Raw genomic sequence first — 143,160 nt, 5'->3', positions numbered from 1 at the left:
CTGAACCTTCGTTTCCCTTCATTGTGTTTTTAAGAAGCCACAACAATGACCTTGGATTTTGCATTGCCTTGTGTGTTTTCTAAATGGCTTGTAAATGGCAGTGAAATCAGATTTTCCCAAACTGGTTAAAACCGACGCGAAGCCACATCTTAGTGGTGCGGTGTGATAGCTGAGGGACGGGCTGTGGATTCAGGCTGCCTGAGTCTACATCCTGGCTTCATTACTGGTGGGCTGTGTGACTTTGACCAAGTTCCTAACCTCTCTGTGCGTCAGTGTCTTCATCTGTAGATTTAGTGATAATGATGGTACCTACTGCTAAGGCTGTTAGTATTAAAAAGAGCTAGTTGATTTAAAGCACTTAGTATAGTGGGTGGTACTTAATAAGTGGCATTAATACGATGCCAGCTGTTGTTATCAGTAAGCTTTGCTGTTAGCCCGGAGCACCCAGTGCCTCCAGTCAGTGATTATTAATGGTCCTGGGAAGAATTCCTGAGTGAAAGCACCTGCATACATTCACACATTATCTGGTTTCAACTTTTATTCTACAGATGGTGAAACTGGAGTCCAGGAAGAGCCCAGAGCTCGGGGTCATAGTGGACCTCACCCTCCATCAAGTTGACCCTCACTGTTTAAAGGGAGGCCCCTTTAAATCATGCCAGCAGCTCAGCACTCAGTGAACAGATTCACAGCTGCCAGGGTGGCCCGGCTCACTGCAGATCGTTCACATTATCAGAAAAAAAATCTTTTACATGGAGCCCAACTCTGCCCCTAATTCTGACCTCTGGGCTGAGCCAATTAGTCCGTTTGCGCTTGATCTGACAGTACTGCAAATATTTGACAACTAGGAACTCTTCAAGCGTCCACAATGGTGTTCCAAGTTATGAGTCAAGAATAAGCGATTTTGCTAAAAGTTAAGTGACGTCTTCAAGGCCGCATAGCCAGGCGTGTCTAACTCCAGAAACAGAGGCTCTGCTTCTGACCCCCGGTCCACACGTACTCCCCAAGGCCTGGGGATCAACTTGCATTGCTCTCTTTCCTCCAAAACATACCCCGATTCAGGGGTTGCGCTCACCTTCCTCAGCTACCCCAGGCCAAGCCCCTACCTCCTCTTGCCTGCCCGGCAGCCCCAGACTGGCCTCCTTGCATCCATGCTTATTTTCTTCAACACTGTCTTCACCCAGTATCTAAAGTGATGTTTTAGAAAGAGTTCACAAGTGAAAAGATACTCAACCTCAGTGATCATTAGGGAGGTACAAATTGAAACCACAGCGAGACACCACGTCATACCCACTAAGGCGGCTATGATACAAAACATAGTAATAAGCGTTGGCAAAGATGTGAAGCAACTGGAACTCTCACACATTGCTGGTGGAAATATAAAGTGGTAAAGTTGCTTTGGAAAACAGTTGGGCAGGTCCTCAAAGTTTAGCAATAGAGTTACTATATGACCCAGCAATTCCACTCCAAGGTCTCGATGCCAGAGAAATGAAAATACATGTCTACATAAAAACCTGTACACAAATGTTTACAGTGGCACTACTCAAACAGCTAAAAAGTGACAATAAGCCAAATGTCTATCAACTGATGAACAGATAAATAAAATGTGGTATTTTATAAATAAAATGCACATACATGGGACTATTATTCAGCCATAAAAAGGAATGAAGTCCTGATGCATGGATGAAGCTTGATACCATGATGCTTAGTGAAGGAAGCCAGGCACAAAAGACCACCTATTGCATGATTCCATTTATACAAAATGTCCAGGATGAGCAAATCTCTAGAGACAGAAAGTAGATGAGTGGTTGCCTGGGGTTGGAGGGGACACCGGAGGTGGGGGAGGGGCGTGATGGCTAATGGATAGGGGCTTTCCTTGGGGGAGGATGAAAATGTTCTAAAATTAGATCATGGGGATGCTTGGCGTAGCCTTGTAAATATAAGAAAAACCATTCAACTGTATGCTTCAAATGGGGGAACTCTTTGGTACCTAAATTACATCTCAATGTATGAAAATGGGTGAATCCAGATCAGATGGGGGCCTGAACGAGGACTGCTGAAACAATGCCAGCTCTGTGGTTTAGGCAGTGGGCCGTGGGGCTGTTTGCTGTCCTCATGGGGGCTGTGAGTCAAAAGTACATGGCATGTCTGTGCCCTATTCCAGAACTATTTCAAAATTAAAAATTAGTTTTAAAAAGACATCAGAGGAGGTCACTTCCACACTTTATTGGGGTTTTTTTTGGGGGGGGAGAGGGAGGTAATTAGGTTTTAATTTATCTATTTTTAGTGGAAATACTGGGGATTGAACTCAGGACTTTGTCCGCACTTTAAAAACAAAAGGAAAACCCTCCAGTGGCTCGGAAATACTTAGTCAGCAACCCTCCCTCCTGCTCAGGGCCCTCCCTGGCCCTGCCACTGGCCGTGCCCTCTGTGGTCGCCCTGCCTGGCCTTCTGTTCACCCCTCATGGAGGTCTTAGCCCCTGCCTCCTTCTCACCGTCAGAGAAGCCTCCTCCAGGAAGCCTTTCCTGTTTGGTCTCACATTCCTCCCCCTTGTGACGCCCCTGTGTCTCCTCGGATCTGAGCCCCGCAGAACAGGCCCACCCGGTGGCCCACTTGCCTCCCAGGCCACCCCTGGGTGTCGCCAGCGGCACAGAAGGTGTGTAAACAGCCCCACGAGGAGAGAGCGACGCTCTCTCCTTCCAAGGGAGCCGGTTCCATCGACGCTGTGGCAGCAACAACTTTGTCAGAGCCCAGGTCAGTGCTGGCTCCTCTCCCGCGGAGAAAGCAGGGCCCAAGGTCAGGGACGAAGGCCGCCGGGCCTCGTCGGTGCCCAGACCCTCCCGGTCCTGCTACCCAGACTCAGGCCTCAGCCTGGTCAGCCTGCTCGTCCGGCTGCGCGGCTGCCTGCTGGAACATTCTAGAGCACAGCTGTGTCCCTGGAAAGTCACACTCCTACTCAAAAGCCCGAAAGTCGTGCCGTTACCGAAGGCAGAGGTGCTTACAGATCCTTGGCAGGTCTGATCAGCTCCAGGACCTTCTTCCCAGAAGAAAAAATAATTACACACACACGCACAAAACACTGTTTTCCTTGACAGCCGGGGCCCCTACTCCCGCCCTACAGGGGGCGAGTCCGTGTGCCAGCCGCACCGCGAGGCCAGGCCAACGGAATCGTCGGAGCTTGGAGCAGAGGAAGGTTTACTGCAGCGCCGAGCAAGGAGGACGGGCTGGCTCATGCCCAAGAAAACCCAAAACTCCCCAAAGGGTTTCAGCAAAGCGTATTTAAAGGCAGGTGAGGGAGGGGGTCACAGGGTGTGTGATCAGCTTGTGCACAGCCCTCTGATGTGGAGGGAACAGGGCGTCAACACTGTCACCCCCCAGATGCCAGAAGCTCTGGCAGCCACGTGCTCTCAGTCATCAGATAGTTCGTTTCTTCCCTTTGGTGGTGGCTTTAAGCATCTGAGCACTCAGGAAATACACATGAGATACTATGAGCTGGGTGCTTCAGAGAGGGGCTGCAGCAGAGGACATGGGGGAGGGTCTGACCCTGGAAGGCCCCATAGGGTGCTGCTCAGTTACAGTTCCTGCCTTTTCTTTGATACTCCTCAGTCTAGAGGAAAACAGGTGTTGGACAAGAGAAGGAATAACGTTTTGGACAAGTTAACCATCCATTCGGCAGAGGAGCCCAGTTTTACAGGGACTTGGGTTCAGTCTCCAATCCTACTTCATCCTTCCCCTAATCTTTCAGGGAAAGGGGCGATGACCACTCTAGCTACTTCCTGCTGAAATGGGGTATAGTCCTGCCTCGATTCAGGGAATAGAAACAGAGTTGAAAATATTCCTGCATTTCAAGTCCCAGATCCGAGTCTTGCATGATTAAGACCCCAGTCCTTTAGTCCCCACTTTTGAGGCCAGGAGACCTGATTAGGAGTAGCTGGAGGAGCGACGACCAGAACTGTAACAGACAGAATAGATCTCCTTCCCCATTCCCAGAGGAATTCATGAAAATGAGTCTGAAAACCAGTCTGGACCTGGCACTTTAGGGGAGACCTGTAGCCAGGTAGCCAGCTGTCTACTCTCATTTGAGAAGGTTTTAAATTCTGATGTGGTTTTTAACACATACATAACCCGAGCTATTGGCCACTACACGTCTCCTTTTCTCTGCTATCATCTGATCTGAAATAATTTTATTTTCTAAAAATTTAATAGCGACAAGAGGAGACCTTGAAGTCATAAGGTTGCCGCTGCCAGCAGACCCTGCTTTGAGAATGGCTGGTGTCTCCGAAGTATGAACACAGCTCAGAAAATTCGAGTTATCAATGATACAAGAACGTGTCTGAAATCACGCCCCAGCGGCCACCTAGTTTGACCTTGGATGTCTGAACCACAGCTACTGCATTCTGACTTTCAAATGCATTTCCCTCCTCAAGGCCAACGCAGATGTACGATGCATGTCCAACAGGCCATAAAACAGGCCACTGTGGTCAGTGAAGTTTAAGTTAAATTATAATAAAGCAGAACGACCTCCTCATACCTCAGTATGTGCAGATTTCCCCATCATTTCCCCTCTGACTGCAAATCTTTCAACAGAAAGCACTGATGATCAAAATATCCATCCCTCGATGCTGGGGTGACGCTCCTGCCCCAGGGTCAGGTCATGTCCCTTGGTGCCAGGCCTCCTTTGTATTTGTTTTGTTATCTACGTGGGGGGAAAACTAACCAGATGCCGCGAACAGGCTCAGAGGCAGGTTCATGGGGAAACATTCACAGGCCACACACTTTATCCCTTAACCCAGGTGTGGCAGGAGCATTGCACATGTGCTTTTAGCAACAGACACAGAGCAAGCAGCATTGTCCGTCATGAGTACTTATCCTCTGTGACAACCCCATGAGAGAATTCTCTTTCTATCCTAAACACTGGGGGCAACAATGTGGTTGGAAGTAAAATAATATTACCGATTCAGAGACAAACATCTGATAAACAACTCAATTAGGAAGTGTAGATTAAAAGCCAGTAATATTTCAGGCAAAACCAAAAAAGTATAACCATATTCACCAGTTTACTCAGTCCAGTGTAATTAACCCTTTTTACTGTTTTATGAAATCAGGGTTTGCATTAGACCTTTTAAACATCGTACCCAGTTCAGCAGTATGATTTAAGAGATAAGAAACCTGTGCTTGCCAAAAAGTCATTTTTATGAATCTTATTGAAGATGAAGCAGTTTTGCAAAGCGTCAGCGGAACTGTCTATGAATGACAAGAGACTTAAAAAGGCAAGGTTAAAGATCTGGTTACAATGTCTTTGACAAGGAAGATTAATCAGGTTGTGTGGCATAAGATAACTAGACTAGAACTAGAATTATGACTAGAGCAATTAGAATTGTGAGTGATAGTGAAAGAAATAAAAAAAAACGGCCGCGCTCAGGCTAACTAATTCCTAGCCTTACACTTGCCGTTTGCTTTTAAAACAGTCAGCAAACCTGCCTGGCTGGACCCTGCCCCCAGCCCCAGGCCCACTGTTACAATTAGAATTAGAGGTGGAGTTGTTAATTGTCCTGTTTGTTTCGCCTCACCCTGGCATTTGATATTTACAGTCACGTTTGGATTCTGAGTCACTCCCCTATGGAGGGAGCCACCGGACGACAACCTCAGGAGAGTGACCAGGCCCTCCGAAGTCCCTCCTGGCACCTAATGGGTCTGATCAGATAAAGGTCGCAGGCTGATGACCCTCCAGACCACCGGACGGTCCCATGGTGCCGGACAGACTCGCCAAGATTCAGGAGGAAGCTTCAGCAGAGAGAGACTCCTGTTGACCGCTATCCGCTTTTACTCCCCAATTTGTTCACTATATAATCACTAAGCCCCAACCCTAAGACGCGCTCACGGTTCTGAAGGCACTAGCCCGCTGGGAGTCCCCTTTGCCCGGCAAGGTAATAAAGCTGCCCTTTTTCTTCTAAGGTCCAAGACCTCGTCTCTGGGTTGTTTGGCTCATCAAGGATGGGGACTGATCTTTCGGCAACAACAGCATTACACCAGGACATATCTACCTTTCAGAAATGTTAAATAATTCCCAGAAAGTCTACATTAATAACAGTTACCCGTACCATGTAGTCTGAGGGAGCTTCTCACTCATTTGACAATGCCGTGTAATTTAACACACCAACCAGTCCTGGTGAGTTAAATATTTCTCTCTGAGATGCCTCAGGGGGCCTCTGAAGCCTCCCAAAGTTAGCTGAGTCAAAAGAACTTTAATTAGAATTTGATAGACATTTGTCAACAACGTCAAAAAATCTCACACAATCTGTTGTCAGAAACATCTGTTATCACAGAGTCAACTTGTTCTCTTAACAGAGAGGAAGCAGATCCAGTCCTGCACCAGGATTTTAATAACAAAACCCAGTTACCTACTTAAGTGTAATCTAACCTCAGCCCAATCACGCACAAAACTCCCTTTTTAGGGCTCCCTTTCTGCAAACTTCCAGCAACTTTCTGTGTCCATAGTAAGCTTGTCCCTTATTTTTTTTCATGTAGAAATGACCAGCTTTAGGATGAAAACATTTTTCTTTTTTTTTTTAACACAAAACGTATAACCTACTTTCCTCCTGCATACCGAAATGTCCTCTTATTTTTAGTAGCTTTAATGGCATACGTAAGGTAGAATCCTCAGCTCTTAAAAATTTTAATTTCTAGTGAGAACAAAGAAGTAACAAATACGAACAGCCTTTTACATGAGCGTTCTGCAGACTGGCAAACACAAATACCAAAAATAACTTCTAAACATACGTGCCATTTATAAAAATCTCAGTGTGGCACCAAACGTATTTTAGTAAGTCCTAAACACCTTCAGTTCCTCTGCAAAGGGAGGCCAATGTTCAGTGATTAACATCCCAGGATCTCGTTTTGTTTGGGAATGACCCAGCTATTCAAAAAATTCCATCATTTAACTTCACAAAACTCCAAAATTTCAAGTTACCAAGTGTCTGAAGTCATTATTTTTAAGTAGACATTCCTAAAACAGAATTATTTCCAATGAGTTCACCCAAAAACTCATGTCATTTGCATTTAATTTACTTATAAGAATTTTGTTATACCAAGTGAATTGAATTTTTTTCCTTTCTGACAAACTGTGTAACAGAAACATGAACATTTGACCTTCAGCAAATCTGGGCGCAATAAAAGGCATGTCTGTGTTGATTATACCAACAAGCTTCTGCCAGATTTAATTTCAGATATTCATTTAATATTGACTACTTCCTAGATCACAGGAGCCTGAAATTTGTTGTCTATCTTCTTTTATACTTAGAAGTGTTTAATTTGTAAGTGCCTACTTTTAAGTCAATTAAATAGAGCTCTTTTATATGCTAATGTTGACCTAAAGACAGAAGCAGAGAACTGTTTTTCTGTTGGAGTCTAAAAAATTTTTTTCTTCAGAGCCCAGGTAGATCGTTTACATCTCAAAGGCACAGAAAGAGAAACGCAAATTCTCCCTCTGACAGTTTACACAAAACCCAATCATCTTGGCTATTTTCAGGGATTTTTTTTTCAGTTCCCAAATATCCACTCCAGTTTAAAGAAATAACAGTCCTAGACAATAATATATATATGTCATTTCCTCACATTCAGATGCCTCACTTTTAGCAAAAGTAGGAAGAGAGAACAGGATTTGGACTCAGGTACCAACACACACACACACACACACACACACACACACGATAAAAGCCCAATTGTGAAGGGTCCACTCTGAGATAATAGCAGAGCTGTCAGGGCCACTGTCCCCTAGATCTCAGGGAGGACTCAGATCACACAGCGTTACAGTAAAAATATCATTTTCTTTCATTTATGGCAGCATAACTGAAGATCTCCCAGTTTTGCAAAATATACTCCAGGAGGACTATATATAAGATGGAACAGAGCTCTCTGATCGTCCACACTTAATTATTCACAGCCGATGGTATCAAATATCTAGCAAACAACAATTCAAAACAGCCTCTCTGGGTCACAGTTCCCGGGCCCCAAAAGGGAGACTCCTAACCAATGCCCTGTCAGTCCACAAGGGGCGAACCCCAACCAGTGCCCCATCAGAGCTGCATGAAGGAGCAAGGCTGGAAAGGGAACACCCCGACCCACGCTCCGCCCTGGGTGAGGCCAGTGCAGTAGGGAAGGACACCCTGGTGTCGTCACACGTGAGCCCATTACTCAAAGATGTCTCAACCGGCCAATGCAAGTTCTGACACACACATACAAACAACAAACATGGTCCCTCAAACAAAAGATCAGGCAAGGTGTGGCCCCCGAATCCCACTCCCAGACAGAGGCCTCCAAACAGATGGGCCCAGAGACGGACCCAGAGTGGCTGGTGATGAGCCCAGAGGGACTCCCTTCCCAATGGAAATGAGCCCAGATGGATGGAGAGAATAATTCCCAGCCTGCATGCGCTGGAGCCACTCACCCTCAGGCGACTCCGAGTGTGGACGCAGTGGACGCAGCTCCGGACTTTTCTTGGCTCCAAACAGCCTCACGCACTGGGGCGGCTGGTGCTTGTGGGGGACAGTCCCTCCTGGTTCCCTGGAGCCAAGTGAGCTCCGGCAGCTGCTGGGGCCCAGGGAAGGGGCTGCCCCTGGCCAGGGGCTGCCTGCCACGGCACAGACTCCTGTGCTGGCTTGCAAAATTGTTACCGGAGGCAAGTTCATGTGCCCGACGCACCATGAGGCCAAACTGAAACATCCAAGCGCCTAGGCTGGGGTGGTCAGACCCAAGAAAACCCCAAACTCACTGAGGGGTTCAACAAGGCGTATTTAAAGGCAGGTGAGGGAGGGGGTCGCAAGCTAGGCGATCAGCTCGTGCACAGTCCTCTGATTGGCTGGTGAGGGGATAACAGGGTCAACACCATTAACCCCTATAGCCCAGAAGTCCTGGGGCCGCGTGCTCCTGATCATCAAGTAGTTAATCTCTTCCACTTGGTGGTGGTTTTAAGCATCTGAAAAACTCAGGAAATACACATGAGATACTATTATCTGGGTATTTAGGAGAGGAGCAGAGGATGGGGGAGGGTCTGACCCTGGAGGCCCCACAGGGTCTGCTCTGTTACACAAGCAGACCTCTTCCTGCCCCTGCCGTCACCCCCAGGTCCCTTTTCCAAGTGCTCCCCCAGCAGCCCTCCCTCCATGAACCCATCTTTCCTCGTGCAGCTAAAACCCTAGGGGGCCTTCCACGGCCAGACCCTCCCCTCTTCTCCTCTGCTGTAGCCCCTCTCCGAAGTACCCAGATAATAGTATCTCATACATATTTCCTGAGTTTTTCAGATGCCAAAAACCACCACCAAATGCAAGAAATGAACTACTTGATCATGAGCCCATGGCCCCCAGACCTTTTGGCGCTTAGGGCTTGCTCACCATCAACCAATCAGAAAATTGTGCACAGCTGATCACATACCCTGGGCCGCCCCTCCCTCAGCTGGTCTTTAGAAATACTCAGCTGAATCCCTTCTGGGAGTTCAGGGTTTTCTTGCGCATAAGAAAACTCTCCTTGCTCAGCCCTGCAATCAACCTTTCTCTGCTCCAAACTCTGACGTTGCTGTGTTGTGTCGGGCACATGAACTTGCATTCAGTAATGTTTCCACGGCACCGTGCGCAGGACTCTCACCTGCGTGTGTGAGGGCTAATTGTTTCTGCATCAGGAGGTCCTCTCCAGGCAGCCTGCTGCTTTTGGGGAGGAGGGGGCAGGGAGGAGGGCAGGATCTGGGTCTCACTGACCTTTGTAAGCTGGCATTCAGGAGCTAGTTAACATCCTTTATTTATGCAAAGTTCTTCCTTGAATGACTGGCTGAATGAAGTAAATGAATGTCAGCAATTAACTAATTCACATTCAACAGTTAATGGAAGACACTATCTGTTACTACCCTTGTGGCGGGGCGTTGGTGTGAGTGAGGTGGGAGGGCCCCCTCTGTGCAGGGACAGTTTAGGGCTGCTCAGATCACTAGGGGGCCCCACCCTGCCCACCTCCGGGCCTCCTTCCAGCAGGAGGTCGGCTGTGACTGCCCCTCAGGTGCCATCTGTGGCAGCAAGGAAGAGCTTTTGATTCTAACGCCATCCTGCTGAGTGAGCCGGTCCTCAGATAATGGAGAGACCCTGAGAGGTCCCTGTGTCTGTTCTTGGCAAGATAAACCTGGTCAGTCCTGGTCGCTGTTCGTTTTACCCTTGTCCCCAGAGAGACCCCAAAGTCACACAGTCCTCCCTGCAAAACCCCTCGTGTCTGACCCCTCACCTGTGCCTGCGGGAGATGCCTGCTGGTCGAGCTGATTGAGCCAAGTGGGCAGTGAAGGGAGGAGCCTAACTTCTTCCCTCCCAGCTCTGCTGCCACGTGGCCAGCGCATGCTTCTGCTTTTAAATTTTCTTTTGTTGTGGTTTTTAAGACCACAACAGGCACTCTACGCTGCTAAGAGACGTGTAAGCGTGCGGTGCAGTATTGTCGACTACAGTAAGAGTTAACATGCAACGTTATACAGTGGTCTGCAGGACTCACTCATCCAGCTCACCTGAGACTTTGTCTGGCGATGAGTCACTCCCCCCACCTCCCCCGGCCCCCAGCAACCACCCTTCCTCTCCAGAATTCTAAGAATTTGACTACTTTAGGTACCTTGTATAAGTGGGGTCCTGTAATATTTGTGTTTCCCTGTCTGGTTTATTTCACCTTGAACATCCTCAAGGTTCATCATGTTGTCATTATTGCCGAATATCCTTCTTTTTAAAGACTGAAAAACATTCCATCTTATGTTGATGAAGTAAAAATTATTTTGAAGGCAGGACAATGGAGGTTCAAGGACAAGGAAGAAGCCCCCGAGAGAGACAAAGGGTGCCCCCGTCACAGGATGTCTGCCCGCGTCCTCATCACTCACATTATGAAGACATAAACCAGAAAACACCAAGAACATTCCTCTCCCAACATGTAATTTTTTTAGCCCAACAAACAACACTGAGTTATGACCTAACCCCCTCCCCTCAAATTCCTCAAGTGTGCCAGACCGCCTGCCTCCTTGTAAAGATAAACAGTACCTTCCCCAGGTGTAACCGACTTAAGTCCTTAGGCAGTGATCAGCTGACGCCTGGAAACCTTCAACACGACCTCCTTCCTTAAAGCACTGTAGATGGTCAGGCCCTTCCTTATAAAAGACTCTATGAACCCGCCTCAGGGCACACAGACACCTCTCAGGCCACCCGCTGTTGCCTGGAGCAACCATATCTAATGAACTTTTCTTTCACTTTTCTTTGTTTCTGGTAAATTCTTTTACTGTCCTCGGTACCCGCCTACCTTGTCCCACAGCAGACAAGAACATATTTTTTTTAAGGTTCAAAAATGTTTATTCTATACCTTAACCCAGTTAATCGTTTTTAAAATCTATTTTTATATATAGTGACTAACATTTGTAAATTTCAAACTCCCAAATTTATCCCCTCCTACCCCCTTTCCCCGGTAACAATAAGATTGTTTACTGTGTCTGCGAGTCTGTTTCTGTTTTGTAGGTGAGTTCATATTGTCTCTTTTTTTAGATTCCACATATGAGTGATATCATATGGTATTTTTCTTTCTCTTTCTAGCTTATTTCACTTAGAATTATGATCTCCAGGTCCTTTTATGTTGCTGCAAATGGCATTATTTTATTCTTTTTACTGGCTGAGTCATATTCCATTGTATAAATATACCACATCTTCTTTATCCAGTCATCTGTTGGTGGACATTTAGGCTGTTTCCTTGTCTTGGCTGTTGTAAATAGTGCTGCTGTGAACATTGGGGTGCATGTGTCTTTTCGCATTAGAGTTCCCTCTGGATGTGTGCCCAGAAGTGGGATTGCTGGATCATATGGTAAGTCTAGTTTTAGTTTTTTGAGGACTCTCCATACTGTTTTCCATCATGGCTGCACCAAAGACAAGAACAATTTTAAACATAAAATTCTCTCTCTGCCCGTTTGGGTCACAACCAAGTATGCATGGTGCAGCTGCATTGTACATTAACTAGATCCTCTTAGAAGACAGGAATGCCTGCTCACCAAAAAAAGAAAAAGAAGCAATTTCCTCCTGCTGCCAGCAAAGTAACTCTTTAGGAGATAATATTCCTTTCTCAATCCTGTAAGGGGTCATGATGACCCACGACTTGCCTCATTGGACTGTGCAAACTGTCAATATGTTACTTTGATGTATGACCTTTTGTCTCAAAAACTTACATACCTGAGCTTTGACCTCTGTCGACTGAAACAAAAAAAAAACCCGCAACCTAAAAGTCGAGAGGTAAGTTTTATTTGGTGGACTTGCCGTGGACTGAAGCCTGGGAGGCAGACTCTCAGATCGCTCTGAGGGACTGCTCTGAAGAAGTAGGGGAGGAGCCAGGATATACAGGAGGTTCTGCAACAAGGACCAGGTACTCGGAACATCAAAAGATTACTAATTAAAGAAAACCAGACATCTCAAGGAATTGAGTGCTTTTCTATGATGGGAAGATGCAAGAGTCTGGGCTGATCGAAATCATTCCTTTGATGTGCATCTGAGTTCTCTAGGGCCAGGGTCCTGTGCTTCCCCACCCCGGGTCCCCTCGGGGGCACCACGGGAGTGGCTGCAGTGGCTGAGGGCTTGATGAACGTCGTACTCCTTGCTGACTGATATGACAGGTGACATTCTTCACTCCCACCTCTAGCCTGCAGAACAGTTCTCAAAGCTTTCTGGAAGACTGTCTGCGATTATAATCCTCAGGTTGTCTCGAATAAAAAATGTCCATTTCTTACTTTGATTGGCTATCGATTAATTTCTCATCAATAATGTACAGTCCACATTTTCTTTTTCCAGTCATCTGTCAGTGGACAGTTGGGTCGTTTCCACATCTTGGCACTTGTGACTCCTGCTGCCATGAACACGGGAGTGCTAATATCTTTTCAAGATCCTGATTTCAATTCTTTTGGATAAACACCCAGAAATGGGATAGCTGGATCATGTGGTAGTTCTATTTTTAATTTCTCCAAAGAAGACATACAAATAGCCAACAGGTATACAGGAGGAAAAAAATAAAAGGTAACATCACTAATCATCCAGGAACTGCAAAGCAAAACCACAGTGAGACCTCACAGCTGTTAGAATGACTATCGTCACAAAGACAAAAGACAGCAAGTGTTGTCAAGGATGTGGAGAAACTGGAGCCCTTGGACATTTTTGGAGAGGATGCAGAATGGTCCAGCTGCAGGGGGAAACAGCCCGGAGGCTCCTGAACCTTCTACTTTGGACTTGGTGGTGGTGGTGGTGGTGGTGGGTCAGCACACCTTAGTCACAATACAGTTAAAGCCTTTTGGTTTGACTTGTGGGGAATCCCTTTTCTGGACATTCACAGCTTTGGGCCCCCTGGGTGTCCCCTAGCCATCTGCACAATATCTACCACATTTTGAGCACCCACTCTTGTGCCCTGAGATTTGCACACATTAGTGAATTTTTAAGTAGCAAGTGGCCCTGTTCCCAAAAGGAAGGGTGGGTACCCCACACACAGGGGTGGCTGGTAAAACACAGATTCCAGAGAATAGGCATTCTGAGTGGTGTTTTTCACCCCGGCAGAACTGGGGGTGGGGGTGGGGGTGGGGACCGAGGACTGGCTTCCTAAATCTATTCTGCTCCCCCAGCTCCTAAGACCTGGAGAGGGAGCGCTTCCTACAGGCCCCCTGCCCCTTTCTGTCACCCCCTCCCCACGCCCCTTGGACCTGTAACCCCTTTGCTCCCACACGCCCACCCCACTCTGAGCTGGGCTGTCCATCTCCACTGGGTTGTGCTGCTGGTGGGATGGGTGGCTTGGAAGAAAAAGGGAACCTGGAAGCCCCCCATAGCGCCCCCCAGCCCCTCTCCCACCAGGATCTCATCTTTTAGGGGGAGTCTAACTTTCCACACCTGAAAGATTCCACACCTGTGAGTTCCCTGGTAAAGGGTGCCTCCTCCTGTACTCAGCCTTCTGTTACCAGGGGAGTCGGTCCACGCCAGGCCCCAGGAAAGGCTGACTTCCCACACCGATGACTCTTCAAATCGGTATTATTACCTCCAACAATGAACGAGAGCGGAAAACCCCAAACAGACTAACAGCCTGATCAATAGACATCAGTCCGAACAGAACCCAGAGCTCCGTGCCTGAGCCATGCGTCCACACCCCTGCCGTGTGGCTCGTCTCCGTTTTGTTTTATCCACGGAAAATACTGAATCATGACCAGCCTTCCTGCCACTGCACAAGCCACGTCTGGTATTGTCCTCTGGTGGCCAGGAGGGCAGGAGGCCTGCTGATCCCGGACTGTGGCCAGGCCTCCACCCCAGGGCCCTGGGGACCCCCACAATGGGCAGCAGAGGCCTCAGGCAGACCCCTGGGATTCTGCCCCCACAGGCTGCTCTCCCTGACTTTGCTCTTTTCCCCTTGTCTTATTGTTATTATTTTTAATTGAAGTATAGTTGATTTACAATGTTGTGTCGTTTCCGGTGTACAGCACAGTGATTCAGTTATGTACACATAAGTATATATTCTTTTTCATTATAGGTTATTACAAGTTATTGAATATAGTTCCCTGTGCTGTACAGTGGGATCTTGTTGTTTATTTTCTATACGGTAGTGTGAATCTGCAAATCCAGAACTCCCAATTTATCCCTCCCCTACCCCCTTTCCCCACTGGTAACCACACGTTTGTTTTCTATGTCTGTGAGTCTGTTTCTATTTTGTAAATAAGTTCATTTGTTCCATTTTTTTTTAAGATTCCACATAAAAGTGATATTATATGGTATTTTCCTTTCTCTTTCTGGCTGACTTCACTTAGTATGACAATCTCCAGGTCCACCCACATTGCTGCAAATGGCATTATTTCATTCTTTTTTATGGCTGAGTAGTATTCCATTGTGTGTGTGTATATACAGAGAGAGAGAGAGAGACCACACCTTCTTTGTCCAGTCATCTGTCGATGGACATTTAGGTTGTTTCCATGTCTTGGCTATTCTAAGTAGTGCTGCTATGAACATTGGGGTGCAGGTATCTTTTTAAATTAGAGTTTCCTCATATATGCCCAGGAAGGAGCAGGATTCCTGGGTCACATGGTAAGTCTACTTTTAGTCTTTTGAGGAACCTCCATGCTGTTTTCCACAATGGCTGCACCAAACTGCATTCCCACCACAGTGCAGGAGGGGTCCCCTTTCTCCACACCCTCTCCTTGACTGGGGCTTTGTTGCTTCCAATCCACAAGACATCAGAGAGCTAAGTCGGAAATCTCAGAGAGAGACACGAATCCACAACGCGGTGTCCAGGCCGACTTCTCGCACGGTTCCCCTCAGGAAAGAGAGCTTCCCCTCCCTCCAGCCCTTTCTTTCACCTGTTTTTCTCTGTCTGTCTGTCTATCTATCTATGAAGTTACAGCAAGCTTTCTTGGGGAACAATGGCATATTTTCTAGCCCGTCCTGGGCTGACGAGGTGCCACGTGCACCACACAGACCAGGATCACCCGTGGGAGGTGCCGAGGCACAGGGCTGGTGCTGGCTGGGCTGCAAGGCCTTCCCTGGACCCACGCCCACCCCCCCGCCAGAGTACCAGAGCCCCTGGGTGGCTGAGAGTAGGCGGCCTGGGACAGCACTGACCTCCCCTGTCACTAGGCTTGTCACTCAGCTGGGTGAGCCCGTGGTGCCCTTAATGAGGGCGGTGATGCCTGGGTGTCCACACCCCTGATGGCATCACAGCCACCTTGGGAAGGAGGCCAGGCGGGTACTCTTATTGCTGGACGCTGAGGCCCAGGGAGGCTGGGGCTGTGTTTAGGGAGGACGGATGCAGCCCTGCAGTCTCCGAGCACACCCTCCTGCAGGGGCCCCTGGGCGGAGCAGGGCCGGGCTTGCGGTGGGCAAGACCGGGGTTCACAGCCAACACCCTCCCTCCAGCTCCCCGCAGGCCTGCCCTGTGGTCTAGATCTCCCAGCCCTGAACCGCCAGGCCCCGCAGCTCAGCCATGGTCACGGTCACAAGGGTGGGGAGGACCTTCCTGAGGTGCTCCAGGCTGACCCCTCCCGTGAGGCTGCAGGGACACACAGGGGACAGCTCTCTAGAAACTTCCAAGGGGTGTCGAGGCCCCGTGCAGAACCCCCCAACTCTGCAGAGTCAGGACTGCATTCTCCTTGCTCTTTTGGGGCTGTAGAAGCAGAAGGAGTCCCATTTTCACATCCTCCAAGGTCCCAATCAGAACTCGAGGCTCGCCTGCCTCCTCCAGGGAGGGCCTCAGAGGAGGAGAAGGTTCTGGAAGCTGAGCTCCTCCAGAGTCTGGTCCGCACAAGACCACGGCTGCTCGTCTGAGGGGCCCCCCAGCCCGGCCTCCATTCTCCCTCCCTGCCCCGCCCCCTGCCCCCCAGCCTGGAGCCTGTACACAGCTGTCTCTGCTCTGCTCCCGGCTGCAGGCAGGGGGCCTGTGTGAAAGGCCCTGACCTCCCCAGGTTTGCCTACTGGGGGCAGTGGCAGGAGGAAGACACGGGGCTGTTTATTCCCCTGGCTCCCTGGTAGGGTGGGCTCAAGGCTGCTCCCACACTCACTACCCCCATCTCACCGTCCCCCACCTCCTCTCCTGGCCCCTCAGCCCGGGGAACCCCCCTGCCCACTGTTCTGCTGGCTCATGCTCCCTGACATCCTCAGGTTTCCCAGAGTGAGCTGTCTCTGTCCTGCTGGGCTGGCCTCCTGTCCTCTCGAGCCCCCCATCTTCCCCACCCACCCCAGGCCGGTCCAGCCTGTGGCCCCCGGCTCTTCCCCAGGGACACCAGGTGCTGCTGCTCCAGACCAGGGGCCCCCAACCTTGGCCTGGGCTGGGCCCGGCATCCTGCGTGGCCCCAGCAGGGCCAGCCTGAGGGTGGAGCCGCAGTGGGTCGCTGGAGCTCCCGCTAGAATGCAAGCTTCAGGCGCGCAGGGGTCTGTGTCTCGTCACCTGTGCCTGCAAGGGCCTGGGCCTGGTAAGCAGACGGGACACACCTGGCAGATGAATGAACGTCAAATTCGGCACCAAGCTCCCCACAACCCCCACCCTGTTCCTGCCCTCATGATGTCAGCGCTTCCCAGTGCTGATGACTTGCTTGCTCTCGCTCCTGGCTCTGGATCCACAGAGAGCTAGTCCGCCTTACGCTGTGTGCACCGGGCCTAGGGCTCGGCACAGCACAGCTGTTGGACCAACGCCCCGTGTTCTGCAGCCTCAAGGCCCATACGGTGTGCTCTGCTGCCCTCTGCTGGGCGGACGTGTGAGGCTCAAGGGAGGTGGACAGACTGGGGAAGGTAGCGGGTGGACCGAAAATTTCATTTGGAAGATGATTGAATCAAGGCAAGATCGGGTTAAAAAAATGTTTTTTTTTTCATTCTCACAGTCTTGAAAACGGACAAAGCCAGCCACACCTTCTCAGCCCTGTACAGTCTACGGCAGAATAACAATCCTTCTGGGTTTTTAAATATTCCATCCTGTTATCTTCATGAATACACTTATCATGCCGGCCATGGGTCTCGATTTGGGGGTTTGCTTCCTCGCAGTATTCCTGTGAGCCCCAAGAGACCCATGTCACCAGGAGACGTAATGAAAAGTCAGTAAGTATGGCATGGAAGGCGGGGCCCCTTGGAGTAGTAAATTAAACCTCGGTCACCATTCCCAGCTAGCAAGCGTCCTTTGTTTTCTCCACATTGGCCTCACCTCTTTCTGGGGTGTCTCCGCTCTCAAAATGTCTTTGATACAAAGGATCACATCTCCCACCATTACGACTGTTGAAAGGTGAGGGTCCCCGTGGGGTGATGAGGCTTGAGAACCCGGATGCCAGATAACCAGGAGGAAGGACCCAGGCCGGCCCCTCTGCATGCAGAGAGGACAGTCAGGGAGTGACTCCAGGGCTCAGCAAAGGGCTGTGGGGAAGGGAGAGGGGGGAGGACAGGAGGGAGGGGAAGAAAGAGAAGGAAAGATGCTTGCAGGGGCAGGAGTTAGAGGCAGAGATGTAGAAAGGAAAGCTGGAAGGAAGACATAAAGTTGAAGGAGGAAAGTCTCTGATTACATAAGATGACCACCTCAGAGGTCAATGCAACAAGGAAACAAACGTAGACCCGGCACTTACTGAAAGGTGTGGCCAGCAATGATTTGACATCGTTAAAACTTTAAAAGGGAGTTTGAAAACTCCTTTTGGCTTACAGAACTTAAAACATTGCCAGGATGTGCTTTAAAAAGTTTTCATTCTTATTTCGGATTGAAGAGCAGATGCTTCTCAAAATCTTTCTATTCTCCTGTAATGAAGTGTAAAAAGACAGTGGTACCTCATTATGTAAAGATTTTCTAAGTTGATGAAAACAATTTCTGCTCACGCCAACTCCACCCGCGGGCACGCCTCCTCCCATCTCTCACTTTACTCACAAGGACCCGCCTTCTGAGAGAGGGTGCTCGCTTCAGTTGCCTGCTTCTGATTCTAGAACCTTCTGAGGAGGGGGAGGAGGACAGGGCGGTGGCGGAGGCAGCAGTGGAGGAAGCTGCAGGCTACACCATCTGGCCTCTGATGGTGGGGGCTCCTGAGCTCCCACCGGCCCCCGACATGGAGAATACGGGGTGGGGGGACATAGAGTAGGATCCCGTGGGAGCCCCCAACTCCCCCGGGACCGGCCGCAGAGGGGAGGAGGCTCAGGTGTTAGGACGCGCCTGTGACCCCTGGGGCCCCCTTACCTGCCATCCCTCTTCCCCCTCAGGAGAGTCCCTGGGGTGGTTCCCAGGTGCTGCCTAACCTCTGCTATTATTACGTTCAAGCAACAGGTCCCAGGATGCCCTCAGTGAATTTCCCGTGTCACACCGTCCCTCATCAGCCCTCCCCCCAGACGGAACCCCCAGAGAGAAGCAAGTGCAATATACCTGCGTGAATTTCAAAGGTGCTCACAGCAAACCACCTTTGCTGAAGGAATAAAAATCACATGACGAGAGAGCTGAATTAAATCATATTTTTGGGGGGGGGGCAAACTTCATATTTTAGAAATCAGAATTTAGCTTGTGGTACATGAAATCTATAAAACTGTCCTGCAAGCACAATCAAAATCAAAATCTTGACAAAAGGGGATGCTTTATCCGAACAAAAAGGATGGGGATTTGGTTGTGGGATGTCCCCTGAGGGCTGCATACGTGTGCAGTTCCTGGTAAGAATAAAAGTTTTATCCTAAAGGAGAGAGGGCAGAGCTCAGTGCTAGAGCGTGTGCTCAGCATGCACAAGGTCCTGGGTTCAATCCCCAGTCCCTCCATTAAAATAGATAAATAAACCTAATTACCACCCCCAACAAGAAACAAACAAAAACCCACATCACATTAAAAAATAATAACTACACAAAAATAAAAGCTTATACAAATTTTCTCCTGAAGATTCTTAACTGGAAACTGTAGAAAAAACGAGATAATGTTCATGGTGGCAAAAAATGTTGCAAACGAAATAGCGATCTTTCCAGATTCTTTGGCACAGATTTCCCTGTCACTACTGGTTGGGACCCCTGAACTCAGAGCTAAGCGGGAAGCTCCACGGAGGCAGAGGAAGAGGGCTGAGCAGCTGGGAGGCCGAGGCCACGCTCTGGAAACAGGCATGTCTCCATCCCAGTCAACATCGGCCAGGGGCCTGGAGCCCGGAGCCAGGGCTTTGCTTCCAGGCTGTTTTCCGCTCCTCCTTAGTTAAGATCAGAGCTGCCAGCAAGGACGTCCTGCCCAACCCCCACTCCTGCCCACTGAGAATGCCCTCTGGGACCCTCCCACGGGGTGAGCTGCCTCTGATGGCAGGCGTTTAGAAGACAGGTAGCATGTCCCTGCTTTTGGAGGTGTCCCGTGTCAATGTCGGGCAGCTCTAAGTGCTGGAGACTGCTTCCCCACAGGGCAGAAGGCTGCCTCCCGGTGATGTACACCACATCCAAAGGGGGCCTGGGAAGCCCAGAGCTCACCGCCACACTCATCAGCCCACTTTCCCCAATTGCCCCTCCCTGCATGTGGTTCCGATGTGGACCCACTGTCCTTGACCGCTAACTGGTCGGTGTCTCCTGCTGTAGGGAGGCGGCCAGGACACAGAGCTCGACTGGCACAGGACGCGGCAGAGCGTTTGTCCCGCTTTGGACACTGCACATCTATTGATAAGCAGTGATAAGGGGATAACATTTTAAGAGTCACATCATACTATGGCATTATGTTGAAATGGATGAAAATGACCCCCAAAAATGCCTCAATCAAAAATCCCACAATCCCGCACCTCCGGATCTTAAATTTGCACCTGAAAACATCCACAGTTGTTCTCAGTGCATCTCTTCAACCTACTGAAACAACAGAAGCCCCATCCCCTCCTTCCCTCTGTGTCGAGGACGCTCCCGAGTGTGAAGCTAGGTGTAGTTTTTCAAAGACAGTCAAGTCTAAGGAGAGAGCCAATTAAAAAGCTAAAAACCTCGTCTGGCCCAGTCATCATTTTTTGTCCACCACTACTTTTGCCTAAGTCGTGGCCCTTTCTTCGTGGAGGAAGATGGGGACAGGTGAACCCACATCAGCTGTCAGGCTGGGGCAAGAGGTGGGTACCGCGCTTCCAGGGAGAAAACAGAACCAAGCGCCGGCCGCTCGGGGGATGAGAAGAAAAAAGTTTCGTAACAGCATACGCGCATTTATGAGATGAGAAACTTTCTTTCTGCCCAGTTATGACCTCTTGAATGGCTAGGACCCCTTTTTGCCTTCCTGCTCCCACGCGGTGCCACGCTTTGTAAAGACACTTACACAAACTGGTAAGTCCTGGTCAGTCCAGCCTTCTGAGGCAGCTGAGATTCCGCCTGCTCGGGGATAATGTAGCAGGTGCCTGGCGTCTGCAGAGGCGAAGCACCCCACGTGTCTGAGCGGGGTGCGCCTCGGACCCGGCAGCAGCGCTGCCTGCCAGCTCTGCCGCACGGGGGGCTCGCCCCTCGGGGAAACTTTCCTTCGGTGACCTCAGCTATGTTGAGCCCCCACATACCTGTACCCCAGGGCTCTGGAGGCACAGACCATGCTGTCCATGAGCCTGGGCCCTGTGTGTCCGCCCGTGGTCACCTGCGGGACAGTGCTGTGAGCCACAGGGTGGACGGCACGCCCCTTCCCCTCCCATCAGCCTGTCACCAGCTGTTCCTACCAGCCCTCCAGGGCCTGTTGCAGAGGGGGTGCCTTTCCCCTTAAATGCAAGCTGGGGTGGGAGGAATGAGGTCTGCGATCCTGAACTTCACTCACTGATGACGGTGTGTCTGCCTCACCCCTCTGCTGGTCAGTGCCTCTGCGGCTGGGAGACCCTGCGATGCTGGATGCTGGGCGGGGTCCCTGGAGGGGACAGTGGGGCATGGCCATATGCTGTAACCCGGAACCTCCCAGCCCCTGTCTTGGGGTCTGCAATCTCCTTGCCTCTGGCACCACTGCAGAGTTAACTGGGTTCTGGTGGCCAAGCCTTGTCTAATGTAGTCAGTACACTGGACTTCTTTGCCCAGAATGATCCAGACATCAAGAGTCTCCTATGTCACTCGCCTGGGTTTTGAAGTATGGCCCTAATGGACTGTTCCAGTGACCACAGTAAAATACTGATCAAAACTGAGACATCCGGGAAACAGAGCCTGGATAAAAGAGGGAACATGCGTGAAATACAGACCCTGATGACAAAGGCACCCAATGCAAACAAATGCATTCAAGTTCCGTCCTCCTAAGAAAAACCTCAGGTCCACTTCCAAAGACAGGGGCAGTCATGGGACTGCGTCACTGACCGTGTGAAGCCACGTCAGGGGAACTTGCATTCAGCCTAACAGACCTTCTCTGGAGAAGCTTAGAAGCCCTACTGGTGTCTGGTTTCACGCAGGGCCGGGGAGCTCACGGTTCCACCCATCCTTTCCAGACCCTGGAGCAAAGACCTCCGGTGGGGGAGAGGCTTGCCACAGTGGCAGGGCCTGCAGGGAGAGGGGTCCCAGCAGCTGTGGGATGCGGAGGGGCCAAGGCTGTGCTGGCGCCCCCTTTCCCGGCCACCAGTAACGGCCAGCTTCTAAACGGGCCCCTCCAGTGCGGACGTGCCGGCCTTCAAAGCCGGGGAGGAACGGAGCCTGGTGAACTTCAACCAGAGCGGTTGCTAAAGTCACTCCAGACCATGTCCATAAGGTGACGGCCGGGTCCCCGCAGGTTCTCCTAGTCAGTCCCGCCTGTCACTTTGGGAGGAAACATGAAAGTGTTCTCAGCCTCGAGAAGGCTGGTGTGGTCACCACGCCTCCACTGGAAACCCCACTGACCTGCTGTCTCTTTCAATCATTTACCAGAAAACAGGTGGCCACCGTTTTAAAACCAAAGCAGTAAATCGGTGTAATCACCCCCTAATTACTCGATAATGTGAAGTCACTCATTACCCGTCACAGTAGCGCTTCTTGTGTTAGATGAGAGTGACACGCACAGCCTAAGATTCTAAGGAAGAATCGATGGGTTGGAAGGCAGGGCCCCAAAACATGACTGAAACACTCCCAGGACTGGGCAGCAGTTCTCGTTTCCACTAGGCAACACTTAGCTGAATTTCTATTTCAACCGCTCATTGGCTCAGGATACTAGGAACAGCTAAGACCACACACGCTGGATTATTCAACAGGAAATCAAGTCTTAAAAGAGGAGCTGTGGTTTTTGTGCCAGACCTTTCCAAAAAAAACTCACATATTAACAAAAAGCCAACATCTAAATAGACTTTTATTTTTTTTTTCTTTGACTTATTTGGACAGAAAAGAAAACCCATCAGCTTTCATCAGAGTCTCCCTAAGTGTTGGAAACGCATTAAACTCAGAAATAGTGGACCTTGTAGAAAAGCATCACAAATTAAAAATATATTTCTCCATGTGGTAAAAGTGCTTTCGATCCAATTCAAGGACACGGCAAAGGTGTTCTGAAACGCAATTTAAAATTTGGCCTACAATCCGTGGCATCGAATTAAAACCACAGGGCGAGGTGACCATCGTGAGCCTGGGTACAGAAAGGAAGTGGGTGAGGAGCATGCTGCCGGCGACACTTAATTCACTGGGTGAGAACAAGGAAGAAAGTCCCAAAGCCTGAGTTTTTGCATCTGTAAAAATGAGGTGGGGGCACAGGAACTGGGTTGAGGGGGGATCATGTCAACTCCAGAAATGACTTGCTTCTTGTCTGTGGGGACAGCCACACTGGCCGACCACCCTGGCCGAGGTTTTGGTCCAGGTCTCCGAGGGAGACCTGGGCCCCTTGGTCCAGAAAGGCCCCAGTGTCCCGGGGAGTACACAGAGATCTTGCTGTCAGCTGCTTGTCATGTCGGCCTTTCAGGCCCGTGATGCGCAGGCCCCCAGCCCCACGGGTATCACACCCAACCAAGCTGGGAGAGGGGGCTTTGTGGATGCCACCACACGGTTCTCAGGGGTGCAGCAAGCCTGGTAGACACTGCCCGGTGACCCCACCCGAGGGAGCGAGGATTAGCAAGCGGTCAACCAGAGAGACAGACATTTGGGTGTCTGTCTCAGCCATGCTACGTATTTTGCAAAACAAGTGACTCTCTCCCAGAGATGACATCCGTGAAAAGCTCGAAGCCCGCGGCCCCCGTGGACCCGACAGGGGCAACCATGTCTGCTCTGGACACAGGCCGCCGTTTCTGGGCCGGGGCCCGGGCCCCAGACAGTGATCATGCAAGGAGCCGTGACTGGGCTGGGGCAAAAGGGGGAGGACAGAAAACAAGAGGGACGTATCCTTTTACAGAAGATCTGAAGCCACAGTAAGAAAATAACCTGAAGATATATTTAAAAATAAAAAACAGCATCCCACTTCACTGCCATTCTGTTGGTGTTTTCCCCGCCTCCCCCACCCACCAGCCTCAGGGGAAATGGGCAGGAAGGCGTCTGTGTCCCAGAACGGGCCACCGCTGCCTTTGAATCGCCCCAGTTTGTGTTTCTTCTTCTACGAGCCCCATTTGTAGCTGCCCGCACGAGGCAAACGCTGGAAAACCCTCTGGGCTCTGACACACACCTGAACGATCTTGGCCACGTGGAGCCAGTCCTGGCTCACTTCCCATCACCTCCAGACACAGCGTGACACTGTGCCACATCACCAGTGTCCTCCCATCTTTACAGGGCAGAACGTGCTTCGGCTCAGCCTATCCCTGGCGGCCCCGGTGGCAGCGGCCTCCCAGGTCCCTGTGCTGAGCCCGCTCTCCTGAAGCCTCCGCGGGAGTCGTGAGGGTGGAGCGCCCTGCTCTGGCATCACGGAAGGTCTGGGGGTGGCCGCTCTCCGGAGGGAGGACGTGCTCTTCTTTGCATGGAAGCCAGGACAGCGCCATCCTCTGACCAGGTCCACCCTGGTCCCTCCAGAGGCCCCGAGCGCCCCTCCCGGGCTGCAGACACACGCAGGGCATCTCCGGGTCTCTGGCTGGGCAGGTCGGATGGCAGGCTCCCCCTCCCCTCCCTTGACCTGGTCCTTACCTAACCGGGGCCGCACCCGCCCGTGGCCTCAGTGGGCTGGCGATGTCTCCTCCAGGCCCAGCAGCTCCCGCACGAGTCTGTCACCAAACTGTGCCCGGCTGTACCTCTTCACGTGGTAGGCATCCGACATCTTGTACAGGATGTAGGCGTTGTTGACGGCGATGCTGACGGCAAACCAGAACACCTGCTGCCAGGTCTTGTTTGGTTTATGAGAAATGAAATACCTGCGAGGACAGAGGGCATAAGAAAGGAGGGCTGGGAAGGCTCCTGGGCACCCCGTCCCGGGGAGAGATTCCCGGAAGGCCTCCTGGGGCTGGCGAGATGCTGCAGGGGCTGTGGGGGCGGGAATCGGGCCGGAGGGGTCAGCTCTCGCTGAGGCTCTGGTACGGGAACTTCAGACCAGGATGAAAACAAGCCCATCAAAGGATCAGGTGGGAGGAGGCGGGTCACTGCAGGGGATGCTGAAACCAGGAGCCAGGCCTCCTGCAGGGTGGCCCAGAGCTCCGGAGGGGCCGGGCCCGTGGGGCTTCCCTGCTTGTTAGGGGCCCTGCTCAGCCGCTGTGCTCTGTGCACCCTGAACCATCTCCACGGTGCTCCCTCCTCCCTGAACACACGCCTCCTCATTGCCCCCACCTTCCGTGAGACCGAGGACAGATGTCGCCTCAGGGAAAGCCTTTTCCTCCCAAGACTGAGGACAGTGCTCCCTGGGGCCCCGCAACTCAGGACCCATCCTGTGCTGTGTCCTCCATCTGCACACGTGGCTTCGTACCCTGAATGCCAAGAGGTTGCGGCTTTGCAGCCTCAGTGCCACCGAAGCGCCCAGCAAGAGCTGTCCGGCAGGTGTCTCCTCAATCCGTGCAGATGTCTTTGTAACCACCTCACGTGCCAGCAAGGCGCTCGGCACACGGGAGGTGCTGCACAGCCTCCGTCCCGTGACTTCCCCAGGAGCAGGGCTCCCCTGCACACCTGGGGTTTCCAGGACACCAGGTCCCGGTGTTTCCCTCTCCACCAACCGGCAGCCCGGGAGATGCCGATTACCCTCGGAGCGGGCTGAGGAAGTGCCCGGCTGCCTTTGGGTTAGCCCAACCCTGTTTTAGGTGGGGAGGCTCCATCCCAGTAATTTAATAGTCAGACTGAGGTTCGGCAGTGATCACTTCTTCAGCTCCAGCTGTGGACAGGAGAGCTCACCCGGAGGTGGCGCTGTGTGTGTGGTCCACACCGTGCACTGACTGTGACACCACAGCTGATGCCGGTGTCCATCCGGACGTGAGATAATTAAGTAACCAGTGATGGAAAACCCGCGGCTCAGCGTGACGACGCCTGGGGCCCAAGCGAGTGGTCTGCGGGCGGGGAGGGCAGGAGGCTGGCCTGGGCCGGAGGGACCCAGAGGGGGAGGGGTCCAAGGTTTGCAGAAGTGGAGGGAAGGGCGAGGGAGGGGGCGGGGTGTCCAGAGGTGGGGGCTGCGTGGGCCGGGGTGGGCTGGGGTGGCTGCCGGACTGAGGCCTCAGGGGTTTACCTCACAGGGCCCTCATGTCTCGGCTCTGAGAGCGGGGAGCCTGCTCGCCCAGCCCCCGCCCGCGGCGCCGGCCCCCGCGGACGAGCGCGCCCACTCACTTGCTGTACTTGTCGTCGTACTTGCAGATGTAGCTGAGGTGGGCGGCGAACGCCTCGACGGCCAGGGGGCAGGGGATCTGCCCAGCCCGCCTCCTGATGATCGCTCCTGCGGGCAACAGAGAGGGCAGTTCCCTTCTGACCCTCCTCCCACAGACCCCGACTCACAGAACGGAGCGCAGGGCAGGAGATGGAGGAGAACCACCATCAACGCCCAGCTGAGGATGGCGGGGGCGTGACGGCAGGAAGGTGGCCTTAGGTGGGGAGGCGCTCCTGCCCCCGATGGGGCCTTGAGAGCACAGGAGGAGATCAGGACTCAGTTTCCCCCATCTCGCTCCCTCGGGCTCCAACTCTTTCCACCAGGGGCCTGAGCGGGGCTGGGAGGAGGAGGCCGCGGAGGTTGGGGAGACCGGGGATCAGCCGTCTGCCTGCTCTGCCGGCCTCCATCAGGCAGAGGGAGGAACCAGAGGCTCAGAGGAACCAGGAGCTGCCCTGACCCCAGGCCCTGCAGTTTCAGGCCTCCCAGGACTGGGGGACTGAGTGGAAGGAACCCTTTATATCCAGCCGCCCCTGAAGCTCGCTCTCTGACATGCCTTCAAATGCCTCTTCCTACTAAATACCAACAGGAACGCGCCCCAGGGCCCCTGCCAAAGTCTCGGCAAGATTCAAACGTCCCACCGAGCAGGCGTGAGAAACCAAATGAGACTGACCAGCCCTCCGCACCCCACTGCTGCCGAGCCTAGCCCTGTGCGGGTGTCCATGTGCCCCAGAGGGGATTCGGGGGACAGGGAAGGACGCCCTCTTCCAGGGAGCCATGCGCATTCAGGTGTGGTTGGGGTCACACACCGTTTCCTCTGACGGCCTCCCCTGCAGCATGACGTGATCAGAACGGCGCCAGTTTTAAAAAAGGGGTTCGTTCAAGGACTGTGAAGTTTCAGTACGATGTAAACGGACACAGAAGAAGTAAACACGGCATCTCACCGAGGGACAGGCCGTGGACAAGAACCACACACATCCATTTGCAGAGGCTGAGCCCTAAGCTAAGATCTGTCTTTTTTGTCTCCTGCCCCTGCTCCCCAAATACCAATTTTTCGTACTAAAAAAAAAACCTGGACATCCTGTGAGAGATTGAGATGTCTACTCCTAGAGGTGCGGTCTGGGGAGGCCTGGGGTGGGACCAGACAACACACTCCTAAAGCTTCCAGAGGTCAGAGGACCTTGGTGCCCAGGACGGGGCCTCTCCTGGCGGGAGGATTCTGGACGTGTCTGCTTAGGGATGCTCTGTCCCTTCACAGAGGCTCTCCTGTCAGGAGGTGCAGCCGCTCGAGCGTTCTCCAAGGCTGGGGCTCTTTTCCTCCAAGGAGGGCTGTCTCTCTGCAACACCATTCCTGGGGGGACCCGTCCCCGTGCCCGACCTCAAGTCCTAGTGGGCGAAGGCCCCAGATCCCCACTCCGGCCCAGGCACACGGCCGTGGCGGGTCTCCCAGCTCCAGCTCTATTTTAATTCGTCTGACTTTCACCTCCAGCCTCCTCTGGGGCTAACGAGGCCCCTTTTAGGGCTCCATGGAGTCCATGCGGATGTGAGCAGGCCAGACCATCCCAGAAAGAGACAAAATCCCCTCTATTCTTTTCCCAGAAGCGGAGGACGACTCGCTCTGAGTCACCAGGGCGCCCAGCGGGGCAGGCCCTCTCTCTAGGGACGCGGTGCTGGCCGAGGTCCCGGAGCTCCCTGCCTGGTTTCAGCACCACCAGGGCCGCAGCTCCAGGGCTGCCTCTGCCCCAGACACTCAGCCGCGGGGGGCCTGCTTTCTCTCCCCGTGCCCTCGCCATCCCTTCACCCTTCTTAACATAACATGAGCTCGAAATCTCAGGAGAGTGGCTTCAAAAGCCAGGTCTGCATCAGTCTCTGAGCATTTTATAAACCAGGCCACCCTCCTCCCTGGGGCTATGTTGGATTTTGGACACTATTCCATCTGCCAGGGATACGACTGCTGTCCTGTAAGATCCTTTTCTGGGGACTGAAAAGCTGTAGCCAGTGGAAACGTTGACAAGAGGTTATCTGATACGTGCTGCCTCTGCCGATGCTGTAACCAGGAATGCTGTGTGCAGGGCTCCCTGGCTCGCGCTGGACACTCACAGCCGTATGTGAACCTGTGCACAGACCCTACGTGTCTACCCCTGGGACACTGTGTAGGCCTACATGGGCCTGTGAGAGAGCCATGTGTCTCCACCCTGCAGGGGGCCCGGCCTCCCGCCTCCCCCGGGCTTCTCGTGGCTGGGTTGACATTCCTTCTGCCATTTTGTCAGTCGGAGTGCGTGAGTCGGGCCCCGACTCACGGTCTCGTGTGGACCTTCCGGATTTACGTTCGTCTCATGGAATCTGAATCCTTAATTGGGTAAAGAGGGAGCTGGATGGAGATGAAGAGATGACAGACTCCTAATGGATTCTGGAAGAAAAGCCAATGGATTTGGTTCTCTGTGGGGACATCCCTCAGCAAGTGACAGTGTGTGGCTTTTAAAAAGCCGGTGCATGCGCTCAGCCTCTCTGAAAGAGGGCTCATTTCCCCTTAGGAGCTGCAGTAAAGGAGACGAGACCAGTTCCCCAATGTTCATAACTCGTTACACATTTTCTAAAATTGGAAATTCTGCTCAACTTTTCGAAGAGTAGATATGGTCACAGTAGAAGAGAGTGTGAAGCTGAGAAGAGTCTTTATGGAGACTTTGTCATCTGGGTGACAGTTCAAACAGGGAAGGAATGGAAGGGTTCTTTGATGAATGGTTCAGGTACAGAGGTAGGGGCTGCTTGGTCAATCAAACCTTGGCACTTAATTAAAAAACAAAAGCAAACCGAAAAAACAGTAGCAGCCCCACTGTTGCCATGTATCAAAATAAATTCCTAGGGGGTCACCACCAAGAGAACAAAATCACACCACGAAACAACCAGGCGAACCTAGACTCACCGGCTTTGGGACAGAGCGGGGGCTTTTAAAGCATGAGAGCACAGAATGTGACAAGCCCACATGGTACGCAGACATGAACACCCTTTGTGTGTTACAAACACTAAGCTTAAATAGAACCAGAAGGAATATGAATGCAGAAAAATAGTTGCTATAGGCATGACAAGTGCTGTCAAATTCAGAAGACAAATACCTCAACAGAAAAATTGAGAAGAATACAAAGAAATTACTGAAAATTAGCTGATAAACACATGGCAAGGTGGTCAACCTTCACCAATAGTCACGGCAATTTATGTTTAAAATTTTGTAGCCTTTTCAGCCATCAGACTGACAAATTTAGAAAAGAAAAAAAATAGTGCTGGTGAAGTAGGAAAGACGCCAGTTCCTCCATGACTCACTGCAGGGGTTGTAATACAGCCTCTGGCAAAACGCCACATCAAAAGCCTTTAAAACACATTCAGATTCTTTGACCCAGTCTTTCTACTTTTAGGTTTATCTTGAGGAAATGATCAAAGATGTACCCAAAGATTTACGTATGAAGATCTTCACTGCACCATAATTCACACTGTGAATAAAACGAGCATTAATAGAGGTGAGATAAAGAAATTATGCTACATCCTAAGAGGTGGTTTTTAAAAATCATGTCTTTGAAGTACACTGGAAGGAAAAGCATCTCCTTTCATTAAAAAACAAATGGGGGGGAGGGCAGAGCTCAGCGGCAGAGCACATGCTTTGCATGTACGAGGTCCTGGGTTCAGTCCCCAGTACCTCCATCAATCAATCAGTCAATCAATCAACTAATCAAAAAAAACTAAGCACCCCCTCCCCCAACAAAAGCAACTAAAACAACTTTTTAAAAAGCAAAATTAAAAAAGTTGATTCTAGGATATGGACCAGGAAAAGGGTTCCCCGTGGGGAGCATGCTGGCCACACAGCCTGAGCTCTGCAAGCCCCAGCCGGCCACGCCCAGGGTCTCCACCCAGCCTGGCTCACAGGGGCTCACACGCCCCTTGCTGGGAGCTCTGCCCACAGGCCCCGGGAGGGACCAGGGGCCTGGGGGTGGGGGTCGGTCTACAGGGACGCTGTGGGCACACTCCTTGGGACTTTTAAGGGCATCTAGGGTTTGGGAATTTACGATGTATAACCGAGTACGTCCTTTAGAAATGGGAACTGGAACTGAGCGGAACACAAACACCAGTTTCAGCATATTTAAAAATCAACCTGTCCAGTGCACAAAGTCCTGGGTTCAATCCCCAGTACCTCCACTAAAAAAAAATTAACTAAAAAAATACCTAAATAAACCTAATTACCACCCTCCTCCAAAAAAAAAAATTAAATAAACCACCAAAACAAAAAATCAACCCGCCCAGTTTTCTCTCCTGCCCCCTGGGTAGCCTGCTGCCTCATCCCACTGGTGTCTGATCCACAGGCCCCCACCCCTGAGACTGGAGCTTTCAGGTCTGTCATCTCGGATCTCACCGCAGGCTTTCCCCTCACCTCCCCACATGCAGTCTCTTTCTCGTCACTCCCTCGTTTCACCCCACTCAGACCAGCGCAGATGTCCTGCTTCAGGACGTCCGTCCAGAGCCCGTCACCTCAGCTAGCCTGGTGGGTAGCAGCTCCGGCACCGGCACCGGCACCGGCACCGGCACCGGCACAGGAGCCTGGACTTGCTCCGGCCCCGCCCGTCAGGGAGCAAAGTCCAGCTCAAACTTGCCCTCAGCTGACAAGGTCAATTCCAAACCTCTCCTCTAAGCGCCTGGACACAACACTGGAAGAGGGGGGCTTCCTACACCCTCCACACCTCAGTGGGATAATGACACCCAAGTACTTGAGTCCCTGGATTGTAACTGTCACTGAGACGTAACGTGACTTAGGTGTGGGGGGGACTCAGGGGCGGGAATGAATGAACAACAGACCCTAAAGACACACGCGCGTACGTATCAAACACACATCACATATACACCCACCGCACACATGCAGACACACACACAGACACCTGAGCTCCCCGGCAATGTTCCCTCAGTAGCAAAGAGGAAAGATGTCTTACTGTGAAGGAACACAGGGGACTTTTCAAATTACACCACAACTGTAAATATTTTGGTAAAGTGTCCCTTTGTCATTGCAATTTCCTTTTCTGCAGTTTCATGATGTTTTAGCTGCAGGTTAACTTATATACAGCCTCCTCGCTAAACAAATCCCTGTTATGAATGGACTTTAAATCCCAGGGGAAATTAATGATGATAGAAACACGACACCCAAAAAACCCCAAGCAAGTGATGAACTTCTAAGGAAGATACTGTCAAAATGACAAAGGCGATTGTTTTTCCTGCCCATCAGAATAGAGTTTTCGCAGAATCCCAGAAGCTAAAGTGATGCTGCTCAAACACAGCCCAGTGTCACGCCCACGGTCACCCCCACGGGTGACCTGGGGGACCTACAGGAGGCTGCATCAGCGACCCATAATGCCTGCTTCGTGGCTTCTCTTGACAGCTGGCGGGGAATGGGGAGCTGCCGGCCCGCCAGCCCGGGATGCTCTCACTTCCCTGGGAGACGCAGCAGCCGTTACTATGTGGCCCAGAAGCTGCAGGGCAGCAGGGGTGAGCACAGCCTGTCCCCAGAGCGGCACAACCTCCCTCTGCCCCCCGGCCCGGGGTCACCCACCTCCCTTGGCCCCACTCCCACGATGCACCCACCTTGCTGCACGGGTGAGTAGGCGTTGGTGAGGAAGCGGAAGGGCCCCTTGTTGTACCAGCAGATCAGAGACATGCTCCCCTTGGTCCGGATCTGGTGCTGGCCGCGGGCGGGCGGCGAGGCCGGGTCGCTCAGCATGGACGGCGGCAGGCCAGTGCAGTCGCTCTTCCGGGGACTGAGCAGGCCGCAGCAGTAGATCCCTGCGGGGACACAGCACAGCACGTGCCCTCAGAGCGGCTGCCCGGCCCCGCGCACGCCCCGCGCTGCGGGGACCGGCCCTCTGCGAGCTCCCCTGGGAGAGATGCTGAAGTCAGGGGGCTTGCACCCCAGATGTGCGGTCTCCCCCAGCCTCTGGAAGTCATAACACAAGCAGGGAGTGGACGGTAATGACCAGCAGCAGCGCTGAGCCTGTGCACCCAGCATCCCATCTGCTCACGTCATGCACAGGGACTGCAGACTCCCAGCCGGGCGGGCAGAGACAGGTGTTATAAGCACAGGTCTGTCTTTTGTCTAAATCTCACCGCAGTCATTCACCCCGATGCTCTCACCAAGACTCGCTGTCTTCAGGCACCCGGGGCAGCCCCACCGCGTGGAGCCGGGGAGATGCGGGCGGGTGAACCATCACATGCCGTGCACTGCGCACGGGTCCTGCCTGGGCAGCGCCAGTGGGTGGTGGAGCTTCCTGAGGGAGGACCCTGAGAGGGGCCTCTGGGGCCCAGAGTGTCCTACAGGGGCAGGACCAGTAGGAACAAGGAAGGTTCTCTAAATTCTGCCTGGAGTCAAGGACTTCCTCAGCCCTCCCTGCTCGTGGGGCCCCCCACTTCTCCCCACGCCTGGAGGGGATGTGAGGTGGCACTTTGACGGCAGCCCCCGGGCTCACTGATACGATCGGCAGTGACTGGAAACATTCCACATTCCACACCTGCGCTTTCCTCATCACTGCATCCCCACCCACATGCTGGAAGGACCATCTGATGCAGCCCTGTCCTCCTCCTGGCCGGGGGAGCAGCAGCGGGTGCGGGGTAAGACCCACTGGGGGCACACCCAGCCTTGTCGCCCAGAAGAAGAGGGCTCGCATCTCCGCAGATCCAACCACCCAAACTCCACTGGCTTTGAGATTTAAAAGGAACCACCTATCTTTAAAACAAGGAAGAGGATTAGACGAAAGAGGGTAAGATGTTTTAAATCACCCATCAGGCTCGGGGAACACAGCCTGCCAAAGAGCAACTGCATTTTCCTAACTTCTGAGAACAGCGATGCGGACGTGAATGCCTTTCCTGGCTGTCATTTTACAAAGCAGGAGGGACAGCCAGACCCTCACATGACCCCGTCTTCCACCCTAGCTGCTCATTAGCACCCCCCAGGGCACCAGCCCAGACAAGGCCCGCGGAGTCCCTGGGGGTGGGCGCGGCCCTCTGCGTGGGGGATGAACAGGAGCCCCTCCCCGCGTGCTTGTCATCGCAGGGGAAGCCCGGGAGCCCTGTGGGAGGGATCCCTCGCCTTACATGCTTTTAACAAACAGGCAATGAAATCTTCGTCTGCTCTTGGAAAAACTCAAACTCCATGTCTAATTTTTCTCTTCTACTAGAAGATTCTCCTCCACCCTCCCCTAATTCCCTGGGCAGGGAAGGGTCTCCCTCTTCCCAGAACACAGGCCAGCACGCCCCAGCTCTCGGGAACAGCAGTGATGGCCGCCGGCATCCTTCCTCTGCACCCTGCCAGCCCCACCCCACACACCTGCTGTAAGCCGCTCCTGACCACGCCGCCCGCCTCTCGGTCCAGGTGACGGAGCACACGCAGTGCGAGGCAGGCAGCGGGCCCACAGGGCACACAAGTGCTCTCAGGGAAGTTCTGGGAACCCCTGGCTTCACTCCAGGCATGCGACACTCCCACTGGGGCCTGCGTGAGCAGGCGAGGGGGCAGGGTGGCCCTGGCTCTCACCAGACGCTCTAACACGGGAACCCCCGTGCTGGGTTAACGTGCATTAGGGCTGGTTTTCTCCAGCTTGACTTCCACGGCCCCTCTTCACATAGTCTGATCTCTCCACACTGAGTTCTCTCAACACTTAAACCCTGAGCCCTGCTGGGGTCAGACTTGCCGATGGGTGAGACGCAGCCCAGGCCAGCAGGAGCCCCGGGTCCAGGGGCTGCTTCCTCATCGCTGCTGCTGAGGCCACAGGTCAAAGCTGCTGGCTCCCCATTATGCGAGAGGGCTGGCTTTTAAGGCCAGACATCAGATCCGTTGCTAAGCAACAGGTCTGCAATCCCGGCGGCTGGAGGAGCTGAGTGGGGGCTTCCTGTGTTTCTCTTGAGAGGAACGGATGTAAATCCCAAACGCAGGATGAGGTGAAGGAGGTGCAGTCTGCTGCCGGGCTGCCGGGCTCGGCTGGGGTCTGGTTCTACGGCCCCGTTTCTGCCAGGGCCACAGAAGGCTTGCCTGATCTTTGCAACAAACCAGTCAGGCGTCTCGGCCCTGAGGGGAGCACACACCTCCCCGAGGCCCGCTGCATCGCTGCTGTGCTGATAACCCGCACCATTCTCTGCCGCGTCTACACGATCCCCGTCTGCCCACTGGAAGGGCAGCCTCACAGACAGGTGAGGATGGGAGGGGAGCTCAGCCTTCCTGAGAGCCTTAGCAGGAGCCATGCCTTGGTGCTACAGATTGAGTATCTGTGACCCCACAAAATCCCTATGTTGAAAACCTAATGCCTGAGGGGACGGTACCCGGAGGTGGGCCTCGGGGAGGTGCTGGGGCCCTGAGGGTGGTGCCCTCACAAGGGGATTAGTGCCCTTATAAGAGAGGCCCCACAGAGCTCGCCTGCCCTGCTCATGTGAGGATGCAATGAGAAGCCTGCGACCTGGAAGAGGGCCTCACCCGACCACGCTGGCACCCCGGTCTTGGACTCCCAGCCGCCAGGACTGTGAGCAATAAACTACTATTGTCTGTAAGCCGCCCCCACAGGGGTACTTTGCTTCAGCAGCCTGAAGGGACTAAAACACTAGGAAGTCTCCTTGGGTGGCCCTGGCCTTACAACAAAGGACACAGAGACGCACGTGGAAGACTGGGCAGAACTCTGCACTGACCTCTCCCCCAGACCCCGAGCCTGAGCCTGGATCCCTCTCGATCTCTGGTGCCCAGTAGGGTGCAGGCCCGCAGCAGGGCCTCCTCCCCAGCACCCCGCGGTCTGGGCCGCCCTCCACATCCCTGGCCCCCCGGCCTTGCCCAGCATGGCTCCCGGTGGGGGAGGGGCCGAGCTCAGCCCGCTCACTCCTGGACAAACCTTGCTTCTCAAACTCCTCGAACAGGGTCAGGCTGGTGATGCTGGGCCCGGTGAAGATGATGTAGTTCCTCCCGGCCGCGTTCCGGCACAGGCTCCTGGCCACCATGCCGTGCAGCTGCGGCTTATTCTTCAGCGCGTCCAGCCCGTCGGGGCCCCCGCCTTCCTTCAGGTGGACGTAAATCTTCAAGAGAAACAGACTGGGGTCAGGGAGCTCGCGGTGTTATCAGGCTGGGGCCCAACCCTCCAGGAAGCACAGGCTTCTGTCACGGGCTGGGCACGTGTGGGAAAGCCACCCCGCCTTGGGCCACTGGTTCTGTCCCCCCCTACCATCACGACCCCATCACCTCCGCAGCCCAGAGGCCTCGTGTCACTCCCAAGGCGACCCTGCAGCCCAGAGAGCTGGTGGCTTAGCCCAGGACCCTTCAGCTTGGAAACATCAAGGTAGAGAAGGAAAAGGTCAAACAGTTACAAGTCATGAACTTGGCAGATGAGGTCAAGTACAAACACATCCCTGGTTCTGAAACACAGGAGCCACTTACGTTCACAACAAACGGAAGGAAAGGCTACCTCACCTGTAAGGGATAAACTTATCTGTGCACTTTCCGCTTGAACACAGCTTTTTAATTCACAAAGTACGTCCACAGTGATGGTTTCCCTTACTGTTTACAGAAACTGCCTTGCGGGGAGAAGAGACAGTATTCACTTCATACTGCAGAGGGGAGATGGGATACGGGATTTAAAACTCATCTGAGGTCCCAGGACCGGCAAAGAGGATGTGCTGGAATTAGGATGCAATTTTCAAGCTCTCTGTCCCGTGAACGTCACCCACGGACATCACCTGAGGGGTAGACGCAGGAAATGGCAGTGGAACCGAGAAGTGTGTGGTCCTCCCTACGGCTGAGGGAGCCACGAAGAGTTATCGTATGGTTAGGAATTATTGCCCTCCCTGAAGGAGAGGAGTTTTTCTCATGGAGCGTTCCAGGTGCCTCTGTGATCGGCGTTTCACAAGCCAGCGGCACCCTCTGTGCCTGTCAGGGACCAGGACCAATGGCTGATGGGTAATGAGGCTCACCCTGACCGTCCTTTGAGGCACAGACATGCTGAGGTCAGGACTGCCCACGCAGACTGAGAGAAACCGAGACGGACCCCAGTGAGGACTGGGCACTTGGTCAAGTGACCTTGGACGATCACTCGCAAAATACAGCATCTGATGTTCTTGAGGCAGATGAAGAGCAGGAGAGTGCAGGTCTAACTCTAAAAGCAGCTCCTCTTTGAGGGCTAATTCTGTCCCGAGAACTCACCCGAGACGTCCCCAGGGCGGACCTGACACCCCCGCCACCTGGGAGGCAGCGGCTGGACAGCTCCGAACAATTTTTGTAGATTCCTCGGCAGGACCCCAACATTTCATCCTGAGGTCTTTATGCCTTTACCACCTCAACCCCCAGAAGGAGTCCCTCGGGAAGAGGGTAAAACACCGAGATAGAGAAGCCCATAGTTTCTGCCACCTGCCCCGTGTGGTTCTGCCTGAGCAAGGACGTCTCAGGACCGGCCTTCGCTCCCTCAGTAAGAGCTCACAGCCGTGGGTTTCCACACCCAAGGCCAGCTTCGACTCACACCCTCTCCCAGACATCCTGCCTGGACTCTCGTCACAACCTCGCTGGGCACTGTGTGTCCCCAAACATACCTTAGGTCAGTTAGTTCTGTCCCACGTGCCTTCTGAAAGGAAATTCCCCATCCAAACCCACGATTCTCCCCCAGGAACAGAAGGTGTGTTGTTGGAACCTCTCGGCTCAACCCTGACGATACCCTTGCGTGGTCTCCACGGTCCTCCCTGAGAAGCAGGCAGTCCCTGGTCCGCTCAGCCCCAGGCAGGCAGCGTTTAACAGGATGAAAGGTCAAATCCTGCATCCAAGTTTAAAACCTTAACTGCCTCTAGTACAGCATGCAAGAAGTGAGACTTAGCAAGAAAAGTTTTAGAAAACAAACAAAAACACTCAAATCTTAGAGATGGATGGCTTCAGGTATCGGACACCACGACCAAGAAGTTAACAGGGATCGTGACCGCCTTAAAAACAAGGGTGGTGACTGTCTCATTCCTCTTGGTCACATGATCGGTTCTCCTGGAGGCCACATTCTCCAAGGCATAAAGCGAAATGGGGTGGTTTGGCGGATCCGTGTGTGGGGCTGCCCTGACAAAGCACCCCACAGAGGACCACGGAAGAGCCCAAGAGCTCTTCTCTGGCTAGAGAGCTGTGCTGTGGAATGGTTAAGAGCTTTCCAAGGCAGAACCAAGACGAAGGTCTACAAAGGCTAGAAAACGGATCTGCTAGCATCAAAGCCCTGACTTACACTCAGAACTCCCCGGACACTGACAAGCCCAGCGGTCCCCCAGGAGGTCTGAACTCCCCACGCCAAGACTCTGAGGTTTCCTGCACACCGTCAGTGTTTACCTGGCTCTGAGCTTCGGATGCAGCAGGTGTGTATGTCAGTGTCAGAGGATGGCCCAGAAACACACGTGCCAACCTCGGATGCCCCAGCAAAAGCAGCACACAAGACAGCGCCCCTCCCGGGGAAGCGGCACCCCTCGATTCACGAGGGGAGGTCGACCTGGCGTGAGCAGCGCCACACGTGGCCACCTCAGGGCGACCTGCAGCAGCAGAATCACCCGGCCCTGCTTCAGTCCTAACAGTGAAAGGGGCCAGTGTCTGAATTCAGAGAACACTGCTTCTCTCCTAGAGCTAATAACCCAGAGAGCATTACTTATTTCTAGTGGTTTCTTGTCAAGAGCTTTACCAGCTGAGGCACTGGGTGAGCCAGAGCTTTGCTAACTCATTTTTAGCAGTAAAGTCAGTGTTTGGGAAGGCGCGTTATCCAGGCCGTCAGGTAACTTGGGCCTTAAAGCATGGTATGCCTTCAAAACTTCACCCCTCTGATTTCCAGACCAGACTCGGTTGCACAGGTTCTCCCCCGCCCTCTCTGCTCTCTTTGGAAGCGTGGGTGCCCTCGGGGTTGGGGGAGTGGGAAGGGGTGACAGGCGGGGGCTGCGTGGACCTGCCACAGTCCCTGTTGGGACAATACTGGGAACGGAACTGGAGCACCTCCGGGGAACAGCGAATCATTTCCACGTCCCTCAGGGACCAGCCACCTCTCATCACAAGACACGTGCCAAAGTACGTAAGCAGGTAACAGAAGGCAACGGGGCGCTTCCTGACTCGAACTCACCCCCGTCAGGGTGGAGGAGGCCCAAGGCAGTGGCTGCAAATTACCAGCGATTTGCAACCCTTCCCAGTCACCGGAGCAGCAAGACATCCAGTGAGATCATGTCACAGAGGCCCCCTCCCACCTCCCGGGCACAGGGAAGGCACTGCACGCCCCATCAGCACAGACACCGCTTCCCTAGAAACAAAGGCGGGTCAGGACTGCACTGTGACTTTTGTGGGCCCTTTTGCTTCCATGGGCCTCTTCCTCCACGAAAAAATATTTAACATATTTTATAACTGCGCGAGCATACAGATAAATTAATGTAACATATCAAAGCACTTTCTTCAACTTACAAGTTTTTTTCCTCCTTCTGATTTTTAAAAGAATATTTTTTGGAGGGGGAGGTAATTAGGTTTATTTATTTATTTAAATCATTTTATTTTGTTGGGGGGTTTATTAATTTATATATTAGGTTTATTTATTTGTTTTTTTTTAGTGGAAGTACTGGGGATTGAACCCAGGACCTCGTGTATGCTAAGCATGCGCTCTACCACTGAGCTATGTCCTCCCCGCCAGATTTTAAAAGAAACAGAAACATTTTCGTAGGCCCCTTAAAGTATTGTGACCCTCAGCCCTATTCCTGCATTGCTTGATGGAGAATCAGGCCCGGGTAGGAAGGGGAGTGAGGAGCATGAAGGCAATGACGTGGGGGCGGTGGTCGGAGGTAGTGTGGGCAGGACCCAGGACCCCATGCCGAGTGTGAGGTGCCTGAGGGACACCCAAGCAGAAGCCACAGACCGAGGAAGGCGTACATCGGAGACGGTCAGGGATCAGGCTATCGGGGAGGGGAAGGCTCATGGCATGTGGGTATGTGAGATCTTGAGGGGCTAAGCCAGACACCTGGGGTCACCAGCCTCCAGGGGGCAGGAGGAGGAAGTGATCAAGAAGGTGCAATAAGCCGGCTGGAAACTCGTGAAGAGTAGTGAGTGGACGGACCCTGGTGATGCCCTCAAGGTCATGAAACTCAAGGCCAAACTGGGGCAGATTCTAACGACACATGATTGCAAGTACAGGCTAACGACGATTTCTACCTTCACGCACGCAGCCGTCCTCTCCTTTCACAGCTCGTCTGACATCCACATTCAAATTTAGACACACTGTGAGTTGCTGCTTTTTGCTTTATGCTGCGTTACGTATCACCAGAACCCTGGCGGTTTTCACAGGACCCACGTTTCCCTCACGGTTCTGCAGGGCCTGGAGGGGTCTCTGCTCAGGGAATTGCAGCCCGCAGTCAAAGTGTCGCTGGCTGTGTGCTCATCTGGGGCTCGGGGTCCCCCTCCAGGCTCTGTCAGCGCTCCTCTGTGGCCACAGAACTGAGCCCCGTTCCTGCCGGGATGCGAGGGGTGGCTCTCAGTTCCCAGAGGCCACCTGCCTCCTCCCGACGCGGCCCCTCCATCCCCAAAGCCAGCAGTGGAGACTCTCCTTTGAGTTGACTCCCTCTCAGGCTCCAAATCTCTTTGCCCAAAAGAGCCCTGGTACTTTTAAAAGGCTCACCTCTTTCGGTCAGGCCCACCCAGGATCCTGCCTTTTTAAAAATCAATGGATAGAGGACAATCATACAAGCAAAACCACAGTCTCTGCACAGCAACCTCCAGATCAGTGTTGGAGTGAATGGCTGGGAGGAGGCATTCACACATCAGGGGCAGGAGTCCCTGGGGCATCTCTGAGTTCTGCCGGCCGCCCATGGGGACACACTGCCGCAACAGTCTCACTTCCATGGACCCAAAGAACCCAAACACCGTGGCTGATACAGGGGGTGCTCCCCCACCTTATTAAAACCAGCAGAGTGGTGATGACATCAACTTTATTCTCTGGGAAATAAAGCGATTTCAATGTCCAGTGTGTGTGGACCAACAGTAACACCTTCCTTCCCCGAACGCCCGTACTGGCGCGGGTTTGGGAGCGTTTACTGCTGCTGGGAATGCTACCGTGGTACAATCTTTCTGCGTGTTGTGTCTTTATGTATAGATATGAGGACTATATCCTTAAGGGGCTATTTCTATGTGTTGGAATTACAGCTATTTTGAGGTTTTTATGTTTTTGATGCTAAACATACAATCCAATGTAATCAGCACAAGACAAATTAAACAGAATTATAGAACCTCCCAATCAGGATTACCCAAACGCCAGCCCAGGCAGAACCTGCACCTGCTCCCGAGAGAGCCCGGAGCTAAGTTCGTGGTTGTTCACATGCAGGGTGTTAAGCATATTACAGATGATAAGAGCCTCTTGTACTCCTGGGAATAATGCATTTCTCCAAAAGCCCGTGACACGTGGTGGGGTTACAGGACCATCTCAGAATTACTTCACTTAATTGGCCCACGCTCGCAAGTCAGAACATTTTCCCAGGTTCCAACCAGTCTCTCCCCAAGGAGCAGACACTTAGCTGCTCCGCTGCCAGAAGGGGAGAGGTACAGGACTGAATGTCTTTCTGTTTCTGTTAGTCTGGAAGCAGACTGAAGCCAAGAAGAGGCATCAGTGAGAATCCAAGGAGGGTCCCCAATTTGTGGCATTCATTACTATAAAATAATGAATTAATTTTTAAAGTGAATATAAAATTGGATCAACATTTAAATGAGTAACATTAAAAAACAGTCACCTCAGAAGTCTCAGTTAAGGGGCATAATTTCCAATGAACTGGTACCTGGGCATCAAAAGGCCACGAAAGGGCTCAACCTGCCAGGCCAGTGCCACAGGGCCAGCCTGGTCCAGCACCCACTGGTCTGGGCTTAGCTGGTCAACCTGCACCCCGTAGCTGGATGAAGGAATCTATAACTCTATGAGAAAAACCATAACCTTCGATGGAATCCCATCCTAACCACGTACCATTGCTATGACCAGTGAAGACTGGCGGATGGTCGTGTGCGGATTTGAAGGCCTGCCTTAAAGAATCCCATCAGTAGTTTGAGAAAGGCAGCATCACTGAGCACCCACAAACATTCATACACCGCGTGAGGTGCTCCCAAAAGACGACGCCAAGGAAACGCCATTCACTTCAATGTGTAATTGCTGCCTGACCGGCTTTTCAAAAACATCTCTCCCCTCATCCACCCACATCGAGAGCATCATAACACGAGAACAGGTCCTCCAGCAAGCAGAGGCCTGGGTCAGCTTCTGTTACCAGGGAAATGGAATCTGAGGTAGAGACTTTTGCTTTATTTTGAGATATTTTATTTGTATTTTTTTTTTTTATTGAAATGTAGTCATTTACAATGTGTCAATTTCTGGTGTGCAGCATAATGCTCCAGACAGACATACATTTGTTTTCTTATTCTTTTTCATGACAGGTTACTACAAGATATTGAATATAGTTCCCTGCACTATACAGAAGGACCTTGTTGTTTATCTATTTTATATATAGTAGTTGGTGTCTCCAAATCTTGAACTTCCAGTTTATCCCTTCCCACCCCCTTCCCCCCTGGTTACCGTAGTAAGATTGTTTACTGTGTCTGCGAGTCTGTTTTGTAGATGAGTTCATTAGTGTCTTCTTGTTTTCTTTTTTTAGATTCCACATATGAGTGACATCACAGGGTATTTTTCTTTCTCTTTCTGGCTTCCTTCACTTCGAATGATGAGGTAAAGACTCTTACTATCTGAGCTAATAGCTTGTTTGACCAGTGTCTTTAGGGCAGAAAAAAAAAAGGTATCTTTCAGTTGCCAAGTTTTTCTCTTTTCCTTAAAAAAAAGTTTTTCTTGTTCCAATGCTTTATCAACTTTTCCATACACCGATTAGGAAAGGGAGGGAAGAAAATTTATTAATATCAAATAAATATTAATAAGTAAATTAATAAATAAATATTAATAAAATTGATGATTAATCTATGGAATTACATCTTGCCCTAAGATGTGATTATAATGTATATTTTCTATTGACACCATAACAGGAAGCCTCAGGGAATCTGGACCCCAGTAGTAACACCTTGGTTGATGCACGCACCCTACTTCTGAAATGCCCAAAGACCTCAAGAGGTGGGACCTAGTTCATTGCTCCCCCTTCCTTCTCAAAAGGACACTGGTGACAGCTGGTCACTGATGGACTCGAGGGTCACTAAGATGTACCAGCCGATGATTCCACCTAACAGTCACTGGGCTTTGGTGCCTGGTCTCCACGGGGAACCTGGCTCAGCTATGCTGGTCTTGACCACCGACCCTACTTCTCTTGCAATCAGAAGAGAACTGGGCTCCTGCACTGCCGGCGCAGGGCATGTCTGGGGACGGGGTAGTCTCTCATCAGTACTGGGTCTTTTGCTTGTTAGCACTGCAGGGGGCAGGTGGAGGCTGTAATCCCAGCAGCGGGGCGACAGCACAAGAGGGCACGGTCTGCTCTCATGGAAACCACGCCGAACAAGGGCAGGAGGTGCGTGGAGCTGTCACTGGCATTGGGGGGGACGGCCACGCGTGAGAGCCGTAAAGTTTAACTGATGTTCACTCACCACTGATGGCATCTGGAAAGGAGATGGTGAGGGCATAATCCCTGGATTCGAAGGGCATGGGGTCTGCCGTTTATTGGCCTGTGTGATTTGGGGCAAGTTACTTAATTGCTCTGAGCCTTGGCTTCCTCACCTGCAAGGATAGTGATGCTCTCTGTCCCTCGCAAGGCCACTGTCTTTACGTGAAAGCTTGTACACAGAAGAGTCTTTTTTTTATAGCAAAGCTCCACATCTGCGCTGTTGTCTCTAGACACATGTGGCTGCTTTAATTTAAATGAACTAAAATTAAGTAAAATGAAAAATTCAATTCCTCAGTCGCACCAGGTTGAGTACTCGGCAGTCACGTGGGGCGAGTGGCTGCCCGGGTGGAGGGCACGGGTCCAGGACATTCCATCATCATGGAAAGTTCTGCTGGACGGCGCTGCCTCATGCCACCCTCGGTTCATCAGCTCAGTGTTCCAGCAAAGCCTCGAAGCCATCGCCTTACTGATGGTTTTCACGACCAGCTTTTTTCCACGTTGCCTCTCAGCACGACCCCAGCCAGGAAGGGCTCACGCACTTAGTCTGTTCTCTGCCCCATCCTCTGTCTGCACCCTCAGCGCTACAGATCCTTACAAACCCCCGGCTTTTGTTTCATTACAAAGCTCAAGTCCCGGCGAGTCTGTCTTTCAAAGTGATGGATCAGAGGAGGGACGGGTGCTAGCATTCTGCGGGCTGTCTGCACCCCTCACGTCAGTGCAGTGCCTGGGGGAGAGGGCCAGGGTTCAATCTACTCCAGTTGCTGTCTGATTCACCTTTACAGGCACCTAATTACTGTCGTCTTTGCTTCCCTACCTGGGAAGGCAGGCTGGGCCACCTCACCCCTTCGACAGACTGAGGAAGAGATCAGTGCTCAGTCACCTGCTCAAGGACACTCAGAGAGGTCAGTGACAGATGTCCTGTGCCCCAGCCAATTCCGACCAGTGACATAAGCACACCCAACCTGGACAGGATGGAAGCGGCATCCTGGCCACTGCACAGATAAACAGGGCAAAATGCCCTGCCCAGTTTTTGACTCCATGAGCAAAATTCACTCAAGTTAATGAGTTCCATTCTGAGCCTCGTTTTTCAAGTGAATCCAGCTAGTTACGGGTCAGGAGCAATTTACTAGTACATAAAAAAATTAAAAGTCAAATAAGAGAAAAAAAACTTGAGGGTAAATTCCCAGGCTTTGGTGCCCAATCTCCAGGGAAAATATCTAGAGAGGCAAAGCTGAAGAAGCCATGCCCCCTGCCCCCTAAGAGTTTAGAGTCCAGGGAGGTCAACAGCAGGGAACCCCTGACACAAGCAGGCCATGTGAGCCAGGTGGCTAACAGAAATCCCTCTGCAGTGGAACCAATAGGACGTAGACAGGGATACAGAAAGAGACCTATCTATCTATCTATCTATCCACCTATCAACAGACAGAGATGTATTTATTTCAAGGAATTGATTGTGTGAGATTATGAAGGTTCCTTAAGCCCAAAATCTGCAGGACAGCCTGGCAGGCTGGAGACCCAGGGAAGAGCTGCAGTTCACATCCAAAGGCTGCCTACTGGCAGAATTTCCTCTCTTTCCAGGGAGGTTTGTCTTTTTCTATTTAGGCCATCAACTGATTGGACGAGGCCCACCCACATGATGGAGAGCAATCTGCTTTACTCGAAGTCTACTGATATAACATTAATGTCATCTAAAAATACCTCCACTGGAACATCCAGAATGGTGTCTGACCAAATATCTGGGTGCTGTGGCCCAGTAAAATTAACACAAAAGGACCCAACACACTCTCCAAATCCTGCCGACATCAGAGGGTAAAGCCAGAAAGGCTGGGTCAGGAACGAGGTAACAGAGAGTGGGCACTCACGGGCACCCAGCACCCTCTCAGAGCTGTCTGACAACTGACTGCCCGGAAACGTCACATGTGGCCAAAAGCACCACTCTTGCATAGAACATAGACAGACAGGTGGCTTTGGAACCAATGGCTGAGAAGCACATACACTGCCCTGGCCAGTCACCTACTTGTAACCAGGAATAGAGCAGCCTGACCAGGGGAAAGGTGAGCAGTGCTGACCATTCAACCGGACCAGGAGGCCAGGTGACCCCTCCTCTGAGCTCCAGCAGCACCCATGATGTATCTGCAAGGTGCCTTCGCTGGCAGAGAGATCACTATTTTTACATGATAGTAGATTGTCCCCCAGCGAAGAGATATGTTCCCAGCTGTTTGGGATGATGAAAAAGTTTTGGAAATGGATAGTGGGGATGGCTGCACAGCACTGTGAATATACCAGTGCCATTTAATTGTATGCGTAAAAATGGTTAAATGGGGAATGGAATTTGGTGCAGCCACTATGGAAAATAGTATGGAGATTCCTTAAAAAAAACTAAAACTAGACTTACTCAATGATCCAGCAATCCCACTCCTGGGCATACATCTGGAAAACTCCTATTTGAAAAGATACATGCACCCCAATGTTCATAGCAGCACTGTTCATAATAGCCAAGACACAGAAGCAACTTGTAAATGTCCATTAACAGATGACTGGATAAAGAAGATGTGGTACACACACACACACACACACACACACACACACACACACACACAGAGGAACATTACTCACCCATAAAAAGAATGAAATACTGCCATTTGCAGCAACATGGATGGACCTAGAGGTTATCATGCTTAGTGAAGCAAGTCAGACAGAGAAAGACAAATATCATATGATATCACTTAAATGTGGAATCTAAAAAAATGACACAAATGAACTTATTTACAAAACAGAACAGACTCACAGACATAGAAAACAAACTTATGGTTATCAAAGGGGAAAGAATAGGGGGAGGGATAAATTGGGAGTTTGGGATTAGCAGATACACATTATTACACATAAAATAGATAAACAACAAGGTCCTACTGTACAGCCCAGGGAACTACACTCGATACCTTGTAATAGCCTATTATGAAAAAGAATACACATATGCAAAGCCGAGTCACTCTGCTATACACCAGAAACTAACACAACATTGTAAATCAACCATACTTCAATGAAAAAAATAGTTATTGTACGCTCTGTGTATTTTCCCACAATTTAAAAAGACATGCTCCTTAGAGACAGGCCCGTGCTTTCCCCTTATGCCCGCAACACACAGTACAAAGTTCATTCCACACCGTTCCACGCAGGACAGCTTGCCAGGTTACCGAGGACCCAGGCCCCGGCCCTCCAGGCGGCAGTCGCCTTCACAGGGCGGTGTGGACGGCCTCACGGGCTTGCTCCTCGGGCCTCGAGCCCTGCAGGCGGGCATCGTCTGTGCTGGTTCATTTCCCAGCATTTGGTGCACGGTAAGACACCAAGATAGACATTTTGGATCTGAGGGTTTTTACGGTGAGCAGTCCTGCAGGGCAGCTCTACAAATGCTAAGTGGGAGGCCGGGCCCACCCGTCCAAGTCAGGCCTCTTGCACGAGATTTCTCCTTCTGGAAGGAGGGTTGGAGGAGAGATCTGAGGACGGCATTCTCCACAAGGTCTGACTCTCTCTCTGCAGTGACCACACCTCCACTGACTGCTTCGTTCTCCTGGAAACTCTGCATCCCCTACATCTTGCACTCCCAGGAGGGAAAGACATTAACTCCTTAATTTTCAGGACAACACAGTTCAGTTCATCTCTTCCTTCTCCTCCCATTCTCCCACACACCTCCCTGTAGTCTGTTTGTGGGTTAAATCACATAAGACTTTTCACCAATTTCATGTGAGTCTAAGGTTATTCTTCAAATGAATTCAAGGCTAGTAAGCCTGTAAAAGTATTGAACAACACTGGGGCTATTCTGAGCACCATCACTGTCAGCAGCGATGTTTCTGTCTTAACTGTCAACTCTCCTTCTTCGACCAGACGCCCTGTGGGGGATGGTGCGCTCCGCACATCTGAGGCGCAGACCTCCTGGTTAGTTCTCTCACTAACCTTTTCTAGGACCACTGAGAAATCACTAAGCAATTTGGAATGTTTTTCTCATGTATCCCTTGATCTAGAATCTTTCAAGTGGAGCTAACCTCCACCCCGGCCCTAACTCAGAAGGATGCAGTCCAATCAGTAAACCCCAGAGTCCTGACAGCACCACACTACAAGCTGAAGCAAGGCCTTGGTCTCTCCCGGAAACGCACCTGTAAATCCACTGTCGCTTCCAGGTCCCAGCCGAGTCCACGACAGGGGAACGGGAGGAAGGTTACCGGGTCAGCTTTGCAGACCCTAACTGGCAGGTCCCGGGTCAGTTCTGTTACTGCGTAATGAACAGCTGCAAAGGCTCAGTGGCACATGATCACTTGCACTAGCTCGTGGGTTTCAGGACTCAGTGACAGAGCCGGACACCACGGTCATGGCAGAGAAGCCAGAGCAGAGCCACACACACGCCCTTTCCAACCTCTTCATGCACTGTGTCTGCCTGCATCCCGTCGGTCTGCCTGCACCCCATCCGTCTGCCTGCAACCCATCTGTCTGCCTGCATCCCATCAGCCAGCCTCAGTACTGGGAGGGGGAGCACAGCCTCCAACCTGCGACCAGTGAGAGGACGGACAGCAGGGGGCAAAGGGCAACTGGCGTAGCAGGCTGGCCACGGTCTCTTTGAGGCTCAGCCACTGGGATTCTCCAATGAAGAGTCATTTCAAAGAAGAATTTATTGAACAAACGAAAATGAAGAAAATGAAGGAGAATCAGAGAACACTGCAGTGGAAGGGACCTTGCTGGTTAAGATACCCCATCCCTTCACTCTACAGAGAAAGACACTAAGGTCCAGGACAATTTGGGGAGCTGGCTTAGGTCAGCTAGCAGAGCTGAGCCTGTGGCTGGCCCTCAGGATGGGGGAGGGGGTCCCAGGACAGAAGCAGCACTGAGTCACCTCGCCTGGGACACGGGGTGAATACCACTGTCCCCCCGTTCCTGATGGCTGGGTGAGAAGAGAGGAGATGAAGGTGGGGGGTACTCTAGGGGGTGGAAGACACCCCCTGACCCCACCTCTCCCGCCACAGCTGGATCTGCTTGGGCCACTGCTGTGCAAAAGCTATCACATCAGCATTAGGATCCGGAGAACTGAGACAAAGGACAGGACGCAAAACAGACAGCTGTCCCCAGGCCACGTGGGTCCTTCACAGCCAGCGGTCCCTCCCTGCTTTGCTGTACCACAGGCACCTTCATCTGGACCAATGAATGAAGAGGGGAGGCCAAGAAAGTCTTCGCTCCACATGCCACGGGACAGCCTGCAACCGAGGGAGTGGTGAGCACACGGGGCTGCCAGGCCATCCTGGCCGTGGTGGAGGCCGGGCTGCTCGTGACTGGGAGCTGCCAGCTTCAATTCTGGCTTCCAAACTCAAACCCTCACACTGCAGCAAAGCCTCCTAGAACCACAGAGCTTTAGAAATAAAAGGGCACTTCAAGGAACCAATGTGAACCTTCTATTTTATAGACGGAGATTTTATAGATTTCATGGAAACTGGTATGAGAACATGCCCCAAGAGAGGGGTCACCTTGCCAGGTAGTGGACGTTGACTTCTAGCTACTTATCAGCTTTACAGGAACAAGGAAATGGTACCAGATGCCCGCAGAACCCACGTGCGAACATCCATCCAAAATCTCCACGGGCGGACCCCCAGCAGGCGGAACCACGCCTTCACACCCCGGTGCCTGGCACGATGCTTCAGGGAACAGCACTCAAGAAGCATTTATTCAAAGAATGACCGATGGTATATGCAAAGTGAAATGGACTCCCTTGTCCTCATGGGAGTGTCACTGCAAAGGACACTAGAGAGATGGCAAGGGCCACCAGAGGATGGAGGGTCCAGGCAGCACGTCCAGTGTGTTTCCCACTCTGGGGGGGTGGGTCTGCCTGGCAAGCGCCTGAGGCCTGTGCACAAGCTGACCCAGGCCCGGGCCCAGCTGGAGACCCCAGCCCCAGCCCAACCTGAAGCTCCCAGGCCCATGGGGCAGGGTGGGCTGGTGCTTCGAGGCACGTGCAGTTCCTTGCTGTGTCTCTGAGCAGATGCGAGAAGGTGGTCAGCTGAATCTTCCTATGAGTCCTCTGGCTCGGGGGAGAGGGAGGAGGCGTGCAAACACCCTGTGCCTTGGGCCTGGAGCTGCAGCTGGGAGGGGCAGCGAGGTGGGGTCCGCGGTGTGGCCTGACTGACGGGGAAGCAGCACAGAAGGAGGAGCAGGTCCCGGCCAGGGTCCCTGGTCCATTCCACCAGCCATGTCTCTTCCCTTCATGCGCTCTGTACCCTGCTGGCCCTGGCAGCTCAGTGTCTGACCCTGTTCCTGTCGCAGAGCTCGGCCGCCTCTTCTAAAACGTGCGCCCACATCTGCCGGGAGCAGGGCAGGGAGCAGGCGGCGACGCTGGCTCCAAGGGCCGAGCTCCTGGTGCTGTTGATGGCCTGGGAAGAAGGCGTGCTCAGGACTGGAAGGCAGGACAGAGACCTGGGAGGTTGTGGGGGTGCCTTCTAAGATGCCACACGGTGTGTGCCCACCGTTCTGGTGAAGCCTCTGGCTCACCCTGCGAGGGCCGGAGCCCTGAGCAGTATTTACCATGGTTATTTAAGTAGAGGGGCTGGAGCGGCAGGAAGACCGTGCAGGGGACAGTGCCGGCTCCCCCGGTGCACCAGTGGGGAGGGGCACAGCAGCCCCAGCCTCAGTTGCAGCATGTGGGGGCGGGGCGCAGTGAAAAGGGTACATGAGCAAGGTCCTTGGTTACCAAACTGTCCCTTTGGCCTCCAGGGCCAGCCCTGGGCTCACCTGGATGATGAAGCCGGTGGACGAGCACTGCCTGACCCAGAGGCTGAATTTCCGCTTCTTTCTCTTCCGCAGTTCCCTCTCCGTGCACGTGGCGATGAACACAGGGTCCTCGTCAATCAGGGGTTCATGTAGCACCTGCCGGGAAAGAAAGAGCAGAGCATCTCAGGGAAGGCAGCGTGCTAGGGGGTCATCAGATCTGGGCTCAAATCTAGTCTCTGCCTTTGACCAGCTGTGTGACCTTGGCTAAGTTACTTCACCTCTCTGATCCTCAGTCTCCTCATTTGTAAAAGGAGAATATGGATATCGATTACTAGAGTTTTGAAGAGGATTAAGTAAGGAACTGTATGCAAAGCCCTTAGCAGATATTTAATAAGTGGAAATCGCCATCATCATAATTTGTATTATTAATTATTATTATTACTAGCAGCCTAAGGTTCTCAGTCCAAAATATCACTTGGGAGAGGGACCTCCAGCAGGGATCCTGAATTCCAGCTGGACACGCCCGGTGGGGGCACCTACCTCCTTTCAAGGAAGATCTTTCCACTGGGAGATACTCTAACTGCTCACTGACTCAACACTGACCTGCATTTAACGTAAACCTACTGGCTTGACTTCTGCACCTGTGAGAAACAAAGACAGACACAAATGATGTCTTTAGGTTTTCCAGACAGTTCTTATGCTGGCCCATGACCCTCTTTTTCCCAGGTTGAACATTCTCTTTTTAAAAACTGTTCCTGAAATGACCCAGTTCCTTCGTTGCCATGATGCAGCCTCTGGCTTCCTTCCAAGTGGTCATGTCCTTTCGGATGCGGGATTCCCTAGGTAATTTTTAAACTTATTTCGCCTATTTCCACTTCTTTCTCTCTCTCTCTCTTTTTTTTTTTTAATGGAGGGACTGGGGATTGAACCCAGGACCTCCTGTATGCTAAGGACACAATGTACCACTGAGCTATCTCTTCCCCCACTATTTCCACTTGGTGATGACATGGTGATAGGACTTCTTCAATGACAAGATGACAAAATCAAAGCAATGGCACAACAAAACCAGGTCCCAGGAGTGGTCCAAGTTTTGTTTCTTCAAGCTAGAGCTTTCTGGGAGAGACACTTGGGTAAACTTTAGGAACCCACGACACGTCCCTCCCAACCCAATTTCAAGCTTACTTAGGAGTTGGTAGGTACGTGTGCAGTTCATGGAGATGAAGAACGCAGGAAATCCTATGATTCCAAGAACCCTCCACCACGCTCTAGATCAGGGGCTGGCAAACTACAGCCCAGCCCACCGCCCCTGAATAAAGCTGTCCCCGAACTCGCTGCACCCTGTGCCCTCCCTGATGTATCGTCAGTGGCTGCTTTTGGACTACAAGGTCCCGACACAGACCACACGGCTCCCAGAGTCTAAAATACCCAGCCATTGACAGAGAGAGTCTGCCAGCCTCCTCTCCATCAGGGCTTTTCAACTTTAATGAACAAATTAGTCACCTGGGAATCTTACAGAAATGTGGATCCTGATTCAGTGAGCCTGGGGCAGGGCCTGAGTTCCTTTATCTCCAACAAGCTCCCCGGTGATGTCGGAACGTGGCCCGACAAGGGCAGAACGGGGAACGACACTCACCAATCGTGACGTGGACAGGGGCCTTCCGTTCTTCTATTAATATTACCTTGAACTCCACTTAAAAAAGAGCCACCCTGCTGTGTTCGGTCTTGGGTGTGCACACCGGCCCCTTCAGTTCTCTGCTGTTGGAAGCAGGGGGCATTAAGCCTGGCTCCCCCAACTTTGTGCTCCTGAAGAGAGGCTGGAGAGGCTGACCTCATGCCTGCTCCTCGCAATTGCTCATTCTGAATCGCTCATCAAACATTCAAAGCCCATTTGGAACCACTCTAGCGGGATGGACATGTCCCACACTGGGGGGAAATGGAGCAGGGCCCAGGAAAACAGCCCTCTCTCTCTCCTCTCCAAAAAGCCAACGCCTTTATGCCATTGGCACTTACCACAGAATCAGTCCAAACGTACATTTAATCACCCGCCTCACCAGAGTCTAGGAGCCAGCAGGAACTCCTGGGCCTGCACGGCGCCCTCTCTTTTCTAGCATCCTTCCGTGAATTTGGGACAGGTCACTGCTGAGCGCAGCACCAGGCGGGAGCTATTCCCGGCCCGCAGTCCCTCTGTGCAGGGCGAGCCGCGTGGGCTGGGCAGCCGCGCGCTGACTTTCATAATGCCTCCCCCCGAGTCCTCCTCTAATTAATCCGCCCCCGTCTTGAGGAGATGCAGTAACTGCTGCCAGTTACTGGTAGATTCTGGGAGCCCTCTGAGGACCCCAAAAGCTCTAAACTCGCCCCTACGGGTCCCATTTGCTGGAACAAACCGGCCTGGGAGCCTGCAGGGCAAAGGGTGCTGTGTGACGAGGTGGAGCCCGGAGCAAAGTTGCTCCCGTCTGGCGGGGGTGGAGTGAGAATCGTCCCGCTGGTCCCAACAGGCAGAGTGAAGACCTTTCACGGAGCCCTGACGCCCGGGGGTGACAGTCAGCAACTCACAAACGCGCCTTCTCCTTGAATAGAATGTTCCAGAGCCCCCAGGGATTTCCAGAGAGAGAGAGAAGCTGCAAAGCCAGGAAGCCGTCAGGGCTTCCAACTCTTCTGATCAAGAGCTAGAAGAGGAAGCCCCTTCCTTTCCTGCAAGGGAGACGGTCCCTGGAGAGGACAAGGGAGGCAGGAAGCCGGCGTAGCGTGGCTGATGCTGGAGGCCAGCGGGAAAGCCTGGTCCACGTGGGCCAGGTCGGCAGGGCAAGGGGGCCAGTGATTCGCAGGACCCCAGCGAACAGCAAGGCCTAAGCATGTTCCAAATCAATCATACGCTGTGGTTTCCGATTTCATCTCCTTTGGGGGTCCCTGCTCCTGCCTCCGGACACAGAGCTGGCTCAACAACGCCCAGAGTCAGGTGGAGAGGAGGCAAGAGGAGGAAATACCTTGCTATGATCAGCCCACTGGAAAAACCGACCCCGGGGACCTCCGACTCGCCCTCTGCCTTGGGCTCCTGTCTGCTGGGTGGACTGTACTGGATATCTTTTGCCCCCAGGCCTCCCTTTCCCACGCTTCCTACTCTGCACTGTGGCCTAGAGGCCAACTTCTTATAATCTGCACCCCCCAGGCCCCTGCCTGCAGTGTCCAGCTTGCTTGGCCAAGCGGGAGGCGTGAACAAGACATGGGAGGGCCCTGCCTGCCCTCCTGCACCACCCGGCCTCCCCCGGCTGTAGCCGTCACTGCCCAGGGCACGCTCCCTGCCTGGTAATTTCCCTAAACCTTGACCGTCCACAGTCCCCACATCCAAGTCTCTTCAACTGCCCTTCTAGAACCTAGAATTTGTTTCCTGCTGGGGTCCTGACCAACACAGAGCACAGGATAGAAAATGGTCACAGAAAGAGCATACATGTTTGCAAACACAAAGGTAAAATTAAAACTTACATGCAAAATAAAGGAAAAAAAGCAAAGTGGGGCGGGGGGAGGGGAAATCCAACATGACCAGAGAAATCTTCCACGAGCTGAACCTCACATCAGTCCCTCTGTTCTCAGTCCTATGAACTGGACGCAAAGAAAAGGTGTGGGCGGCAAGAATAAAGTGACTGCCTCTGCAAGGTCTCCCTACAACTGAGCTGCACAACGCAGGAGGGCAGAGCTGCCTGCCTGGACACCTGCCCCGCTCCGGGCACCCACGTCCGAGGCCGGGACAGCTCAGAACTTGCTGGGGGGGCTGCAGCGTGCCCGCCAGCTACCCAGACCCCCGGGACACACACACAGAGGCGTGGTGACAGCCCGGGATGCAGGTCTCGGGTGTCTGATGCCGCAGCTCCAGGAGGTTCAGACGGCGCAGAGCACACAACAAACGGGAGCATAATCGTGGACAAGGCCCACCTCGTCGAGGGGCTGGAAGGACCCCCTGCAATCTTATCTTTAGGCTGCTAGTAGCAATCACCCAAGTAGCTGGTCGGTTGACTCTTGAAAGACACTCAGGCTTAGGCAGCTGACAGCCCTCTCCAGCAGGTCTGACACCAAGGATGGTCAGAATACAGTTTTCATCCCTTGCACCCAGCCAACATGCCTCTGGTTTGGCTCATTTTCAACCAAGCAAATACTCAGCGAAGTGAAAAACAATGCGCCCAGCCCCGTACTTGGTCCTGCAGGGCCCGTGACAAGGCAGAGCTTGTGCCCCCCAGGACCCCACGTCTTGGTAGGAAGGAAGGTGAGGGACACAGCTGGGAGACAAGACAAAACACGGCGCTCACTGCCCCGGAAAGAGCGGGGGGAATTTGGGAAGCTGGGAATCAACACGGGAATGCAGGTCTCCCCCAGGGCCCTGGACACTGGGGACATGTGGCAAGGCAGAGAAGGGGGGAGGCCTTCCTGGAGGCAGAAGGTACATCACGAACACCTGGAAACCCTAGTGAGTCCGGCATATTCACAGGACGGCAGTTCTGAGACAGGGGAACAGTTGAGAGACCGTTTTAAGGCCTCTCAAAATCCCTGTGCAGAGAAAGCAAGATGGAGTGAGGAGAGGACGCACAAGAGGACACGAGAAACAACTGGAGTCCTGTTACGCAGGCCTTAAAGGAAAAGCACAGGAAGGAGGAGGGGATGGGTGGGCCTTTAAACGTATAAATAAAAGAGAGGTAAGATTTCGTCTCCATCTAGAACAGGTCGAAGGGAATTGGGCTCACGGAAGCTAAGAACTTTCCTGATGTTCTGGTTAGAGAAATCTCGAGAAAGAGCCCCCTCCTCAGGGAAACAGACCAGGAGAGCAAGTTTGAGGATGGTTCTGAAGCCATCCCAGCACAGCCAAATGCGACTGCCAGGCCAACCAGGAGGCAGGGGCTCCGGAGCTGAGAGCTCCCCATACCGAGGAAGCGAGGGGAGCTGGGAAGGTGCGAGGGACCAGGGCAGTCAGGTGGGGGGGGGGGGCACTGCCAGCTCCCATCCAAAGGCTCTGGCTCTGCCACGTGTGCCGGGGGCCCCCACGTCCGTCACTCGCGACTGCCCGAGGAGGGCTGGAAATTCCAGGCTCGGTCCCTCCACCACCTGGAAGGCCCCTCACCCCCTCACCACCAGCCGATGAGCACATTCTCAGAGAATACAAGAAAATGAACACTTCCCTGGGCAAACCATAGTTTAGAAGTCTCATTAAAGGAGAGAGAGGATGAGGAGAAAAGGGGAGGGTAATTGCATCTCAGAGCAAAACGCGGACGTGGTTTAGAGCTGTTCATCTGTCATCTCCCTCCTGTTGAGTGGGGCCTGGATGGGGGAGCGGCCTGGGAGACGAACAGGGAGACCCTGGAGGGGACCTCAGAGTCCAGGCAGGAGGGGAGGACGCCCCCGGCCCCGCCACCAGCCCGAAGCCCCCTGCCCTGCACGCGGCCTCACCTGGGTTTGTGAAGGCCTGAAGGCGGAGTCGAAGCCGTTCTGCAGGGAGTCCAGGAAGGGCTGGACCTTGTAGAGGCCGTGCGTGGTCTGGCTGGAGCGGAAGGCCACCACGTGGAAGTACTTGAGAATCTTCTCGAAGCGGGCCTGGCTCATGACCAGGGCAAGGCTCGGGTTGCTGTAGAAGCCGCCGCTCCAGATGCTGAGGACCGACTCGCAGTGCGAGGTGCTGGTGGAGATCACGCAGCCCAGGAAGGCCTTCATCTCTGCCAGTGTCACGTCCGCCCAGGCCCCGTCGCTCCCGAACCGCTCCTGGAACTTCTTGGCGTACATGTTGGTCTGCACCACCATGTTCTTGAGGACATTGTCCGGGACGAAGAGCTGGAAGAAGTCCATGGCACTGGCGCTGGGGGGCATCTGGCGGGTGGGACCTGAAACAGGCAGGCCAAGTGCTACCGCTGCAGCCCCCATACCCCGCCTCCCCGTCCACCACGGGATGCTCATCCCATCACTGGGCCTCTGCCCCGAGTGCCACTTCCGCGACATCCTCCCGGGAGGGAGCCAGACCCAGACACCCACCCTGGGAACTGTCCTCCCCTCCTCCCCCGACCCCAGACAGGCGCAACCCTTCCCGTGTCCCCAGTGCCCTGCGTCCTCACTACACTCTGCACACATCACTGCCCCACAGATCTGGCCAAGCCAGAAATACTGATCTGAAGAGGAAGGCACACAGAGGAGGAGGAAGGGAAACCCAAAGACACACCAGATTCTTAACACAGGAGCTTGGCCACAGCTTTCTGGCCGTCGTCTCCTTGAAAGTTAAGGTGCCTTTGGAAAGAATGCTTTCACCCCTTAGGGCCTGAGAGGCTCCATTCAGAGGAGACGGCAATTTATCGGACACTCGCTACGTGGTGACTCTAAATTTGTTAGTACATGAGTCTGACGAGGCTGGTTTAGGTAATTTCACGAATGCAATAAAAGCCTGACAATTTCTGATGAATGCAGGGACATACTGAAACACACACCACATCTTTCAGAGGTAGGATTTTCAACTCCAGATAAGCCAGGCTAACAGTACGTAGAGACTTGTAGAAGACAAACTTTGCTTCGATCACATCCGTAGAGGGATTGCTAATAAAAGCTGTGCATATCCTTCAGAAATTAAACCACTCCCCCAACCTCCTGGCAACCTTCCTCTACTACTGATTTAGGTAGTCTCTGAAAAACAGGTTTTCCACAGCAAAATTAAGATGAGCAAAGTACACAAGCCATCCTAGGTTTTAAATTCAGACAGACAGATTAGGGAGTTGAAACCCTAAATTTAGTTACCTGTGGCTAACTGCACTCACCATCTTGGACAGATTCCGTCATCTCTCCTGTTTGTAAAATGGGCACAGTGACCCCTGCTTTGCAAGGCTGTTGTGGGGGGTAGGATGACTGGTGGGGGGGACACAGGGAAGGCACAGTGCACAGCGCCTGGCCCCACGGAGGTACCTAAAACGGGATCGGCTTTACTGAGACGTCAGTAACAGAAATCCACTGATGGTGGGCTGAGGGCTTTAGAATTTACAGAAGGAATCGAGGCCTGCGGAGTGAAGTGGCCACCATCCTCCCTTTCAGCGACCATTCTTTGGAAGAGCTCCAGGCGGTCCTGGCGCCATAGGCACCAAACTGGCCTCGGAGGCGGCGACCCTGGCCAATGCGACCACGATGCCGGGAAGACGGGGGGGCTGGTCAGCAGGGCCAGCCTTTCCCGGAATCATTTTATTTCAGCGAAACTTGCTGCCTCTGGTGGGTGAAGCCATAAATTATTCAGGGGTAGCTCTCCAAAAGGAGGAAACCCAGCATTTTAATTGCTACCTCATGCTGAGTAAGCAGAAGGAAAATTTCCCTTCCAAAAGGTATGTTTAAAGTAATTCTGCCTCCCAGGCCATTTCAAAATGAACTCACACAGCCAACTCTGGCCTGGCCAACTGCTTAATGAAGAAACGGGGAAGTAGCCGGTTCCCTCGTAACTGTTTATAGTTTTGATTTACAAGCATCCTTCACGGCCTCTTCTAGTTGCTGTGATGTCTAGCATGTGAAGTGTTGGCACAGGCCCGCCGTTGGGACATGGGGGAGGCAGGGGGGAGGCAGAAGACGCTGTTCAGAAGGCTCGATCCCTACCATCGACTTAATCGTACGGTCATTTAATAACAGGAAGTGGGCAGATCCCCAGCCAAGGTTCATTCATCGAGAGCTTTTTCTGGGTATGAACCCACGTGATCCCCATGTCCTGTAAAGCATCATCCAGGAGCTCACACGTGTAAGGACACCGCCCCACCCCAGGTGGCCCACCTCTAAGTGCCTTTCATACAGTCGTGTGACCTTCGTCCCACCTGGCCCAGAGCCAGTCGGAACACACCTGCTGCCTGCTGTAACCCTGAACAGCGCCCCTCCCATCCCATCTCAGGGTGCTCAACACCCCCACCCCCACTGGTGGTGGGTGGAGAGTGAGCAGCGGGGAGGAGGGAGCCCCGCCCACCCAGGAGGAGCACCACCTGTTTTGAGCCCCCTAGTTAACACCTGGTGATTAGGTTAGGTCAGCCAGGAGCTTCTGTGTATAAAAGGAGGCCCAAGTGGGCAGGCAGGCAGGGTGGGCAGGCTAGCACACCCCCAGCCACACCTGCCTGAGGACACCAAGCTGGGGCGGCCAGGTGAGCCGGGATGGGAAACACTTGGTCACGGGCAGGATGTGTGTGTGGGTAGGAGGGTGAGTCACAGACACCTGCCAGGTGCCCAGCGTGGGTGAGCTGGCTCGGGATCTTGTTGGGTTTAATTTCCTCCCTCCCTTCCTGAACTGAGGGAAGCCACTGCAGAACTTCTCCTGGTCCTTCTGCTTCTTCTGATGCCTTTTTTCCCCTCCCTGTCCACAGCTACTGGCTGTGTGACCTCAGGCAGGCCACATAACCTCTCTGTGCCAGTTTCCTTATCAATCAAATGGGAGTAAGAACACCCAGAATGAGTGCAAGTCACATGACCTTGAACACTCTTGGCCAGTTCGCCCCCCAGGCCCACTGGGGTGTGGGTCCCAAGGGAGCTGCTTCTGCTGCTCACTTTCCTCCACGCACTGCCTCACCCCGACCTTGGCAGCTGGACATCCCACGGGTGGCAGTGACCCCCACCTTCGCCCAGTCTAGAAGAGAAGGCTGGCTTTGTGTGCATTTGAAAACGCAACCTTTTAGAGACTGAAGCATTCATTTTGCAAGGAGATTGGCATTTTGCATACACGGGTATTTGGGGGCACAAGCGGTCAGCCGTTCTGTGACATGTATGAGGAACACAGTATTTCGAGTTAAGGGTTTAATATAATGAAATCACTCATCTCCGGGCCAAATCAAACAGGTATCAAAATATAACAGAATGTCCTGCGTCTTCCCAAAAATATTTCTCTCATGTGGGACATTGAAAAAACCGAAGGCACTGCATTCCATAAACGGGTAACGCAGAAAATAGACATTCTTCTCGCTGCCGGCCACAGCCTGTCTTCCTCTTTGGCTGAGGCAATCATCATTTTTCTTGAATTCTTTTTTCTTGTTAACGCATTTAAAAATTTTTTTGTTTTTGTTTTTCTTTTTTGGGGGGGGTAATTAGGTTTATTTACTTATTTATTTTTAATGGAGGGACTGGGGATTGAACCCAGGACCTTGTGCACGCTGGGCATGTGTTCTACCACCTAGCTACACCCTCCCCCTCTCACATTCTTTTTTCCCTCCTCCAGTGGCCGATATGCAGGACAAGCCATCTATGTGACAAATACCTGAGGTCCTGGTCTCGGTCTCGATTACCACTCAAGAGCTCTAAAGCCTTCTGCCCTTGTTTAACGTCTTTGTTCAGAACTAACTGACCGGTAACAAATTCAATTCGCAGCCGGATCAAGGCATCTCCACGCAGGGGTAGCAGTCATGGGTGTGAGTCCCGGCCATACTCCCAACATCCCTGGATGTGTGGCCGGATGGGAAAACCCAGACCCATGTCACCGGGCAGCTGTGAACAGCACCAAGTTTCCCCTTTCTGTTTAGATCTGATCTGCTATGCTTACCAACATAGTAAAATTCGTTCAGATTAGTGTTAGTGCCCTAAATGGTACCTTCCGACAGAGGGACAAATGTGAGGTGCTAACCATTCTGCAGAGCCGTTAGAAAATGCGCAGCATCTGGCTGGAGAACCCCGACCGCAGCATCAGTCGCATACGGATCAGCTGCGGGGCTTCTTCGTTAGGGATACGTAGCAGCAAACGCTGCGCGTGTGCGTGCGTGTGCGCGCGTGCCCGTGTGGGCTTCTCCAAGCTAGGGCAACACAGTGGCTGGCAAAGAAGTTGACCACACAAAGGAAACAATTCTGGAATCAGGCACCTGAGTTGATGCTTTTATCGGAAACACAGAGCCCAGAACAGGAGCTTGTAGTCCCTACAGAAAGAGGCTATTTCGTGAGCTTTAATGCAGACATTAAATCTGTCCCCTTGACTCCGTGTCATGTGACAAAGCTGGTGTACAGAGCAGGGGCGACACGCACCTGAGCCCGATACAGCACCTTCAGAAATGTTCGCAGTATGAGGTGCACACATGTAAGAAATAGCCCGTCTCACCAACTCCAGTGCCTGCCACCTGCAGCTGACCTGCTCCAAAGCGTCTCCTGGGAACACTCCGCTGGGCCCAGATGGCCCTGACGTTGAGTCCTTGCACCGAACCATGGGGAGCAGCTGGGAAAGAGGTCGGCAGCATCCGACCCACTGGGCGACCTCACCGCCGCACCCTCGGCCCAGGGACCCTCCAGTATCCTCTCTACCCGCAGCTGCGTATTCTACAGTCCAGCTCATGTGCACAAACTATTCTTTGGACTGTTAGCGAATTCACTAGGCTTTTCAAAGGCTTACTGCTCCCTCCCCCCTTCCCCCCAGCCTGGACCAGGCTCATCCCCCCTCCCCTCCACCCCCAGCCCTGGACCAGGCTTATGGCCCCTCCGTCACCCTCGACCAGACTCATCACCCTCCCCTCCCCCACTCTCGACTAGGCTCATCCACTAAGACATTTTCCCACCAAAACCATAGATCTCACTTTCCCTCAGTTCTGAGGAGAGGGGTGTCTGTTGAGGGTGAGAGGCAGGGTTGCCTGCAGCTGGGGTCGGCGGGTGGGGGGAGCTCCTGGTTCTCTGTCTAACTGAACCTCTGGGAAGCCGCAGTTTCTCCAGGTCTCCATTTTTCGCTGGTAACTTGCCTCATCTCCACCCCAAGACTAATGAAACAACAAGACAATGATGTATTTTGAGGAATGGAAATAAATCTATAGAAGTCCACTCTCCTGATCTGAAACAGCTGCCGTCCAGCGAAGCTGAGGGCCTGGACTGGGCTCCACTCCACGACTCCCCAGGTGGGGGGCTTCGGGCAAACTACCCAACTCTGTCTCAGTCTGTGCGGCCTGCCACCCAGGCTGGGCGGCTTAAACAGAAATTTCCCTCTCACAGCTCTGGAGGCCAGAGATCCAAGACCAGGGCGCAGGCAGATGCCACGTCTGGTGAGGACCGCTTCCTGGTTCTCAGGGGGCTGTCTCCTGGGTGTGTTCCCACACAGGGGACGGGTCCAGGGAGATCTCTGGGTCTCTTTTATAAGACACGAATCCCACCCTGAGGGCTCCACTTCCATGACCTGGGCTCCTCCCAGAGGCCCACCTCCTAACTCCACCTCATTGGGGATCAGACTTCAGCATATGGATTTGGGGGACACAAATACTCAGCCTAGAGTCCTCTGAGCCACAGTCTCCAGGTTGGTAAGGGGAAGATAACAGAATGAAAGTCAGAGCCGGGGTGAGGGCGAAGCAGGACGGTGTCCACAGCAAGAGCCTGAGGTGCCTCGCACTCCCTGACACCCAGTAACAGCATCTCATCACATGCGGGACGGGACAGCATCCGTGAGCCCCTCATCCCAGACATCTGCCCCCTTCCCGGAGCTCAGCCACCAGATGGCTGTTACCGAACAGCAGCCTGGGCGACCACAGTGTACATTTCTTTTAGGCACTGTGTCTATTTTACACTTGAGGTTGGATTTTTAAAGCTCTGTTTGGGTACAGAAAGGACAGAAGTGTTTTTCCCACTTGGGTAGAACCTGATGGGGAAGGGACCTGGTGGTGAGGAGCCGTCCAAGGCCCGCCCGCCTCTGGCCCCATTTCCCGCCTGGTGGCCAGTTTGGATGGGCCACCCGGATGCTGTGTTAATTTCCTCCTTCACAGCCTTCCCCTGCTCCCCGCTTACTGATGTAACCATGCCCACTGCAGTGCTTCACGGCCCCCCAGGTCAGGCCCGGGTCCGATCTGGGACACTGGGGCACTGCTTCTTCCTCAGGCTCCTTCCCCAGGCCCCCCTCTTCCTGTTCAGGGGGCCTCAGCTGAGACCACCATGGTCCCCAACTTGCTGCCAGCCCTGGCCAGTTCCAGGTAGCATGGCACACCTCCCTCTCACCCAGAACCACCCCAGTCCATCCTCCAAGAGAGGCGACAGAGAGGGACCATGCTGTCAGGTTCCGGGAGAGAGGCAGTGAAAAGGATGTCACCCTCCCAGGCTTTCATAAGTGTGCCGTTGACAGGACACTCGGACGTGCCTGGTGGAGGGTCTTGGCATCAAGCACCCCAGTGAGCGTTTAATTGGCCAGATTTACCTCCCACAACAGCTAATCAAAGAGGTGCTGGGAGGCCCCTTGGCAGCTGTGGAAGCACAGGCTCATGGGAAGAACTCAAAGTCCCACTGCCACCTGCCCCCAGATGGTGGGTCTCGAAAGGACAGGCCTGGACTTCCGCTCCAGGGCAGAGCCTGGCCTGAGAAGCAGCTCCCTTGTAGCAATGGCAAGGGTCTGTGTAGACGTGAAGGTCGTGAGGTCAATGATGAAAAGGACATCAAAGAACACTTCACGGAATCGGGCCCATGGGGCAGGTGCAGGTGGGGACTGCGGTCTGTCTTCTGCTCGCTCCTACAATGCAGATGTGGGCTCCCCTCCCGGTGCGGGCAGTGGGCTCCCCTCCCGGTGTGGGCAGTGGGCTCTGCCCTGACCGTGGGCGCAGTGATGGGGAGGCGGGGGCACTGGACTCCCTCCCCGGAAGGACCTGTCAGGACGTGGGTGACAGCCCTCCCCGCTGATTCTCTCAGGCTTCGCCCCACCCTCGACACACGCACACACACTCCTGGTTTAGAGTCACGGGGCAACCCGTGACCTCCTTGTACAGACAGACCTGCCAGTCACACAGCCCGGGTCTGCGGACCCCCATGCTGGGCTTCCTTCTCACCCATCATCAGCCCCCTGGATTTACTCTGAGCGTCTGTGTGTGCTGGGGACAAGGCAAGGTGGGTGTTGCCATGGAGCTGGGCTCAGGAGGGGGCAGGAAGAGGACAGGGTGGAGATTCGGTAGTTTCCACCACCCCAGGATCCCAGGGCGCCGCACAGACAGATGGTGTGGGCCCGTCTCAGCGCAGCTGGCTCAGGAAGAATGAAGGCACAAGGAGTTGCTTTAGCCCTGGATGACAATCTCCTCTAATTCCCCGCAGACCAGCCCACATCCTGGGACGAGAGAAGGAAGAGAGAGGAAAAGGGGGCTGGGGTGGAGAGGCAGACACCAGGATGGTGGGAAGAAGACAAAAGCCTGGGCAAGAAGGTGCCTCGGCCGCTCCTGAGCGGGGAAGCTGGGCAGGTGGCGGACAGGACGGCGCAGGTGCCAGTGCACGAGGGTGGAGGGGGACAGGGCCGCCAGGGCCGCACACGAAAGCCCCGCACTGAGGGCACTGTGGGCAGAGGCTGACGCTGTCCCACCCATCACCCCGGGGCCTCGAGGACAGGTGGGACCTCCGCCTACTGTCCCCAGAGAAAACAAGGGTCAGAGCAGGTCAATGTCAAGTGGATGAGCCGGGGTGATTCCCGCCTCCGGCTCCTGCGCTCCCCTTCTCCCTTCCCTCTCTCAGTCCTCGCTCCGCAGCCCAGCTCCACAACGTCTGCCAAGGAGACCATTTTATTTAACAGCAAATATAAATGAATCACGTTTCCTCTATTTTACAAAGATGTCTATCACACTGATGTTTCTATGAGTAAGAACGGAGGAGGCCTTTGCATCCATGAGGCAGAGAGCACCAAGAGCCTGCGATAAGACGGGCCCCAAAGCCATCCGCTGCAAAGGTCCACGGTAGCTGGCACGCCGCCCCCGAGGCACAGGGGCGACCCTCAGCGAACGCCAGCTGGCTGTGTCACCGGGACCTCCTTTCCCCTTCAGGGGCTGGTGGGGCCGGCTGTCCACAGATCCCGACCAGAGCCAGCGCCCTGCTCCCTCCGCAGGGAGACCCACCATCCTCCGTGCAAACCCACCCCACGGCACCCCGACAGCCCACCGTCCGCAGCAGCATAAGCTCAGACAGGTGTCTGTTTTCACCTGCAGCCTGTTTCCCAACACAAAAGCCATTCTCATTGCCTGTCTCACAGCAATGCTATTTTTTCCTAAGTTTTCAATCATGCAGTTGCAGGAGGAGGTTCTTATGACCATGCAGACATCAAGAGGACAAAGTGCCCTGGGTGACACCCTCTCCAGGATGGGGGAGGGGGTGCTTTCACGTGGGATGGCCAGGCCACCGACTTAGCCTCTGGCCAGTGGAAAGACAACCAGCTGGGACCTGAATTCTAAGTGATTCAGGGATGTTTAAGAAATACTTACTCAGAGGATCAGAAGATACGAAGGTGACTGCCACCTAAGCCCTGCTTCAAAAAACCTGAGGACGGAAACCCAGAGCCCAACGCATCTGTTCGAGGTGGACAACAGTCAGACTATCCCTTCAGGAGGGAGCCTCTGAGGTACATCCTTTAATTCCACAAGGCGTCTAAATTTGAGGTGTCCGGCGTGCAGAGGGGACACTAACCTTAGTCTGGAGCCGATGCTGTGCCCAAAGCTGCACAAGGGATGTATGCGTGTCACCACCACACTTCTGAGACAGGAGGGAAGCGGGCAGGGCACAGTCACTGAAGGAACGACACAGCAGTTGAGGACGGGACAAACTGGCTAGAACCAAGATGGCAGAAGACTGGACTTCCAGTGCACCTTGAGCCTCACGGCACACCCACAGGCGCCATGACAGTTCCTAGGCTGCCCATAAAAAGCCAAAAAGTGGGTGGAGGCGGATTCCTGGAAATTCCCACTCCTCCCCGCAACAGTTGGAATACTCCTCCTCCTCATCAGCATATGAAATTACCGAGCTTATAAAACTAGCAACCCCGCACCTTGTGGTCACTCTCTCGCCCTCTGAGACGGTCTGCACTGTGTCTATGGAGTGTGGACGTCCTAAGCTGCTCTCCACTCTGTCTGTGGACTGGGACTCTCCAAATAAACTTGCTTTCACTTGACTCCTTGCTCTTGGATTCTTTCCTGTGTGAGGCAAGAACCTATTCTCCAGCGACACTGCTAAGGGAAGTCTTACAGACGAGGAAGCAGCTCAGATCTCGGACCAACCACTCAAGGTCAGAGCCCGAGTATGCACCCAAGTGGCTTCCTCACCCCAGGCTGCTGCCCGGCCATGGAAGCTCTCCACCCAGCCCAGTGTTCTAAGTGCCGGTCAAGGCTGTGCGGCAGCTCCCTGGGCACTGAGGGTGAGCAGGAAGGGAGGAGGAGTAAACGGTCCCACCATGAGGCAGTCCTCCCCAGCCAAAGGGAGTGACGTCTAGCATCTCAGCATCTCATAACTGAGGAGTGAGTCTTCCAGTCTGCAGAGTGGCCCGCGGTTCACAGGTGATTGCATTTCTAACACTGTGAGCCCAGGGAAGAGCAGGTGCTCCCAGCTCAGCGCTCACCCTCCGACACATCACACCACCCAGGATAGACGGCACTCTGACTACCTTGACACAGCATTCTCAGGGGTACTGGTTTTTCCCTAGATTCCTTCCTGTTAAAGGTGATTGCACACTAGAAAAGTCATTTGCAAAGCATAACTCTTCTTCATCTTCATGCATAAAGACAAAAAACCAGAGTGAATAAGGCAATCTATCAGAGGGAGTTTAGAGTAATGATAGTAAAGATGTTCAGAGAACTCAGGAGTATAAAGGCATAGGGGGATGTTTTCAGCAAAGAGATAGAAAAATATAAAGACTATCCAAATGGAGTTGAAGAATACAATTACTGAAATGAATAATACACTAGAAGGCACCAAGTATAGACTAAACAAGGCAGAAGAACGGACTAGTGAGCTGGAAGACAGATTAGTGGAAATCACTACTGCCAAAGAGAAAAAAGAATGAAACGAAATGAGGAAAGTTTAAGAGAACTCTGGGACAACATGAAGTGCTCTAATATTCACGTTATAGGGGCCCCAGAAAGAGAAGAGAGAGGGAAAGGACCTGAGAAATATTTGAAGAGATAACAATTGAAAACTTTCCAAACCTGCAAATACACACTACTATACAAAAAACAGGTAAACAGCAAGGACCTACTGTGCAGCACAGGGAATTACATTCAATATCTTACAGTAACCTATAATAAAAAAGAACATGGAAAGGAATATATTTACGTATAACTGAAACATTATGTGGTACATTAGAAATTAACACATAGTAAACTGACTATACTTCAATAAAAATTAAAAACAAAATAAAGAATGGGCACTGGAGGTCTTGATATCCTTCTAACCTTCCTTTCAAGGTAAAGGGTTGGTTGCATTTGCAAAACTAGAGTGGGGTTAGGGGATTTCTAGAATCCTTCCTTGCAATGATATTCTGTGCAACACAGCCTATCCGCCTCAAGCATCAACTTCTACTCCTTAAACAGGAGGCCACAGAGCCCAGGAGGAGAAAGTAGGGGTGAGGCTGAGTCCCAAGCCCTCCTCCTAGAGCCTGCAGCCCCCACACCCCAGTTCACAGCCTACCCCCCACCACCACCCTGGGTAGCGAGGGGCAGAGGGCCCTGGGGCCAGAGCTCTTCAGAGATTTCCAAAGGCTTCCTGCCCCTTTCCCTTCTTTGAGATTCCACCTCCTTCAACCTAAGTTGCTAAGAAGGAACAGGAGAGCAAACAAGCAAAAACATCCAATTTATGGAGACTGAACGCAGTGCGGATCTTGGGGGTCAAATTTTAATGAGGCTGGAAAAAAGAAAAGACTTCGGCAAAAGTCAAACACTTGCTTGTGCATTTCACCAGTTATAAATACTCCTCTTTGTAACCAGGGGGCTGTTTGTTAAGATTTGGGGAAGGAAAAGCAGTCTGAGCAGATGCTGGCAAAATGCAAGCCTGGCCACTTTAGATGCACTGAGGAGAATCCGCATCCTTCCTTTCCCTTACCTGTAAGACAGATGGAGGGTCAGGTGAGGCTTTGGGTTTGTATCTGAGCTTTCCCTCCCTGTTTGTCTTTTATTTATATAGACAGAGAGCCTCTCGATGAAACAGCAAAATATCCAGGAGGATGTGGGCAGACCTCTTCCCCTCCCTGAACAAGCAAAAGTGTCAGAAGCTGTCGTGGGTGCTTCTCCATGGGACTTTTTTTTTTTTCCAATCCTACCGTCTTTCCACGACCACTGGTGGTCGAGAGTGTAGATTCTGGCACCGACAGCCTGGGTGTGATCTGCCACTTATCTGCTGTGTGACCTTGAGTGAGCTGCTTCCTCTGCATGCAGCGGGCTACCTACCTAGCAGAGCTACCGTAGGACCGCACGACAGGACCTACCAGGACGCACTCAGGGACCACGGGTCATTCCTACTGGGGTTGCTGTTATCATGATTTTCATCGTCAGCCCACAGCCTCTGCATCTGACATGGAATCGACAGGGAGCAGAGTGCGGACAGAGCACCATGGGTTGTCCAAGCTGCAACGTGCTTCCTACGGACACACAGTTAGTTCCAAAAGAACACGTTACAGAGGAGGAGCTTTGTGTCATTTTATTAGCACGCTTCGAGAAGGCGAGGATTGCAAGGCACCCAGGAGGCTGCTCCCCACCTCTCTCCCATCCTGGCACTTGTCTGAAGTGTCTGTGAGCAGTCCCACCTTCCTGGACTCTTCCCGCCCTGCAGGCTTTATGCACACTGCAGGATTCTTACACTTTGAAGAGACTACAGAAAATGGAACGGTCATTTGAACCAGCAACCTATTAACAAGTAGGCAAACTGAGCTCCCGGGCCTGGTTTCCCCTGCGCTGTGCAGAGCTGCCTCTTGGGACTGTCACTGTCCCCATCGAATGGTCTCTTCACAGTGCATGGAGATGGACAGGCTTCACCGCTGCCGGGCAGAGCAGCCAGATGCCGGGCAAATGACTGTTTCCTTGTCTGCAGAATAAAGAGGTTGGACAAAGACCGTCTAAGGTTCTTTCTGGCTCTTTAAAAAACATAACTGTTGGCACAGCTGAGAGAGGCAGAATGTTGATTCCTTGCTACTTGGGGTGTGGGGGTGAGGAGGATGCAGGGTAGGGGAGTGATAACTTACTTCTTGAGATGATAAGAATGCTCTGTAACTGACTGTGGTGATGGTTGCACATATCTCTGACCATCCCCCAAACCATTGAATTGTACACCTTAAATGGGCTAACTGTATGGTAGGTAAATTATATTTCAATAAAGCTGCTACCAACCAGAAAAAAAAAAAAAAAAGCAGGTCCTAAATTCATTGCTCCTGCTCCTGCTCTAAGAAACGGCCAAGGCCCTCTCACTCACAGGACTGTCGGGTGGTGCCTGTAAAGCTCTCGGCACAAACTAAATCCTCAATTCAGCTACGATTACAATCAAGCAGTGAGGAAGGGCCTGGGCCCACAGGAAGAGCCCTGATCCCAGGGAAATCTCAGAAGTCAGGCGAGTGGCTGCCCTGCCTCTGGTGCGAGGTCAGACCTCCTGGGCCAGGAAAGCCCCCTCCCAACGGCAGTGCACACAGCTCCCCGCAGCGGGATGAGAGCCCAGATGCAGGGTGCACGGGGCTGGGTTTGGATCCCTTTGAAGCAAATTCTTTGAGATAAAAGGGGTGGAAGAATCTCTCCAACGACAGAGAAGGACAAACGTCCCGCAGACGACTCGGTCGTGATGCCGGGTGCCACCAGAGCTTGTAGTGTCAGAGGGGCGAGGCGTGACTGCCACACAGGTGGGACACAGAGGAGCCATGGCAGTCCCTGTGAAATGCTGGCGCTGAGGCACCAGGCATGTGATAAGCAGCAGCTGCGATGGTGGTGATGCCAACCACACCAGGATGAGACCCAGTTCCCAGAAGTGGAAGGGCCCCGCGGGGCAGCTCTGCCTGGGAATCGCAGAGCCCGGCTCAGCGTGGAGCTGCCCCGTGGCTGCTCCCAGGCCTGCGAAGTCTCCGAGAACGCTCTGCACAAAGAGAGCCCGGGGGCTGTGGGCAGGCGGATCTGCCCATCGAACAAGCCTTGGGCAGCATGCGTAACCCTCCCGAGCCTTAGCTTCCCACCTCTGTAGAACGGGGATGGTTGGAGTACCTGCCGCAAAGAGTCACCGTGAGGATAAAATTCAACACTGCGCACAGAGCACAGCGCAGCAGCTGGTACAGCCCGAGACTGGGAACGGCACCGGCCACTGCTGTTAGTGCCGCCGGCCAAGTGCTGACGCCCGGCGCGTGCCTCTCGACACAGAGGCGGCGATGAGACTCAAGGCTCTTTCCTGAGGGCCAGGGAGGCCAAATGAGGATGCACCCCAGACTGATCGGAGTCTGAGGAGGAAGGACATTACATGCAGAGAGACTAAAAATTTTTAAATGGAGACTCCTCCGAGGCCAGGGGCTCATCGGGAGAGCGCACCGCAGGGTAACAGACAAACACTTCCACTTTGGGGATCGAGAGTGAGACGTTATTTGCGGGACAGGTTGTTCAAGAACGTTCACTTCTGATTGCGATTTTAAACCACCACAGGGAAATGGTATCTGACTTCCGTTCCCACCTGCCATCACCTCTCCAGAGCGCCCGTGGCACTAAGGAGTCACGTCATCTCCTTTGCAGGCTGGTAATAAAAGGGTCATCAGGTGGGTCATTCATTAATGAGGTTTGCTGTCAAGTTGGTGCCGAGTGCAAAGGAGGTAAAACAGTGTCACTTCACACACCCCCCGCCCCACCACGGTCATACCCGCCATCCGTCTCCTCTTGGCACTCAAACCCTCCCCCAGCACCTGGAGCCACACGGCTAACCCACGTCTGCCCACCTACGTCCCCCAGGCATGCCTCAGAGACCGGGAAGAAACGGCAGGGGGTGTCCGGCCCGGAGTCAGGAGAGCGCATGTCTCCTGACTGTGTGGTTCTCCGGAGGAAGGTGCTACTTCTCTCTCAATCTCTGTCTGAACACCCGACTGCTCCTCGTCCGCTCGATGTCAACCTCGAAGGGCCAAGCGTGCCCGTCAAGTTCTGCCTGAGCACACAGGCTGTCCCGCAGCTCCCAGACCTCGCGTGGCCAATGCGTCCTGAATGGGCAAGTCCCACGATGTCCCTGCAGGACGAGGCCCACGTTCCTCCCACCTTCCAGTAATCCTGTGATAGGGAGATGTCATCCTCCTTTACGGATGAAGACACTGACGACGGTCAACCCAAAGAGCCTGCCTCTGTGCAAGGTTCTGCAGTGACATCTACACAAGATGGGAAGGCCCCCCAAGCACTGGCGGGGCCCTGAAGGAGCTTGGGGGCATCACTGCCAACAACCATCCACATCCCACACCCTCTGACTCCTACCCCAGTTCCAACCACCACTCCAAGCTGACACCTCCAGGTCCACCGTGGGGACACCTCACACCCAACCTGCTCAACCCTGTCTCTCCCCGATCCACTGAGAGGTTCAGGCCACCCCAGGGCTGTCTGTCCAGCCCCTGCCTCTCCCCATCGACCTTGCCCCTCATGGGCAAGTCCTGCAGCTCTACACCCTGAACATGGGCTCCCCAGGCCCCTACGCATCTCCTCAGGCTGAGGCCACAGCCACTCACCAGTCTCCTGCCTCCACCCTGACTGTCACGTGATTGTTTAAAACGTGACCCTCCTCCTGTCCCAGCCCTACGTGAAATGCTCCCTGGCCCCGCACTGCCCAAAGAGTGACCACCACCCTGCATCTCATAGGCCTGCTGTCCCGCCGCCTCTCATGCCCCTGCCTTCCCTTCACGCACCTGCTATTCCGAGGGCTCACATGCTAACCGCTCACACGCACCAACATGCCACGTGTTTTGGGCCTCCTCTCACATCTTCCACACTCAGCACCACAGGCTGGCTCCTCCCTCCTCTCATCCGATGCAAGGAACCAGCCGCTACATGGCATCACTCATGCAGGCAGAGCCAGGGGCTGGTACCAGCTCACTCCATCTTCATCCGCCCTGTAAGACCCTGTGCTGGTCCCCATTTCACAGACAAAGCACGAGATTCAGTGATGTGTCCAGCGGGCTGAAGTCTGGCACCCGCACCTCAGTCCTCAGTCACCACCTTGCTTCCACTGACTGTAATTATCCATTACCCGTTCGGCTGCTGGGTTGGGCCGGGCAGTCCTGCGGGGCAGGACCACTGTGCTGCAGACGGAGCCCAGCCAGCATCGCTCAAGGAGCGTCTGTCGCAGGGCAGACAGGAGACCAGCACCGGGGGGTGGGTGTCCTCGATGCCTCCCGAGTGAATTAAACCAAATGACCCTCCCCTGTAACCTCAGTACGGGAAGCAAAGCCCCGGGCAGGGATGCTGCGTAGCAGAGACAAGCAATCCCTTCACACACCTCTCCGCACTGGGTTCCATGGAGAAATCCACCCACTGCGGGCTCCTAATTCAGACACCAAATCAGCATCATCATCTGTGGCTCAGGGCTGCGGCTGAGGGCAGGGCACACCTAGGCCGGGTCTGCACCCCATCATGCCCTCCAGGGGCCCGCCCTGAGACTGGCCATCGTGGAGGAAAGCGACGCCCACTACCCACCTCCTTGGACAGAACTCCGCCCAGGTCCCTTCCTCTCCCCGCTTTCAGGTCAACACAGGCATGGGCCTCTCGCTGGTACTGCCAGGAGCCTGCGCATCAGCAGAAAGGAGACAGAGGTGACGGGGCGGTCCACGCCGAGCACAGGTGATGGCTTTAGGGTCCTAAAGACCATCCCATAAGCAACTGACGCCCAGCAGTGTGGGAGGCCATGCAGGTCAGCACCCAAGAGCTGGGGCACAACCACCGCTGTGCAAAGGCTGGGCTGGCAGGGGAAGAGGGAGCTTACGAGGGAACAGGCAGAAAACGCGGCCCCCCTCCTGGTGGGGCAGAGCTTCGGGCGGCCGGCTCAGGAGAGGCCGGGCATCTGTGGCCAGAACTGCCCCATGGTGTTCTCGGAGAGACGAGTCCCAAGGAGGAGACGTCTTCGGTGTGCACAGTGCTTTACAGTTTATAAATAGCTGTCACACAAGCTGTCTCCAGTGAACTTCTGAGATACCTACTTCGCCCACATTATAGATAAGGAAACTGGAGGCTGAATGAGGCTGAGTGATTTGCCTGAATTATGAAGTCAGAGCCAGAACTAAACCCAAACTTTCCATCCCCAAACCAGGAGCGCTTCCATCCTCCTAATCTGTCCCAGCTCGGTTGTGAACTCAGCCACAGCGGAACGCTGCCACTCACACGTGCTCACAGCACACATCAGGGCCAGCACACTGGGCCCCCAGGCAGATGTCACCAGACTCGGCTCTGGGTGTCCTTGGGAAGGGGTGCACACTGCTCCGGGCTGGATCCTGTGGTGTCTCTAACCCCTGCCACCTTCCGGCACTGGGAGGTTACAGTCACCTTCCCACGTGGCCCCGCAGGCATGCACAGTCTCAGCACCTTTGCCGGGAGGTGGGTGTGGGACACATGCAGCAGTGGAGGGGCCGTGCACCCCCAGCCCCGAGCAGAGGCTGGACCCTCTGGCCACTGGCTTGCCCACCCCTGCCCAAGCCCACTGCCTGGATGGATGGACGGACCCTGCAGTAAGTAAAGCACTTAGCACAGCGCAACAAGGCCTCAACCACTGCTCACTTCTGCACTAGCAGCATCCTGACTGTACCCAGGGTAATGTCTGGCTGTACCAGCCCAAACTCCAGGCACCCTTCAAGCCCAGGGCACCCCAGAGCCCTCCCCATCCACAGTGCCTGGCACCCTAGACAGAGTGCCAGCCGCCCCGGTCGCCTCACCTGTCTCACCTCCCCCTCTTCTCACGCCTGCTGGCCCCAGAGTGAGGAACTGCCACCCCTCCTCCCTCTTGCCCATGCTGTGCCCTCTCCCGCCCTTCCCCATCCCTCACTGCCCTTCTGTACCGAGCTTGCAAGATCTAGCTCAGCTATGACCTTTTCCAGGAAACTTTTCTTTCTTTTTTTCTTTTTTTAATCTTATTTTATTGAATTACAGTCAATTTACAATGTTGCATCTCCAGGAAATTTTTCTTATTCATTAAAAATAAAAAACCCTCCTTCCTCTGGATTCTCAGGCCCTTTGTATCTTTCTCGTACACATTTCAGCTTTGCACGGTGGCCTACTATGTGTACTTTGACAGTGGCAGCTTCAGTCCCACCCAGTGCTTCCTGTGAACCCTGAGTGCGTCACCAGAAATGCTCAGTCAGTCCTGTACATCTCGCAGAATCATCTCCGGTTGTTTGAGAACATGCTGGAAGCACCTGCTGTTCACAGCCTCTCTGTGCCCCTGAACAGGTGGGAACACGGCTGAAGGCAGTCCCGGCCTGGGGCTCCTTTCTGCCGAGAGGAAGGTGAGCCCCTCTCTTCCCGCCATCCCGCTGCAGCCTGACCTGGCCCCGCACACGGCCCCGCAGGCTCCGTGAGGGTGGGGTTCTTCCCCTGGTCCATGGGCCATCCTGGGCCATCCTGAACTCCACCTGTTCTGGCCTTCATTCTAATTCTGAATCTAAACCATCCCGGCTCCTTACTAAGTAACCAAATCAGGGTCAAGAGAGAAAGGTACTTTCAGTAAGTCTAATTTATTATTGGCTCAGAAATAATGAATCCTGGAAATGAGGTTACGAGCAAGGTCATTTCAAAATATGAATGTCTTAAAAGCCCATTTGGGGCCCATGTCTCTATCTGTTCTCTATTTAAAAAATTCAAAATTTTATATTAAGGCCATTCTACATGCTCACATATACATGCCAATACCTGTCTGCTAGACTACCAGTTTTATTCAAAAAATTAAAAGTTCTTCCAGCTCCATGTTCTGAAAAAAAAATATCCAGCATCAAATAATTGAAGAAAATGGTAAACACATGTTTCCAAAGTTCGATGAGGTTCTCCTGGGCCCCTAAGGCAGCAGGGACAGACCATCTTGGCTTAGAGTCAGTTGTTCAGTCATAACCTTGAAATCAATTCTTCTAAAGCAATGGTTTTTAATGTCGGTTTCAGAAGGGAAGGTTCCACAGTTAATGTTAAATATATTCTCCCAATTCAGGCTTCCTTTCCCAAATCCCTTCCTGAATTTGGAACATAATCCAATGCGCAGACAAAACATCGTGGTGTGAACTGCAACTATTTGCAACATATTTCAGAGAGATAATATCTAAATATATAAAGAGTTCTTACCAAGTCCAGAGGAAAAATGACAACCACCTCAAAGGAAACGCCACAAGGGACTGAACAATTCACACAATCAAAACAAAAGGCTAATAAGTAAATGAGTTCACGCTTAACCACACAAGTCACTGGACAAATTAATCACCATTACCAGGTACTATTTATTTTTATAAAGCTATCAAAGATTTTCTTTCTTAAATAACTGCCAGAATCAGCCTGGGAAAATGCACTTCTGAGGGGAGTGAAATTTGGCATTTTTCATCAAAGATCTTAAGAGGGGTTTTCTCTTCTGCTAATGCATCCTAGCTGAGTTATCAGCATTTGGTACATGGATGCTCATCACAGCACTCATGATAAAAGGGAAACATCTCCGTGTTCAGATACTCAGAGATTATCTAAATTTAAATGATAACACATTAATGAAATGGAATATTAGCCAGCCATTTAAAGTCAGATATTCCTTTAACTTCATTTAAATGCATAAAAAAAATCACGGAGGATCTTGTGAAAATGCTGCTGCTGGTGAGAACTTGCATCTCCAGCCAGCCTCCAGGCAAGGTGGGTGCTGCTGTTCCAGGGACCACACTTTCAGTGGTAAAAGGATGGAGATGAGTATGTACCGACAAACACTTACTTCCCGTACGACGTTAAATAGGGGGAAGATCAGGCTGTAAAAACCAGAGTATATGGTCATCTTTAAGTTATACGCACACAAGACACTCGGGGATTAACAGAGACACACAATCACACATAAAAGAGAGAAACAACAGGGACCTACTGCAGAGCACAGGGAACTACACTCAATTTCTTGTAATAACATATAATGGAAAAGAATCTGAAAAGAAAAAAAATAGGTATGTGTGTATATGTACAACTGAATCACTTTGCTCTAGACCTGAAACTAACATTGTAAATCAACCACACTTCAATAAAAAATTTTTAAAAAATTTTAAATAAAAAATTTAAAAACTCATCTTTAAATTAAACATACACACACACACACACACACACACACACACACACACACACACACACACATATCCAGGTACCTGGAAAGCCATTTACCAAAATGCAAACAGTGTTTGGGCTCAGCGTGGTGGGAATGCCAGGCATTGTTCTTTTTGCACATTTGCATTTTCTAACTTTCCCTACAATAAATGAGTTCCCCCTCTGCCCTCTAAAAGGGTGGATGGAGACAGAAGCCAGCTCTGACTCAGCACACACGGAGCCCAATCAGAGACAGTCTGGACCACCTCCCCAAGCCTTTCTCACCCTGCCATCAGCTCAACGGAATCTCAGTCAGCCTTTCTTTTCCAAAATTCTTTCTGCATCAGGAAGGGTGGGGGAAGTGTTTCAAGGATTCATTACATTTTTTTCTGCCATGTAAAAGCTGTGGGTCTGGCACTTTAAAAATACTGCTGAAAGTCTCCCTTAAAAAACAAGGCGATTACTTGCCAATCCCCTGCTGTAGGAAGGAAACCTTGTAATTACCAAACATCTGTCTCTCAATTCAAAGTCAAGGCTCCTCGGCCAGAAGACGCTGTGATTCAGCAAACAAGAAGACGGAGTGAACTATGGGGGAAGCTGCACCCAAATCCTACAAGACCATGAGCGAGAGACCAAAATTTCAAACCCAAAGCTGGGAGTGAACGTATCACATGAGAAAAAAAAAAAAAAAAAGAAAAGAAAGCAAGCAGGTCCGTTTCATGTGGCATGCTAGCTAGGCTGACAGGCAAAACAAAAGGCAGAATTTTAACTGCCACCTTTGCAAGGAGCAAAGGTGAGCTCAGGGACTAAAAACATATTTACTCAACAGTAGTCCCTACACCAGAGTCCTCGTCCACGCACGGGAGAGTGCGTAAGCCACGACCCCTAGGAAGTCAGCAGGCTTGGGACCAGCACTGCGATGTCTGGAAACAGCCCTTTGGAGCAACGGTTAAACACTAAAAGAAGAAAGGAAGATGGGAAAGGAATTAATACTCCACCAAGCACCTCTGGGCACAGAGACTTGTGTTAAGGACATGAGACACTATTTCCTATAATCACAAGAAGGCCCATTCGACAGATGAGGAAACTGAGGTGGAAGCGGCAGCGTGACATCCTGGGAGGGTCCAGGGGCCTGAGAGCCTGCCCCAGGGTCCTGCGTGACCTCGCTCAAGTCACTCCTAGCCTCTCGGTTTTCATTTTATCTGTAAGATGTGGATGCTAAAACTCTCTCCCACACCGGTGAAGCTGAATTGAGGGCACATACGGCAATTTTCTGGTCGAGTGCCCAGCGCGAGGCGGGTGCTCAGCAGATGGGAAGCCCGCGGAGCAGGGTTCACACTTTGCCCAAGGACCCCAGCCCTGTAAGCCAGAGGGGGGACCTGAACCTGGGTGGCCTCTCCCCAGAGGCCCCACACAACATCTCACCGCACGGGGCCTCGTTCTCAAAACATACATCGTCCAGAACCCCTCCATGTCCCCTTCTCCGTCACCATTTGTGAAACCTACGTCCCACCAAACTGTCCAATGACAGAATCAAAAGTACTGACCTACGTTCCCTCTGACCACCTGGGTCTCCTGTTTCCATCACCATGATATTCAAGAATCATCTTGAACTGAACCTCAGTGGCGGACATACACGATCCAGGATTTCTCCAGCTGTCATTTCCATTTCCCACATCATCTCTCCAAAAAGTATTACTCAGAGAAATCAGAAATCTCCCTGTCCACACTGCAAACTAGTTTGTCTTAAGTTAAGTAGCTTTTCAGCGGCTTGACTGGACCTGAAGGAGGCTGTGCCTGGGGTGTGTGACAAGGAGGCTGCCATTTCCCCAAGCCCGTCACCACTACTGCCTGTTCCTGAGATCACGGGGACTGAGCCTGATCTGCCACCGTCACCTCGCTGAGCCTGGGTTTCCGCACCCGTCACTCCTCACCCTGCCAGCCCACGGGGTCTTTTGCCCCCGAGGCACAAGCGCGCACACTGCCTCCCACTGCGATGTGTTTTGCCTGGGAAGGAGAAACGGATGCAAAAGGCAGGTAAAGCCAGCTGGTGGCCGGGTGCGTGCATGCTGCCAGGCTCCGCACCGTGGAACTCTCACACACACAGAGCTCAGCCCCCTCGAGGGCCGACCGGTCCTGGACACTGTCTCGGCATGGCCCTCAAACTCAGGCACACAGGTCTCTCAAGAGACAGTGGCACAGAATCAACAATGAGACAGCTCCCCACCAAACTCCAGTCGGAGAAAGTTTAAACAGGGGGACAGTATCCTCGCGGTGAGGCAGAAAGAGCATCTGCTATGTAAGGAGCCTCGGACACCTTGCACGTGCTTTCATGACAGACTCATCTCCTCGGGTGGCCGACCGTCTTGGTTTGCCCAGACTTGCCCTAGTTTAAGTGCTCAAAGTCCTACGTGCCAGGAAACCTGTCAGTCTCATGCAAACCTGGGCGGCTGATCATCCGACGACCCTCAAGGCAGAAAATGAACGAACCAACTCCGTGAGATCAGGGGTGCCTAGGTGAACACAGCCAGGGCTTCCCCCGGCCACCATCAGCCTGGCCTGCTCGGTCCAGTTAAGTGCTCCCACAGCTAAACTCTGGGCCTGGCACTCAACAGCTCTTCTCTTTACATCATTAGTAGGAGAGATTCCCCACTTGTGGAAAATCTTGAAATTCCATCACAAGGACCTCATGACTTTGAGTCAAGACCCTTGTGTCCAGTTAAAAATCAAAACGCTTCAAAATGCTCAGGAAGAGAAACACACCCTTAGCATGAACACCCAGGCATAGTCTGCCAGATCTTCCTTCAATGTCTTTTTCTTTAAATTATTTTTGGGTATTTTTGGGGGGGGGCAGGGGGAAGTAATTAGGTTTGTTTATTTATTTATTCATCTATTTATTGGACGGACCAGGGATTGAACCCAGGACCTTGAGCATGCTAAGCACACGCTCTACCACGGAGCTGTGCCCTCCCCCACCTTAAATGTCTTTTAATAGGGAGAGAGAAAGGAGGCGGGGAAAGCAACTCCTGTAAGAGGCTGAGGTCATGTGGGACCCAGGCCCCCAGCACAAATCTCACAATATTACAATTTTACTCACCACCAGCTGGTAGCGGAACGGCCATTTAGTTTATATGCTCTCTTATCTCGAAGTGGCGCCAAGAGAAATTTAGGACGGACAGGGCCTATTTCCCCCAATTCCTCCTGTCACTTCTGTTCTGAAGCTTAAAGACGACGGCAAGTGACCAAAAGTGTTCCCCAATTTTATTCAAAACAGTGGCTCCGGTTGGGGGATTCGGGTGACTGAGATGCTGTTACTCGAGTTCAGGGGACACAGTTTGCTCTGTGTTCTCCTGGGTGGCAGATGTTTCCCGGGGACCTCTGTGAGATGGGAGAAGAAAGGCCACAGGCAGAAGTCAAATGACAAAGTGTCCCCACTGGGCCTCTCAGCCAGAGCCTTAGCAGTCTGACACCCAGTCGAGAACAGGTCCTCCAAAACCGAGAACATCGAAGTCACTTAGAATACCCAGACCTGCTGACTTGGATTTAACCCCACCCTGAGTGGCGGCCCTCCGCTCCCCACCAAGGGAATGGCACCAAGAAGCTGCCACCACCCTGCGCCTGGGTGAATCAGGTCCCCAGCAGGGAAAGGAGGGGCCCCGGCCGGAGACTGGAACAGACGGAGCTGGGGAACCTCAGAACAGGGCTCCTGCTTGGCCCCGCCACCCCGGTGACATCGGAAGGACACCAACCCCAGGGCTGTGGGGAGGGAGGCCCTGGGGGCTTGACCCTCCAGCCAGGCATCCTCCCCACACACATCAGTACCGAGAGCTCCACATTCCCCAGGGCTTCAGGCAAGCTTTCTGCCGCAGTGCACATCTCTCGGACGGTCTGTGAAAGTGATGAAATTTATCCTCAGAAATATGTACATCCATAAAATGCTAAGTGTTCCAAGGACCCACCAACCCCGTCTGTGGCCCTGTGAGCTCACAGTGTTCGGCACCTCTGCTGGCAGGGACCAGGACCTTTTTCTTCCTGGAGCTCTGCAGGACAGCGTCCAGGAGCTAAAGCTTCCAAAGGGCGGTGGGAAAAAGCCCTGGGAAAGGCTTTACTGACTCTGTAAAGCAGGAGGGCTGAAAAATCCAGCTAATAAATGTTTGGTCAAAAATATAAAGTAGGTGGGGCATAGCTCAGTGGTAGAGCACATGCTTAGCATGCTCAAGGTCCTGGGTTCAACCCCCAGTACCTTCATTAAAAAATATATATATATATTTATATATATGGTAGAAAACATATGAACTGTGGCCTTATATCAACTGGTCAACAGCAACTCTACTCACACTTTGCTTAGAATTCCCAGGTGCCACGCGATGCGGGGAATGGGAAAAGTCTGCAGTCACGTGGGACGGGACCTGACGCCACCCCGTCCCACAGTGAGCGTGCCGGGGGCAGGAAGGCGTCACTCCACCCCTTTTATAAAGATGGGGCACTGGGGTCCAGAGGAGAGGGGAAGGGCTGAAAACAGCACAGCCCTGCAGTTCGCAGCTGACCACCGGGATGGGATATTCCCAAATGAACATGAACGAGGCCCCAGAACAGACAGGGTGGGACCCGCAGAGGGGGCAGTCTGCACCACAAAATAACTGAACGTCCCTCACTCCAACCGCCACGGGCGGCCACTGCTGCTTTATGCTGCCAGTCCTGCTCCACCATAATCCAGCTTCTACAAAAAGGTGACCGAGATGCTCTGTCACTCAGAGCCTGGACGTCTCCCAGTCCAGAACTGGCCACCGCCCGGTGTCCTCGAATCTGCCCTCGAATCACGTGGCAGAGGCTCAGACCCCGTGCTCAGCCCTCCCGGTGCCCTGTTACCTCTCACCTGGACGCCTTCTCTCTCATGGCAGCAAACTAAATCGACCCACGTCTACTTGATGAGAGCTGTGATCCTGGCTGTCCCTATCCCAGTGGCCTTCGACAAGGGGAGGGCAAATCTAGCCTAAGGCTGGGTGCCCCACCCTGAGTGGAGCTTAGCGTCAGGATCGCTGGAGTGTCCCCACGCTGAACACCACGCCTCCCTCACCCCTGCCGCTGAGCCAGGCTTGCTTCTGCAGCTCAGAGGCAGCAAGGGGCCCAGGCACCGGCGTCAGTGAGCAGGGCTCCGTGCCCGTTCCTGCACCCCCATCTCATCCTGACTGGCCAGGGACGGGCTCAGTCCGTCAGGAGAGCACGGAGCACACCACCAAGGCCTGGGTTTGCCTGCGTGTGCGTGTGACTGGTGGTGGCGGGGGCGTGCTGCTGGCCCGTCAAAGTCACCGACAGGAGACATCTGGTACAAAGCAGAAGGGGGCTCATTACCACAGCTCATAATGAGGGTCCATGACGGGGCCCCAACTCACTCTTTTATTTAGCCAGCGAAACATTTGGGAAGGACTCAGAGGCTGCTCTTGGTACTACAGTTTAGCAATTTTCCGATTCTGCCCCGTAATTTTTTCCCCGGGAAAAAATGTGTTTGCTGTCTCCTTCCCTCCAGGGATGCCAAAGAGGCCTTACAGATAGAGAACTTCTCAGATGGCACCATTATAAAGCGGGATACGTTACGGGGTAACTCACGTATGCCCGACATCAGAGAAAAGCGCAACGCGCTCTGTGCGTGTGACGTCGACTCCTCTTCTCCGTCCACACCTAAGGGCCCAGCCCTGGCATGCTTTCTCCTTGCACCTGACCGCGTCCAGGACCAAACCGGCGACGCCGTGAGGACAAAGGACAGTATCTGGCCATCCATAAAATACAGCTTCTGCAGGATTTCTTGGTGCAATTAAGAGAATGTGCTATTTCCAGGAGAAATAAACCTGATCTTCACCACTTCTAATAGCGAGTAAACAGAAAGGGCTTCACAATTAGTAAGCAGCCCCCAATGCCTGGCGCTGACCTTCATTACACCATTGCAGAAGAGCGAAGCTGTGCGTGGCAGCCCGAGCCTGCCCAGGAAAGGGGGCCGCAGGGAGCCGGACACTGGTGTCCTGCAGGGCACTTAATGACACAGTGACAAAGCAGCAGAAGATGAAGTGAACATTTTGCAGGAAGAGGCAGGACTGATGCTCACCAGGACGGCGAGGCTTCACACCCAGGTCTCAAACCCAAATGAAAACCGTACCTGCTTTGAGTTTTTTCTTCCTCAGCGCCTGGGTGAGCTCTCACTGCGCCGAGCCCTAAACCGTGGCCGGCCCTCCCCTCCCCAGGGGTCCGGGCAGCCCCTGCGCAGGAAGCCAGGCCGCCTGGAGCAGGTGAGCGGGATCTGTCCTGACTCTGACCAGTGGGAGGGAGGGGGCTTTTCAGTTTTACACGTCAGTAACAATGTGAAAAACAGGAGGGTACTTATGCGGTCCCAAAGTTTATTTTGCCATAAGCCCCCTGCCCCCTCCAAATAAAAAAACTCACAACCATGATTTAGTCATTTTAATGTTAAAAAAAAAAAAAGCAGAAAGGATGGAACCTCAATCGAGGACACATTATCTTTGTGAAACCATCACCCCAGGGTCCTCATTCATCTTCTTTTCACTTCACCGCAGACCAGCAGTGGTCTATAAGCTGGCACTTGGGGGTCCCCAGTGTAAGCCGCAGACCCTGCTTCCTGCAACCCTGAGTGGCCTTCTGGACGGTTCAGGCACACCCACACACTGCCCCGGCACGGGGCTGGACAGTCAGCCCCAGCTCCGCACCTGAAGCTTAACCTCTCTGAGCCTCCGCACTCTGATCTGTGAAATGAAGGATTTCCACTTCTCTCTACTCCAATGAAAGCTGAACACTTGATGCCAGGCCCTAGACACAAGGAACAGCCCCTCTGCCCCTCGGTCGTACCCAAGTTGGGCGCACCCCACATGCTCCTCACCCCGGGCGTGCGTGGTGGGGCCCCAGGGGGGTCGATCACCGGACGGCTCTTTCCGGCACAGAGGACCCACATCTGCATCCTTCCTCCCCTCCACACCCTGGGGCCCGAAAGCTCGAGCAGCGAGAAGGCAGTTGCCATTTATATTTCTACCAGGACCTTCCAATCGAGGGCACAAGGCGTCACTAGAGAAGTCCACGCCTGTGGTGGCTGCTGACTGCAGCAAGATGTAAAGAGGGGCGGACTCAGGAAAGAAGAGGAACCTTGGACTTGACCTTGGCCACCTGCTCCAGGTGGCCTCAGCGCCTCCTGGCCCCTGTTCCACACGGGCCGCACTGAGGGGTGTGGGTCGCCAGCTGCCATTGGGGATCAGCCCCGAGGAGGAAGCCCAGTGGGCTGTCAGGATGCCTGTGGCCGCCTCTGCCCATGTGGGGCCTCTGGCTAGGGTGACCCCACAGCCCATCCCGCTAGGTGGGAGCAGCCCGGCTGATGAGGTGGGAGGCTCTGACGGCGTCTGATCTGAGCCTGTGCTAACTTAAAGCTTCAAGTGTTGTTTAATTGCACACAGCTCTTCACCCTCCAAAGTCAGCCAAGAAGCACCCAGAGCTTTGGCATCTGCTCATTCACAGAAGCCCTGGAGGGCAGGGACACGGGCACTGACCCTCTGGCAGCCGCCTTCAGACCTCACTTTGAGTCAGTTCCACCCCTTCACCCTCTTGCCCGGGAGGACCACAGGCTCCGTGCAAGCAGCCTGTTTATAAGGCACTATATAAAACGGTCACTCAAGTTTTAAAATCAGAAGGGTGCCTTGAAACTTCACGCACCTCTGGGCCACTCCTAGGGGTCTGAAGTCACACATTGGGGTCTTTTCTAAGAAGATAGCTGAGAGGCATACGGGTGCCCAGGAGCGGGAGTTCCAGTCTGGTTTACGTCACGTCTTCAGCTCTCTGTGGCCCAGTTCCAGGAGCAGGGACTCAACACTCTCCTGAGGTCCACAGACACCGGTACACTCACATGGAACCTTCCACCCACCCAGCCGCTGCAGCTGAAACCCCTCCCACCGCCCCAGCTCAGGGGTCCGCACGGGAGGGGAAGCCCAGCTTCTAAGCTGCACTGATTTGCCAGGTGCTTTGCTAACGCCACCAGCTAACTTGTCACATTTAAGTCCAGGACACTGTTTCCCTAATGGCAGGATCAAAAGCCCAAAACTCCCCAATTGCATTTACACAGGAAAAGGCAAAAAACTGTAAAACACACAGTTCTAAAGCACCCCCACATCAATAATCTAGAATCAGGTTCTGCTCGTCCTCCCTCAGATTAACCCAGGCTTCAGAGTCCTAGTTTTTGACATCAGAGGTGACATTTTTTATAAAAGAAGATGAACCTTTAAATGGCAAGCGAATCCAAGCAACAGAGGGGATTAAAGAATATCAAATGCATTCCTAAGAACGATGATATAAAAATAATCTTAATTGCCCAGAGATGTCACGGCCATAAAAATAGCTCTCGGATAATATTCTCTCAAAACCTCCCCCAGAACACACGTGTATGTGCATGTGCAGAACTCCGCGGAGCTGTGACTTACGATCACGCCCCCTCCTGTGATACGTTGCAGAGTAAGTTACAGCGGAAGCACGTGAGTAAGTGCAACCGCCTCCAGGAAGAGCGAGTTTCACGGCTTCTGAGCTGGACGACCCTCTCCTTACGTGACTTGCCTTCTGCAGAGCTAACCCCACAAGATGCTGCCGGGAAGAATCCAGCTCTAAAGCTGTGAGCACGTGAAAAGGCAGAGCTGGCTCCCGGGGCAGCAGCCCCGGCACGGGCAGCGGGCTCCTCTGGTCAGGAGCCATCGCTGCGCAAAAGCCCTCCCCAGGCCAGGGGCCGCACAGGGGAGGGAGTCCCTCAGCTCCCGTGGTCACCTTCACGCCTGAAAGGGCACATCTGGTCCCGGAGACTCCCCCAGGCCCCGGGCACGGCCCCAGCTGGCAAAGGGCTGGGTGGCACACTCAGTGGAGATGCCTCACCTCAGCCCTTGGAGCCCAGCCTCGCCTGCCTCCACACTTCCTTGTGGGTGGTCTCGTTGTCTGCTAGAACTGCTGAAACAAAGCTCCCCAGCCTGGGCGCCGTCAGCAACAGGAACGTACTGTCTCTTAGTTCCAGGAGCTAGAATCCGAGATCAAGGGGCCTGCAGGGGTGGTTTCCCCTGAGGCCCCTCTCCTTGACTGGTGATGGCCGTCTTTGCCCTGTGTCCTCACGAAGTCGCCCCTCTGGTGCATGTCTGTGTCCTGATCTCTTCTTATAAGCATGAGTCACGCTGGATTAGGGCCACCCTAATGGCCTTACTTTAACTAAATCACCTTAAAGACTCCATCTCTGAATGGACCATATTCTGAGCTACTAGGATTTCAACACAGGAGTTTTGAGAGGGGACAGAATTAGCCCACAACAGATGGGAGGTAGTACCTGGCGGGGAGGTGCTCAGAACAGGACTGGAAGCAGAGGTCTCCCCAGCAGAACAGACCGTAAGCTCTTGGAGGACAGAGCGAGCCCCAGGCCTCCGTCCTCCTGGCACCAGAATCAACGCCCATGGCCCCAGGCCCTGGGTGTCCCAGGGCTGACGACCTTGAGCCTCTGTCCTCAGCACTGCTTCCTCCAGCAGGACTTAACACCCAGCAACGGGCCAGCACTCAGTTCTCTGGCGCAACTCATCTGGGAGAAACAGGAGAGGAAGGGCAGAATGCAGAGTGCAGAGCTCAGGGTGAGGCCTCTCTGCTCAGACGATGGGGAAAGACCGGGGAAAATAAAGACCCAAGATCCAAAAACGCATCAGAACCCTTTCCCCACGAAATTAAATGGCTCTTCCAAAGTCGAGTGCGTGACTTGGCAACCCTGACAGGTTATGAAGGTGGCAGGCCAAGTGTCAGATGCAGCTCATCAATCAGCAAGGTCACACCAGGAGAGGGCAGCCAGATTTAGCAAGTTAACATACAGAACACCTAGTTCACTTTGAGTTTCAGATAAATAACAGTAATTTTTTCATACGAGTATGCTCCATGCAATATTGGGGGCAAACATACACTAAAAAAATTATGTGTTGTTTATCTGAAATTCACACTGAACTGGCATCCCGCGTTCTTTCCAGGAACCCTCCTCCAAAAGAACAGCCCCCTAAGCTTTGCCGATGCCCACGTGGCATTTTCTCAGGAGCCAACTCCTCAGAGAGCAGGAGGACCTGCCCGGGGACGCCTGGGGAAGCTGGTCCTCTCAGGAGGGGTCCATCAGCAGAGCTCACCCCTCACCTCGGCCCCTCTTCCAGAGCCCCTCCCATTGGTCTTAATAGAGGAAAGTGGTGAAGCCCACCTCCTTGACACCTAGGAACTCAGGTGCCAACAGACACCAGGCTTTGTAGTCTGGTTCTCAGACAGTGGCCATCAGTACTGCCTCCACCATCACCAGCAGCTGTAACATTAACACTGACACGTGGTAGGCGGAGGGCAGGATGACTGAAGGATGGAGGAAGAGCCTCACTCGGCACGACGTCAAGCTCTGGCAAAATGAAGCCTGTTCCTCCTGCCAGCATCGCTGGAGATGCCTCCCGCACTCAGGTCCCAAGGTCGAATCATTCAACCCATCAGGGCACATGGCTGGTTCTAGTTTCAGAACACGCCCAGAATCTGAGCACCTCGTGGCCTCCATTCTTCCGCCACGCCTCGTCAGACTACAGCAGGGCTGGATCCTACGTTGGCCCCAGAGCATCTTATTTAAAAGCTATGTGGGGCCATGTTACCCTCTGCTAGAAACACTCCAAAGGCTCCCCATGTCACTCAGAGTTAAAGCCATGTCCCAGCGATGGCCAGGAGGACCCTCCAAGATCCACCTCCACCCCCTCCCCGTGTGACCTCCGTCCTCCTCCCCTCCTCCAGACTGGCTCTCAGCAACTTGGCCTCCTTGCTCCTCCTGCCACCCTGCTCCAGGCACACTCCCGCCTTGGGCCTGACACTGGTGGTTCTCCCGCCTGGATGGGAAGGATACCCACTTCTCAGTATCCAGCTTGGCCAACTCCCTCACCTTTGCTCAAATCTCACCTTGTCACCCCCAAACCCTCCCCCAGCCCCCACCCTGCCTCTCCAGCGCTGAGAACCGCAGGCTCCTGCTGGAGGGGAGTGCCAGGAGGTGCCCCAGTGCCAGGAGGTGTGAACACACCTGCGGACCTGGGAGAAAGGTCAGCGTGGGCTTGTGTGCTCCGTCTAGATCCCCAGGCTCCAGAGGCAGCGAAACAGCTGGGAAGGAGGCAGGGCTTCCTGCCCCTGAGCCTGAGAACAAGCAGTGGGACTGCAGGAAGGTCCTGCAGGTGTCGGCTGTGGACACAGCCGGGGGCTGCCTTCTCTCCATCACACAGGCCGGCCCACCCCTTGGGTCCCAGGTCCCATGAGCCTACAAAGAAAGATTACCCCTCTTCCAAGGTCTCAGAGGAAGTAAGGTGGCTCAGAAGAAACAGAACACTCGTCCAGGGAGAGACAGCTACTGGAAGATACAGATGACAACTTGAATTTTGATTAAAATAGTAATAACAGCACACCAAGAGATTCACCTGCAACACACACTGGGGGGAAAACATGATTTCCCCACTGAACAGGAGAAGGTGAAGTGGTCACATATGACTCTCGAACCACTGGCTTAGAAGATCAGGTCCAAGAAATAACAAAGCAGAGAGCACAAGTCCAGAATGAAAAGCACAAAGGACAAGCTGTGAGACTTAAGGCTGCATCCTGAGACGGAGAGAGAAACAGGGAGAGAGAAACCCAGCTCTGGACATAAGGGCTAAGACAAGAGCCGTGTGCTACTGAAGCTTCTGAATCTAAGGATAAAGGGGGGGGGGGGAGACAATCCTGTGGGCAGAATGAACTCGTACCTAAAAAAGGAAACAGAAAATAGAAAGGGACACAGACCGGCTGAGGACAACATCAGAGCAGCCTGGACGGCGAAGTAACTTCCGGCCGTCAAGACGAGGATCTCTGAAGACAAGAATTCAGAGTCCACACCGCCGCAGAGCCCTGTGCGTCACCGCGGGGACAAAAGAAGAAAGGAAGAGCGCTAACAGCAAACGGACTGGGACCAAGACTCCGCGGAGCGAAAAGGAGAGAAAACTGATGACTAATGAGCCAAACCGTCTTGGCCTTGGCAAGGCTGAACAGCTGACTGATGCCTGCTTCAGGGTCATTTCTGACCCCCTTGAAGTGACAGGTGATCAGTGTCACGTGACCATGTAGATTCCTATCATGCCTCAGCAGTAGAACTCTCTCAGCCACATGCACAAGACATTCAATTCAGCTTTGCTATTAATATCTGAGAACTCACTTCTCCATCCAACTAAGCGTTCTGCTTGTAACTCAGGCTGAGAATATAAACATATGCGCTTTCTATGGGGAAATTCTGTAAGTTAAAGGATACATGTATAATAATTAGTATAAGAGTAAAATGTTGCAACAATGAAACACTGGAAGAGCTGACAATTTTATAAACAGAAAGACTACAAACTATAAAAAGTAGTAAGATTAACAGCTTTCAAATACTTAAATCCAGAAATAGAATGATAATTAACACAAATAGTTGGAGTATGTAGCCCAGATGACTTTAGAAAAAATATTTATACTTTTAGAACTGATGGTCATAAAATTAAAGTAATGATACAATTTAGATTATGTCATAATTATAATCTCTAGAATTATTTCAGGTATCAACTTTCATAAGATGAAACAAAACCAAACCTACAAGCCCTTAAGAACTGAATGTAGTTTTAGAATCGTTCGATCTCATTCAGGCTGAGTATTTCAAGAAAAAGTCTTATTTGTGAATTCTTCACCCAGTGAAGATGAATTAAATCCAGAAGGTTAACTCTAGCAGCTTAAACATGGAAGAAAAAAAAATTCCACAATCATATATGATGATACAACAAATCACTTTCAATACAGACATTAAAAATAATGCACAGGGAATGAAGGAAAGTTCCAGAAAAATTTTGCCTTCATTAGTCAGGTTTTAAAATAACAGTCCTCACAGGAATGCCTTTAAGAAGACAACTTCTTATAGTTTCTTTTCTTTCTTTTTTCTTTTTTTTTTCATGGAGGTACTGGGGATTGAACCCAGGACCTCGTGCGTGCTAAGCATGCGCTCTACCACTGAGCGACAGCCTCCCCTGTTGTAGTTTTAAGTCTATGGAAACTAACGCTAAACTCAAAGTGCATGTTGAAATGATTACCGTGGGCTGATTAGCATGTTCAGGAGTAAGAAGGTGAAGAATTGCCAAGAGTCACCCAAACTACGAATCCTGGCTACGCAGTTCCTCCTGGGAAGCGTTAAAACTGAAGATTTTCTTCCCCTGAATAAACGAGCTCCTTCGACATCGTGTGCAGCAGACATCTGGATGCTGCAAACACACCCACAGGCCTTTGAGCACTGACAGCCCGGAGTTCTCAGGAGTCACCCACAGTTCTGCCTCCCTGGCTGGCCTGCAGGGTTCCGGGTAACCAAACTGACGTGTCATGAGAGCACAAGGGTTCCTTAAGTGACAAGAATCATCTCCTCAGGGAAGATGCCAGAATCCATGCTCATCCACCAAAATCTGAGGTGCGCACAGAAATTAAGACACGATTTTGGGAAGAGGGTACAGCTCAGTGGTGGAGCACGCGCTTAGCATGCACGAGGTCCTGGGTTCAGTCCCCAGTCCCTCCATTAAAATAAAGACATAAAAAAACCTAATCCCTCCCCCTTCTTAAAACACATGATTTTGTTATCTTGAAAGAAAAACATACCACCCCACTGCCACACCCCTAGTTCTTCCTTAAGTGATGGCACAAAGTAGCTACTGCAGTCAGAAATATTAGAAGTCAAATCTGTGAGGGCAACTTCTGAAGTCTGCGCCTAAAAAATACACCTCAAAGCACAGCGTGAAGTGATACACCAAGGTTTAGTGCACGGGATTCTGTCAACGCAAACGCATCCTCTCAGACTGGCCAAGTCCTCAAGTCTGGGAGACCAAGAGAAGCTAAGTCATCACCTTTAGGAGCTACGATTAGGGGGGAAGGTGGAGCCGTCACTGGGCACAAGTCCTCGTGTTGGCAGACACGGCCCAAAACCCCTTGCCCCTCCCCTCACCCCAACAGATAGTGAACACCTCTTCACTTCACAAGTGTGCAGTAGAGTGATTACCGTACCTTAAAGCCACTGACAGCATGAGAAATGATTATTTCTGTACCATATGGTCAACCTTTTGAACTGTGACACCTAACTTTTTTTCCAATACATTATTATTATTATTATTATTATTATTATTATTATTATTATTATTATTATCTTAATGCTTTTTCTTTTCTTTTTAATTGAAGTACCATTAGTTACAATGTGTTGATTTCTGGTGCACAGCACAATGCCCCAGTCATGCATATACATACAGATATTCCTTTTCATATTCTTTAATACAATATAAAGGCTTTTTTAAGAAAGCAAAACTTCTGGCTATCTTTTTTTTTAGTTGAAGTATAGTCAATTTACAATGTCTTGTTAGTTTCTGGTATACAGAATAGTTCATGTTCTTTTTTCATTATAAGCCATTATAAGGTATTGAATGCAGTTCCCTGTGCTCTACAGCACGACCTTACTGTTTACCTATTTTATACATAGTTATTAGTATCTGCAAATTCTGAACTTTCAATTTATCCTTCCACCTGGCCTTTACCCCAGGAATCATAAGTTTGTTTCTATGTCAGACTGTATCTTTACCCTAGAAGTTCATTCTACAATTGGCTTCAGTCCTGCCTTAGGCAAACATTTAGCCATTTGCGCAAAATGGGCAAAAAACCTGAATATTTCTCCAACATACAAATGTATGAATGGCCAACAAGCACACGAGAAGATGCTCAATATCATAATCATTAGGAAAATGCAGATCAAAACTACAATGAGATACCACCTCCCACTCATTAGCAAGGCTGCTATCAAAAGCCCTGGAAAACCACAGGTGTTAATGAAGATGTGGAAAAATCAGTACTCTCTACATTGCTGTTGGGAACATAAAATGGGACACCCGCTTTGTAAAGTACTTTGTCAGTTCCTCAGAGAGCTACATTATGACCCAGAAATTCCACTCCTAGGTACACACCCAAGAGAAGTGACAACTATGTCCACACTAAAATTTGTGCACGAAGGTTTTGGCTTTATCTATAACAGCAAAAAAGTGAAAACAACCCAAAGATCCATCAACTGATGAATAAATAAAATGTATATATCAACTCAATGGAATGTTATTCAGCCTTTAAAGGAGTGAAATTTTGACACATGCAACAAACATGGATAAACCTTGGAAACATTATGTAGTTGAAAGAAACCAGTCACAAAGACCACATATTTTGTGATTTCATTTACATGAAATTCCTCGAATAGGCAAGTCTAATAGAGACAAGAAGTAAATTAGTAAGTGGATCCCTAATTTACTTTAATTAATTTAATTGGGCACGGGAGGTGTTTTACTATATTGTTGGGCTTTGCAAAGAATCAGCTTTGAGTCTATTTGTCTTTCTTACATTTTTAATTTAAAATTTTATCTTTATTATAGCTTCTTTGTTTTGATTTACTGAGCTGTCGTTGGGTGATGGCTAAAGGTTTCTTTTGGGATGACGAAAGTGTTCTAAAACTGGCTGTGCTGATGGCTGCACAAACTGTGAATACACTAAAAGTCACTAAATTGTACACATAAAATGGGCAAATTGTATGGCATGTGAAATATATCTCAATAAATCTCTTGCCCCCCAAAATGGAAAGAACTTCCATACTTATTACGTAGAAAAAGAATAAACGACTTGATCAGAACACCAAAAATGGGAAAAGGAGAAAAAAAGTGAACTAAATAAGATGGAAGGAATAAAATCATGTCTGTCATTATTTGAAGTGGGTACATACTGATTTTTCCAACTAAAGAGTCTATCACGTTGTGTCAAAAATACATATCCATCTACATGCTGTTCACAAAATACATGCAAATAGTGCACCAGACAAGGAGATACCAGGCAAATGCAGGGGAGCAGAAAACAGGAAGAGCAAAATGAACAGCAGACAAGCTGGATTTAAAGTTAAGGGTATAAGCAAGATGAAGAGGAACATTATAAAAGGCACAGTTTGGCGGGAAGATATAAAAGGTGTTTAAATACATACGCACTGAATAATATGGCAACTAAAGACTCTTAAAAATGCAAGAAGGTGGTAAAAATTTAGCCCATCAGGTGAGAATATCTATTAGCAGAAAGAGAGACACAGAAGACAAAGAGAAAAATAGATATCCTTACTTCCCTCAAATAAAAAAAACATACATTTTTTTTTTTTTACCTATGTATCCCACATTTGTAAAGATTAACTGCATACTTGGCAACAAAGAAAACCTTTACAAGCCTTTCAAATGAAAGATTTAAAGGGCAGTTCTTTGATCACAATCCAATAAAATTAGAATTAAATAATTGCTTCTTGGCCTTTTGGCTAAGATCAAGTGGAGAATTAAATAATCAGGTTAAAAAAAAAAAAAAACCCTTAACTACCCAGAAATTAAGAAATATACTTTTAAACCAAAAAAGAAAAGGAAGACCAAAAAAAAAAAAAAAGAAATCTTGAAAACAATGAAAAGGACAACACTTTATATCAAAACTCATAGAATACACAGGAAGTTATACTCTCAGGAGATTTTTGTGTCAAATGCCTTCAACCTTAAAGATTTTTTTAAGAAAGAAATTTTGTACTCAGCTTAACCAATTAGAAAAAGACAGCTCAATAAATCAAAAGGAAGAAGCTATAACAAAGATAAAATTTTAAATTAAACAATATATAAGAGGGCCAAATAAATGCAAAACTGATTCTCTGAAAAGACAAAGCATATAGAAAAACACTTTACATGCCTAATGAAGGGTAAGGGGGAGAAGGTGGGTGATGGGGGGAGAAGAAAGTTGGAGAAAGAGTGAAGGAAGGAAGGGGAGGGGAGGAGGGGTTCAGGGAAAGAAGATACACGAAGACAGAAGACGAAGGTTGAGAACAAAGACAAAAGAAAGCAAGGGCAGACTATAAAATCAAACCAAAGAATCATTTTTCCAAACTGTGAGGAATTTTACGTTAACAAATTTGCAAACCTATAAGAAATGGATGATTTCCTAGGAAAACATAAATCATCAAAATGATTCGGGAAGTGGAAAATTTCTAAAAAGCATCAACACCAGACAGGTTGGCAGCTGAGTGGTACCCAGCTCATAATTCTACTGTTTAATGGCAGCAGGCAATTAAAAAAATAATAAGCCAGTTTATTTTATGAAGCCGAGCATAATTTTAATACCCAGACCTGAGAGAGAGGAGATGAGGGGGGAACAATGAACAAGTCGGGCTTATGATGGATTAGTTACAGAAACTCTGAGCGAATACTAGTAACAACAGAATTCAGCCATCTATCAGAGATACACGCTGAGGCCAACTTGGATCTATTCCAGAAATGTAAGGGAATCTTAAAACCAGCAAATCAATCAAATTTACTTCATTAATAGGACCATAGTGATAAATGAATTTTGATCAAAATAAAGGCATTTGATAAAAGTTTAGCAGCCACTCCTTATAAAAATTAAGTAGGATGGATATAGAAGGAGATTATTCATGAAATATTGAGTGAGGAGAGCGTAACAGAGAGGTATATAAAATGCGCCTGTATTTTGTTCAACAACGACTCCCCCCAAACTCCTATCTTTACATGTATACGCACAAATATGTTTGTGTAGGAGCTACAAGTTGTCAACACGAACTACATGGAGGCAGGCAGTGAGGGGAATTCTAACAAAAAAGCGTCAAACAGGATTGCGGTTAAAAACCAGGTATGATACTAACACGTAGAAATAAAATGGTATTTTGTGTGTAATTTTTAAAAGACTGCATAGTTTTAAAAAGACCAAGAAAAAAAGCACTCCTTTTGTGTTTAACGCTGCAATCATCACTGGCTTTTCCCAGTAACACGCTGAGGGTAAGAGACACATGTCAGTATCACCTCGCATTATACTCCTTAATGGGTGCTCATCGGCCGCAGGTCAAAGTTTAGGCCGAGCCAGCCACGCTTCCATCTAGAGCGACTCTGGCTTGCCAAGCTCCTGATTCCATCTCTGGGGGAGACGCTTTCAAGAGCAGGAATCTGAGCAAACCACCCTTTGGTCTCCCTTGGTGCCATCCCCTTGGTCACATTTCCTATAGACATGCTGGTCTCGGGTGTTCCCTCAGCCTTAGGACGTCTTTCTTATGAAAGTATCTATTCTGTGGGTCACAAGCATTTGAGCACCTCCTGTCTCCACCACCAGGCTCTATGCTTTTCTTATTCATTTCTCAAGCCCCAGGTTCTAACACAGTGCCTGGCCCATCACAGGCAATCTATCAGTATTTGCCAAATAAATGAAATATATTCAAAAGAAGAGATGAAGCCTAAATTCAAGAACTTTTCTTTTTGGGGCTGTTTAGCTTTCATTTCCCAGGCAGTTTTATGAAAACATTTTCCAACCTTGCTGCCAATAACCTGCTGGGATGAAAGAATGTTGGCAGAACCCAAGGGGCACATGGCTTCGGTTGGTCCTTTGGCAGCAGGGACATTGGGAATTGCTCTCAGGAGCCCAGCAAGACAGTGGGAAGGGTACTTTGCCCAGTGCCTCCGGTGTTAAGACTGGATATGATCTCATCCAGTACCTGGTGCTGCTCTGTGGGAGGTGGCGCTCTGGAGACAGAGCTGGGACAGGCATCCAGTGTGTGTCTGTCTCCCAAACCCTGCACACTGCATCACAATGCCTTTCCGAGAGGCAGACTCAAAGACAGCTGCAGGTCCTCACTCCCTCCCAACAAAGTATCTCACACACCATCCTCAGAAGTCTGGGCTCTACTCTGTCAGCCACTCCAGCTTCCTTGATGGAATTTGCCACCTCCCAGAATTTACCTACATCTTTTCAAAATCTATTTCTTCTCTGCCAAACTTCTCTTAGACAACGCGTGTACACATGTATGATATGCAGTGTGAATTTACACTTGCTGATATTTACCTAAAATTCGCCTCTTTCAACCGTAAAGAAAAGCCTTCTTAGTGCAGTTATCTCCAATTTCCAGTGAGATGCTTTTCCAGATTTTACAGGAATTCTGAATGCATGTCCCCGTAGGTGCTTTAAATTATGGCTCAGTTTCCCAGCTAGACAGGAAAACCAGATTGGATATCTGGCTGAAACACTAGGTAAAAATGTGAATTCTGAGAGAAGGTCTGCTCATTCACAGAAATTCAAAATCTTTATGGGGTACACCCCACTAACTTGGCTGCAGACTCCCAGGGAAACTTATTTAAGATGCTATTGATTCTCCACTTTCCCCTCAACGTAGAAGGAGCTCAAATAAGCAAGGCTTTCCCTAAACGCTCTCTAAATGATTCCACTTGTTTACATTTTTTCTTCCCAGAAAATCATCTTTATCCTGATACCTTATATTCTGTTTGTAACTCTGTTTCCCAAACTTGAGAAAACAGGTCTCCTCCCACTCTGGTTCTTCTGAAGTAACTCAATTTTTAATTGCCTTCACCATGGAAGCTTCTTGGAGATTCTGAAATGTCAGTATTGCATTCACCCACTGGTTTCCTCTCTGCCCTTGAGGCGGGAAGCCCCATAAAAAGACCAGCAGGACCCCCAGGCAGGGCCACCACTCTCCTGCCAGCACATTTAGGTTCCCTGGCCCAGAGTCTCTATCTCACTTTTTGGCTCTGAAACGGCTTACTTACCCCTAAAATTCTATTGGTTCCCTGAGCTCACTTCTGATTGGTTATTTCCTTCACTCCTGATTGGTTATTTCTCTCACTCCTGATTGGCCCATTTTCCTAACTTCTGATTAGTCCATTTGTAGTACTTCATTTGCATGGATCTCACTCCTGATTGGTTATTTCTCTCACTCCTGATTGGTCCATTTCCCTAACTTCTGATTGGTCCATTTGTAGTACTTTATTTGCATGGAGCTCACTCCTGATTGGTTGTTTCCCTCACTCCTGATTGGTCCATTTCCCTCACTCCTGGTTGGTTACTTCTCTCCCTCCTGATTGGTCCATTTCTACAAAGCTTGTTACTATTTAGTCAACTTTTGTTATACCTTATTTGCATTGACGTTGCAAAGTGTAAACTGGCAGCCTATAAAACCCTGTGTAAAGCTACAGAGGGGGTTCCAGAGCTTGGAGTGTTAAGTCCACCGGGCTAGCTGGCGTAATAAACCTGAGTTCTCCAACTCTCTGAGTGCTGCTTGGTCTCTCGCCCAGATCCAGGTTGCTGTCACAACTGAGCTGTAGCACTGAGCTATTACACATTTTTTCTGCAACATCCTCTCAGAGAGGATGAGGCCCAGCAGGGGCAAGGGCAGTGACCATCTGTCATTGATGTCTGTCACCTGCTCATGGGGTCTCTCTCCCCATCCAACCTGGGTCCCAGCTGATGGGAGTGAGGTCCTGAGGCCCCTCACAGTGTCTTCAGTGATTCTCTCAATGCCGGGTTCTACTGGGCCACCTGCCCAAGATCACAGGGTGGGCACTCAGCAGACTCTGGGCCCTTCACCCTGGGCTGCTCACTCCCCACCAGAAACTGACTGCCAAGAACCTTTCACACCCTCTACTGCTTCAAAACATCGATGTGCAGTTAATAACTGTGTTTAGAGGATCCACTACACATTGCTCACCTGCACCTTCTCACCTGCCTACTTCCAAGGTACAGTGGGAACTTCACTGAGAGCATACAAATGATTCATTTTTATTCTTTAGGCTTTTTTTCTCATTGTCCTTCGTGAATCCTTGCACCCTGATTAGCAAGTGGCCCTACTGATGTGAGTTTGCCTGTCCCCAGCCATCTCTGTTCTTCAGTGTCTGTGCATACAGGACTATGATGACCGCTCTGACCCTGCCCCACTGCTACCAAATGTTGACAAAGCCAACAGGAGGAGAGTTCATTTCTTGCCCACATAAATTTAGTCCAGAACATACAGGTCTGATTCACGGGTGGCTTTGCTCCAAACCGTGATTCAGACCCAAAGTCCTTTCATGTGGTGGCCCCAGCATCTCTGACGTGTGGCCCAGAGGAACCTCCCTCTTGGCCAGGCCTGAGAGTGGGGTCCACACTTTGGCTCCTCTTCCATTGCCCGGAATCCAGGCAGCGGCCCCCCTCACTGCCAAGGGGGCTGGGAAGTTAGGTGCAGCCACCGCCTGGGATAAGAGTCAACAGGTGAGATGGATTTGGAGAATGCCAATGGTCTTCAATTCAGAGCCACCTGCGAGGGACTTCTGCATCAGCTGATCTGCCCAGCAGACAGTATGTTCCACACTCAGGCTTCAGTGTGATGCTTCCCTGTCCCCTAATCAAAAGGATATGTCTACCCTGTGTCACTTAACCTCTCTGGGACTCGATTTCCTCAGGTTAAAAATAACAATAATAACAGTACTGACCTCACAGGACTGTTACGATCACGTAGATTAGAAAGTGCTTAGAACACTACCTGGTACTCAGTGATGTACAAGGATTTGTGAAATAATTTCAAGGGTACGAGGAGCTGGCCCTCCTGCAAATCACTAACAGAGTCCTGTCTTGGAGGTTTCTGGCTGTTAGGAAGTGGGCGGGTTGTAGAAGCCCAAGGGTTGGTGAGTTTCCCAGAGGCCAGCGAATTCAGTCTCCCATCCAGGATGGAAATCCCTGTAAAACATGTCCCAGACTTGCTTCAGTGTCTTCCCTCCCGGGAAGGAATTCATGCCCTGTGAGCCACCCCAACCACTCTTCCACAACCTGGGTCCTTAAAAATGCTCAGGTCCTTGTAAACATTTCCTCATGATGCCAATTCCCACCCCCATTCAAAAAACCGACTTCCACATCCATCTATTCTCTTGTTCATTCACTCACCCAACAAAACTTGAGGAACCACCACATGCGAACCATGACCAGGACATCCAAGATCTCAGGCCACATGGGACTGAATTCACTTAGATGGGTGTGAAAAGGGGCCAGAGGGAAGGTGGGGATTTTAGATTCTTGGAGACAGTGACATCTGAACCAAGAAGAGACCAACGAGCCAGGGCTGCCATTCAGGTATCAAGAGGAAGAACATTCCAGATGAGGGCCTGGCGGGCCCAAAGGCTCTGAGATGGACAGGCCATATGACTAGAGAATGTTGAAAGTAGGACAGGGCCCAAAGGTGACACGGGAGAGGAAGGCTAATGTGGAGGCCCTGCGAAGGACTCTGGAATTCCCTTTGGCCCAAAGTTGAAGCCGTTGAAAGGTTTTAAGCAGAGAAGTGAGTGGATGAGCTTAGGTTTGGAAAGATCACTGACAGAGAGAGAGAGGCAGGGGCCTGTGGGCACCAGCAAGACTGGACTCTGGGAATCCAAGCAGACAAAGGCTCCAATATCCTAGTCAATGAGTGAGAGTGTCTTGGTTAAAGTTGGTAGCAATGGCAATGATATAAGAAGCAGAAGGATTTGCAGTTCTAAACATTTTAATAAAGTGATTTATTAAATACACACCTAGATATGGTCAGATAGTCACACTTTTGTAATAATTCTTCCTGGAATTCACAAACCAGGGGAAGAAAATTCTTTGTACCGTGTGCCAGTCTGGGCAGAGCATCCCTTTACATGATAGGATATCTGAGGTATTCATTTATTCTTTCACCAGGACATCCTCCTGTCCCGACCCTGAGCTAGTACTACACTCCCCTTCGCCAGTGAAGGTTTTACCACATTAACTTTGGTTGTCATCTTCCCTCTTCCTTCATTAAAGGAAAGACCTCAGTGCAGCTCCATGGATTCCACCACTGATTTAATCTAAGCACTGATTTCTCACCAAATCTGCCAAATCCCATCTCCATGGGATCCAGCATTTGCTAAGTAAATCCACACCCATGTCTGAACCTGGAGTTCAGATTCCAGCTACAGCAACTTGCCATGGTAACAATGACAAACGTCAAATTTCAACACATTTGCACTGAGGCCTCAAGTAAGGATGGATACTCAGCTCAAGGGAGAGGGGGGCTGCCCGAAGGCAAAGGTGGCATGCCTTCTCTCCCCGACCCCAGCCTTTGCCCACTCTGCTCCCCTGCTGGAGATGCCCCTTCCTGTCCTTTTTACCAGACTCATTTTTATTCTTCAAGATGCAGCTCAGGGGCCACCTGTGCCAGAAGCAACTCCTCTTCCCCAGCCCAGCTGGATGAGGTGATGCGTCTCTAGAATCCCACCTAAATCCATGTTTACCTTGATCACGGACTCTTATCTCTTTTTCTTCACTTTGTCTCTCCTACTGGACCCCAGGAGACATGCCTTATTTATCATTTTATCCCAGCAGGGCTCAATATGCTTGCTGAATTAACACAGGGCACATCTCATACACTGCTGGTGGGTGTAAACTGGAAAGCCATTTGGCTATATCTGCTAAAGCAGTGGTTCTCAACTGCAGATGATTTTGGTCCCCACGGGACATCTGGCAATGCCTGGAGAGACTTCTGGTTGCCACAACGAGAGGAAGGGATGCTACTGGCGTTCAGCGGGCAGAGGCCAGGAACGCTGAGCATCCTTCAGTGCACAAGACAGCCTCCGCAACAAAGGACTCCCAGCCCATGGTGTCGACAGTGCCGAGGCGGAAACACACATTTAATCTACAACCCAGCAATCCTCCTCCGAGGTATATACGCCCCAGGGAAATTATGTATCTGTCCATATAAAAACAAGCACAAGAATGTTTGTAGCAGCTTTATTCATAAAAGCCCCAAACTGGGAATCAATCTCAAAGTCCACTGATAGGATAATGGACAACAAACTGGAGTATTTATACAATGGCATACTCTGCAGCAAAATAAAAATGAAGACTGCTACATGCATCTCACAGATGCAACGATGAGCTACAGAACCAGGCCAAAGTAACAGGCAAAATTAATCGATGATGATGGAAATCAGAACAGTGGTTACCCCTGGGGGCAGGGAGGCACTGACTGGGGAGGGGCTGGAGGGACTCTCTGCGGTGCTGGAAAGTCTCTTCTCTTGACCTGGGAAGGTGTGCACTGTGGCTCATGCACTGTGTGTGTCACATCTCAATAAGCTTTAGTCCATGGGACACTCCCTAAGGGCCATGTTACCAGCAGGAATTGCACATGGGTTTGCTGCCTTGGAAACCAGATTTTCTAAAGGACTCTGGTACACTGCTGGCTGGTGTGTAAGCAGGTGCATTTCTAGTAGGCTATTTCGCAAGAGACATCAAAACTCTTAACATGTACAAAATCCCTAATTCAACTCTGTTTTGATCATTTTATGCTAAGGAACATATTAAGGATGTGCACACAAACTTAAGCTTCAAGAATATTTATCATAGCATCGTAAGTAGAAATAAATATCTATAAATACCAGGGCAGAGGGGGCAATGAACCCAATGCCCACCCAAAGGGAACTGTGTAATATTATAGATTCATTAAAATGACGTCTTAAAATTTAAATGGAATCTGTTTACAATATATTAATTAGAATTAAAAAGCAGGTCACTCAACAATGAGTAACCTGAGCTGTGTGAAGGGCACACTCAATGGGTTATTTCTGGATAACAGGAGATCATGGGGTTTCTTTAAACTGTATCATTTTTCTTTTTGTTTTTTCCTAAAATGAACACATATTACTTGCGAATAAGAAAAAAAAAACATACAACCACAGCTCTTAAAAATAAAGGTGAGTTTTCATCTGTAAAACTGAGCTCTAAACCACACATAAACTCCCAGGGTGCTGGTGTATTCAGAGCCCTGCTCCCTGAGGACAAGCTCTAACCTCCCATCACAATGGCTCAGGGAAGCAGGGATTAAATTAGAAGCCAGATAAAATCCTAAATCTTCTGTTTCATATCCTAATCCAAAGTCATCTCATTACTCCCCCCGACCCCCCACCACCCAGACTCTGGCAGAAAAGACCCATCTGTCTTTCTCTGTAAACTGGAGATGAGAACTCCTCCCACACAGAGCACCTGTGAAGATTCAGTGTGATGCTGCGTGAAAAAGCAAGTAACACGTGTGAACTGTGGGTTATTAGCCCTCTCGTGAGCTCGAGTTCCCCTGCCCCTGGAAGTGACTCCCAGAAACAGAGCAAGACGCCTCTCCCAGGAAGCTCCCCCCTCTGAATTCTGTGCGCCCACAGCATGACTCTCACGCAGCAGTGCACGCGACTTCTCTCGTAGCTCACCGCGATTTGAGGTCCTCCTGGAGCCGCAGGACGCCTACAGAGCAGCTCCTTACCCGACCCCGCAGAGAGGGGTCCAGGTATCTTAGCTCACAAATCTCATGGCAGAAGAGGGCCTCGGTTTAACTCTGCTTTTAAGAGGAAGATGCTTCCCTTCTTCCTTGTTAGTCAAAAAGACTACACCGAAGAAACCAACACCAAACTCTAAAGATAAAATACTTCACAATGTTAATTTCCAATGTCATACGTTCCTCCCAGCTTGTCAAGGTCATAGCTCCAGGCTAAATGATGAGAGGGTGGCTGACATGGTCAACATGGAAGGAAAACTCCTAAGGAGTCCATTCTCCCATAGAAAGAGCGAACAGCTCAGATTGCAGCCTGCTGCGACAAAGGACCGACAAAGCCGAACAGACGGGAAGCCCCCGAGCATCTGTGCATCTGCCTGTTCTTTTGCCTCCTCGGAGAGAACGAATCACAGGACTGCTCAGAATAAGAAACCAAAAGGGCAGGAGCCCAAAAAGCAGCTGAATTTCATGCTGTTTCCAAAGAGGGAGCTTGCATGCTGCGCTGGTTGTCTGCACGGTGGGCAGCCGAGTTTGGCAGCTTGATGGGGGCCACTTCAGGGGTTTTGATGCTGCCAGTCTGGTTAGGAGAGGGTCCTGGGTCCCTGAGCTCCCAGGCTGACCTTCCATCCACACAAGTGTTAGGAGTTTATCAACCAGCCCCCCAAAACACAGTCTATATATTTACATCATCCCAAGGGGACCCACACCTCAAGGCATGACCAGAACCCAGAATTGAGAGGAGGGGGGGTTGAGGGGAGGGGGAGAGAGGACCTCTCCATCCACAAGTGCTGGTTGCACTTCTGGAGAGCCTGATCCAGGAAGTTAAATACGCTGGGGGGAGAAAAAAAAGAAGAAGGAAGAGGCTGAGGAGCCTAGAACAGCCTGGAAAGCAGTTAGGAGTCTCAATCTTAACCCCAGAAATGCTTCTCCCTCCCTCCCTTCCTCCTCGCAGCTGGGCACTAAGTATCTCTCTACTGTGTGCATTCTCCCCACAGGCTCTGACTGCAGATCAAAGGCACGGCGGTGCCCTGTGTCTACACCTCCCTCAAAGGCAGGAACTCTGAAATGGGTTCCAGGTCCTCAGAGGGCTCCGAGACAGAGGTTATGATCTCTTTCTAATAAAAGAAACCACACTCCGCACAAGCAATATCATTTACACATAAGACAGTTACACACATAACACGACTATTTACATCCATACGTGTACACATGTTTTTTTTTACAGCAGAAGGCAGGCAGGAAGCCTGTTCCAAGAGTCTAGAATCCTCTGTTTTCCTCATCTGATTCTAGCAGCAAAGGCAATTTCTATTAGAGGTTTTCTTTGCTCAGGGCTGATTACAGATCAAAATGTCACCCTTCTGCTTGGGTCCCTATCCCATCACACCCAAATAAACTGGGGAACAAAGATGGAGGGAGAGCCAGGTTGCACTCCCTCAAAGTGGGGCGCACACTCTTGTTGGAGTGTCTTATCTTAGCTACTGCACTTCAGTAAACTTAGCAGCTGACCTCTCTGCGCTCAGAGCGGCCGTGGCGCAGCCGAGCCTCTCAACACACCGATCCCTCTCCACGCCACCAGGCACAAGGATTTCCTCTGACCAGCGACATATTTCTGCATCTGTTTTCAGCACCCATAGATCATACTCCATTGTTTTAGGGAATCTGAATTCTTGCTCGATAAGCTATCAACTTTATCCCTCCACTGCCTCCCCAGCTCCCAAATTTCCCTTAGGGAGAAAGTGTTGCAAGGAGGAAGGAAATTCTTAATTAGGGCTGGAGTTTCAAATCCAGCCTCTACACAAAACTGGAAAACAAAACTGGGTATAAATACCATCAAAGAACTGCTAATGTCGTTGGTGAAAATGCTTAACTGTGATTCTCAGGTCCAGGTGTGAACTCAGTGGACATCTGAAGGAAGCAGAATTTGAATCTAAGACCAAATGACACACGATATTGCTCTTCATGACCGTTTAAGTGCTGCAGTGGTGAGATTAAATTGCTCCACTGCAGAACTTCTTCCATGTGTGGGTTACCAAGAAAAGTAATATTGCTTTAAATGTTATTTCAGTCTGTTCATCCTTCTCACACCAGCACGCTCGTGAATCTTACTCATAACCAGGCTTAAGCTAACACAATTTTCCTATTTTCCCCTGAGACACAGGGAAACGTCTGCGTGTCTCCCCAGCAGACATGTATCCCAAGTATTCTCAGATCAAAAATGATCACAGACACTCAGCTGCCAAACCAGGGCTCTCGGCAGGTCCAATTCTTAAGAGCCAATATGAAAAAGAGCTGTCTGGGGCTGTTAGACCTTGTGACATTTTGGAAAATGTAGGGGGTGTAAAAGGATTATACTGAGTGATGTGACCAAAAATTCCCAAACTCATAACCAAAGCCCAAATGAGAACGCACTTTTGAATTTACCCAGCCCCAAACGCTGCACAGCTAACTTGCACATCGGAAGCCCAGCTGTGGCCCGGCACATCCACACTGCAGCCTGCCTGCTAGAGGTTCGCAGACCACTCCCTGCTGAGAGTCCAGCCTGCCTGGCCAGCAGGCTGCAGCGTGATGCCTTGATCCAAGTCCAGACACCAGCCAGGGGGTCCCTTGGGCCTGGGCGCCTATGTGCTGTGCTCCGGACTGGCCCAACTATTACCAGGGAGAGCCCCGGGAAAGGCCGCATCACGCCCGGTGCGGCCACTCCCTGGTCGTCAACATCACCGGTTGCACGCAATTCGACCCATGGAAATGGTGTGCAGAAACAAGGGGCTGCCACAGAAGGCCGCGGAGCAAGGAACAAAAGCATCAGGGGACAGGTGGAAACGGCTGGTCTCCACTTCCCAGAGCGGGCAGAGGCTGCTGAGCCTCCGCAGGCTAAGTGGAGATATTTTAAAACAAATTCCCCCAAAAAGGAGGCAGTAAGGAGGACGTCGAGCCGCTAGAGCTGCCAGCCGTCCTCCGACCTTCTCCAGACATCAGGGGCTCGTCTATGACCACAGAGGGAAGCAGAACACACCTTAAAGTAATTGGTCCTTTCACTCTTGCCAGGTTTTTAACAAGAGATCCTAAATGGCAGGGAGAGGGAAAGTTTCTCGGATTACTGGAGACAACTGAAAGCCCAGTGAAGACGCAATGGGTAGGCTCTCCCTCAGCTCTCCCTGGGCCTCGCTCCAAACCGCTACCTGCCCCACCCCTGGCACCTGGTAAGGCTTGTTCTGGGGCCATCAATACAAAATGATTCACTCCCCCTCCCCAAGACGCGTCTGGTTTTCTGAATCCTCTCAACTAGGAAAGCCCAATTCTAATCCACTGCAAAGATGCGACCCCACAGGTGTGACTGACTTCAGATGTAGGACGCAGGGGCACACCCCCAGCAAGTGAAGGAAGCCCCCACCCCCACCCCGGCACGTCCTCGCCAGTAGAAAAGTGCTGCTGTGGCCTCCGCCACATCCCCTCCACACACGAGGAAGTAGAAGCACCCGCCACCCCATGCAGTCACTTTGATTTTCGCACTTTAAATCCCCGCTCCCACAGCCTCGTTTGTTTCCTGAACCGCACAGCTGCCACAGGCAAGCCCGCCCACGGAGCATCTGGAATTCTCGCGCCCCAGCACCCGCACCTCCCCCGGGCCGCGCCTTACCGCCGGTGTCCTCGAAGCGCGGGGGCGGGCGGTCCCGCAGCGTGGTGCTCCAGCCCGCGCCAGCCTCATCCTCCTCCGGCTCCTGTGCGCCGGGCGGCGGGGCGACGAGGCCCGGCGAAGGGCCCGGGCGCTCGGGTTCGTCGTCCGAGGAGGCGGCCGAGGAGGAGTGCGAGGCGGCCGACGTGCTGTAGAAGGGGTTCCCGCCGCTGTCCGGGCCCGACTCGCCAAACACGTCGTCCGAGATGTGCAGGCTCTCGTAGCGCGCGCGGGCCGCCTCGAGCAGCGCCGGCGCCCTCCTCCGCGCGCCCCCGCCGCCCTCGGCCATGGCCCCGGCCGCCGCCCGCGCGCCCGCCCCCCACAGCGCCTCCCAGCCGCACGCGCCGGGCCCCGGGCCCGCGCCGCGGCCCGGCGTCCCCCACCAGCGCAGCCCGCAGCACAGCGCCCGCCGCCCCGCGCCCGGCCGGCCCGCCGTCTTGGCCGCCTCGGGCCCAGCGCCCGGGGAAGCGCCTCGGAGCTCGGGCGCCGCGGGCTGAGGGCCGCGGTGGGAGGCAGAGGTTGTGGCCGGGACCAGGCGCCGCCGCTCCAGCCGCCGCTGCGTCTTCTCGGCGCCCGCCGCGTCCCCGCGCGCCCTCCCCGCGGCACTCAGCGCTCCCCCGCCGACCTTCCCGGGCGCGAGCCGCCAAAGGCGGGCCCCGCCTCCTCGCACCTCCAGCCCGCCGGCCAATGGGGAGCCAGACCCGGGCGGGGCGGGCCCTGCGCCGGCGACGCCCCCCTCCCTCCCCTCCGGGGCGGGACGAGGCGAGTTCTGCCGGTGCGGCGGGCCGGGGGAGGGCGTGCCGCCGGCGACAGCCACCGCAGGCTCCTCGCTGTCCCACGGGGGAAAGGGAGGAACCAACCGGGTGTGAGGGGGACGCAGTGTGCTCTTCCTGCCTCCGGAGCCCGCTGGCGGTGCGCGGACCCTCCGCGCTTACGTCCCCTTCCGCAGTCCGCGCCCTGAGCCCGGCTCTGGGGAGCTGTCCTCCCCGGTGGTTCTGAACCAGGCGCTGCGGAAACGCTCCAGGTAGGCGGCGGGCCCGAGGGTCAGTGTTCCCCTGGCTGTGCTGCGCTGCTGCTTCCCGTGGGTCACGGCTGGCTGCGCCGCATGCGCCTATAAATATAAGAGTTGTCTGGCTTCCAGGAACCTGGCTCTAATAGAAGCCGGCCTCTCAGGTCCATTTCTGGGGTCAGATACTCAGTCTCCCTTCAACACTCCTGTAATTCGAGGGTGGCAGCATCTGGAGTTAGGTAGCCATTCGTCAGCGACTTTGAGGTTTGACATCTTTTAAATTGAAAATATTCATTACCTCCAAAATATTGACTACTCTACCACCACTATTTCATTATCTCTTTCATTCAGACATTTGACACGTTTGTCTATTAAAATACAGCACAATCACCGGGCTTCAGTGATCTGAGAAACAGAACGGAAAAATTCTATCTGCCCCTCTTCCTTGGGCAGGAGTGTGTGGCGGTCATCCTGCTGATGGTAATACATATGATCAATCTGTCTTGTCTTCCTGCTCCCCACTCCCTCCCATAAATAGTGCCATAAGTCACACTGATGGTAATTGGGCCATAAAGTCACTATCACTCTGAAATAAAATAAATCCATGGCGATGTGAAGGGCTTACAAATCCTACTGAATATTAACTAAATAATAATTACACAAAGTGGAAAGGCATGTTGCTATTTCTAAGCATGCATAAACGATGAAGATGTGGGAAACATTCTGCCACCACCTGAGGTCAATTCTGTCCTTCAGGCAGGCAGCTTCCCCTCTTGACCACCTCTTCCCAGCCCCTATGTTTCCTCTCCTCTCCAACCAGAGCCACTGTACAGGCATAATTCATGATAATCACCAAAAGACAATACATAAGAAGGAAGGGATTCACACAGCATTGCTTGCTGATGGATTGACTGATAAATGAGAAATGTTTGCAAAGCATTTCAACTCCCTCGGAAGAATTATGCCACAGGAAAGAACTGATTTCCAGCATATCTATATACTGGCCTAAAGAGCCAAAGAGCTTGAAGAGGGCATATACAGGTCTTCAGACTTACCACAAAGGATCACGTGAAGCATTGACTGAAGAAGCAAGGAGCAACATAAAACCGCATAGCTCAAGTACAAATTCTACACTTAGAAAGTTGTGTACAGCTCCTGTAAGATTTCATGCTCTCTAATAAAAATAATTGAATGGGATCCAGGGAGGTAGATTCTCTAGGGAAAAAAATTCCTTTTTTTCTCCCTCGGGTAGCCAATGAAAAAATCAGCAGCTAAGTCAAGTTTGTGTTTTAAAAACAATGGATTGCTTTGCTACCCACAGGAAGCACAGAACAGAGCAATGACAGATACAAGGATGGACACAGTCTTCTATTGTCCTTAATTTGCATTTGTATGGTGCTAATCCCAAGGAAATGTGAGGCCTTTGTGCTTCCTAGGCTCAAAGTGCTTGTAGCTCACGAGGCATGCACAAAGGGAAGAGGATTACATTGTCACAAAAGACAGGGAAATCAGATTGTTACCTCAAAACTTGTTAAATAAAAATTAGATGATTATTCCAGTTCAGAATCAATATTTAGCATGTTACTTTGTTTAACCCAGAAGAGTAAAAACCAAGAAAAGTAAAAATAGTCCAACCTTTAAAGACAGGTGGTCACTTCTCATTGCAGAGTGAGGAGAAGAAACAGGAAAAAAAAAAAAAACTAGAAAACAAAAAACAAAAAACACTCTCCCACCTGCCTGGCAACTTCCTACTTGATGCTGCCATTATGATTCTATAGCATTAACTTTTTTTTTCCTTTTTCAGTTTTATTAGATAGAATTATTACAGTTTGCACATATATATTATATTGTATGTAAATACATATAAACGGTATACTGCACTTTTTTTAGTTTACATACATGTACTGATCATTGTTTCTAAGAACAGATTAGAGCTTTAGCTTTTTAAACTTACATAATTATCAAAGGAATAAAGCCAAGCACGAAATAAGAATTAACAGAATGAGGTAATCCAATCATAAAGGACAATCAAATGTGCTTACACATATTCAAGAAATCAATCATCTAAGTTGTAAATAATCAGTTCATTTGTGTCATTATTATTATTATTATATTCCCCATATAAGTGATATTATTTTTTCTCTTTCTCTTTGCCCCCACTTCACTTAGAATGATGATCTTCAGGTCCATCCATATTGCAGCAAATGTCATTATTTTATTCTTTTTCATGGCTGAGTAGTGTTCCATTGTATATATGTACCACATCTTCTTTATCCAGTCATCTGTTGATGGACATTTGGGTTGCTTCCATGTCTTGGCTATTGTAAATAGTGCTATGAACATTGGGGTGCATGTGTCTTTTTGAGTTTTATTTTTCTCTGGATATACACCCAGCAGTGGGATTGCTGGATCACATGTTAACTCAATTTTCAGTTTTTTTAAGAAACCTCCATACTGTCCTCTATAATGGCTGCCCCAATCTACACTCCCACCAACAGTGTAGGAGGGTTCCCTTTTCTCCACACCCTCTCCAGCATCTATCATTTGTAGACTTTTCAATGATGGTCATTCTGGCTGGTGTGAGGTGATATCTCATTGTAGTTTTGACCTGCATTTCTCTGACAATTAGCAATGCTGAGCATTTTTTCATGTTATAGCATTAACTTTTATAAGTAACATATTTGTGAGGATATTTACAGAACCAATACTATACTAAGATCTTTTAATTTTAAGTAATTTGAAAACATTCCAAATAATATAACTTTGTAATATAATTAAATCATTTTAGATTAATATAATCTTCTCAAAGAGCCCCAGGTAGCAAAAGTAATACCTTTTATGTGGGGCCAACTGGCCTCCTTCAGAGTCCACAGACCCCCATTCCTGGGCTCTCAGATGTCTGCATGTGATCGCTCAACAAATAAAGTACACTCTCTACTGGGCGTGTTTGTCCTAAGAAACTAATACCCTAGGTCATGCCTGATCTCACAGTAGCTCAGGCTGGCTCCTTTCCGCCCACCTCTCCACCTTCACAGAGTCATAAATCCCACCGCCCCTTCACAGACCTTAAACTTCTTACCTCACCTACCACCAATCAAAAACTTGGGTGGTACCTGACGTAACCCCCCCAATAAAAGGCCTCAGTAACTGATTCTCAGGGCGCGCACAGGCACCTTTCGTCTGTGTGGCCAGCTATTGTCTATGACAGAGTACCTGTTAAATTCCTTTTCTATTTTCATCCTTTGTCTTTGGTAAATTCTTTTACTGCCTGTGACCCCAGCCTGCCTTGTCCCATGACAGTTTATATAGTAAATGCCTTAGGTTTTGTTAAACCAGGGGTTTGTGCTATTATGTACCTGGGGCTAATAGCCGTATTACGTTGAGTCTAGGCCTCCTTTCATGGTATACTACAATTTTTTGTATGTATCACTAAGAAAAAAAAATGCTACCATTTAAATAGGATACAATATTTTCTTTTCACTAGTAATTTGAATTTAAACATATTTTTAAAAATCTTTGACAATTATTTAGATTTGATAATAGATATAGACTTTTACCATGTATCACTCTAACGAATACATAAAAATATAAGTTAAAATAATTAGTTAACATTTTCCTAAATCTTCATCTCACTAGTCTTATTTACTTCCTAACTGATTGTTTTCAGTGCCCAGATTTTCCCCCAGTATGCTCCTCTGAGCCACCCAGAGCCTCTGTCATGCCACATTTCTTATAGGAGTGCCCTGAAGTCATCAACTGTTGCCCTCTGTTCTGCACGGTTGATACTGGTATGTGTTTGTTCGTTTACCTTATCCAAGGTTTTCATACAACAATCAGCTTTAGTTTCCTCCTTTAAATGATCATCAAAAGGCCTGCAGCCTGAAGTGCAGAGGGGAACAGACAGCCACGCAAGCCCTGGAAATGTAACCAGGCTGACAAAAGCCCAGGCTGCAGTAACTTCGTAGGTAACGGTAACTTCGTAGGTAACAGTAACTTCCGCTTGCACGGCACCAACTATAAGATGATTCTTGATGCTGCAGGTGTAAAATGTGAGAGGAAGAAAAGTGGGTATCTTAGGATAATGAAATATGGCATATTTCTTCCTGTTGGTACTTTTACAATTTTTTATTTTTTGCGAATGGCCAAGCTGCTGCAAGGGATAGAAATAAACAAAAATCTGGTGGGGAAGGATACAGCTCAGGCACTAAAGCACATGCTTAGCATACATGAGGTTCTGGGTTCAATCCCCAGTACCTCTTCTATAAGTAAATAAACCAACTAACTAACCATCTAATTAACCTAATTACTCCCCCCTAAAAAAATAAGTAAATAAAATTTAAAAAAATTTTAAAACCCAAACCCAAAGATCCTAAGGTGCCAGAGACCCGCCTGGCCAGCCCCTGATGACCACAGGTCAGGCTTGTGAAATCCACAGTGCTGGGTCACTATGGACAGAGAAGACAGAGATGGAGTCAGGGCAGCTGCTGCTTCTCCCAACATTGCCTTCATCACCCAAAAGGAGGGGGTTAGAGCCAAAAAGAAGGTCCTGAAATAGAGAGGGCGGTGCGGAGAAGAGAGCCACAGCTGCTGAACCATGGCCAACCTGTAGGGGAGGAGGTTGGAGGCACCTGTGCAAGGCAAGGTGTGACACATGGAGTCACATCTGACATAGGGACCTCGGGATCCAACCTTGCTCAAAATGATTTTATATGAAGAATTTATCTAGGAACCAACAGAAAAAGGCAGGGAGAGAATGATATAGGGCAATACTACAGGGAATTACTGGGAAAAAGAAGTATCTCTTTCTGGGACTGAGATGCTCTAACATTTCCATTCATTCATTCATTCATTCAGTAATTCAACAAATATGTATTGAGTACCTACTAGGTGCCAAGCCCTCTACTAGGCACTGAGAATAAATCAGAAAACAAAAACAAAAACCAAACACCAAGTTTTTACAGCACTTCCATTCAAGTAGAGGAGGAGAAGAGACACAAATAGACAAATAAGTATATAATATGTCAGTTGTTGATAAGGGGTAAAAAGTAGAGGAACGGAGATGACGGTGATGGTGATGGCAGTGGTGGTAGCGGTGTACGTGTGTGTGTGTGGTCGAGGGACGAAGACATTGGGGCAGATCCTCGAATGGGTTAAGAGAGCAAGCTCAGTGCATTCAGGAAGAGGACACAGGTACGAAGCCCCCGAGGCTGGTGCATCCTAGCTGTACTCAGTAAACACCAAGGATGCTGGGGCAGCTGAGGCAGAGAGAGCCGGGAGCGGTGTCCGAGACAAAATCAGAGAGGAAGTTGGGTGTTAAATCTTGTAAGCCCGGATTTTATTTTGAGTGAAATGGGGAGCCACTAGAGAGCTTACAGCAGAGAAGTAACAGGATCTGACTTGTATTTTAAATAGATTGCTCTAGCTGCCGAGTGGAAAATAAACAGGGGCAGAGAGCAAAGATGGAATCCAGACTGCCAGTTAGGATCCTACTGCCATAGTCCAAGGCATAGAAAAGGGTGTTTTGGACCAGAGTGGTAGTGATGGAGGTTAGGAGAACTGGTCAGATTGAGAATATATTTTGAAGGTCAAACCCACTGTGTTTATGGAAGAGTTAAGCGTGAGCAGTAAAAAACATGTCTCAAGAAGGGTTCCATAGTTTTTTGTTTGAGCTACTGTAACAGCTGCAGGATTGGAGGGGAGGAACAAGAACTTGGTTTTGAACATGTCAGATTTAACACATCTAAGTGGATCTGGAAAGCAGGCAGTTAAAGAGAGGAATCTGGAGGTCAAGGACTAGGTCTGGGCTGGAGGTAGGATCAGCAGCAAGTAGATGGTACACAGCAGATGGGGCGGCCCACAGACTGAGAGCAGACAGCGTGAGTCCTGGAGCACACGCATACTCAGACATGATGGAAATGAGAAGAAACCACAAAAGGAGACCAAGAAGTTCAGAAAACTGAGACAAAGTGAAGTTTTAGAGGCTAAATATACTTCAAGGAAGGAGTATGCTGCTGAGAGATCTAGTAAGACAGGGCTGAGAATTAATCCCTGGGTTTTGTAGTGAGGATGGAACTATGATTGGAGTGGAATTCAGGAAATGGGAGAAGAGAGGAGGGTATTGAGTAAAGATGAATTTTGAGGAATTTTGTTGCAAAGGGAGGAAAGAAACAGGTGATGACAGAGGTGGGTTTGGGATTGGAGTAGAGATTTCTTAACGTCAAGAGATGTTCAAACGGTTCTGGGCATGATTCTGCAGAAAGGATACAAGAGAGGAGCTGGAGAGAGGGAACAAGCACTAAAACAGGGCCCTCGGTTGCCTGATTGGTGATGGACTGGAAGGCGCAAGCGAAGGGGTTGGTCTTCGCCCAGAAGGGAGTGGTGGAACGGCCCCACGCAGGTAGATTTGGTGGGGGTCCTGAGAGTGTTCTTTCCTTACTGATTCTCTTTTCTCAGTGACGTCATGGAAGGGCCACCAGCTGTGCCTGAGGAAGGTGTTCAACCCTCAATCCTGGCTGTACATTAGAGTCACCTGGAGAATTTTAAAAGCACACTCCTATCCAGGTGCTGTTCCACACAGTTAAAACAGACTCTCTGGAGGTGGGACCCAGGCACTGGTATGTTTTAAAGGCTCTCAGGTGATTCAAAGTTGTGGCCAGAATTGAGGGTCTCTGGGTTAGGGGCTTGTGGAAAGAAGGTATGAAATAATTCTCTGTTAGAGTGGAGACTCAGTCGATTAGAGAAACACACTTGAATTTATGGTCAAGAATTTAACGTGAAACCTGCCAGCATGGTTGTACGTCTCTCCAGCTACGTTCAGCTGCCAGGGATAGACCCGGCTGGACAGACAGTTGGGTTTTAACCAAGGAGAGATTTTGCCAGGAGTGTATGATGGAAGGTGACAGTACAAGAGAGCGATTTTAATGACAGATCTGGAATCTATGCCAAGAAGGCAAGTGAGAATTTGGGGGATAGATTAAGGAACACTAAAAAGGGATTGGGTGAAAGACCTTTTAAAAAAAATTGGGAGGGGTAAGTTAGATTTACTTATTTATTTATTGTTAGAGGAGGTACTGGGGATTGAACCCAAGACCTTGTGTTTGCTAAGCATGCGACCTCCCACTTGAGCTATACCCTTCCCCTAAATGATTTTTATGAAAAGAATTTTTTTCACTTCTGAGCAATTAAGATAATTAATATTTCCATGAGATAATTTAAGGCAGCTAGACCCCTGCAAAACAGAGAAAACAACTCTGATCAATGTTTCAACCTACCTTTCATTCCTAGGGTTTGAAATCAACTTTTTTCCAACAAGTGAACATGTGAGGCATTTAGAGTGAAATAAAAATACATATTGGAAGTTAGCTTTCACGTTCTTAGAAAATGGCATAGTTAACGAAGTCAGGGCTGAGTCCAAAGCCCTTCCCACAATGTTGTGTTTATGTCTAGAATCCTTTCCCTTCTTCCTTGGCAGCATTTTCCCTCCTTAAGCATGCCCAGCCCTCATTCCACTTGCTCTCTGACCCAAGAAAGAGATCTGATATGAGCACCGTCCCTAAAACCCATTTGTCTTTAAAGGAGAAATTGCAGCGAGAGGTTGGTGTTTAACTCAAAATAACGGATTGCTTGGTGGTAAAGACTCAGATTTCTAAGAAACAGGGAGACATGCTCCCTGAAAGAGAAGGGGACCTTCTCAACATTCCTAAATTCACAAACCCGTAGCTGGCACTGAGACAACTCAAAGTATATATTGGCATTTTAGGGTCAAATGGATTATTGGACTGATACGTTGTTATACACTTGGTGCTAAAGCACCTCTGTCCCTCAGGCTTGTTACAGTGAGAATGACCAAAGGGTCTTACGAGGGTGTCTGTGAAAGGCCAGGGACCTACAGAACCACAGAGCAGACCTGAACCATCACCTAAGTAGAATGGAAGTTTTATTCTAATTGTAGAAAGACAAGAGAATCACAAGAAGAAACACTCATGCCAGGGCTATCATCAGATCTACCGCAACCTCCCACCACTTCTCCATCTTCACTTGCAGTAATTTTTTGTAAGCATCAATGTCAGGATTAGTAATGCCCCTGGTTACAATGAGCAACTCAATTATCAGAAAAACTTTGGTCCCTAACATTTGTTCTAATTACTAACGCAGAAGGGCTGGCTAACAGAATTTAGAAGATTTTCAACAAGTTTAAACTCAAAAAGGATTTTCCACCTCATTCGAATTCAACACAGATACCACTTTCCTGGAACATCCCAATTAACTGACATTTTTCAGAGCAACCATTTGGTTCTTTATAGAAGACTGAACAATGGAGATACGTAAAAATGATCATCAGTTCTCATCTATGCCTTCTATATGCCAGGAATTGTGTGAAGTGGTTTACCTGGAGTATCTAATTTAATCCTCAGGGCAAACTCTGGGAGGTCAGTATTCTCATGATTCCCATTTTCTGGATGACAAAACTGATGCTTAGAGAGGGGAATTTCCAAGGTCATATGAGTATTCTATGATGGAGTCACAATTAGAACTTTGGCCATCCAATTCCATGCTGAGCTATATTTTTTGACTGTCACCTGCTCCTGACCCCACTTCCATTTAGGGACAATCAGCAGTACTGAAACTCCAGTGGCCATGCATAGCGGGTGACTGCTGGCTTCCCTTATTTACATCCAGGGTAGAAGGGCTGCCTCATATATTCTGCTCAGCGCCCCCCCCCAAACCTGCCCAGGAAAGTATCCATCCTTTAAAACATCAGTATTAATTGTCCAGTGAGAGGCTGGTGTTTAACCTGCAGGAGTCACACACAGTGCACCACATCATCTGTATTTCTTTCAGAAAACCTAAATAGCACTCATTTGGAGACAAGGAGGAATGATGGTGAGGTGGCAGGGGGAATGTGAAGACGGACTCCTAAAAATATTTCTGGACCAATCATGATCACCAGCCCTTATGCTATTCTTGGAGTCATTTTGTTGGTTCTTGAAATACATTAATTTGCCCTAAGATGATCTGGCCCCTCATAATAATCAAAAGCTCTCAGGATGGGGCAACATGTTACCCCACGTGCTGTGATTTGGCAGTTTGAATGTATTTCCCAGGCCCTGTCCTGAACATGCTGCTATAAGGGGGACAGTGACAAGTGGGCAGACACGTGACAGGTGACGGTGTCAGGCGGGAGGGAGGAGCCAGCGCTCCCTGCTGACGGAGCACTTCCCGGGAGCGCCTGAACCCTCCACAGCTGAGACTTGCGCTCTCAGACTCCTGCCCAGCCAGGACCAACAGGGCGCCTCCTTCTCTGGGCCACAGGACTCTTTCTGAGGGCCCTGGGTTTGGCCCCAGAAGAAAGATCAGTCAAGACTTCCGCTCCCCACATCTTCCGGCTTTGTCTCCCCGGCCAAAGAGACTTGGCCCAACCACCCTTTTGCGCTTCGAGACTGAGGCAAGACGCCACATACCAGGTGCATAACAGCAGGCAGTGCCTGGACTTCACTGAACCTTGACTGTAACATCCGAAAGGTGGGGACGTACGAGGGTTAATTAAGACCATGTTGAGTTGTTATCATGGAGTTGAGGAAAATCTCTTCAATGCAATGTGTTCCATCTTACCAAAATAGAGGGCAAATACTTATATCTTATGTTTCCATATGTAAATATAGAAATGTGTCTATATGTAAATTAATAAAAAAAATACTTGTTTATATATAGCTCGGGCCGCTACCCTCCTGAGCAATGGAGGAGGGTGGGTTTTCGCGGCGACTCACGCAACAGTCCCACCTGATAGAAGGGCCAGCCTTGCGCCACTTTCTAGGGGAAAGGGGGTTAAAAAACACTGAGTAAAGGGAGTCAGTTAGTAATGAAAAAAGCCATCCCACCGCGGCAGTAAAGCTGCTGGACTTACCTCCTTAGTTCTGACTTCAGTCTCCAAACCCTGAACGTCCTTTGGGGAGATGGAGTGCAGAGACAGACAGGGTGGTCTTCACGGTGGGCAACCTTTGCTGTTGCACAGCGCCTGGCTTCCAGAAGGCAGACCCCAGAAAGGCCCCCCCCTCAGAAGGCTCCCCCCTCAGAAGGCTCCCCCCTCAGAATGCCCCCACCTCAGAAGGCCCCCCTCAGAAGGCCCCTCACTCAGATGGACCCCCACTCAGAAGGCCCCATCCTCTGAAGGCCCCACCTCAGAAGGGACCCCATGTTAATTTAATGTTCTGCTGTCACTGCCTTGAAATTCTTGGTAATTTCATTTTTAAACTTGTGTTTTGTGAGAGAAGTGGCCGGGACCAAGGCGCACGGGCGTGGCAGAGGAGCTAGCCCCGCGTGCACCTCCCCGGGACTCACCTCCCCGCGAGCCTGCGAGCGCAGCGGTGACGTGGACGTGCCGTGCTCGGAGACACTCGACGTGAGGACCGGTCAGCGCGTCCCGTCTCTGACCACGCGCTCTTTCCCTGCAACCAGAGCTGTAAACACAAAAAGGAGGCAATGGCCTTTTGCGAGCCACCAAGCCCCTTTCTCACTCATGTTACTTCCCTGTTAACCAACCAAGGATGCTGAAAATCGTGGCAAGGAAACAGAAGAATGGGAGGGCATAGCTCACTGGTGGAGTGCACGCTTTGCGTGCACGAGGTCCTGGGTTCAATCCCCAGTATCTCTCTGTTAAATAAATAAATAAACCTAATTACCTACCCCCCTAAAAAAAATTAGAAAAAGGAAAAAGAAGGAAAGAGAAAGAAAGGCAACCCAGGGGTCCTCTGTTCAGCTGTTCCTTGTGCATCAGTAAGCTGAAGGTTGGCAGGCTGGCAGAAGACCTGTGTGCCAACTGGAATAAAAACAGTGGAGCTAATCTTGTGCAGATTTCCACTGCTGGTAAGAAGAAAATACATACTCAACTGCTGGCTGTGAAATGTGACCTGCGTGATTTTGGTGAGCCCACATCCCAGATTATTTAAAACTGGCATCAGACAGTATAAAGATGCACAGTCAAATTCATGCTAATAACTACATTTTTATTTACTTGGAATGACATTAAATAATAGCACATAAGAAGCACCATCCACGACAAGCTGAGGGGAGACCATGGGGGACAGGAGCGTTCTACTTTAGTAGCTTTAACAATGCTTTGTTCATGCTTTTGAACAAACCGCCTGATATTTTCATGTTACCCTGGGCCTGCAAATTACGAAGCCAGCCCTGGGAACAGCTGCGCCCTGTCTCCGTGGCCCAGTGGGGTAGGTATCATGAGCCCCCTGCCCTGGCACAGTAGCATCACCCAAGCTCCCCCAAACTGAAACAGAACTTTAGGGTAAAAAGCGGGCATCCTCAAATTGAAGGAGACCATTTCTGAAACACAGGTATATCCATTTGCTCGAGCTGCCACAACAGAGTACCACAGACTGGGTGCTTAGACATTTGCTCCGCACAGTTCTGGGGCTGGAAGTCCAAGGTCAAGTTGTCAGTAGGACTGATTTCTTCTGAGGTGCTCTCCCGAGCTGGCCCGTGGCCGTCCTCTCCCCACGTCTCCACCTCGCTCTCCTTTGGTCTGTACGGCTTGTGTCCTTCTCCCCTCTTCTTATGAGCACAATAGCCATATTGGATTAGGACCCACCCGAATGACTCCATTTTACATTAATTATCTCTTTAAAGGCCTTATCTCCAAATACAGTGAAGTTCCGAGGTCCTGGGAGTTAGGACTTCAACATATGAAATTGGGAGGCACAACTGAGACCGTGACAGCCAGCAAAACTGGATTCAAAACAGGTGTGTACACACATTTAAAAAGAACAGATGAGATCGCTCATATGTGGAACCTAAAAAACAAAAACAAAAACAAAAGCAAACAAACAAACAAACAAAAACAAAGCATAAATACAGGACAGAAATAGACTCATAGACAGAGAATACAGACTTGTGGTTGCCAGGGGGGTGGAGGGTGGGAAGGGATAGACTGGGATTTCAAAATTGTAGAATAGATAAACAAGATTACACCATATAGCACAGGGAAATATACACAAAATGTTATGATAACTCACAGAGAAAAAATGTGACAATGAGTGTGTATATGTCCATGAATGACTGAAAAATTTTGCTGAACACTGGAATTTGACACAACATTGTAAAATGATTATAAATCAATAAAAAATGTTAAAAACAACAACAACAACAACAACAAAAAAGAACGGAAGTCATATTTTTTGTGCTTCTTAGTTGATAGACTGAGCTATATTGGCAACCTTACAGTGAAACAGCCTTTAGAATGAACAAATAGATCTGTATAATTCCACGCATGCACAAGCAAAACCAACCCCAAGGTTTCCTAATTTGAGATTTAGCCGCTTCTGTTCAATGTCAACAGAAACCTGGGGCTTTTCTTTTGTTCTCACATAAAATCAACAGGAAGAGGAGCTGAGCTCTTAGACATCGTGCTGGTGTTTGTTTTTAATCATACTCCATTCAGTCGTCCAAACCTAATTAAGCTCTTGGCTTCGTGGAGGAAGGATGATGTTAATTATATGTGACTGGCTACAATATTCCTTAAAAAAAACCAAACTATCGTTACTATTTGTGTTATTTTTAGATACAAGTGACAAGTTTTATCTTAGTCAGCTCTGGTTACTGTAACAAATATACTGTAAACTGGGTGGGTTAAACAACACACATCTATTTCTTGCAGTTCTGGAGGCTGGGGAGTCCAAGATCAAGGCACCAGCAGATTCCATGTCTGTCTGAGGCCCTGCTTCCTGGTTCATAGAGTCATCTTCTAGAGGTAACTTTGTGTGGTGGAAGGAGCGGGCTCTCTCTGGGGTTCCTTTTATGAAGGCACTAATCCTGTGCACCAGGGCTCCACCCTCATGACCCAAGCACCTCCCAGAGGCCCCGTCTCCTAACACCACCTTGGGCATTTCAACATAGGAGTTCTAGGGAGACACAAACATGCAGTCTACAGCAGGATTCATCAAGCATCTTCTATGTCCAAGGCGCTAGCAATGGGCAGAATGAACCATTCCCCTACGTCTTTTGAAGAGAGAGCATTTATCCACTTTGTCTTCCTTGAGAACTTTTTTCCCAGGGAGGATCCTAAAAAGTTCAGAAAGGATTCAGAAGAGACCCACTGACAGCTGGCTGAATGGTTCTTCACAGGAGAGCAGAGTTCATTCTCAAAGAGGTTAATCGTGGCTATCCGGGCAAAGAGACTTTGCTTTAGAGTCATCTCAAGTTACATTTTGCAAGCATGAGTAATAATAACTGTAGTGTCAATAGAACAAGTTTGTTAATGAGGGCTGCTGTGTGCGGGGTTCTGTCTCTCGATCCTTGCAGCAGCCAGCTGAGGGTTGCACTGTCTCATTTCCAGATCACAGATGAGCGTGCGGTTCTGTGAGAAGTCACGCAACTCTCCCAAAGTTACATCACTACCCAGGGGACAGCTGGGATCTGCACCCACTTTGATTCCAGAGTCTGTATTTGCAAACATGGGCTGCACCGGCTGTCCAGTGCGTGGGGCTGCTGATGGGGGGCAGAGGGGAGACGGCAAGCCCGTGGGGCCAGCACCCTTGCAGCCACTGCTTGAGTTAGCGTTGAGATCTGGGGGCCGTGCAGGGCATATTTCAGGGAGCAGCTGTGGCGGTGGGGCTCGAACGACTCACAGGATGGACAGAGGGAGCCGGGCCTGGGGGAAACACCCGGGTCTATAGAGCAGTGATCTCCAAACACTTGTGCTTGTGCGCCTTTCTCATAAAAAAAAAAAAAAGTTTTGAGAATATACCACCAATGTAAGCATATTTATTTGTGTACGCATATTTATTTATAAATAACAGACTTACCAGTACTTAAAGTACCACACAGTAAATTACTATGTGCATTACAAATGATATACAAGAGATAAACATTTAAAAGCAAAACATGGTAGAGCACAGAGAACTACATTCAATACCTTGTAATAGCCTATAATGAAAAAGAATATGAAAATGAATATGTATATGTATAACTGAACAACTATGCTGTGCACCAGAAATTAACACAGTATTGTAAACTGACTATACTGCAATAAAAATAAAGAATAAAAGGACGACATGAAAATTCAATACAAATAAAACTTCTAATGTTTTCTTCCTGCTCCTTACTAGACTAACTTTCAAACCTCACTTTGGAGAACACTTTTTAAAAGAGAGATAGGGCACTTTGATCTTTAATATTAAATCCCAGGAGTCATTTGAAAGTGAAACAGAGATGGTTTTTTAAAAAATACCCTATGACGACAGCACAGAGGGAAGCCAGTCAGTTCTTGGTCCTCTGATCCCTGATGCAGCATCAATCAGACACTTGAAGCTGCAACTATAAGGACCAGACTTCTCATCCCCGACTTGCCAACTGAAAACTTTAAAAACATATTTCACTTAAAATCAGTATCATCACAAAATTCTTTTGGCCATTAGTGCTCCCAAAATCAAAGTAAATGTTTGTGGACTCCTTCTGGGTTAATGAAACAAAACTGATAAACCAACCTTCAGGGAAAACAAATTACTTTGTTGGGAAGAGGTAGCAGAATCATAGCACATGACAATGGGATCCATTTTAGAGAGCTGATCATCCCCCAGAGGGCTTACTGTACAGAGAACACCAAAGAGAGGTAGGGATCAAAACTGACCAAGCTGTAACGCTGGAGAGGGGGTGGGGAAAGGGAAGCGCTCCTACATGCTGGTGGGAATGCACTTTGGTGCAGCCACTGTGGAAAACAGTGTGCAGGTTCTTCAAAAAACTGAAAATAAACTTACTCTATGATCCAGCAATCCCACTCCTGGGCATATATCCAGAGGGAACTCTAATTCAAAAAGACACATGTGCCCCAGTATTCACAGCAGCACTATTTACAATAGTCAAGGCATGGAAACAACCTAAATGTCCATCAACAGATGACTGGGTAAAGAAGTTGTGGTGTATTTATACAATGGAATATTACTCAGCCATAAAAAAGAATAAAATAATGCCATTTGCTGCAATACGGATAGACCTAGAGATAATCATACTAAGTGAAGTAAGTCAGGCAGAGAAAGACAAATATCATATGATATCACCTATATGTGGGATCCAAAAAAAGATAGCAATTTTACTTACAAACCAAAAATAGATTCACAGACATGGAAAACAAACTGTGGTTGCCAAGGGGTAAAGGGTGGGGAGGGATACATTAGGATTTGGGGATTAAAAGACACATTACTATATATAAAATAGATAAACAACAAGGTCCTACTGTATAGCACAGGGAACTGTATTCAATATCTTGTAATAAGCAATAGTGGACAAAAATCTGAAAATACATGTAAATATATATACATCTATTATATGTTTAACTTAATTATATGTATTATATGTATATAATAACTGAATATAACTGTGCACATGAAACTAACATTATAAATCAACTATACTTCAGTTTAAAAAATTACATAAGCTGCACTATCCTTGTTCTTCACATGAGACCATAGGATGGAAAGCCCTGATTTAAAAATGGCCTCATTCCTCTTTAACACCCTACAAAGAAATTTATGGCCATTAACACTGAGAGTATAAGCAGAGCTCCGTTGGCAATTTTTTCACCCTATAGTGTCACCCACCCCCTCTGAAGATTTCTCAGGATCCAGGAGCATCTGCAGCAGCGACTTCTCAAGCTTTTGTCAGCTCCAAGCGTCTACCTCACTTAGTGAGTTGCATTACAGGAAATTGCCTTAATTTATTGTAAGTGTCTGACTGCGTTTTCTCTAGGAGATCCATTTATTGCTTTTTGTTACTTGCTGTGCTGTATGAGCAATGTAAAATTGCACACTAACCCTGCATGCTGTTGACTACAGGGCAAGCGTTGGTCAACAACATATTCATTGTGGGGTGATCAGGAAGCAGTGTTTTAAGCATTTTATATCCCTTTGTGTGTTTGTCACTTACACGAAGGCGTTTCACTGTATTGTAGTTGTGTCTTAGAAAGTTGGTTAGGGATTTTCTATCGACATATACTGTGTATTAAATTTCTCCATTGAAACTAATGGGGAAAAACTAGTTTTTCTTTTTCTTGCTGTTTATTTGTGTTTAAAGAATAGATTGACTGTTGTCAAGTGGGAGATGCTTGTGTGTTATTCTGCTTTGATTATGAAATAAAAACAAGTTGGATAAAGGAAAGACCTTTTTGCCCCCCAAATTTCTCAGATAAACTGCTCTAGGCAAAGAGCTGCTTTTCTGACTCCCGTACTGACTGTATCTTAAAATTTAAAATAACACATCATTGATATTAGACACCAGTTAACTCTGATCTTTTGAAGTTGATTTGTTGTTCATGTCTTCTGAGATTTGTTGGCAAGAAACAGCATGGTATTTTGAGATCCCAGTTTAAATCTATAAGTATTTCCATTGTGACACAAATAATTTTTAATGGCTAATATTCATTTATCATTAATAAGCCACAAAGTATCACATGGAAATGTTAGAAATTACCACAAAATGGCCCACTAATTTATTATAGCATTTACTTTCAATGATATGAAAAATTTTGTGGGTATATAAATTACCTACTTGTTACATATTCTATTACTTTAAACTGTATTTCTTCTCACTTTAAATTTTTATTACATGTCACTTTAAAATTTTACAAATTCTAAGGTAAAATATTACAAAACACTTACAAAGACTGAATCTAGTAAAAAATAATTTGAGCCAGGAGTACAACTATGCTGCACATGTGAATGGAAGACAGTTGACTAAAGGAAGATACTTTAAACGTGTTCTGGGCCATTGCATATGTCTTCTTCTGTCCATTATCAATTTTTATTTGAAACAGTACAAAACTCAGATAATGAGGAATGTCCTTCTTACATCATTTGCGGGTTCACTGATAACCTGGGTGCCTCATTACTCCTGAATACTTCGTGCATTTCCCACAAAGGAGAGCATTCTCCCACACGCCCACCACACAAGCATCAAAATCAGGACGTTCGCATGGATGCATGATTACCATCTCATCCCCAGTCCCTGTTCCAGGCCCGCCCACCAGTTGTCCCCATAACCCGTGCTGGGATGTCCCTAGCTGTCAGTCTCCGTCTCCTTCAGTCTGGACAGTCCTCAGTCATTCCTTCACTTTCAGGATCTGGCACTTTTGAAGATTACAGGCTAGTCATGTTCTAGAACGTTCATCAGCTTGGGTTTGTCTGATGTTTCTTTCCAACTGAATCCAGCTTATGTGTCTTTGGCAGGAATGACACAGAAGTGGTGGCTGTGCTCTTCTCCCTGCATCCCAGGAGGCAGCCCAGGGTTTTGATTTGCCCGTTACTGGTGATGCTGATTGATTAAGGTGGAGTGCGTCAGCCTTCACGTGAAGTCATGTTTTTCCCTTTTGAAATTCACAAGTGTTTTATGGGGTGGTATTTGAACATTATGTAAATATCCCATTCCTCATCAAACTTTATTACTTATTTTTTTATATTTGTATGGGTGTATTTTTCTATTTTTAATGGATTGTAATCCACACCATTATTTATTTTGATGGTCATGTTATCCCCCAATCTGACCAGTGGGGGAGTCTTTCAAGCTGGCTTCTGAGTCCTTTCGACAGGTTCCCACCGTTCTTTGAACACTTCAGCACAACAAGATGTTCCAAGTCTGTACTTTCCTTTTCCAGCCTTAGAATCGTTAACTTCTCTTGGTGACTTTAAGTAGAGAAAGCAATTTAGAAGCCAAGATCTGTGTCCTAGTTGTGCTCATTGCTACTGAGATGTCATAGTTTCCAAGCAATTTAGTGAACAGTGTTACATATATATGCATGCAAATGTGTGTGTATACATGTGTTTGCAACCATACAGACATATATTTACTTCTATATCTACATATTTTGAACTTGAGTTTATACAGTTTTTTTAATCCCAGCTCAAAATACAGGTTTAGTTCTAGTTTTCTTTCCCCCTTTCCATATTTGTAACTACATTCTCCAAACGTGAGAAACCTGGGTCCCATAATCCTTAATATATTAACATAGTTCAATCAGTTCCCCTTTTGTAACCAATCTTGCATCTCCCCTGCCCGATGTCCTCCTTACCTCACACGGGCTTAGGTTCTCTGGGCTGGACCGCCCCTACTCATGTGGGCACCCTCCTCAGCCTGCCAGACTCTGACACGTGGCCAGACCTCCCCCTGTGGGGACACCCTCTTTTCCCTGTGCTCTGGGCTACTGCCCTGACCCCACCTGGTGTAGGTCAGAGGCCCCATGCCAGGCTGCCCTGACAGAGGAACATTCCTCATTCTGCTTGAGCTGGGACATCTCATGTTACATTCTGGACATTATTTAAAACTTAGAAACGATGCAGAAAAAAAAATCTTTTGGTACCTCTGGCATATTTTATACCACCCTAGAACTATATAACCATCTTCAATTTTAATGAAATATTGGAGTGTATTGAAAACACATTGACCAAGCATAAATTTGAAATATTACTGGGTACATGGTGGGAAAGTTGAACTGATGCTTCCATGCCGTGAAAAGTAAGAGGCTATACATAATTTTGTTTTAGAAATTCTCAATGTTTGATAACAATATAAATTCTAAATTTCAGCCAAAAGTGTGCTTTTAAAAATTCTACTTTGAAATTTATTTGCTCAGGACTAATTTGCCGTGGTGTTTTAAGAAAAATTAATGTAATTAGCAAAGAGTTATAGGGACTAAAATTCCATGAACCTAATGATCCTGGAAAGCACTGCAGGGATTCAGAAATGTTTTGATGAAAAACAAAGAGGCAGTATTTATGAAATATCTATTAGTGACGCTAAACAATTTGCAGATGTCCTACACTGAGGTCAACGTCCCCAGTATAGGAAATATTTTTTAAAACTATAGTGAAAATCCATTTAATCTGCAAATCCCATGATCATCCCAACTATAATCCAAAATTAATTTGAAAGTAAAATTTTTTTCTATATTTCTTACAACCGTCTTTCAAAGACAGGTTTATAATACTGAGTATCATGACCTTCTCAGTGATTTAGATGCCCTGTATTTGAGAATTATAATGACCATGTAGTACTGTTCTATGTAATTTATAAAAGAAATAGACTGGACATATACAAGCAACGTGATATTGATGAATATCAACAAAAGAGGAGCCAAAAGCCTCAGGTTACTTTCTGAAATCTAGTGCATCATCTGTTAGTGCATTTTTGTGTATTTGTGGCAGTAGCTTATCAGATGTCTTTCTGCATACTTCTGTAGCTTTCAGGGTATATTTAACTTTGCCAGTATAGTTTCTCAAAGCTAATTTTAAAAGACTCAAAGCCTAAACCGTTACAAGATGAGCAGGCAAATCTAGCCACAATTTCTCCAGGAAACCAGGTATTGGGACAAATCAGTGTCACCATGAAAGCAAGATGTTGCACGTCATTGTTTTATGGTCTGGTGACCTTGAGTTTCTTACCAACTGTGATTAGATTTTCCATTTTCAATAATTTTATACTCATTCAGTGAATTTACAAAATGTGTATTGACGTGTTATTTCGGTGGTTATTATTACTGAGAAACAGCTAATTCAGGAATGGTGGGATTTTACCTATGAAAGAGGCCCACTTCTAACTTCCTGAGAGGTGTCATGGAGCTCACAGCAGCCTTGTGTCCTGGGTGACCCCCCCCAGTTCTGGGTATTGCGACCTTTGCAGGAGAGAGGGGGATCCACTGCTTCTCTTACCGCCTTTAGGCCAGGAGGGGACTGTATTTTTGACCCCTTAATTTCAGTTTTCCTCAGCTTAGAGAGCTTTCCCTCTCTCCCTTTAGCCTAGAAAATTACTGCTTAACCCGTGGGTCATGGATTTATGCACTCCCCTTAGGGTTCTCCAAGAGCTGTAGGCCAGGTTGGGGGCCCTGGTTCTGTTTCCAGATGACCCTATTCTTAGTTAGCAATTACCCAAGAACATTCCTAAATGTTCTCCCGGTCAGGGCTATGGTCTGTTTGGCTTTGGTATCTGCATAGAGAGTTGCCTGCTTAAACGTGGATTTCTGAAATGGGACACGCTTATACTCTTAATCATTATTTATGTAAAATTCAAATTTAACTAGGCCTCCTTTTGTTATTGTTGTTGTTGTTGTTGTTGTTTGGTTGCTGGTGGGTTTATTGTTTGCTAAATCTGGCGACCCTGTTCTCTGTAGCAGAGACTAGCATATGGGTAGCAGGAGGCTTTGGAGATTCTTGGTAAACTCGCTAGATTCTGAGAGAGCCTTCCTGAAAGATGGACTGAAAAGACATGGGAAACAATTAGGCAGTTGTCCCCCAACTCCTCTTAACAGGAAGCCTCCTTTAAATAGAACCACGTTAAATTAGTTTGAAAAACCCCCACTTGTTTCCCCCAGGCCACAGCTTCATGTGTAAAATCAGAGGGTTGGGGCACTAAATCCTTGAGAACCTATGAAAGCTGTGGCCCTCTCTCCAAACACGTGCACCCACACAAACACCAGGTACAGCTTCAGAGGGTCCCACCCCCTGCTTGAAGGCCTTCCTTGGCCCTTGATCAGAGCTCCACGGAGCAGATGATCTCTGTGGGCCCTCCCAGTCTTGAGGCCATCATTCTGTGTCTATCCTCCTGCCGAAGGAATAAGAAAGAAATCAACATGCAACAACAGAAAACCATGAAGCACCTTGCAGGTACCATCTTGGAATGTTTTGGCCATATGACGTCAAAGGTTTTACTTATGTTGACCTACGGGTTCCTGCATCTCTGCCCACCTGATAGTCATAAGGGGTTCTGAGTGTACCGTTTATATGAGGACACTGAGTCATCTGAGGAACGAGGAGTTTTCAGGACTTCAGAAGAATTCCCCAAGCATCCTATCCTACTGGACCCCTGCTTCCATCACTTTTGAAGGGAGATGAGCCCTAAAAAAGGTGAGATTCCCTGCTATAGTGCACTCAGGAGCGTCTGGGCAGAGCTCCCTGGAAGGACAACCTGGCGGAGACATCCAACATGATGGTGAAGCCGGGCGAGCTAACGGGTTGCTCAGTAGGAGACGGCAAGTTGATAAAAAATTATTGTAGAAATGATGACACACAACAGTAACATGTGCCATTTGTTGGGCACTTACTCTGTCAGGAGCTACATTCACGTCTTCATTCAGTCCTCAGGACAACCTGTTATCATCCCCATCGGATGGCTTAGAAAGAAAAACTTTTCCGAGGCCACAGAGGCTTCATAACATTCACCTAAATTCATACATACCCCATGTGACACCAATGGAATGGAGAGGAATTAGGCTCCAGCATCTCTGTTCTGTCGTTCCAATAAGATCCCATGGTGCCAGACCACCAGGAAAGCCCGAAGGCAGAAGGCAGGTCTGGGGATTGGTCGGCTGAGTTTCCTGGTACTGCGGATGCAGTGGGAGGAACACCAGCTGTCAAACTGGGGAAGGGTGGAGCTTAGCATCAGCTGCTTCTCGCTAGTTCCAGAAGCATGGACTGTCTCCAACCTGGCACCCTCTGATCAAGTCTAACTGTGGACGGAACAGAAAGCAGAGGATGGGACACCCCCAGGTGGAAAGTCACCCTCAGGGCGGCGGGCAGGGCTGCACGGAGGGTCTGATTTTGGAGGGAGCAGCTGTGTCTGTCCATCACAGTCACCACACACCCTCAGAAGCAGGGTTATCAGGACATCTCTGATCAGCCCGGGGTGGGGACCAGATTCTGATTCATCACAGATACTTCCAGCTTTATCATCTCCAGTTTCTCGGAGGTGGACTTGGAGTCCTCAGCTCTGCCTGCCACCCACAGCCTCCCCAAGCCCCAGGACTGGCACTGTGGTCCGGCAGGAGAGAGGAGCTTGTTCTCACAGCCTGACAGAGAGCTGACATCCTGCTAACCTGGCTGTATCCCGCCTGGGGAAATGAGTGAAGGGAGCCACATCAAAGACATAGCAATCCCACAGGATGCCTGCAGCAAACTCAGTTCCCACTTCAGAGTGACAGAAATCATTATACAGGTAAATAATGCAAAATCAACCACAAATCACTTTCATTTTCTACAATAGTAAAATGACGCACATTTGCTTTGAGAATCCAAATGACAGCTTTTAAAAGTTTTTGTCAGTGAGCAGTTGTTCTTACTCGCTGCTTTTTTTTCTTTTAAAAGAAAGATCTGAAGTTTAGGGCGTAGACTTCAGAAATGACTTTTAACCTTGCCATTATCGAAATCGATTCAGTTTGACCCAGTTTTGCTTTGCGTCAAGGTCAAAAGCACTTGTGGTCTTAGGGCCTGAAGTTTTCCAACGCTAAAGAACAGAGGCAAGTTCGCAAAATTGCCAGCAGGCTTAAAAAAGAGTTAAAAGCTTGAATTAGTTGGAACAAAGCAATCAGAATGAAGAATCTTTCATTTCTCATAGCAAGATAAAGAATTAACATTTTGGAACACTTATTTTTTGCCAGATTCTAAGATGCTGAGAATATTATATACCTTCTCTTACTTAATCCTGACAGAAATGTTATCAGGCAGGCATGATATTCTTGCATTTGACATGTGAGTAAACAGTGGCTGGGGGGTTTCTCCCGGCTAGTAAATGGGATTGGGTTTCACTGGGTCCAATTGCTTCTGGAGGGAAAAGAACAATTCTTCCACTCTTTTGAGGGAACCCTCTTACACTGATGGTGGGAGTGTAGACTGGTGCAGCCACTATAGAGGACAGTATGGAGGTTCCTTAAAAAACTGACAATAGACTTACCACGTGATCCAGGAATCCCACTCCTGGGCATATATACAGAGAAAAATAAAATTCAAAAGACACATGCATCCCAATATTCATAGCAGCACTGTTTACGATAGCCAAGACATGGAAACAACCCAAATGTCCATCAACAGATGACCGGATAAAGAAGATGTGGTACATATACACAATGGAACACTATTCAGCCATGAAAAAGAATAAAATAATCCTATTTGCAGCAATATGGATGGACCTGAAGATTTTCATTCTAAGTGAAGTGGGCCAGAAAAAGAAAGAAAAATGCCATGTGACATCACTTATATGTGGAATCTAAACAATAATAATAATAAGGACAGAAATGAACTAATGATCATTTTGATTTATTGAATATGTGTAAGCTCATTTGACTGTCCTTTATGATTTGGTTACCACATTCTGTTGATTCTTAAAAAAAAAATTCTTCTGCTCTTTTTGGCTAATATTTTAAAAATAAATGTTAAAAAATACTGAAGTGTAATCTGTATACCATAAGATGCACATCGGCATCTTAAGTGGTACCTTTCATAAATTTTCACAGTTGTTTCCATTCCTGTAACCACTACCCCAAACCAGATTGAGAATAAACATCTCCATCCAGCCCTTCCTGTGCACCCAGGTAAGCCCTGCTCTGGTACTTATTTCCAGACACTAGCTTTGCCTGTTCTTTAAAGTCATGTAAAATGAAATAATAGATTCCATTATCATTTTGTGTCTGGCTTCTTTCACACAATGTGAGCCTCTGACATTCATGCATACTGCTTTTTGTATTTGTGGTTTGTTCTTTTTCATTGTCAAATACTATTCCATTTAAAGGATATACCATAATTATTCATTCATTTTCCTGTTGATGGACATTTGGGTTTTTTTCCAGTTTTTGAATGTTAGGAATAGGTTGATATGAATAGTCTTGTATAAGACTTTTTTTTTGGGGGGGGGGAATGGGGTCGGAGAGGCATATATTTTCACTTCTTTTAACCAAATTCCTAGGAGTAGAATTGATGGGTCATAGGGTAGAAGCTTATTTAACTTTTTAAAAAACTACCAACTCATCTCCAAATTGTTATATTCTTGGATCAATATTAAGGCTCATTCAACAAATTTTTATTGAGGGCTAATAAAAGAGAACAAAAATCTCTGCTGTTAGGAACAGCTAGGTGGGGAAGACACAATAAACCAATAAATATTTTAAGCATAAAACATCAAATGGTGATGAACACTGTTGAGAAAAATGAAGTCCCAGGCAGGGAGGAGGTGAGGGGGAAGCGTCTGGCTTGCACACAATATTAACTGTTGCATTTTTTTTTTTTAAAGAAACTGGGTTCTGCTTCTTTTGTGACTGAGAAGTCAGCTCTTCGGATTTTGCAGCAGGGAGATGGCTTAGCGACCCTGATGAGAAGAGCTTCCCTGCATCATAAGACTTCTTAGTTGGCTGTGAGTCACTCCTGCCAGTGGGTGCAGAAAAAAGGGTTATCAACCATACGAGATAAGCTTCAGGGTCCAGAGTCAGGCCGCCTGGGCTCCCTTACTGTCCCTTACTGAACACCCTCGGGCAACTCATTACTTTCTCTAAGTCTCAATTTTCCTGTTTACAAATAGAGATAATGGTAAGAGTCCAATCCTCATAGGATTAGAAGGTCAAAGGAGACAATGCTTGTAAACTGCTTGACACGAAGATTGAAACATGATAATCACTCAGTTAACTTTGGTTGTCATCATTTTAAAAAGGAGGCTTCTTTTTGTTTGTTTGTTTTTTCTTCTGTGACCAGTTGAGCCTTTGATCGTGAGGTCCTCCATTTCCTCCAAAATGTCTGCATCTTCCCTGAAATTTATATTCTCATGGTCACATCTGGCTTTGAATAGCGGCTTCTTTAAGATCCTTTGAGATCACCCTGTGTAACCTCCCACAGCATCTTTCTTTCTCTTCTCTGTGCTGACCCAGATGTGGAATTCAGCCCTGTTTTCTGGATTCCCACCCCAACCCCTAACAAATCTTGATTTCACACAAAGCAATTAGGTACAGCAGACATAACTGATGGAATGGGAAATGAAAAAGGGGTTAATTCATGGGAAAGCACCTAAAAGCCTTGAAATGGCCCCAAACCCCATGGAATCAGATACTCCGCTCTAGAGTCCAGTCCCCTGACACATGCCACGTGGCTGGTCATCCTCTGTTGTTTTCTCTTTATTTCTCTTCTCCCCTCTGCTCTTAGCATTCCCCCCAGCCCCAAATCCCTGTTCATGTCTCCCCAGAGAAGCTTCATTGTCTCGTTTCTTTTCTTGTTCTCTTGAAATCCCTGTTCTCAGGGTCCAGTCTCTGCCACTACGTGGCTTTTCGACACTGACTTTCTCTCGTCCCAGAGAAAGCATCACAGTGGTTGTGCGTGTTAAACAACATGGTCTCTCGTGGTCCCTCCTTCGTGCTAGTTACCCTCACGTGTGAGATGAGATGTCTAATTTTGGACAGAGCTTGGCGTCTCCCCCTAGTCTGTCTGAGAGCCTGTACTTTTCCAGAAGAGGGGATGTCTCAGGTCCTCGACTTCACTTTCTGACCAGTGGAAGAGAAATTTGGGGTTTGTGGGGCCACGCTGGTGCCTCTTCTCCCCTCCCTCTCCTCCTTGCCTGGCCGGGGGCCATCCTGACGGAAGGGTCCAGGGCAGGTGGTAAGGGTGCTGCCGGCTCCGCCCTCTGCTCTGCAGGAAGCTGCTTCAGCCCTGGACTGTGCTCTTGGACTCTCCTTGTAAATCTCACTGCTTTCCCTGCATGTTTGCTTCAAAGGAAACCTTTGGGTTTTTTTTTTTTTTAATACCTTTTAGCAAACTGTATTCTGTTCTTTTGGTATTTTGTGTTTGGAATTATGCCTCAAACTCAGCTTGGTTGTTCTCCTTTTACTTCCCTGTAATTGCCAAGCTTTCTAATTTTATTTTCTTTTTTAAAGACTATTTTTTTCTCTTTAAAAAATGTTTCAATTTTTTGGGGGGCAGGGAGGGAATTAGTTTTGTTTGTTTGTTTGTCTGTTTGTTTATCCATTCATTCAGTGGAGGTACTGGGGATTGAACCCAGGACCTTGTGCATGCTAAGCATGCACTTTACCACTCCCCTCCATAATTTTATTTTCTTTTGAAAATATTTTTTAAAGAATTCTCTTTCCTTAGCACCAAAAAGAAATTAGGTATAAATCTAACAAAATATGTACAAGATCTATATGAGAAAAGCTACAAAGCTCTGATAAAAGAAATCAAAGAAGAACTAAATATACATGGATCAGAAGACATGATAGTATCGAGTTGTCAGTTCTTCCCAAATTCACCTATAGACTCAATGCAATCCCACTCAGAATCCCAGCAAGTTATTTTGTGGATATCAACAAACTGCTTCCAAAGTTTAAAGTTTATAGAGAAAAGCAAAGACCCAGAATAGCTAACATATTGAAGGGGAAGAACAAAGTTGGAGGACTGACACAATTTGACCTCAAAACTTTTAGTGAACTACAGTAGTCAAGACAGTGTGGTATTGGCAAGAGAATAGACAAATAGATCAGTGGAACAGAATAGAGAGCACAGAAATAGATCCACACCGGGATAGTCAACTGATCTTTGACAAAGGAACAAAGACAATTCAACAGAGAAATGATAGTCTCTTCAACCAGTGGTGCTGGAACAACTGGACATGTGCATGCTGATGAATGACTTTAGACACAGATCTCACATCTTTCACAAAAACTAACTCAGAATGGATCCTAGACCTAAATGTAAAACACAAAACTATAAAACACACAGAAGATAACATACAAGAAAATCTAGTTGACCATGGGTTTGGAATGGCTTTTTAGATCAAAAAGCGCAGTGAAAGAAAAAGTTGTACTTCATTAAAATTAAAACCCCTGCTCTGTGAAAGACACTCTAAAGCAAATGAAAGACAAGCTACAAAGTGGGAGAAAATATTTGCAAAACGCGTATCTGAAAAGGAATGGTATCTGAAATATACAAACTCAACAATAAGAAAACAAACAATCCTGGAGAGGATTTGGATCAGCACATTCGCTCATTCCCTGCTGGTAGGAATTCAAAATGGTACAGCCACCTTCAAAGATAGTTTGGCACTTTCTTAACAAAACTAAACATACTCTTATCGTATGATACAGCAATTTTGCTCCTTCGTATTTACCCACTTAAACTGAAAATTCATGTCCACACAAAAGCTATAGAACGTACTACACAAGAAGTTGACCCAAATATAACCTATGGACTTTAGTTATTAATAATGTATCAATATCAGTTCATCAGTTGTAGTAGATGTGCCACATTTACACAAGATGTTAATGGTGGAGGAACCTGTGTGTGGTGGGATGAGGGAACATACAGGAACTCTCTGCTTTCTGAGCAATTTTCCTGTAAACTTAACATTGCTCTGTATTAGTTTGAGAGGGCTGTGGTAACCAAGTATCGTGGTTCAGACGTCCGGAAGTCTGAAGTGAAGGTGCTGGCAGGGCCGTGCTCCCTCTGAGACTCTGGGTAGGACCCTTCCTTGCCTCTTCCAGCGTCTGGTGATGCCTGGCTGTCCTTGTGCTCTTACATCTGTACCATCCAGTTTCAGGCTCCATCATCACGTGACCACTTCCCCATCATCTTCCCTCTTTGAATGTCTGTGCCTGGCTCTGAATCTCCCTCTTTTATAACACCACCAGTCACATTGGATTAGGGCCCATCCTAATGCCCTCATCTTTTTTTTTTTTAAATGCTTATTGATTTATTAATTTTAGACAGTGTCTCTTGGCTCCTAGATATGAAAATTTAAATAAATAGTACATTCAGATTCCTCCCACCTTCTCCTTCAATCTCTTGATTATATTACTTATTATTTTTGTATTATCAAAATGCATAAAATTTTCTCTTTTTAAATAGTTGCTCTACCTTTATTTAGTTTTCCAGTTTATTTGTTTTTATTCTTTTCATTTAAGTATAGCCAGTTTATAATGTTGTGTTAATTTCTGGCATACAACATAGTGATACAGATATATATACATTATATATATATAAATAAATATATATATATTATATATGTATATAAAATGACTTTATCTTAACATGATTATCTACAAAAATTCTATTTCCAAATAAGGTCACATTCACAGGGACTGGGGACTTCCACATATCTTTTAAGGGACACAATTCAAATCATAACATGCTCTAAAAGATAAAGTGTGTTAATTAAGAAAAATCCTTTCTTTCCATGGATAGAAGGAAGATAGGGAATGTGGAATCTAAAAATAATACAAATGAATTTATTTACAAAATAGAAACAGACTCATAGACATAGGAAATAAACTTATGGTTACCAAAGGGGGAAGTGGGGCGGAGGGATACATTAGGGTTGCGGGATTAACAGATACACTTCACTATATAGATAAATAACAAGGATTTACTGTAGAGCACAGGGAACTATATTCAGTATCTTGTAATAACCTATAATGGAAAAAGAATCTGAAAAAAATATGTAGACCTGATTCGTGTTGCTGTACACCTGAAACTATTACAACATTGTAAATCAACTATCTCCACACACACACAAAAAAGTAGACACATAAAGAAATAACTTTCCCATGTTAATTTCCTGATATTTGCCTAGTAATGGCTATAAATTCTAAGACCTCATGGTGTTAATAATATGATTTTACATCATCCTCAGTATTCTATAGAAGTAGAGGGAAAATATGTAAGTCAAAAGAAAAAGAATTCCATCCTTTTTTAAAATATAATGTACCTAAAAATTAAAAAGTACTTCCAAATACAGGCTTTAATGGATATCAATGTCTCGAAAGCAGCCAATTAAACTTGTGCAGTTTGAAAGATGATGTCATATTCAGTGGCATTAGGGCAACAAAGTCAGGACTGGGGGAATAGAGAAATACAGTTCGTGTTTGGGTTCACTATCATGTAGTCCACTGGCTGGCTGGAATACGGTGCTAATGGGGACACGGCCTCAGATTTCCTTACAAGTCAGAACTGTCCCTCTGCTGCAAGCGGGCCTGCTGTGATCTGGACCCCAGCCATCTCTGTCTCTTCAGCTTCAGCAGTGTCTCTAGGACGATGCGTACAAAGCCACCTGCGCCAGAGACAAGGGGCTGCCTCCTGTTCAGGATCCACCATCCCCTCCTTCCTCTCACGTAATCCCGGTTGTGCTCGCGGTAACGCACGCAGTTTTAAACAGTCATCTCCCTGGGTTCCAGGAGACCCAGTTCTGCTTGAGTCCTGGTTGATCATCACCGATCAGGGCTGCCTTTCCATGCCAAAGAAGGGCTTTCAAGAATTTGGCCCTTTTTCGCTTCTTCCTTCCTGGTTGTGGATACAATATCTGGAGGTTTTGATGCCAACTCTGCACCATGGCTAGGCAGGCCTCACACTGGGGGGAGTGGAACGGATGGAAGAAATCTGTGGCGCTGATCAAACCGCGGGGCTGCCGCTCCCTCCCCATCTCTTTCTCTCCTCCCCCTTTTTCCTTGCAGTTTTATTTGTTAAAGAAACTGGGTCATTTGGCCTTTATGATCTGCCACAGTTTGGATGTTACTAATAGCATCTCTACGCTGTCAATATAGGTTCTTCTCTCCCTGTTCCGTGTAAATTGATGGCTCTCAAGGCCCGCTCTGGTATATGTTTGAGTCTTTGGGAGGGTGGGAGAAGGAACTTCACAGACAGTGGTATAATACTGTATGCACCGTGAGACATGTCGCATTTGGTTCAGTTCTCTGTCTTTCTGTGATGTTAGCAACCACTGATAATTCATCAGGGGTTTCAAATATTTGGTAATTTAATTTTCATTTTTTTTGAAGTATATAGTCAGTTACAATGTGTCAGTCTCTGGTGCACAGCATAATGTCCCAGTCATGCATATGCATATATATATTCCTTTTCATATTCTTTTTCATTATAGGTTACTACAAGATATTGAATGTAGTTTCCTGTGCTAGACAGAAGAAATTTGTTGGTTATCTATTTCATATATAGTAGTTAATATTTGCACATCTCAAACTCCCAGTTTATCCCTTCCCACCTCCTTCCCACTCCCCATCCACGTAACTATCAGATTGCTTACTATGTCTGGGCGTCTGTTTCTGTTTTTTAAATAAGTTCTTTTGATATCATTAGGTATTTTTCTTTCTTTTTCTGGCTTACTTCACTTAGTATGACAATCTCTAGGTCCATCCATGTTGCAGCAAATGACATTATTTTATTCTTTTTTATGGCCGAGTAGTATTCCATTGTATAAATATACCACAACTTCTTTATTCAGTCATCCATTGGTGGACATTTCGGTTGTTTCCATGTGTTGGCTGTTGTAAATAGTGCTGCTATGAACATTGGGGTGCATGTATCTTTTCGAATTAGAGTTCCCTCTGGATATATGCCCAGGAGTGGGATTGCTGGATCATAGGGTAAGTCTATTTTCAGTTTTTTGAGAAATCTCCATACTGTTTTCCATAATGGCTAAACCAAAGTACATTCCCACCACAGTATAGGAGGGTTCCCTTTTCTCCACACCCTCTCCAGCAAGAAAAGTGTATTTTAAAAAGATAAAATGTTAAGTACATTATGAATTTGTGGACTTCTTTGATTTTACATTTGGTACTGAAATCTTACCTCCCAATCACATTGATACAAGTATTTGCTTGCATTCTCTACCTCTCATCTATCTTAGATTCAGAATACTGAAAGCAGTATTATTACTCACAATGTGATTACATACTTTAGTGTTCTTACGATCTCTTTCTTTAGAAATGCATCATCAGATTACTGTGATTTAAAGTCAATTAGAATAACTTTGTCTATGTTTTTATGCCAACAACTCAATATACAGTTAAATTTGTTTCATGTGTTGCTTTAGATTTTTAGGGATTAATATGTAATTTTGTTTCATAATTAAGTAAAACATTTACATAATTTCAAAATTGAGTCTGCAGAACAAGATGTATTCAGAGAGGTCTGGCTTTTATCTCTTTCTTGGCATCCTGTTCTTTCTATCCCATAGAAATAACCATTTTATTTTCATTTTTTAATTTAGCCTTTCATGTTTTATTTTAATATCAACTGACATATTTATATATTCATATCTACCCAATAGTAGCATAATATATGCAGTTTTCTTCACCTTGCTTTTAGCAGGGTGTGGGGACATATTTCACAGCAGAGTATAAAGGCACACCTCATTCCTTTTTTAACTCAGCTACTTTATTTAGCCAGTTTCCTGTTGATGGACAACTGGATGATTTCCATTTGTTTGGTATGGCTAATAGTGTGGCAGTGAATGCTCTTGTGCATACTTCTTTTCATTTTACTGTCTTTGAGGCATATTAATAGGAACAAGATTGCTTTATCAAAGGGTGAGTGCATACATAATTTTGTTTCCCTTCATTGCGGGATTTTATATATTGATTTTTTTCTGGCAATCTTGTTAAATTCTCTCATTAATTACAATAACTTATTGGTGGCTTCTTTCACATTTTCTATTTGTGCAATTATATCATCAGCAAATAATGTCATTTTTACTTCTCCTTTTACATACTAATATCTTTTCTTTGTCTTTCCTTATTGCTCCTTCTAGCACATCCAGTAAAATGCTGAATGGAAGTGTTGAAAGCTAACCACTTTTGTTTTCATCTTAGATGAAATGCTTTCAACATTTTACCATTAGATATGATGTTCATTATACAAGTTTTAAATGTTCATCATTAGGTTATGGAAGTTCCTTCCTTATTATATTTTGCTAAGAGATTTTTTATCGTGATTAGAAATGAAATTTTTATTGACTGTTTTTCTGCACTACTGGGGTAATCATATGACTTTTAATCCTTTAATTTATCATTGTGAATTTCATAAATCACTTTCTTAATATAAAACTAACCTTTTACTCCCAGGATTAGACCTTCTTGGTCATGATTCATTCATTTTTTTTTTAATTAACGCTTGTTTATTCATTGAACAAACAGTCATCACGTGCATTCACCATGCTAGGCTCTGCGGATACAAAAGAAGAAAACATACATCTGTACTATCAGCTCTTGTGAAGCTTATGGTTGAGCAGCTGATATTAAACAAATCATTACCCAGTTGATTACTGAAATCTACTTATGATACGAGGTATGGAGTACAGTTTTCATGAAAACAAACCTTGCTTGAAATAAACAAAAGACAAAAATGTTGTGCAGGCTGAATCTCCTATCCTGGCCCCAGAATCTGTGGGCCCATCATTTTTCAGCACCATTATTAATGTATTATTTAAAAGTTAACTCCGAAATTACATATATATATATATAATATATATATAAATTGCAGCATGTGAAATTTCTTTCTTTTTATCTATTTGTCCGTGACAAAAAGACAACCTAACAATCATGACACTATATAGAAGTTACAAAGATACGCATCCATCTTTTTATACATTGCTGAGTTTCACTTCTTCTGCTGAGGTTTTCTGCATTTACATTCACAAGTGAGATTGACCTATAATTTTACTTTCTTTTATTGCTTTCAATCAGGTTTTTGGTACTAACGTCATGCCAACTTCACAAAGTGAATTGTAGATTTTTTCCTCTTTTTATACTATCTGGCAGCTTAGTAATTATTTCTTCCTGAGTGTTTGGTAAAACTGGTGGTGAAGTCAAGTGAGGCTGGTGTTTTCTGTGAGAGAAAATTCTTCAACCACTGATTCAATCACCTTAATCTTGTTAAGACTGTTCATCTGGTCTATTTCTTCTTGATAAACTGCATTTTAAAGGAATTTTTCCAATCCATTCATTTTTAAAATGTGTTGTCATAAAGGTGTTAATCATCTTCTCTTATCTATTTTACTTCAGCTGCGTGTTCTCCTTTACTTTTCCCATGCAAATCCCTGGGGCCTTTGTTCTCTTTTTCTTAATTAATCTCAACAAAGATTTTCTACGCATTTAACCTTTTCAAAGAACTAAACTTTGTTTTTGTTGATCCTTTCTAAGGCAAGTGTGTATTTACTCATCATCATCACCATCTACTCTGTTATCCCCTCCTCCTTTCTCTGGATGAATTCGCCTGTGTTCTTGAAGTTAAATTGGATGTTTACCTCATTATTATAGAGACTTCCCTTTTTTTTGTTTCTTGTTATTACTACCTAAGCTAATAGAGTACTATTTTGGCTGTCCCACAAATAGAATATTTCATCATTTTCTTTCATTTTTCAGTTTTATTAGGTAGAATTGTTACAACTTGACTGCACATATACAATATATGGCATGTAAATACATACATACAATATATTGCATATTTTTTTGGTTTACATATACGCACTGTTCATTTTTTCTAAGAACAGTTTAGAGCTTCAGCTTCTTAAACTTACATAGTTATCAAAAGAATAAAGCCAACCACCAAGTAAGAATCAACAGAATGCAGTAATCTAATCATAAAGGACAGTCAGATGCGCTCACACATATTCAAGAAATCAGTCATCTAAGGTATAAATAATAAGCAGTTCATTTGTGTCCTCTTTTTTAAGATTCCACATATAAATGATATCATATGGCATTTTTCTTTCTCTTCCTGGCTTACTTCACTTAAAATGATGATCTTCATGTCCATCCATGTTGCTGCAAAAGGCATTATTTCATTCTTTTTTATGACTGAGTAGTATTCCATTCTATGTATATACCATATCCCCTTTATCAAGTCATCTCTTGATGTTCATTAGTTTTTTTTTGTCTAAATATTTTCTCATTTCCAGTATAATTCTTCATGGACCAATGAGTCATTAGAAGTCATTTTTTTAAACATTTTTTTTATTGAGTTATAGTCATTTTACAATGTTGTGTCGAATTCCAGTATAGAGTACAATTTTTCAGTTATACATGAACATACATATATTCATTGTCACATTTTTTTTCACTGTGAGCTACTACAAGATCTTGTATATATTTCCCTGTGCTATACAGTATAATCTTGTTTATCTATTCCATTTTTAATCTCTAAATGTAACATTTTCTAAAGGTTTTTATTATTGTGAATGGTCCCTAGCATAGTTGCACTGTGGTCATGTACCATGCCGACTCTTCTAAATTGGATGGTGTTAGCTTTATAACCTAGAAAATGGTCCATTTTTGCAGGCATCCCATGTGTGCTTGAAAAGGATATGTTTTCTATAATTTTGAGATACAACGTTATGTATCATCTATGCACGTATTCATATTTGGGTTGCTTGATTTATCAATTACAGTGTGTCAACTACAATTCTCTGTGGAGAGATATGTTAAACTCTCCCACAGTTAAGATGAATTTTTATATTTCTTCTTTCAGATAACTCAACTTTTGATTTCTGTATTTTGAAGTGAAATATGAATTTCCTACAAATTCATTCTTATGCTTTGAAACTTTCATCGTTGCCTTTAACTCTAGTAAATCTGCAGCGAAATTTAACTTTTTTAAAGTCTGTTTGTCAGCTTTTGTGGGGTTAATATTCACCGGGCACATGTTTCTTTAGTCGTTGACTTCCAATCATTGAAGATCCTTGTGTTTTAGGTATATCTCTTGTAATCAGCATGCACATAGAATTCTTTTAACTCAGTCTCATATCCTCTGCTTCTAACAGTAGAGATCAGTCATTTTACATTGCTTACAGTTACTGATGTACTAAATTTAGAGTCATTACTGTAATATTTTATGTGCTTTTATTTGTCCAGCTTTTCTTATTTACATTTTCCTCCCCTTTTTTTGCCTTCTTTTGGAATCATGGTGAGTTTTCTACCCCCTCATTCCATTTTTTCTGTCTACTTAGTTTGGGAATTATGTATTTTTTAATAGAACTCCACCACATGGATGTATCATAGTTTATTCAACCAGTCACCTGCTGATGAACATGTGGATTGTTTCCAGTCTTTTGCTTTTATACACAGCACAGTAATAAATAGCCTTTATCATTTCTACTTTTTAGAGTGATTTCTAGTCTTATGATAACGACCCTAGATCTTCAAACACGTGTGTGTAGTTATAGAGACTAAAATTAAATGGCACCTTTAACCTCCTCTTGAATAATACAAGGACTTTCAAAAGCTTTAATAGCCAACACTCTTCCAGCTTACAGTTCATGTCATTCAGAATTTTAATGCAGCTCTGTTTTTGACCTATATATCAAATACTATTAATAGTATTTTGTATTATAAGTGTACATTAAACTTACTTAAGTAGTCACCATTTTCTTTGTTTACCATTTTTTCTTGCATAACAGGCCTTCCATCTGCTTCCATTCCATTTGGAATTCACCAGGTTCCTTGGATCTGAAAACTGGTGTCCTTCCACAATGCTAGGAAAATTTTTATCCACAGTCTTTTCAAATATGGCCCGATTCTTCCTATCTCATGCTGATTCTCTGTTAAGACATGTCACATCTTATCATTTTAGCCTCTCTGTTTCCCATCTCCTCTTTCATATTTTGTTTCCTTTGCCACTCTAAGCTGCATTCTGGAAAGTATCTGCCCTGCCTTCAAGTTCACTAAATTTCTCTTTAGCCACATCTAATCTTCTGGTAAATCCATCCACTGAATTTTCATTTCACTTATTGCCTTTTAGTTTTAATTATTCTTTCTCTAAAAAAAAATCTTCATAGTCATTTTGTGTGTTCCTAGCTCATATTTTCAAGTTCTCTTTATTTGTTTCTTTCATCTTTTTATTCTACTGGTTCTCAAACATGCTACCTTATTTCCTTGTAGATTTTGTGGTTTGTGCTATGAGCAGCTTATTTCCTTCGACCACTGTCTCTGAAAATTCTTTGAGTTCTGGGCTGATGTTAAACTCATTCAAAGGGGATTTACATTTTGGTTTTTTTTTTTTAATATTAGATTTGGGGTGGAGGCGGAGGTAGCTAGATTTATTTATTTCCTTATATTTAGAGGAGGTATTGGGGATTGAACCCAGGACCTTGCGCATGCTAGGCGTGTGATCTACCTCTTGTGCTATACCTTCCCCTCTTGTATTTAGTTTTCACAGTAGCCTGAAGGTGCTACCAACCTGAGACCTCCTTAAATAAAATTATCTACTTGTGGTTTGAGGGGACCTACAGAGCTTATTTAAATTTAGTCTAAAACCTTGTATAATATCTCACTTAGAATTACATATTCCCAAGGGGAGTGTCTTTCTTTTCCCATCCCTGAGTCTGCACAAGTAAGTCTCCTTGCGTTACCTTCTGCACACGAGGGTTTATTTCCGGTTCACTTTAACACTTACAGACACAGCCCTTTGGGGTCCCAGTCTTCGGCAGGTCTTTTGCATCAGAGTCCTCACTAGGGTGGGCATCACACCTATGTGTTCATCAAAGCAGGAGCCCAAGTACTTGAGTTCTCAACAGAAACCTTCAAAAGGAAAGCTAGCTTTGTACTTCCTTTTTTCCTAAGGTGTGTGATTTTGCTTTGTTTTGAGTCTCTGTGGATTTCTTACTTCAGTGCCATCCATCAATGCATTTAAAAGGAAAAAATGTAATATTTATTCAACAGCATAGTCACTTCCAACAGAAGGGTTGGACAAGGTGCTCAAACTGCCTGGCTGCCAGAAACAGAAGTTTGCTTAGGGGTTCGACAAAAACTCTTTGGTGACTAGGAGACTAAACACAAATAATCCTATAAGGGCCCATAGAAAACTACTCACTCCAGTGCCCCTTCATGACAGCACCCTTAGATGAAAGGCAGGACAATGAACTACCAATTTATAATTAATTACTAACGGAGGCATGTTGCTGGTCACAGATGAAGGATGCATTTTCCCGAGTGTTTCTTTTGAGGAAAGAGTGGCTTGCTCTCGTGTGACGCTTAAGGAAATCTAATAAAACCCCTCCAGCTCGAAGATGAATGTCTCAGGACCATTTCCAGATTTTCCAAAGAGAATGATTTCCAGGTTTATAATGAGTCCTTAAAGCAACACCTTAGCTGCCAAGAATAGCTCAGAGCATTTTGCTGGCGGGTGGGGGGAAGGTAATTAGGTTTATTCATTTATTTTTTTAAAAAAATTATAGGTACTGGGTATTGAACCCAAGACCTCACGCATGCTAAGCATGCGCTCTACCACGTGAGCTACACCCTCCTCTATCAGAGCATCTTGAATCTTACAGTTACCATCTCTCCTGAGACTCAGTGTTGCAGACATTCACGTCTTGAAGACCATGATTTATTCATCCTCCAATATTTGGAGAATCAAAATGAATGAAGCTCATCTGAAATGCAGTTTAATTATCATCGCCCCCGTGATTTTTATGGTGAAGCACAAGCCCGCGAATGGAGATTAGAAAGATGTGGGCTACAAACAGCAATGAAAAATTTTGGCCTAAGACTGAAGTGAATTTTAAAACACACACAAAGGAAAGGGGGAAACATGCCATGCCCAGAACAAACTTGGCTGACATCAGGTTTCCTCCTCCCCTTTATGAGTATCTTGCTTCAGGCCCCATGATGGGATGCAGGTACTGGAGAGGGGGGGACAGTTAATTATTCCGTGGACAGTGTCTCCTTCAAGAGACTAGAGGAAGCTGTGGAACATTTCTAAAGGCTACTTAGAGGCACAAAACTAGCTTCAATTCATGGGAAATGTCATTTGCTTTAGTGACAAGGCCACATCTCCTTTTTCAGGAACATGATCTACTTAAGTGAGACACCAAAGATGCGACTGCAGCTCATCTCAGCCTCAGTACAGCCACGTACAGACGGAGGCTTGCGTTGCATGCTTGTTGGAGATTAATTCTGATCCATGCACATCCGAGAAAGCCACCACCACCACCGCCACCACCGCCACCGCCAACAAAAACAAAAAGCAAAATAAAAAGCACACCAACTGTTAGAAATACCTTGAAAACGCCATGACAGCCCCATTTCACCTGAGACCTTCCAGAGCATAGTGGTTTAAATTTTGTTAACACCCTGGACTAATTTTTCTCACACCACTTCATTCCTCTGCATAATGGTACCTACATCACATGAGGTTGTGAGGCCGAATGCATGTGACAATAAAGCCTATACAAATGCTGACTGAGCTAAAGCATATATGTATACAGATTCATGGCTAAGTGAATTCTAGAAATGGGGGGAGGGTGCAGCTCAGTGGTAGAGAGTGTGCTTAGCATGCACGAGGTCCTGGGTTCAATCCCCAGTACTTCCATCAAAAAACTAACTAAATAAATAAACCTAATTACCTCCCCAATGCAAAAAAAAAAAAAAAAAAAGAGTGAGAAAAGAAAAAAAGAAAAGAAATGGCAGGCAGAATGCAGAGTGGCAGGAATCCTTTGCCGAGAATGAATAAACATAGAGAATTCTCCTCTTCTCCCACTTTTACTTTATTTTTTATGAGAAGACTTCACATGTCTCTTTTATTTTATTTATTAATTTTTTTAAACAATTCTCTTCTTTAAAAAATTGTTTCGTCCAACTTTTTTGCTTGTTTTTTAAATTTATTTTTTATTTATTATTTTTCATCTTTTTGTGGGGGGAGGTAATTAGGTCATTCATTTTTTCAGTGGAGGGACTGGGGATTGAACCCAGGACCTCAGGCATGCTAGGCATGCACTCTACCACTGAGCTACACCCTCACCTCCTATTTATTAATTTTTAATTGAAGTCAAATAAATTTACAATGTTGTGTCAGTTTCTGGTGCACAGCATCATGTTTTAGTCATATATTTACATACATATATTCCTTTTCATATTCTTTTCATTCACTGCAAGATATTGAATATAGTGCCCTGTGTTGTACGTCTTTTACTCTGGATCCTGCTGACAACACCTTTTCAAGTTACCATGTCCGCGCACTATCATGACAATGAGTGGAAGGGTGACAGCTTTAATGTCTTTGCTCTGTTGGAGTAATGGATCCTGGGATGGCTTTTAAAGGAGGGAACAGCTCCTCAAACCGGAAGCTCATGCAGATGCAGATGGCCCTCTCCTTGAGGGGTTCCTCTATTCACATGTTGGTGTTTGGTGGGGAGGATTTGTTATCAGGGACGGGGATGGGGAGCGGTTGCCACTGGCGAAAACCTGATGACCAACTTTGCCCTAGAAATCCCAAGTGAACCTGTTTAAGCACTGTGCCCCCTTCTCAGCACCGGGGAGCCCTTACACCATGGTCTGATACGTGTGACTCCAGCGCCTGGTCACAG

At 48.8% G+C, this 143,160-nt stretch overlaps 1 protein-coding gene across 1 annotated transcript; it reads right to left on the bottom strand.

The window, feature by feature from the left end:
- Positions 1 to 22,690: 22,690 nt before the first annotated feature.
- PGBD5 (piggyBac transposable element derived 5) lies at positions 22,691 to 103,885 on the bottom strand. The gene is made up of 8 exons (XM_074373196.1): positions 103,233 to 103,885; positions 54,881 to 55,308; positions 49,472 to 49,606; positions 34,996 to 35,176; positions 31,718 to 31,915; positions 26,068 to 26,173; positions 24,454 to 24,677; positions 22,691 to 24,365 (listed from the first exon to the last, which is right to left on the bottom strand). The coding sequence occupies exons 1-7, from the start codon at positions 103,555 to 103,557 to the stop codon at positions 24,482 to 24,484; spliced, it is 1,569 nt and encodes a 522-aa protein (XP_074229297.1). The 5' UTR covers positions 103,558 to 103,885; the 3' UTR covers positions 22,691 to 24,365; positions 24,454 to 24,481.
- Between the last annotated feature and the right edge of the window lie 39,275 nt (positions 103,886 to 143,160).

Source organism: Camelus bactrianus, chromosome 11 (assembly GCF_048773025.1).
Source record: "Camelus bactrianus isolate YW-2024 breed Bactrian camel chromosome 11, ASM4877302v1, whole genome shotgun sequence".
Taxonomy (NCBI): Eukaryota; Metazoa; Chordata; class Mammalia; order Artiodactyla; family Camelidae; genus Camelus; species Camelus bactrianus.
This window is presented reverse-complemented; position numbering and strand designations above follow the sequence as displayed.

What these genes read in the sequence shown, in the direction of transcription:
- PGBD5 (XM_074373196.1), bottom strand. Translation starts at nt 103,557, where the DNA reads ATGGCCGAGGGCGGCGGGGGCGCGCGGAGGAGGGCGCCGGCGCTGCTC. An exon ending in CCACCGGCTTCATCATCCAG is followed by an intron (nt 35,177 to 49,471) that starts GTGAGCCCAGGG and finishes TTTCTCTTGAAG; the next exon opens with ATTTACGTCCACCTGAAGGA. An exon ending in CGAGGAGTTTGAGAAGCAAG is followed by an intron (nt 31,916 to 34,995) that starts GTTTGTCCAGGA and finishes GTGTCCCCGCAG; the next exon opens with GGATCTACTGCTGCGGCCTG.